Source organism: Mytilus californianus, unplaced genomic scaffold (genome assembly GCF_021869535.1).
Source record: "Mytilus californianus isolate M0D057914Y unplaced genomic scaffold, xbMytCali1.0.p SCAF_3, whole genome shotgun sequence".
NCBI lineage: Eukaryota > Metazoa > Mollusca > Bivalvia > Mytilida > Mytilidae > Mytilus > Mytilus californianus.
The window spans coordinates 71,112,022-71,256,200 of NW_026262679.1; the positions used below are offsets into that span (position 1 = coordinate 71,112,022).

At 32.4% G+C, this 144,179-nt stretch overlaps 3 protein-coding genes across 11 annotated transcripts; 1 reads left to right on the top strand and 2 right to left on the bottom strand.

The window, feature by feature from the left end:
- Window positions 1–1,732: 1,732 nt before the first annotated feature.
- LOC127735004 (ankyrin repeat and SOCS box protein 13-like) lies at window positions 1,733–16,940 on the bottom strand. 5 transcript variants are annotated; one of them, XM_052245072.1, is made up of 2 exons: window positions 16,773–16,940; window positions 1,733–2,686 (listed from the first exon to the last, which is right to left on the bottom strand). In XM_052245072.1, exons 1-2 carry the CDS (start codon window positions 16,774–16,776, stop codon window positions 1,836–1,838), a joined length of 855 nt encoding a protein of 284 aa, XP_052101032.1. In that variant the 5' UTR covers window positions 16,777–16,940; the 3' UTR covers window positions 1,733–1,835. The 5 variants fall into 5 exon arrangements, with proteins under 5 accessions (XP_052101032.1, XP_052101034.1, XP_052101033.1 ...); XM_052245074.1 differs by lacking the exon at window positions 16,773–16,940 and adding an exon at window positions 11,297–11,347; XM_052245073.1 differs by lacking the exon at window positions 16,773–16,940 and adding an exon at window positions 11,293–11,341.
- Window positions 16,941–26,784: 9,844 nt separating this feature from the next.
- Window positions 26,785–36,464, top strand: LOC127734996 (uncharacterized). The gene is made up of 2 exons (XM_052245055.1): window positions 26,785–26,841; window positions 32,351–36,464. Exon 2 carries the CDS (start codon window positions 32,367–32,369, stop codon window positions 34,647–34,649), a length of 2,283 nt encoding a protein of 760 aa, XP_052101015.1. The 5' UTR covers window positions 26,785–26,841; window positions 32,351–32,366; the 3' UTR covers window positions 34,650–36,464.
- A 5,700-nt stretch (window positions 36,465–42,164) lies between these two features.
- Window positions 42,165–109,746, bottom strand: LOC127735000 (limbic system-associated membrane protein-like). Of its 5 annotated transcripts, none has more exons than XM_052245062.1 (9): window positions 109,347–109,746; window positions 69,166–69,275; window positions 66,895–67,099; window positions 62,741–62,896; window positions 59,455–59,523; window positions 53,888–54,016; window positions 50,982–51,269; window positions 47,097–47,288; window positions 42,165–45,232 (listed from the first exon to the last, which is right to left on the bottom strand). In XM_052245062.1, the coding sequence occupies exons 1-9, from the start codon at window positions 109,414–109,416 to the stop codon at window positions 45,123–45,125; spliced, it is 1,329 nt and encodes a 442-aa protein (XP_052101022.1). In that variant the 5' UTR covers window positions 109,417–109,746; the 3' UTR covers window positions 42,165–45,122. The 5 variants fall into 5 exon arrangements, with proteins under 5 accessions (XP_052101022.1, XP_052101021.1, XP_052101023.1 ...); XM_052245061.1 differs by lacking the exon at window positions 109,347–109,746 and adding an exon at window positions 99,470–99,566; XM_052245063.1 differs by lacking the exon at window positions 109,347–109,746 and adding an exon at window positions 99,470–99,557 and having other exon boundaries at window positions 47,166–47,288.
- Window positions 109,747–144,179: the final 34,433 nt, after the last annotated feature.

Consider the following 144,179-nt stretch of genomic DNA (forward strand, 5'->3'; position numbering starts at 1 on the left):
AAAATTTGGTGACTATGTTGAACGCCGCATCTATCCCATCGAACTTGAGATAAAGGATACCACAGATGCAGATAAGTATTGTGTATAGCTTGACTTACATCTAGAAATTGACAATGACGGTCGGTTGAAAACAAAACTTTACGACAAAAGAGATGATTTCAGCTTCCCAATTGTGAACTTTCCATTTCTATGTAGTAACATCAGAGCAGCGCCTGCATACGGAGTATATATCTCCCAGTTGATACGATATTCCAGGGCTTGTATTTCCTATCATGATTTACTTGGTAGAGGGTTGCTGCTCACAAGGAAGCTATTAAAACAAGAGTTCCAAGAGGTGAAGTTGAAATCATCCCTTCGTAAATTTTACGGACACCATCACGAGTTGGTTGACCGTTATGGAATATCTGTTTCACAGATGACGATATGTTCCAATTGTCGTAACTACATTCCCGTCCCTTTTTCACCGAATGAGAACTACCGAATTAGACTTATCACTGGGTTTTTACCTACATGAGCAACACGACGGATGCCCAATGTGGAGCAGAAACTAGTTTAATGTGGAATTTTTTTCTCGTCCGGGTTAATAGGAAGAGTTTAACGGACATCGTGAAAATAAAGAAAAAGAGTTCAAAGATAAAATTTCAACACTTTGAATCTTGAAATTTTTGTTTCAACTCCAAATTTTGATTTTTGAAATCTTGAAATTTTATGTTTTAAAACTTCAACATTTTGACACTGAAGTTGAGATTTCGAATTTAAGAAGAAATTCAAAATTTCTATCATTTTGATATTCACTAAAAGGGCAGAACATAGAGTGTTACCAATGTCCGTCATTCCGTCTTTCTGAAATCAAATAGTTGTCCGGACTACAAATGTATATATCTAGTTTGTTGGTTTGTTTTGTAACCGACGTACTGAATGCTTGTACGAAGCGCAGTGTATTGTCCTATCTATATGTATCATATATGAATTATTTATAAAACGCTCAGTTTGGTCGAAATAAATGCTTGTAGTGGATAGAAAGACTATCTTTGCTATCAAACTATACATTCTTCAAAGAATCTTGCTTATACATTCTGAAGCATGCATCATATAACACAAAGTGCACGAGTCTTGTGTGATTAATGAGGATCGGTTAATGAGTGTTTATGACTCAATTTTTTTGACGCAATACAGCCGTAAGTAATATCATATATATCTTTACATAAGTACTTGCTATTGGGCTCGTCATGTCAATATAAACTTTCAGTCTATATTATATATATATATCAGCAGTTGAAGTAGTTGTAATACAAAATTACAAGATTCCGAAATTCATTTGATGCACAGTATGCGGATCTTAAAACAGTATTTGCTTGTCAGTGGTGCTCGAACACAAATATTGGAAATCCGGAAGTATAAAATTGAAGACCAATTATCCCAAAATAGACTCCCCCAGACCAGCTAAGGAACACCCGTTCATACAGACAGGAAGATAACGTTAGATTACAGCAATGCCAATGAACATATTTTATAAGTATCAATAGCAATGAAGATCGTGCCAGTTCAAAAGCAAAAGCTAGTGGGCTTTCTTGTAGACAATGTTATTCATATCACCTAAACTTTCATTGAATTAACCAGGCCTATTGTGCTGCAGACAATGTTTACTTAAAACACAAAATGTCGGATGAATTAATTATCTTGTATTTTAACATATATACTCATTAATAATGAAAATGATTAATATACAAAGTATGATTGTTTACTCTTTTATTTGTAAAAAATGTAATGTTTGTATAAAATAAATGCCAAATACATGTATGTACCAAAATATTACGACAACAGCTTGCGGATAGCTATACTTCTTTCATGTTCAAATAGGATTTTAAGTTATTCGGAATTTCAAGTGAATTTATTGTATGTTCTATTTTCACACATTTCAACAACTGTCTTCTAACATTTATTCGACACAAGTTTTTCAGTGACTTAATGGTTTTCTGATAGTCAATGAGAGTTTTAATTCTATGGTCATCATGGCATTTCTTACTCTGTTCAAACCAAGAATCATCCCGAAGACTGTAACCAGCATTCAATAACAAAGAACAATTTTTCATATCCATGTTTATAACTATATTAGATAATGGCGTCCCTTTCGCCAAACTAGAATGATTGTTTAAAACACAACCACTTTTAATTATGATTTCTACTAATGGAGGATTGCGATACATGCATGCATAATGAAGAGGCGAACACTGCAGACGGTCCACTAAGTTGGTATCGGCGCCATGATGTATTAGCAAACGAACAAGATCAAGATTCTGACAAAGGCATGCTTGTATCAAAGGAGTCACGAGATCTTTGTCTGAATGATTTACATCAGAACCATTTTCAATGAGATACTTCGCTATGTTACACTGATTGCCCATGCATGCCCAGTGCAGGGAATTTCTTCCCATGCATGGATCAATGAAATTAACGGATGTTCCTGATTCTACCAGAAATCTAACAATTTCAAAATGTCCCTCGTAAGCGGCAGTACCGAGGATCGTAGCACCTTCCCACTTGACTGGGCTATGAATAACAGTATTTTTGTCTATTCCACTGGAAATAAGCTGTTTAACCGTTACAGTATTTCCTTGCAATACAGCATCAAACAGTAATGTTTTCGGGTCTTGGTACTGCATTCGAAGGACATCGTTGTAAGGTTCTGAAAGTAAAAATAAATAGTAAGAGAAAATTATTTTGACATGAAAGCATGACACAGATTGCATTGCAATGGTACATTCGTACAAAGTAATTTTTCAAATATAGACAAATCTTATTCATTACATACTGTGTGGGTATACGTAAATGGGATAGCAACCGTGTATATAATAAATAAAACTAGAAAAGTTGGTTGGTGTTACAATGCAAAACATGTACTAGTGATTACATATCAAAGTGTATCCATTCAATCAACGTTTGTGCTTTAAAGTATTTTCATTTTGTTGAACATTTAGTTAAAACACAAGTAGACTGACATCTCTGGTGGAGAGTTGTCTAATTGGCAATCATACAACATCTTCTTATTTCTATATTGACCAATCATCTCATTAAAAAAAACGTTTTTAATTGACAAAAATGCCAATATGCATGAGACCATAAATGGATCCGTTGTTGGAGTTATTACCCTGAAATGAGTCAAATGATGATTTTTGACGAAGTTTGAGCATTTGTGATTATCTTTAAAAGTATAATTAATAGGCAAAAACGGTAAATGTCAAATATGATCAACAAAATAGTTACAATAAATGAGACAAAAATGACCCAAATAACTTCAGAGACATTAGTTTACTATGCAATCTTGCAAAATTATTTACAGCTATTCTAAACAGCAGACTTATACAGTGGGCCGCAAGCAACGACATTCTTACCGATGCACAATTTGGTTTTCGTCAGGGACATATGACCGTTGATGCAATTTTTGTACTTCATAGATATAAGAAGATGTGGTATGAGTGCCAATGAGACAACTCTCCATCCAAGTCAAAATTTATAAAAGTAAACCATTATAGGTCACAGTACGGTCTTCAACACGGAGCCTTCAGTCTATAATAAGTAAAACATTAGCTATGAAGAATCGATTCTACTGTTGTTTCGTTGATTATAAGTGAGCCTTTGACAGTATAAATAGAACGATCCTCTGGATAAAGCTATCTCGCTTAGGGATTCGGGGGAAATTGAAACACTTTACGTTCAATGTATGAATCGGCAAAGGCTTGTGTAAGATTCAATGAATCGTATTCTGATTTCTTTGAAAATAAGGTTGGTCTCCCACAGGGAGAGGTTTTATCGCCGATATTATTCTCATTATACGTTAATGATTGCGAAATTTCTTTTCTCAAAAATGGATGTGTGCCATATGAACTAGCAAATCTCGGTCCTTATTGATGTATGCGGACGATATGGTGTTATTTGCGGAGTCACCGGAAGGTCTACAATCTACGTTTGATTATTTAGAATCGTACACAACAAATTTCGATATAACTGTAAATATTGATTAGACAAAAAAGTTATATTTCGTAACGGGGGTATTATTAGAGAAGACAAAAAATGGGTTTACAACGGCAAAAGCATAGAAATAGTGGACAAGTTTTGTTATCTAGGATTTATTTTAAACTTCAACGGAAAATTTACAAATGCACAAAAGAAACTTGCTGAACAAGGAAAAAAAATCGATGTTTGCACTGCTTTCTAATTGCAGAAACTGTCATCTGAACGTACATACTCTGTTGCCAATTTTTGATATTAACGTTGGTAGTGTTTTAACTTATGCTAGTGAAGTCTGGGGATTTTCCAAATTAGATGAAATCGAAAAAGTCCATTTATGTTTTTGTAAAAGATTACTCGAAGTGAAGCAAACAACCAATACTGCTATGGTGCATTTTGAGCTGGGACGTAAACTGCAGATTTTTAAATATTGACTCAAACTTTTGAACACAAATAGCTGTATTCTGAAAGGTGTCTACTAGGATCTTTGAGCTTCTTGTGCAAATACCATTCGCAGGTCGATGAATTGGGTAAAACTGATAAAGGATGAATTACACAACATGGGACTAGGTGAACTGTGGCTACGCCAGACTCAACTAACATTTGAAAACGCCTTTTCAGTAATAAAACAGTGTCTAATAGATGAAAAAACACAAGAACTATATTCTTTTCTGGAAAATAGTAGCAAGTGTGTTATTTACAGAAATATCATCACAAACCTAGATTTACAATATTACTTGACTAAATATATTCCTCCTTTATACCGGAAGGCTATTACAAAAATAAGACTTTCTTCACATTCATTTAATATTTAGACTGGTCGTTTTCTAAACATACCTGTAATGGATCGTTTATGCATAGTATGTAGTCAATGAATTGAGGACGAGTTCCACTTTATTTTTGTGCGTTCGGCATATAGAGACTTGCTTGCAAAGTTTATAAAACAATACTACTGGTATAGACCGAGCGTATTTAAACTGATACAGTTGTTAAGTCTACAAAATGTTAAGCAGTTGACTTTTTTTGGAAAATTTATTATCCTGGCTTTTAAAATTAGGGACAGTATCTTACAAAAATACCTAATGTATGTGCGGGCTTCTGATCCTAGCTTCACAGCAGACCAACCGCCGTACATGAACCTTCGTTGTTTTGACATTCAACTTTGTTACACGATATCATGCCTTCTAGCGTGCAAGTTTGAAAAAAAAGTTTCAAGTTTACACAGCCTAGGATTGACTGGCTATAGTAATAATGTGTTATTTGTGGTTAATCTCGGGGATTAATAACTGTAGGATGGAGAGAATGAAACACAATATTTTGTTTGTTATCTATATGTAAAACCTTTAACATATTCGTGAAGGTAAATGTCATTAAAGGGACATGGCTTGATTTTAATCTTTGTTTTTAAATGTTAACACAGTTATTACGATCAGCAGGATGAACCATAAACAATCAGCAGGATGAACCCTAAACAAAGTTAATGGTTGCACTGACAAAAAGGGGTTTCAGAATCAGACAAAATTTTAACTTAATTATTTATCAATTTTGAGTCAACTGATTTGGAAAAATTCTTCAGACCTCAAAAGTATCAACTAAGGGACCAAGTATTGGGTAGCTTTTCTACGTTGACACTGACAAAAGTACTCGAAATTGCCTTAATCATGTTTTATAAAGATAATTCAAAGGTCAATTTTTATTTTTTAAAACTCCCTTAAAGGTTTTCACTGTACAATAACAGCCTCGACGTTCTCATGGTAGCGTCTCGATTCGAGTTCAGGAGGTTGTGGGTTCGATATCCTGCTTGGCCAAACAAAATATATTAAAATTGTCTATTAAGTTTAAGAGCAAAGCATGACTTTTGAGTTCAGAGTAAGAATAATATGTCTAAGTGGAGTGTTCGGCTAGCACATAAAAATGTCCCAGTCTAGTACAAAGAAGAGTATTTCATTAAACATGTCCTGAATATGCACGTAATATCTGCCGCTGGACGTTAAACATCCACCAACCAATCAAAATATAACTATAACATAAAATCTCATGTAAATCAATGTACACAAAAGATGTGTGCATGTCTTTATTTTTCTTTTATGTACAATTGAGGGGTCGGTGTTTTTAAAGGTTATTATATAAATATAGTATGATATAAAAATAAGGAGATGTGGTATGATATTGCCAATAAGACAACTATCCACCAAAGTTCAAATAAAATGGATGTAATCAGTTATAGGCAACCGTACGGCCTTCAACAATGAGAAAAACCCATACTGTAGAGTCGGCTATAAAAGGCCCAGACATGAAAAGTATGAAACAATTCAAAGTGAGAAAACTAACCTCTGATGTCTATTCATAGGAACATTTCTAACGTAATACTGTTGAATTTAGGTGTGGCATCGTTTGTGCCAATCCTTATTCAAACAAATAAAAAAAAAAAAAAAATAAAATCTTATTTGAATATCAATTTTACCATCTTACCTTTATTAGATTTCCAGTTGCATTTTGTAATTATACCATGATTTAAGGTTATCCAAAACATATTTTTGAAATTTTAGAACACAGTGTATGTACTAATTCTTGTTCAACCTTTAGCATATCAATGTTACCACGTGTACAGAGATTTAAATAATTTCAATAAATATTTATATAAATATCCATAGCTGTGTGACGTACAATGTCAAAAAATATGTTCATGCATATGAACAAGTACAAATGAGTCAATTGAAAATTTAAAGTTCATGTCGATATTGGTTATGGAAGGATTAGTGGCCATTCTACGAGGGCCATTCACGACTTCTTTCTGATATGAATAGAGTATTATCATAACCCCCGAAAGCAATTTTTTATTTAGGTTATAGTTTTTTGTGAGAGGAATAAATAAATTAACCTGTCTGTCTGCTTGTTTTGACCAACTTTTTTGGCAATTGTCTTGTAGCTTCAAACTGAATGGTAATTTATCATCGGGAAAATTCCTCATAGGCAGGATTTTCTGGATGACTTTGCAGTTAAGCCTATTTGAATTTAAGAATTTTTACCTTCTCGATAAAACCAATCTCTTCCTCTTAGAAATTTTGGAATTTACAATGCATCCTTATTTTTAATTTTTAATAAACATTAAGTATGCATTTTCTTTAATTATCTATTGCATAAAGCTTTAAATGGTATATGGTCAGGAGAGCGTTTCAAGGAACAATTCAAGCAGACAGATCAGCAATTAAGTCAATTTATATAAATCTGCATTGTTTTGCTATATGTAATACTATTTCGAAAAAAAACCATGTACTGACAGTAAATCATCGACACCAATGAACGCTAAACAAGCATCACACGAGTTTTTTTACCAGGAGTCTGTATAGGTGACCATTTGGAAGGTCATATTTCTTATTTGATGGACTGTCACATCTTATATGTCTCATCTTCGTACGGAATAATTCTGTCTTATATTTTATCATAATTATTACCGTCTCCTCGGAGACGGTTTTATAAGTTGAACGATGGACAGTCTTCGGGCTGAATGCTTTCTTATTACCTGATTGGAAGATACTACTGTCTCTTCATAGTAAAAAATTTGTTGATTGGTTGGGGCAATTTTAAACCTAGTAAATGTCCTTCAGTCCCGCAGAGTGTCGGGTTTAAACTCTTTATTTTAGTTATTAAAGTTGCATCGTGATCAATCATGCATATCGGTACACAGGAACATTACTCCATAAATAGCCGAAACTCCTGCAATTTTGTAATGTATAAAAACGCAAACGTGGTTATCTAGTTGCTCAATCGTTGTTATGAATGTTTAGAGTCATTATAGTTGACACGTATATAAAAACCCAGAGACACACCGCACATGCTGTTTTTCCTCGGTTATACGGGTATAACCAACGATTTATATTGATTAATACGGGAATAATTTACAGGAGGGTTTGCGCTGGGCTAGACGATGTCTAGCTATTCTTACCGTGGCAAGATAGCAGAACGTGAAGAACATTAAACGAGTGGATAATGATAAGAAGAAAAAAACAACTCTCAGATTATAAAAGCAATTATTTGTGCATGTTAATATATTTTAATTTCTAAATATGATTTAAAGGAGAAGTGAAGTATACATAAATAATTAAGACAGGCAACCCAATTAATCGACACACAAAACTCTTACTTCCTTAGTTCAAACAGCGCATGCCTCTTACAAGTTATAAAGTCTTCTACAATGGACATATTATGTCAGTACAATATTTTTTAGCTTTTAACCCTCCCAAGTCTAGCTAGGTATAGAAAAAAATATGAATAAATGTTAAAACAATGAACAGATTCAGAAACAAACGTCTTATACTTGTTTTTGAGATTTATTGACTATTTATACTAAACATGCTATACGAAAAAGAGAAAGAAAATAGATATGCATAACGAAAATACTGTTTGCATTGGATTATTTGAAAATGTATGTTTTCTAGAAGAATTTAAAATCATGTACACACATACAAACACTATGATAATAAAACACAAAGACTTAAAGGAGATCTGAAGTATACATAAATAATTAAGACAGGCAACCCAATCAATCGACACACAAAACTCCTTACTTCCTAAGTTCAAACAGCGCATGCCTCTTACAAGACTTAAAGGAGATCTGAAGTATACATAAATAATTAAGACAGTCAACCCAATCAATCGACACACAAAACTCACACAAAAAAAGTGCCAATCTGCCTAAGAATCAGGCAGTGGTGAAAACATGCCAAACAAAAACCCACTCAAGTTGACATTAATTTATGTTCAAAATGTATAATGATGCACGAATATAACATTCGTTTAATTTTCCTGTTCTGGTAATTCAAGATATAATTTGGTTGAAATGCACTAGAAATTAACAATTAAGGGGAGCTAACTCTGTAATTTGCTATCATTCTAACCAAAATGTATCTAGTGATTTCTCCAATTACCAGACACGCAGAAACGAAAGGCCTACCATTTCTAACTCAGGATGAGGGTAACTTCAAAATAGGATGATTAGGTAGGTGGGTTTTTTTCGGCCATGTTTTGATTTTTTTTTAAATTGCCTGATTCTTACAAAGACTGGCACTTTAAAAATGGTAAGTAAGTAAAGGCCTTATTTTTCTCCCAATATCGATCAAGTCCATTATGCGACAAAGTGAAATATGACGAATTTAGTCGAACGCTTCGAAAGTTACGTTGGAAAGTATACCCGAAAAAGGCACCAAAAACAGACTTAATTTTATGGATTTCAAAGAAACTTAGACTTGAATGGTATAAAGCGCTGTATTCGACAAACTAACGTGCTTAGTCAAATATTTTATTTATTATAACATGTATTATAAGCATAATGTTGCAAGATTTTTTTTGTCGACATGAGCGCTAGCGCTGTTTCCTGATCTGAAAATTAATGGAATTCGCGGCCTGCTTTCTTTGTGTTTGCTGGGAAATTGAAATTGATGCTAAATGTTTAATCAAAGAATGATAACTAATCTATAGTTATTGTTTTTAAAATGTTTCATTGTTATCACAGCCATCTCAATCAAAATTTGAATTTTAAGCTCGATATACTAGTATTATTTTGACCTTGTCCAACTAACTCCTATAGATTTAAAACGTTGATCAGTTGATTTATCGGGACTATTGTGACCAGGGACCAGTACATTAACTTTATTAGGTCAATGCTTAAGCTAAGTTTTTCTTCATCTCAACACTACTCGTTTTAATAAGTTTTGAATGACAAAAGGCAGATACAAAATTGTTCAATATAAGTTTTAAGGATCATTTTGAAAAGATGTGAGAAATCTTTTGAAAAATAATTTTGTGTTCTTTAATGTTTAAATTTTACACTCTATATACTTTTCGAGACCTACTATGAATGCAACAGATACAGGCGAAAGTGACCATACTTTTCTAACATAAATAAATAAACAACTGATCTTGGAAAAAGTAAATGAATAACATATCTTTTTGAAAACAAATAATCGATAAACAGATACAAACGCAGATGATTGAGTAAGTAACCTCCCTTTTTCGGTGTTTTATACACAGGCATTTGTCTCTGAAAAAAAATGTCATATATACCTTGATGCCATATTAAGTATAAATGGGAAAAAAATCAAAGACAAGTGAATGTGATTCCCCACAAAAAAGAAATAGGAAAATCTCAAAATTAGTATTTGTAATTCACTATACAATGCTATTCTGCATGGAAAAACATTTTCAAATGTCATCAGCTATGAGACGGCTAGCTTTTTAGAAAAGCTATTACATTCGTATATGGACTTTGAACGGCTTTAAAATGAAAATAACACTTTATAAGCTGTTGTTTGTATAGGATTCAATGGGATGACATGTTGTTGATTTCGGTTTTTACCTGGTAGTTTTGGTGTGCGTTATCCAAAGGTTCAACCAGAAACCTGCAGAAACATGTTATTCAAAATACTAAAATTTATTATGTTATAACAATAACGAAACTCAAAGTTTATGTTTGAGATTTAATAATCGACAAATTGTAATACTTTTGCTATAAAACCTGATTTTGCGACGGAAAATGAAGCAAGTGAATCGGAAATACTATAACTTTTTCATTTTTCTTTTGTTGTTCTGTAATTTCCCCTTCGAGTTTGTTTAGCTCATGCATTGTTGCGTATTGTTTTGCATGAGGTTTATTTCTAATTTTCAACCATAAATGTTTATTAGACGCATTTGTTTAAGGATAGTTACACGAAATGATAACACTGTCAGGATATTGGACTGATTGGACACATCCGGGATCGCTGGATACCGTATTGTGACCGCTATATGGCTATATTTGGGTGATTTGTATTAGTGTGTTTCAGTGATATTTACCTAACATCTGATCTCCTTCTTTCGTATTATAATGGCCTGTACGGCTATACAAATATTACATCGAATCAAATCAAATCTTAAAATATAAAGTTTGAGACGCAATATATTTACCATAATAAAATCAAATATGATAAGTTATTGCTAAATATGTACTAGTATGTAAATACAAAAATAAAAACACTTTTACATGTTTAAAAAATACCCTTTTTAGTGAGTGATTATTTGAGAAAGGAACCTAATATATTTTACATAGGATGGTGTCGCTGGGCTTAATATTTGTGACGCACACTAATTATCACTCGAAGGTAAATTCGTCAAAATAATTAATTCCTTAATGAATGAGTGTTTTAGATGAAACACCGACTCTGCAATATTTGACAAATAATTTTAAGTAAATAGTATTAATGAATATACAAACAAATAAGATAACCAGCCTTTGTAAATATCACATACTCACACATTCTTTAACTAAATCTTAGGTCTTTAACCGAATTATGCTACCTTGACCCATTTCTAGGCCATGCAGTAGGTGAATCCGATACTATATTGTGGATATCGACCTCGGATATAATACATATGTGTAGCCGTACGTGGCACAGCTTGTGTTTTTCTTTGTTTTGCGTGCGTATTTTTGGTAGTTTTTTTTAGGTAGGAGGTAAAAACTAAAAAAAATCCATTGAAAATTAAAAGAAAATAAGGTTGTAATAGGGGGACGTTTGAATTTGAATTCATTTGTACATCATACTGATGTGCTGTTTTCTAGATAATTCTTTTTTAACTAGAATAATTTTATATTTAAAATTGTTTAAAACTGTGTGTATTTATAGTTTAGTAAATGCGATTTTAGTTTTGTGTGTATTCTTTTGTGCTGGCTAGCATGTTTTTATGACTTGACGCGGCAAAATAAATCAAAATCAGATTAAAAGAAAGACGGGGCATAACAAGAAGGAAAGGGAAAATGTTCACCTACCATACAGAGATGAATAGCGTGAAACCGTATATTAAAAAGATTGCTTCGCCGTAGCGAAATTTCCTCCGCTGTTGTGAAAAGGAAGAATTAAACTGTTTTTCACACTAGGGCATTGTAAGAGATTCAAAATATGATTAAAGTCATATGAAACGAGTTTCTTGTAATTTTAATGTTACGGAAAATATTGAACCAATGCATGCATATGTATACTTTTATTTTTCTCTCCCAAGTTACTTGAATATTTTAGTCCACATTTTAACAACACTATTTCTTAAATATTAAATTGAAGTAATGAATAAGCACAAAAATATTCTATTATCTAATTTATCTTTTTGTGTTTGGAATGTTGGGGGCTTAATTTCTAAATCCTACAATAAATTACACGACCCTTCATTTCTAAAACAGATAATTCAGCATACTATTGACAGAAACACATTTGGGATATAACACCCCTATTAGTGTTGAGGGATACAATTTTTTCCCAGTTTGTAGATCACAGTCCTCAAATTCAAGATTTTATGGGGCCTCGGTATACTAATAAAGAATATTATCCGTCCAGGCATAAAAATTTTGCAAAATACCAGTAAAGATTATCAGTGGATTAAACTGAATAAGAACTTTTTTAATCTAACAAATGATATATTTCTGTGTCTAGCCTATATAATTCCAAGTATGTCAAGTTATTTACATCAGTCTGATGATGATGTATTGATTGATTGATTGATTGTTGGTTGCTTAACGTCCAGTGGCAAATATTTCATGCATATTCAGGACGACTGATGATGTATTAGACAGTATTGAAAGGGATATAACATGCAAATATAAACAGTTAGGAGATATTATATTATGTGGTGATTTGAATGCTCGGTCAGGATCAGAGATAGATTTTATACAAAATGATGTTGATTGTGATACCATTCAAGATGTAAGACATAGTTATGATAGTAAGGTCGTTGTTAGAGGTAAACAGTTATTAGATTTATGTATATCTAAAAACATGAGAATTTTAAATGGAAGAGTATTGGGTGATTTGTATGGTAAATTTACATGCCATAAACCCACAGGATCTAGTGTTGTAGATTATGTTATTGTTTCAGAAGCACTTTTACCTAAAATTTTATCTTTCAAAATATCAGATTTCATCCCAAATTTTTCAGATATTGTCATTGTAAGTTGTCTTTAGGAATTTTAGCAACTTATTCTTCACATTTATCTGTTAATAAATTTAAAATGCATGCATTTCCAGGTGGTTATAAGTGGACAAAATCATCAACCAGTAAATTTCAAGATGCACTTTGCCACCCTGTTTGCAAAACTCTTTAAAATAATTTTATGAATCATGATTATGACAATGAAGATTCAGAGAGAGAGCAGTTTCTGGTTTTTTAAATATTATAAATGTTGCTGCTTTAAAGGCAAATATTTTTCGCAATAAATCATCTATAAAAAAAAACCTAATTGTAAATGGTTTGATTCTGATTTAGGTGTAAAGAGGAAAACTCTAGTATCAAAAGATGAATTATTGTCAAAATTTCCGTATGATCCTATCATCAGAGGTTCATATTATAAATGCTACAGAGAATATAATAAATTGTGTAAATATAAAATGTGCACATTTAAACAGTCCATCCTGAATAGTCTTGATAATTTAAGAGATTCTGATCCAAAACAATACTGGAAACTTATTAATTCTTTAAAGGAGTCTACAGATGATAGTAAAGAAAAGTTAGTAGAACCAGAAACCTGGTTTAATCATTTTTCAGATTTGAATAAATCTCCTTCAATCAGTGAGACAAGAATTAAAGAAATTAATTCTTAAATAGAAAATATGGAAAAAAATAAAACTTTCTGTGAATTAGATTATAGATTCTCTACTAAAGAAATATTTGAATCAATATCTAAACTCAAAAGTGGTAAAGCATCAGGTCTGGATGGTATACCTAATGAGATGCTAAAGGCAGGAAGTTTAGTTCTAAATCCTTTAATTCAGAAACTTTTTAACCATGTATTTTCATCTGGTATATATCCAATGCAGTGGTCATCAGTTTATTTATTTGCTGTTTTTAAGTCTGGTGATCCAAGTAAAACAGATAATTATCGTGGCATTGCCATTAATTCTTGTGTTGGTAAATTATTTAACTCTGTTTTGAATAATAGACTAGATCATTTTTTGGTAAAAGAATCATTGATTAATCCATGTCAAATTGGATTTTCAAAAAAATGTAGACCATCTGATCATGTTTTTGTTTCAAAAACCATTATTGATAAATATATTAGTAAAAAGGGGGGTAAACTATTTGCCTGTTTTGTAGATTTTAAACAGGCTTTTGATAAAGTGATTCATGAGGGTATCAGATATAAGCTATTAACAAACAATATTGCTGGAAAGTTTTATTCTATCATTAAAGATATGTATAATAAAAGTGACCTCTGTGTTAAAATTGATAATGAAATGACCCCATGTTTTAAATCATTTATAGGGGTTAGACAAGGTGATGTTTTAAGCCAAAATATTTTCAAAATATTTATTAATGATCTACCTGACAAGTTTTTATCATGTCCTGATCCAGTAAATATTAATAACCGTAGAGTAGATTGTCTTATGTATGCTGATGATGTAGTAATTATTTCAGAAACACAGGAAGGTTTGCAAAAGAGAATTAATATGTTACATGAATATTGTTTAGGATGGTGTTTTGATGTTAAGGGAGCTACCATTTGATTTTTTTTGGGGGGGGGGGGGGGGGGGGGGGGGGGGCTAGGATGAAATTTGAAAAAAATAGGCAGGACAGGAGTTTTGAGTAAAAAAAAAAGGCAGGATGAGATTATTTGCCAAAAAAAAGGCAGGATGACAATTTATGTAAAAAAAAGTCAGGATAAACTTAAAAAAAAAAAGGCAGGACCAAATAGAGTGAAAAATAAAAAGGCAGGACTGAATAGAGGGGGGAAAAAAAGGCAGGACAAAATTTTTCATCCTAGCCCCCCATAAAAATCAAATGGTAGCTCCCTAATATAAAAAAGACAAAAAGTATAATTTTTAACAAGCCAGGAAAATTTTTAAAACGCTGTTTACATTTTGGAGGTAAAGAGATTGAATGTGCAAAATTATATAGATATCTTGGAATCACATTTACATCTAGTGGTATATTCAAGCAGTGTAAAGATGTAACAAATCTTTAAAAGCATGTTTTAAGCTACAGAGATGCTTGTCATCATCTAACCCTAGTATTGCCACTTTTTTACATCTTTATGATCATACAATTAAACCCATACTATTATATGGCAGTGAAATATGGGGAATGTTTCATACTGATTCAGCTGCTTGTAAAAAAGATAATGATTATATATTAGAAAAAGTTTTTGGTCAGGATTCTTCTGAAAAAGCTCATAACAAATTTATGAAATATATTCTTGGTGTAAACAGAAAGTCCAGTAACATAGCTGTGATGTCAGAGCTTGGTAGATTTCCTATTTATTTTACTATAATTTTATCAGTGTTAAAATATTGTCATAGACTAGAAGGTTTGAAAGAAGGATTATTATTTGATGCATTCATATGTTGTAAACAATTACATATTTCTAATGTAAATACATGGTACTCTAGTATAGATTATATTCAGAGAGAGAGATTGAATTACCAAATTTTGACCAATCAATTGGTTCTTTATGTCAGTATGTTAAAAATAAACTATGTGGAAGTTATTTAACATTTTGGAATAGACTGAAGTATCAAACAATTAACTCTGAAAAAAGGAAGCTTGATACTTATTTTTCTATAAAAAATTGTTTTAAAAAAGAAAAATATTTAGAACTACAGGATTTTAAAAAAAGACAGTCAATTTGTAAATTAAGAATAAGCGCTCACTCTTTAAAAATTGAGACAGACAGATATTCAAAAAAATATATAGAAAGATCTGAGCGTCTTTGATCGTTAAAATACTTGTTGTTTGTTGTTTGCAGAGCGTGTTCTGGTAAGAAGGTTTCAAATCTTTATGGAACAATCCTTTTGATTTGTTTTGGTTGGTTGGTTTTGGGGGGGGGGTTAAGGGGACAGACAGGATAATTTTGGAAATGCATATGCTATCCTGGTTAAAAAATTATAATAAATAATCTTGCCCAAGTCCGGAGGAACATTAATAATCTGCCCGCCCCTCAAATTGCAGAAGTAATTGTGTACAAAATCAACATCACTTTTCGCGAGCAAAATCCACACGAAACATGATAAATAAACCAGCATTGCAGGTAATGGAATATTCCGTCCCCGAAAATCTAACCCCTTTCCTGCACCAACTCCCTCCTGCCAGAAAATCAATTAGTTGTCCAATATAGGTCGCACTGGCATCTGAAGTTGTACTAAATTTAAACAAAGATTTTTATTTTGGAAAACAAAAGCTGTTAAAATCTATTGGAATGTAAATAAATCAGTTTACATGAACGTTTCCAAGAACGAACTGAAGTCACGAAGAGAGAGAAAAAAAAATCAGATATAGACAATTTAAAATGCAAAATAACTAAACCTTTCAATGGCATGTGCAACAACGATATGTTAGCACCCGGAGGCTAGCGGTCTGATGCTAATTAACACGCCATATTTTCATATTTTGAAGATATACACATTTTTATAGCTTACTATGCGTTATGGCTTTTGCTCATTGTTGAATGCCGTACGGTGAGCTATATATATATATATATATATATATATATATAGTTATTAACATCTATGCTATTTGATCTCTGGTGGAGAGTTGGTTGTCTCGTTGGCAATCATACCACATCTTCTTGTTTCTATATATATAAATAAGTAGACTTGCGCTACAATTCCCTTTCTTTAATTTCTTTCTTACTAATTTATATGTTTACTGTAATCTGCCTTGCTACTAAATGCCTCAGTACACTGATTGTCAGTATGATTTTTTATAACTTCTTTCATTTATTTCAGTGAGAATAAAATTAAATAACTTACCCATTTAAGAGTTTATTTACTGATGTGTTGATTTACTATCAGTTCAGTGTCCTATAAAACATCGAACAGACTGACATGACTTTATTATCGACCAACATTTCCTGACTGTATATATGTAACAAAATTTATCACGAGGAAATACACTGATATTGTAGTGAGAGGCCTTGCGGAGGCAAACTAATGCAGACTATAAATAACATTTTTTGGTTTTAAATTGTTACGACGTATTTGCGCACACCAAGTTTTGACCCAACTTATTTTATCTTATAGAAATATATGGGTTTTTCCTCTCTCATTTCATGAAATTATAATAGGAAGATTTTGGATTTTATTTATCCTTTATATGTGTATATATGTATAATTTATTTTCAGAAGCGACGAACATGTTCTGAATTTGAACATGGTCATTAATTGATCGAGTTTGCGCTCCTGTAAATATAGACAATGCGATTTCCCATAGGAACTCCTCTTACACCTAAAATTGTGCCACTTTTACTACACAATCTTATCCTGGTATGGAAAGTCACGTGCACTACTTTTTTGGGCATATTTTCAACATTTATATGCATCGAACTACCCGTTTTCATTCTTTATTCTACCTATAGAGCTAAAGATGCTAATAAAATTACGTTTAAGGTTTCCTTTTATTTTAAGTGTTCCTGAGAATTTAATTTGACCGCTATCAAACTGTTGTATTACTAAATTCCCAAGTAGTGTTAATATGGAGATCCAATCTGGAAGTATTTTAACAAAACAAAATATTTATAAATATAAAGTATCTACCCAAACGAGGATTGGTGTGTGAATCGCTATATATTTACCAAAGGTACATTAAGACAAGGGGACAAGTTTTATATTTACTAGAAATATCATTTGGTATGATTTCCAATGTGACAGCTATCCACCAAAGTTCAAATGAAGTGAATGTAAGCAATTATAGGCAACCGTACAGCCTTCAATAATGAGAAAAACCCATACCGTATTGTCTATAAAAGCTATAAAAGGCCCCGACATGAAAAAATCTGAAACCATTCAACTGAGAAAAATAACTGAGAAAACTAACGGCCTAAATTATAACAAAACAATTTACGAAAAACAAATATGACAGACATGAACCAACTGAACTGCAGACTTGGGACAGGCACATACAGAATGTGGCGGGGTTTAACATGTCTGAAGGCGCCAACTCTCTCCTAACATGTAACAGACGTGTAACGTTATATAACACAAGAACACCACAAAACAATAGCATTAAACAACAACCACTCAATTACAGACTCCTGACTTGCGACAGGCACATATAGAATGTGGCGGGGTTAAACATGATGGAAGGCGCCAACCCCCCCACCCCTAACCTTGGACCGTGGCGTAACGGCACAACATAAGAACAAACTATAAAATACAAATCAGTTGAAAAGGGATTTATAAAAAGCAGAAAAACATCTAACAAAAACACAGACCATACGTGGAAGGGAATTAATACATCCCTCACAACAACAAAAAACACAAAGTACAGATCTGAGACCACAGATGACCACAGATATATATGTCAGTTGTCGTAACCACATTTTTCACATCACCAAATGCGACCTACGTATCATTCGTTTTTTTCCCTTGAGCAACACGACAAGTGCCGCTAGTGAAGCAGGAATACAATGCTTACCTTTCCGGGGCATCTGAGACTCCCACGTCTCCCTGATTTTCAAGCGAAAAATTTCTCAAATAAATTTACGGGAAATTCTTTTTGAAGTTTAGTCTAGTTGAAGATAGGAATAACTAGTGAATGCATATGATTTTTAATGATGATTGCTATGCATGAGCATGCCATCTTAATTGAATGAAACTGGTAGATGGATCACGTATGCATGACTCATTCCATCAAAGTCTGGTTTAGTATTTATTAAGCATAGCATTACAGCTTTTGTCCTGCAAAACATTTTTCAATTGAATCAGTATATGATTCATCTACGTTTGTACATGCATCATTTGAATTTCATTATTATTTTGCCATTATATTGTTGGAATATTATTTTTGTAATGTTACTAACAACAATATTTATATTATTTAAATCTATTCATTGAACACCGAATTAAAAACAAGTGCTTCAAATCTGCTCTCGCGAACCGTTAATCAACGACAATGCCAGTTCTTGTATCTACAATGTACCCATAAATATATCCTCACCCGTTCTATTAATGTTTTGATATTAATATGTATTTGCATTGTGTTAAATCAGAAGTCCATTACTTGGGCCCTAGTAATGGACTTTTGGTTATATATATATAATTCGTCTAAACAACAGCCCAACAATGCAAAACAAATTTCTTGGTAGAGGTGTCCAAATACAGCACAAACAACATTTTCCAAAAGACCAAAAAAGTGAAAAAAAGTTTATTTTAACAAAACGCATTTGACTAGCAGGTTGAACAACGGATGTTCTTAAACCCTGCTGACTGCCATTGGCGATTGCCAAATATAAATTGATCACCAAATGTAACATAGATCTTAATTATTAATTTAATATCAAACAGAAAACAATAAACTTGCGGAATGGATGGTATATCGTAAACATGAGGTGCAAAATTTTGTACACCATATCCGTATTTCGACAATTAATGTCTCTTCAGTGATGTTAGGGATCGAAACGGTATTTGGAAGGCCATATAATTTACCTCAATTTAGGATAGACTCTTGAATATCAAAGAGTCGAAATAGGATGAACGGATCATATAAACCCGAAGGAAAGTATAATACAAGACCAAACGAAAAAATATAAACAAGTCTAAATTGAAAACAACGTTCAAACCTATGATTGCGTTGGATAAAAACCGCAATTTTTATACGTGTGCATGTAAAACAAATTTCTTGGTAGAGGGGTCTAAATACAGCACAAACATCATTTTCCAAAAGACCAAAAAGTGAAAAGTATATTTTAACAAAACGCATTTGACTAACAGGTCGAACAACTGATGTTCTTAAACCCTGCTGACTGCCACATATATATACATAGAGGAGGGGATAAGGTGTCTGCGCAATGCTAGGCGGTGTTGTCGTAGACGTTAGAAATAAAAAGTACAGGTTCCAGCCCCGCATCGTTAGGTTGATTTTCTAGGCACTTTATATATATATTTATATATATATATATATGTTATATACACCCAACGGTGTTTTCAGCCGTGTATCACCTTCACTGGTGATCCAATGGATGGATCTGTCCTAGAGTTGTCACTTGTTTAGACGTACTTTATATTATTTCTGTGACTGCATCTTACGATCCTTTAGTACAGATAACTTAATCAATCTGCAATCAATTCCATCTTCATGCCTAATATATCATGTACTGTGTTACAACTCTAGATTCTACTGACGAGGAAAGGTAACAATAGGCCACCAAAAGCTGAATTTTTAGTTCAGTCTAGGTGGCCGTGTGGTCTAGAGCGCTGGACACAGTGCAGGCAGTGTTGTCTCGATATCCCAACAGCATGAGTTCGAATCCCGGCGAGGGAAGAACAAAAATTTGCTTCCGCAAACTTGCAGATTTAACATTGCTGTTCTTATATTTAGAGTAATTATATATATATATATATAGGACTCAGAGGTGCGATGGGGACGCTGAAGTGCGATGGGCACGCTGAAGTGCGATTGTCTACGCCGAAGTGCGTTGGTCCGTTCGCTGATGTACGATGGTCTATTTGACGCTTGATGGCTAGTTTAAAATCTACAGATGTGCAATTATTATGAGAAGTACACGTAGATTTATTAAAAGTTAGTACATAAATGTACATTCAGTATTGTCTATGTCTGTCCTTAATTACAGTTGCGTACTAAATGAATACTGTCTATGAACCCGTATAAATTTAGAAAATGTCACGCTCCATCGAACGTAAAACAGAACTTTTTGTAGATTTAAACTAGAAAAATTGCTACAGAAGGTTAGCTTCCCCCTATTCACCAATCCTTCCCGTTTCCCGTAGTATTAAAAGTTTATAAGCCCTTATCAACTTGAAAACCTTAAAAACTGATATAACATATAAAAATTGACTTTTACATCGACATGAAAGCATTAAAAATGTAGCGGTTTGTGTAGATAATCGCAATTCAGCCACCATCGCACTTCGGCGTAGCTATCAAGAAGATAGCGTCACAATGCCCCATCGCACTTCAGCGTGATCAAAAACGCACTTTAGCGTCAAACCATTGCACATCAGCGTGACCATCGCGGTTCGGAGTACCATAGCGGTTCAGAGTCCTACATATATAAATGTTGAGTTAGATTGCTGACAAATGAAAATACATAGTGTATAAAAAAAATGTAACATCTACACACGCTTAAAACACATGTCTTATATCTATCTCTAGATTCGCCTTACGTGACAAGGTTACACAACGACTAAGTTATATATTTATATAGCGGATGTGGTCGAGTGGTCTAGAGCGCTGGACATGAGGCTACGCGATTGGTGCTGTAGTGTATCAAAAGTGTGAGTTCAAATCCTGTTGTGGGACAAAAAATTGTCAGCATAAAAATCTGAGTCTAACACTGTTCGGTTTAATTTTCAGACTTATATATATATATATATATATAAGTGCCTATAAATAGCAGCACATGACATACAAATCTATGGGAGTGTGGATTAATCAGTACAGAGATTAATTCAATTACACAAATAAAATTATAGATTGCCTAACAATGTAATTTTAACACACTATTTAGTATGTAAATATAAGAATGTTTAAAATATTTACAAAATGATGAAAATAAACGCAATATTTCGCTAGACTAACTAGCTTTATCAAGCGTGCATCTATCCAGGTGAAATCGGATGTAGATGATAAGAAACTTTTGCAGCTCAATGTATATGTTGCACTTGAATTTAGCTGCCTTGAAAATAATACATAATTTGGATGAAGTTCAAGATTTTTACAAAATTGGTAGTTGAAGTTAGCAACGTCCATTGGCCAATATTACAGGATAAAAAGGACGATATTGTGTACTAAATTATTCTTTATCCTTCCTGTATCTTTTCTCATCTTTTTCGTTAAGACCATCAGGTTCTAAAGTGTGGAGTTGGTGGATCCAAAAATTTTCTCTTCTCCTTCTCGCCGTGGTGTCCCACTCGGTGTTGACTTCTATGATTTGGAAGGTAACATTATCAAAAGAATGTTTCGTTGAACGAAGATGTCTTGTGAGAGGACAGTTTTTGTTGGTTTTGTACCATGAACGATGGTTATTGAGCCGAATATTAAATTTGTCCATTGTTTCTCCCACATACTGAATGCCACATGTGTCACATGTTAATATATAAATTGAGTTCTCCGTTTTACAGTTGGAATTTGAGTAGATGGTATAATTTTGTTTAGTAACGGAGCTGATGAAAGAACTGCTTGCATTGGCAGCTTTACAACACAAGCAGTTCCTTCGACCACATTGTTTGTAGCAACCGGGAGATGGAGTAGGCTGCTTTGCTAATACAGATGTCACTAATTTGTCACGGATGTTTTTAGGTCTTCTGAAGGCCATGACTGGTGGTGAGGAAAATACTTTTTTAAGATTTGAATCATTTTCTATAATTTTCCAATGCTTCTGAACAATGGAAGACACATTTTTAAAATCAGGATGGTAAGTGAGTACAAGGGGTGTTCTGTTAGCTGCTTTATTCTTATCTTTGTACTCTAGAAGTTCTTGGCGACTAGTTTTGTTTGCTCTTTCGAAAGCGCTATCAATGATGTTGTTATTGTATCCTCGAACAACTAGATGTTTACGTAGTTGTCCAAGTCTAGCATTTTGCGTATTTTCAGTAGAGCATATTCTCTTGATTCGCAATGCCTGGCTGAATGGGATGCCACGGGAGCAGTGTTTAGGATGGCAACTTTTAGGAGAAAGGAATTGATGTTTGTCCGTTTGTTTGGTATGAAGGTCCGTTATAATGGTTCCGTTCTTGATGTAACTCGTAGTGTCGAGGAAGTTTATTTTCTCCATAGATGATTCATATGTAAATTTTATTGAATGGTGGAAAGAGTTACAGTGTCCTAGAAATTCATTAAGATGTTCTTGTGAATCTGTCCATTTGAAATCAATATCGTCAATGAATCGGAACCATGATAAGGGCTGGTATGGAGCACTAGCCAAGAGGCGTTTTTCAAGTTGGCCCATAAATATGTTGGCATATGACGGGGCCATTTTTGTGCCCATACTAGTACCGTCTATCTGGAGATAATGTTTTTCATTGAAAGAGAAGTTGTTGTTCTCTAGCACTAGTTTCAGAAGTGTAACAAGGCACTCAGTTGGAGGATTTTTTTCACTACGAGTGTTCCATACCTCTTCACACGCTGCTATTCCTTCGTCTTGTGGAATGTTGGTATATAAAGAAGACACGTCCATGGATGCAAGTATAGTATTGCTTGGTAGAGGATTGAGGCTTTCCATTTTCTTTAGATAATCAGTCGTATCTTGGATGTAAGAGGGTAGTTCTTTCACTTGAGGTCTTAGATGATGGTCTAAAAATTCTGATATCTTTTCAGTTGGATGACTATTTGCTGAAACAATTGGTCGACCTGGATTGCCCGTTTTATGTATTTTAGGCAACATATAGAATCTTCCGGCCATTGCTTCGTTCTCAAGAGGTCGGAGATAATCAAAGGTGCCATTGTCTATATGCTTTTTGTCGAACATCTCTTGAAGGATGGTGTTGATCCTTCGAATATTATTTAGTGTTGGATCTGTGGTTAATTGTTTATAAAAAATGGAGTTTGAAAGTTGGCGATTTCCCTCTGCTATGTAATCTGTTTTATTCATGACAACCACAGCGCCCCCTTTGTCGGCAGGTTTTATTACGATATCCTCTTGATCTTTTAACGCTTTCAAAGCAATGCTTTCTGACTTGGATAAATTATAATTTCTTGTATTTGTTATACAGGACTTTATATCAGACCTCACGTAGTTAATGAATGACTCCAAGTTATCATTTTTACTCTTAGGTGGTTTCCATGAACTTTTTTTCTTAAATTTTGGGGTGGGCGTGACTTCTTCATTGGTGTCAGTATCTGAATCTGTTAATCCAGCTTCTTCAAGGTTTTTCTTGCCCTTATTGTAGAAAAAATCTTTCAAGCGTAAACGTCTAGCGAATTGGTCTAAGTCCTCGTCTAGCTGAAAGTTATTTACATTTGATGGGATAGGACAGAAGTTTAAACCTTTACTTAAAAGAGATTCTTCAGCACGTGTAAGTTCTTTAGATGACAAATTTACAACAATGCTTTCAGTTTTTTGTTTCCGTCTTTTGAATTTTCTTTTTCTAGGGACCTTATGGTTTGTTGTATTGATATCATTCATATCCTGATTTAAATAGACAGTGTGAATTTTATCTCTTTGAAATTTATTCCTTTGTTTTTCTTTATGTTTGGATAGTTCAATTTTTTCAATATCTGCGAGGCGACGTTTAATTATTGGTAAATCGTCACGTGAAATGTTACTACTGTTGATGATATCTGATATTTCATTTACAATTTGTTTGTAATTTGTGGTTGTAAAAGAAAGTAACAGTTGAAGTAGCTGGATTGAACAGTTAAACAGAATTTCATTCCAACGGCTCATGAATCTTTTGGATTTATGTCCCGGTGCCTGGGGACTCACTTTGATGTTTAAACCTTTTGGTACAGTTCTACTTTGAATATATTTTTCTAAGTTTGATAAATGATGTTCAGTTTGTAGTTTCTTTTTAGTTAAAGATCTTAATTTCTTGAAATGCAGTGCGCTATCCATGTTGTAAAGATAGCGATAGATTTGAATGGATTACACAAACATGATGTTTAAACCTTTTGAATATATTTTTTTAAGTTTGATAAATGATGTTCAGTTTGTAGTTTCTTTTTAGTTAAAGATCTTAATTTCTTGAAATGCAGTGCGCTATCCATGTTGTAAAGATAGCGATAGATTTGAATGGATTACACAAACATATGTGAAATGCGTGCTACTGAAGATAATAATATAAGTGCCTATAAATAGCAGCACATGACATACAAATCTATGGGAGTGTGGATTAATCAGTACAGAGATTAATTCAATTACACAAATAAAATTATAGATTGCCTAACAATGTAATTTTAACACACTCGTTCAACGAAACATTCTTTTGATAATGTTACCTTCCAAATCATAGAAGTCAACACCGAGTGGGACACCACGGCGAGAAGGAGAAGAGAAAATTTTTGGATCCACCAACTCCACACTTTAGAACCTGATGGTCTTAACGAAAAAGATGAGAAAAGATACAGGAAGGATAAAGAATAATTTAGTACACAATATCGTCCTTTTTATCCTGTAATATTGGCCAATGGACGTTGCTAACTTCAACTACCAATTTTGTAAAAATCTTGAACTTCATCCAAATTATGTATTATTTTCAAGGCAGCTAAATTCAAGTGCAACATATACATTGAGCTGCAAAAGTTTCTTATCATCTACATCCGATTTCACCTGGATAGATGCACGCTTGATAAAGCTAGTTAGTCTAGCGAAATATTGCGTTTATTTTCATCATTTTGTAAATATTTTAAACATTCTTATATTTACATACTAAATAGTGTGTTAAAATTACATTGTTAGGCAATCTATATATATATATATATATATATATTATATATATATATATATATAAACAAGTCTAAATTGAAAACAAGTCTAAATTGAAATATATATATATATATACACGTCTAAACATATGATAACTTTATGATAGACATTCTCCATCGAATAACACGTTGTTATACAGGGCTAACACCATAATATACTAGTATACATAATTCGTCTAAAATTTAGCCCAACAATGTAAGATCTTCAAATTTGCGTTTGACCTATGTAATATCCACAACCAGTACAAGTCATTATGTATAGTAGGATTTCTGTTACAAAATGCAGACGACCAAATTGTGGAATTTGTAAAAAAAAAAACTGTCTGAATGTTCCGAATTCCATTTTAAACAAGGCCAAATATTTAAAATAAAATCTGATTTTACGTGCGCTTCTGAAAACCTTCTATACATAATGACATGTACTGGTTGTGGATAAGATACCATAGGTCAAACGGGAATGTCATTTCGAATTAAGGAGAATGACCGTTCACCGACAACAAATTCGCATACAGAGTTATAGACAAATACCACTAAGTGAGCACTTAGATACTTGTGCTAGCAGGAACACCATCAAATACAAACTATTTCCATTTTACCAGTGTGCTAATGGAACGACAGAACCACAGAGAATCAACAAAGAGACATTTTTCGTAAATACCAGTAGATATAAACCGAATTCAAACAGATAATTTTATTTTCGGAATAACGGACATATTTAATATTTTAATGTCTACATAAGGATTGCGTAACAATTTATTCCAGAGTGTGATTGTAACGTGAAGTTACCACTAACAACGTTTATTTTATTTATATATATTTATAATAAAATAATTTAATTTTGGATGTAACACGTCTTCTGATTGGCTGAAAGTGTTTTGTCTATCAGTTCATAGACATACTTTTGTTATGTGACCGTGACGTCATCAACGTTTTTATCATGATTTACTCCTTTTTAGAATCAAATTATAAGGAATGACTGTAATATTTTTTTCTGTCTATTCGAAATAATCTAAAAAATCTTATGCACACTTTTAAATAACCCGCTACGCGAGTTATTCAGTGTGCATCACATTATTTATCTTATAACTTCATAGACAGAACACATATTACAGTCATTCCTTATGTACATTGTTCATATATCTCAGTGGAACCGTTCCTCGGGTCTAAATACAGGCATGCATCATTCTTTAATAAATAAATAAATACTATTTTCAAATTTAACTAGGTCAAATGATTAAATTATTTGGTCATGAATGGACCCAACAGGTCATACACATGTCCAAATAGCAATCAAAAATTAATACTTTAAAACTTGACTTTTATAATTATTTGTTCCCAAAGAGAACCTCATACGACAAAAAAAAAAATAACTTAGCTAGGGGAGGTAATTCAAAACAAAATTCATTTCCTGTACATTGAATGACAATTTTACAACGTGTGGTGAGTTCAGTCATTCGGTCTTGTGTTACGGTGTCTTGCTCCTACAAAAAAAACCCACAAAGACGCGTCTTTATAAAACCTGTACTTATAATATCCACGAGGAACTCAGAATAAGTATTCATTCCATTTGTGATAGATGATTTCACACATGATTTGTTACAATTGTACACAATAAACACACATATATATATTAGTTGATCTAAAATCAGTGTGGTCTGTAGCGTGCTTTGTCATTTTTGAAGCCTGTTACATTTTGTCGTGGAAGCGAGATATGTACCGATTATCAGGTTGTCTGCATACTGATATCGTAAAATATCAGCTGCGAGTCACGATATGAAGCTGTTTGTCGAGTGAGCGCAGCGAACGAGATCAAAAGGCTTCATATTGTGTCGAGCAGCTGATATTTTACAATATCAATATGCAGACAGCCAGATAATCGATTTATCGGGTTGTATTTGCGTATTTTGCATGACAGAAAAAAAGTGTTTTCTTTGTTTCACCAGCAAACCGGAAGACGTCTTGATAAGTTCGGGTCAAACTTATTAACGTCGGTTCATACATTATGACGTCGTTGATATGTCCGGGTCAACGTATTTGACGTCACAAAGCCGTGATATGCAATTTTATTAAGAGTTGAGCAGAGTGATATAGACAGTGGGACGACCGATAAAATCGATCCTACACTTTAACGTCGTCGGTGTTATCAGCGGCGTCAAACATTTTGGTGCATATGTTCGTTCGACATCCAAAACATCAATGACTTTGTCAAACCTTCATCATTGAATTTAACGAGCAACAAACTCTCATTGGATTTGTCGCAGTTTGCCCATTACTTGAACATGTTGAACTCTTACAGAATAAGAAAAAAAAATCATTTAACTTTTATACTTGCTAAAATATTACCGAATTGAAATCCTTGATTTCCCATAGCTAGGTTACAAACACTTGTATAAAATGCACGTAAAATTTGTGGAAAATGTTCTCAAAATAATGTTAAAAACCTTCTTTCTCAATACACAAAGATTTTTCTTAATCCGATTTGTTGTTTTAATGTTCTAAAATAATCATGGGTAAACATTTGTCAAGGCAATCTTCTTGGGGACAAACTTCTTTGCAAAGCACATAAATTTATATATGCGTTATGTCGTTGCGCCGTAAAGCTTTAAAAGGCGTAGGTTTTCAACGTTTCAACGTGCCATTTCACTACCAACACGGTAACAGAATTGTTAATATATTTCAAACGAAGTAGGTGACCGATGATTATTTAATATCAATCAAATGGAAGTTTATATGTAGCAACAGCATATCATTTTTAAAGGAAAATCTGTGTCCTTGTTTTTAGAGATTTGATGCTTTTAAGATCGTGTTAAGGAAATTTCTATCATAAACAAATTTAATTTTTATAGAAAACTCGTAGGATTGGTTTTCACGGCAGAATAAATCAACCTTGAAATTTCAAATTTCCACGGTAAAACTGTACAACGGTTGTGGTGTATGTCTGTGATGTATGTTTACACAGTTTTGGCTGCTGAATGACAATTATTGTCACAACCTATTTTGTCTGTTTGGGTGGCTCAACCAAATTTGATTTTTCTATTTTTTTGTCAGTATTTATGGACTTCCCCTTTTTGAATATACCTTGAAGTTCGGTATTTTTATGCCCCGCCCACCCTAGGAGCATTATGTTTTTCGGTCTGTGCGTCCATTCGTCCGCCCGTCTGTCCCACTTCAGGTTAAAGTTTTTGGTCAAGGTAGTTTTTTGATGGTGTTGAAGTCCAATCAACTTGAAACTTAGTACGCATGTTCCCTATGATATGATCTTTCTAATTTTAATGCCAAATTAGAGTTTTGACCCCATTTTCACGGTCCACTGAACAAAGAAAATGATAATGCGAGTGGGGCATCCGTGTACTGTGGACACATTCTTGTTGTATACTTTTTTTGACGTTATGTCTATGTACTTTATAGTATTTTCGTTACATTTTCAAATGGCTCCAACTCCGAAAGTAGATCGGTTACCCACTTAATTTTTTTTTTCGATTTTTCATTGTATCTTTAAAAGTTCTTAGTGTAAACAATTTCTTAAAAAAAAAGTCGCTGGATAAGCCATTTACATACACGTTACCAGACGACCCAACCTCACTAGTCTACTATTATGTAACATTATAGTAATTGATAAACCTCTAATAATAACGATATTAATAATAGTAAGAACACTAAATACACGAAATAAAAACCTTCTTTTCATCAGACATCTCTTTTGCTGAAAGGGTATAGCTACTTTTGTTTTTGACGCACGCTTTTTCACTAACTGATACGTTTAAAAAGAAATGGATTCCCTGGACAGTAGGGGATAGAAATGCAGCTACGTCTATATTAACTTATTCAATAGCAATCCTCATTTATATAAAAGTGTTGAAGGCATACGTAAACAGCTACGTCAGGACAGAATGGGGATGTTAAAGTTCAGGGGCGGATCCAGGATTTTTAAAAGGGGTGTAATTCCTTAAAACGCGAAATATATTCATTTTGTACGTTAAATACTGCCGAACGGAGCGTACGCCCTTTAATCTCTACCCCTCCCACTTTTCCGCCACTAAAATGCATGTCAATGAATGCCACCTTCTCTGTACATTAGAACCTTCCAAAGTAGTGACCTTAATGACTTATTGCTACGTCAAATTTTATCCTATTCAACGTGGTCTGATTGTTGGAAACAGAATCACCAGCTTTTCCTGCCAGTCCATCCAATCAACAATGCGAGACCGTCATGGGTAGGTAAGGTCGTTAAACTCCCGCCAGTAGTAGAAATCCATCAACTAAATTAAGTGATTTATTCATATATATGTTGTGTACAAGATGTAAGTTTGTACAAATTATAATTTGTGCAGGGTTTTTGTACAAGTTGTAAGTTATTTGACACATACCTTTTTGCACCAGGTGATAAAAGTTTATCTTCTAAAATGTATCAGTTTAATGTCTTAAATTCAATTTATATGCTCCAACCTAACATTTAGTGCTATTCTCCTTGTCCTCAAACTGGAAATAAGGACACCTGAATGGTATAAATTCTATTGTTATTTTTCTCTTTATACCAAAATCATATCCATAAAAAGTCTTTTTGTGTTCTTATATTGTTTTTTGTATCAATGCTCAGTATTAGACTGACTGAGTGTATCATGCAATCATGGAAATATGACAGAAATATGCGAAACAAAAGACTATGTGCTTGCATTATCCATTTGTGTTAAGCGGTTCCATAAAACACTGATAACTTGTACAAAACATCTGTACAAATTATAATTTGTACAACATTACAATTTGTACACAACATATACATGTATTTAAATAAATAAGCATATAACTTACACTTGTCGCTATAAAACCCACAAACAACCAGAAATACATAATTTTATCATTCGGTGCGGGAAAAAGGGTACGAAACGCCGAGATTTTTTTTAATACATGTATATTTACTGAACCTCTGAAATCAACGACGTCACTTTGTTTTATGCACAAAAACGATTTTGTTGGAAATGACGTTATCCGATTAAGGTTTTTTTTGTACATTTAGCCAGTATAGAATCGAAAATACTTGGCCAGGTTTTTATTTTATTTGTACCTACGCTCAGTATGAAATTTTACGAAAATAAGGTGTACATGGTAAAATCTGCAATTAATAGACCACGGATTTTTGTGAATTAATATTGATTCAGAAATTTTAAGCAGGTGAAACATAAGAGGTCTCAACGAAAGATACCGACTTCAAACAGATAAACATGTTTTAACTTTTTTATTATACTTCACGTAAAATTCCAGATTTTGATTGGTTAATAATAAGAAGACAATTAACTCAATCCCATGGCTCGATCAAAATTCAATATTTTAGAATTGAATTTCAATACTTCAATTTTTATATTTCTAAAGACAATACTAAAGTTCTCAGTGACCTTTTTTCATAGATTGTTATTAACAACTACATTTAGCTTCACTTTTGTTTTTTTCCTAAATATTGTAACGATGTTAAGTACATTAAGTCTTGAAAGTTTATTACTTTTTTAAAAGATAATAATGACAAAACATTCAGTCTTCTCCTCGGTTGACATTTTTTTCTCGGGGTAACAATCTGCTGTACCACCCTCTCAGCTGTGTGTTTTATATAGTGACTCGACGAATAGAAACATTAGGTTTTAGTAGTGTTTTTCTCCTTCACAACCCTTTCCGGGCCACATCTGTTTTATCTTATTACACTGGCTTTAAATGCTATTTAACATAAAGGTGTATGACCACAAGATGGTATGTCGTATATCATCATGACCTTCATGTGATCTAGACGTATAACTGTTTTATCCTTTTGACGTATAGACTTTTGATATTTATCACATCCCATGGGTGCCACATCTCTAGATGATGTGTCGCGTACCTTGGAAGATGATTTCTTATCTTGACCTTTGACCTTCAATGTCATAAATGTTTATGTCCACCCCAAAATCATATATATTTTACTTGTCATGGCAAGACCGTTTCAATACAACTTAGGGTTTTACCCTTCGGTCACCTCATATAAATCACTACACATTTAAAAAGATGTTTCAGATCTCCACCCCTACGCAATGCAAAATCTTGACCAAAGGGTTTGTTTCTTAGCGAATTACCGCGCCCTTCATATCATCAATTGTTAAATAGCTAAAAATTGTTCATATCCCCTCCCTAAACCATTAAATTGCAATGATTAGAACTTTCAGTGCACCATATATTGTTTCGTTTGGGGTCATGCCCAACCCCGTATATTATTATTATAATACAGACACATCTCATTAAGATACTGCTGGTGGGGCATTAGTATATTACCGACACATCTCATTCAGTTGCTGCTGGTGGGGGCATTAGTATAGTACCGACACATCTCAATCAGTTACTGTTGGTGGGGCATTAGTATAGTAACGACACATCTCAATCAGTTACTGTTGGTCGGGCATTAGTATAGTAACGACACATCTCAATCAGTTACTGTTGGTGGGGCATTAGTATAGTAACGACACATCTCATTCAGTTACTGCTGGTGGGGGGCATTAGTATAGTACCAACACATATCATTCAGTTACTGCTGGTGGGGGCATTAGTTTAGTACAGACACATCTCATTAAGTTACTGCTAGTGGGGGCATGAGTATAGTACCGACACATCTCATTCAATTACTGCTGGTGGGGGGCATTAGTATAGTACCGACACATCTCATTCAATTACTGCTGGTGGGGCATTATTATAGTACCGACGCATCTCATTAAGTTACTGCTAGTGGGGGCATTAGTATAGTACCGACACATCTCATTAAGTTATTGCTGGTGGGGGCATTAGTATACCGGGTAGTACCTACACATCTCATTCAGTTACTGCTGGTTGGGGTATTAGTATCGACACATGTATTTTTTTTTGCGTTCGCATTTTAAAAATTTCAAGAGAACTAATAACTAGTTTATATTAAATCTAAATTTTATTATATTTTCAGACTTAGAACAAAGTACATGGTGATGACATTAACTCCAGCCTTCAATTTAACAGAGTACTACAAATTTCTTTTCAAAGTGCACTATTGGAAGTGTACAGATGAAATACCACACTGTAACATCTCAAATATCAGTAATGAAACAATCTTTTATAATACGACAACTTGGAGGGACACAGGATTTTGGCTAATTTCAACTATCAAAGATTCTGCAAAACGATTTTCGCTTTTTACGTTACCACCGACACCATCAATTGGCAAACTTAAACCAGAGATTATAGATCCGTGTGGAGAATCCGTAGAATGGGAATATGAATGGAAGGTTCGACCATTCGTCCTTGTAGTTTATCTTTTGCTACTGATTTTTTCGTTTTTAATTTGTTTAGTGGTTTCTAGAATTGTCAAACGGTGCCTAAAACAAGGAGAAAAATTTGAAAGACATGCTGGCACAAGTGCTACAGACAAAAAGAATGAGTTAGTAGATGACGATGAACATACTGACGATGAAATTGCAGCATTTAAGCCAACACATACGTTAGACCACAGCAATATCACAGAGGACTCAAAGTCTCACATTGAAGAACTGGAACGGGTAAAATCTCAAATATCTGTGAAAAAAGATAGAATATTATTGCAGTATCAAGTCTTTACAAAAGTCCCAAGTCACGTTAATCCTAAACCCAGACAAGTACCTGTTCTAACTTTCCTTAAACATACTACCGATTACCTGTTTTCTATGATGGATAAGCTGTTATTGGATAATAGACGAAGTCCAGGTAGGAGTTCGCCTACTCGTTCTGTTTCTGATCTTGGATTTGGTCAAACATACAACACTTTGAATTCAACACCAAGAAGACCACTGCGTAGGTCAATGAATAGATCTCGTGGCAGCTCACCTCACCTTCCAGAACAAGACGACCAATCGATAGACCCTTTAGAGAAGAGAGCTTGGGAAGAACTGATTCAAAATATTGCAATGAATAATCATGTTGCTGTTGATTTTGATGTTGATCTAAATATGTCGATTTCTGGAGAATCGACAACAAGAAAACTTCTTCAGTTCTTTTTGAATCAAGGTTCTATAAAAATGGAACAGCTTCAGGTTGCAAATCTTATTGTAAATTATAGCCTGTATCTTGTATCTAAGGAAATAGAAGCAAATTCGTCTGTAGGCGGAGTCCAATTTGAGAATTTCAAGTTAACCGGAAGTATGCGCAAAGGACTAAAAGTTGCCCATGCCAGTCAGTTTGACTTTCATATGAACTTTCATGGAAAAGACTTTTATGTTTATGAAATTTTGGACCAACTGAAATCTGACGAAATTCCTCCTGGAAAGATTATTCTTCGAGCAAAACCCGACAATATTTGCACAGAACCAAAATGTTTAAAGACTGTACAAATAAAGCAAAAAAATCATGTGTGCCTTTGTGCAAAATCGGTATCATTCATTGCTGAGGAGATGATTGATAGGGCATTGCAAAATCTCTATACTGGAACAAGGTCACTAATCGACCGCCTGCCGTTTCGAATACAACGTTCTCCATTAGCTAACATAGTTCTTTCAATAGACACCAGAAGCGTCATTGGCTTAGGGCTTTCAGAAATACGAGTACAATTGATTCCCGCCATCTTTTTGCCAATACATGGATGGTTTCAACCAGTTCCCCTGTTCGCAACTGCATACTCATCTACGCAACAAGAATTCAAAAGTAAAGGTGCTAGAGGACAGGATCCAGTTCCTGTTCCATTAGGTAGATCTGATGTCATCTGGAGTTTAGATCTTAGTTCTTTTGAAGAATTATATTTGAATGAAATAAATAGAAAAATGAAAGCTGCAGGAATACACAGTTGTCACAAAACCTGCATTAAAGTTCTCAAAGTACTGTTTACAGCTTTATCTAGAAAGTCTTTATTGGATCGTGGCGAGTTGAACACTAATATGATTGAGACTGTTGTGTATTACTTATTGTTGGAATCAACACCGGACCAATGGGCTTTCTCTGTAATATCTGACAGAATCTCAGACGCTTATTTATATTTAAAGAGTGCACTTGAATCAGGAAGACTTCCGAACTTTTTCATTAATAACCCTCACTTGTTAAAACAAATGCCATTTTTGCGTTCGTTTCCTTTTTTGTTGAGAGGTAAACAGAATAATCTACTATCAGACATCAGATTGGAAACAGTTGACAAGAAGCTGAACTTCATGCAAGATAGAATACGTGATAATGGACTAGATGATTGCTTCAAAGACACTTATTCTCCAGACACATGGGAGTTCGAATTCTTTGTGTATAGTTGAATTAAGAAGATATATTTTTGATTATTGCTGAGATAAGGATTAATTTCTCAGATATGAACTATCTGTATTTAACTAGTTCAGTGATCTTAGATGGTTCTAACATTTGCTCGCTGTATGGTTTTGGTCATTATTTTTGCTCAAATTTACAAAAAGGCAATGTACCCCTTCCTCGATGTATTTATATGGCTTACACTGAATGATATGTCCGTCTGTTCATTTGTAACATTATTCTCTGTAGTCAGTAAATATTACAATATCACGGAATCTGTTACCAAGCTTCAACTTGTCGAGGGTAAGCGAGTCATGTATTTTCAGTAGGTAAATTAACCTCTTACTGATGGTTGAACTGAAAAATCATATAAAAGTGTGTTTGTGTGTGTGTGTGTGAGAAAGAGAGAGAGAGAGAGCAGTAGTTCAGACTTACGGGTTAATTTTTTTGGTCATTACATACTGATACTTTTACATGTAAGAACTTGGATTAATGCAATTAAATAAGTTTGACCATTTAACTAGACAAATTTCAAATCGAGTATCATATGAAAGGTAAAAGTTAAAAAAAGGATTTGGTTTGTGATTTCGTTTAACTACAATTTAGATCACGTTAGAGTTAGTTCGCTTAGTTTATGGATAGCAAAAAAAATTAATTGTTTGTGGTAAAAGTCTGACTCATACCCCATTCGTGCTTGTATTGTAAGTGTTCTTATTAATTTTTGACAGAAATAAGGCGGAGAAATGTTTCATTGCTTTATTGCTAATATTAGTCTAATAAAATAAATTGTAAATTTCTCGCACTTTTGTCTCGAATGCGACGAATATGAGACATAGGGATGTTAAAACGGTAGCGGCGACTGCATAAACAAATAGTGTAAGAGTTTATATATATATCAGAAGGTGGAAGACCTGAATAATTCATATTTCGTATATAGATGCCTTGTTTTTTACAAGATTCCGTCTGTCGCTTGTCCGTTGTTCTTGGCCTCTTTGTCATGGTTCCGCGGTTGCTTAAAAAAATCTGAAGATTTTAATGCATGATTATCTCATTTACCATGAGTGATAGTCTACTATATTTGGAATATAGAATCATTGCAATATGAAAAAGTCTGTTAGACAGAGTTCACTTGACTTTTATCATATTTCATGGATCAGTGATCAACGGTAAATCCGTTTCTCAGATACTATAAGCAATATATCAACTATATTTGAAATATGGAATAACAAGGTGAACATGCTCATTTGGAAGGATCCATCCGGGACCTTGACCTCTTATGCATGAATCATTCATAATGATAAGTTTTTAAATGATACATGTACCTTATCTTAAATACTTGCCGCACAAAAATATATTAAAATCCGTAAAATTTCAACTCTTGATGTTTTTTAGGATTGCTGTCTCCTTTAGGTATACTCAATATATTTCATTTATACACAGACGATGAAGTGGTACTGGAAACACTAGATTTCGCATTTTTTCGCTCTAGAGTTTCGCAAACGTTTGTTTATACTGGAATCTTACTACAGTATTAGGTCTTTTATGTTTATATTAAAAAACGTATTACGCAAACTAGTCCAAAGTTTATTCTTGTACCAAAGTTATAATGGTGCCTCATTACAAGAAGCTAGTTGATATGTATATGTAAAAGCAGGAGCGTTTAATTCACTTTTTTTTTTCTAGTTTTTTGTATTAATGTAGAAAGCTTTCTTTCTTTCCATTTATTATAAATTTGAAAACAACAGGAGTTGTTTTGATTTTCATTGTACCTATTGTTTTTCATATGTTGATATAATTTGAAAATGATTAAAGGTTGTTTTTCTTTGTGTGTGTATACGTTTTCATTTTACCAGTATAACCTGGTCATTTCTAATGTCCACTTTCGTGAAGTGAAATTCTTAAAAAATAGTCAAATGTTGAATACTGCAAAAAAATGCAATGCAGTAACTTCTCAGGACCAAAAAAAGAGAAATAAGTTTTTCTTCGGTAACGTTTTATATGTAGAAATGTTAGATGCTATGTGTAGTTAGGTACATAGGTAAGGATAAAGAATAACAAAAACACTAAACTTCAAGATCTTTGCCGATATATACCAGATGCGGATATTGGATTTTGAAAAAGGTGGGCCACAAATAAGGTTACGTTAGGATGTGGACACCTTCGTTACCACAAACTTTTACTAAATCATTTACCAATAGATTTGGTTCGGAAGATTGGCTGTACCTGTGGAAAACTTGTTAAAAACGGGACAGTACAATCTACTTTTTACGGGGATGTTTATCGAGACTGAATTTATATACGATCTGAGTAAACTTATCGATCCTTCAAATAAACTTATTCTAAAAGGTTACCAATTTATCCGGCACCGTATTTATATCTTTGAATATTGTTTTTGTCGGTATAAATATTAGTTTGTTATCAATAAATTAAAACCCAACTAAATAGTGTTGCTTTAATAGAATAGAAAGACAAAGGATAAACCTTTCATTGTCCTACGTTCTGTCGAGACCTATATAATGGCATTGCACAAGATCATGTTTTCTCTGATATTTACACTTAATCCATTGGATGCTAATGTGTTCTAATTGATATTTTAGTTTTAGATACATGATTGTTTTTATCAGTTGGATCACTATCCCTAATGCACGTCAAATTGAGAAACAATGCGGCTCAAATCGAGGTACTCAGATATATTACGTAAGCAAAAAATCTCTGTGCAGTGATATTAGACATGTTTCAATTTTTAACAACTGACTGATCATAACCATTTGTGATGATTTGAAGAGCAGTGGACCATAGAATGAAGATGTAAAAACAGTGGAGTTATTTAATTTATGCAAAGAACTAAATTTTCAAAGAACTTACTGTGCGAAAAAGGGGATTTTTTACTTCGAGAAACAAAGGTTTTTCGGGGTATCCTGAATTACGGATAAAAGAAATCTCACAGCATACCCCGAAAAGTTAATCACATATGTGAACATGTCTCAGCTTCGAAACGAGCCATCATACATATCCAAGTTTACAATATGGACAGAGGCATTACGGAAAACTACCTTTATCGTCTACCTGAAACGAATTGCGCATATTGACCCAGTGGTAAATGGCTTTGAACTAGATTTCAGTATCTGCGAGTACTATCAAATCTGTTCTTTGTTTCGATCTAATTAGTTAATATAAAAATAAGAAGATGTGGTATAATTGCCAACGAGACAACTCTCAACTAGAGACCAAATGACTCAGAAATTAACAACTATAGGTCACCGTAAGGCCTTCAACAATGAGCAAACCCACACCGCATTGTCAGCTATAAAATGCCCCGAAATGACAAATATAAAACAATTCAAACGAGAAAACTAACGGCCTAAATTATGTACAAAATAATGAACGAAAAACCAATATGATACACAGAAACAAACGACAACCACTGAATTACAGGCCCCTGACTTGGAACAGATACATACAGAATGTGACGGGGTTAAATATGTTACCTGGGACAGTGGTGTAACTGTACAATATAAGAACAAACTATAAAAATCAGTTGAAAACGGCTTAGGTCATATTTATTTGTTCAGTGTATGTTCAATGGTGTTAATATGTCCTTTGATTGAGTTAAGCTATTTCAGTTGATATTTTATAGTGTGTCTTTCTATGTTGTGATGTTACACTATTGTTTCAGAAAAAGGGTGAAGGTTTGGTACCATTAAAACGTTTAAACCCGCTGCATTTGTTTGCACCTGTCCTAAGTCAGGAATCTGATGTTCAGTAGTTGTCGTTTGTTGATGTGGTTCATAAGTGTTTCTCGTTTCTCGTTTTTTATATAGATTAGACCGTTGGTTTTCCCGTTTGAATGGTTTTACACTAGTAATTTTTTGGGGCCCTTTATAGCTTACTGTTCGGTGTGAGCCAAGGCTCCGTGTTGAAGACCGTACTGTGACCTATAATGGTTTACTTTTATAAATTTTTACTTGGATGGAGAGTTGTCTCATTGGCACTCATACCACATCTTCTTATATCTATTAACTCATCAGATGGATACAAACAGAAATACATATAACAAAACACAGAGTGGACGTGGACGTGCTGTATATAATACTCGGTTATGGTTTTGTACATGCATTATTCTACTAGTTTTCTCGTTTGAATTGTTTTAAATTTGTTATTTCGGGGCCTTTTATAGCGTGCTATGCGGTATTGGTTTTTCTCAATGCTGAAGGCCGTACGATGAACTACAGTTGCTAATTTCTACGTCATTTGGTCTCTGGTGGAGAGTTATTTCATTGGCAATCACACCACATCTGTTTTTATCTTGTATATTTTACAGTATGAACTATAGATATAAGAAACACTTGGTCATCGTTCGGCCTTCAACAATGAGCAAAACCCAAACCGTAGAGTAAGCTATAAAAAGCACGACAAGCTGTAAATGTTTTCAAACGAGAAAACTTACGGCCTGATTTATGTACAAAACAATAAAGGAAAAACAAATATGATAGACCACGACTAACGACAACCACCGAATAAAAGACAATATTTTTTACATAAATTAGACCGTTAGTTTTCTCGTTTGAATTGTTTTACATTTGTCATTTCGGGGCCTTGTATAGCTGACTAAGCGGTATGGGTTTAATTCATTGTTGAAGGCCGTACGGTGACCTATAGATATTAATTTCTGTGTCATTTGGACTCTTGTGGAGAGTTGTCTCATTGGCAATCATACCACCTCTTCTTATTTTTACATTCAGAATGTGGAGGGTTAAACATGGAATAACGTTCATTGAAATCTAAAACGTCACTATAGAAACGGGCATATCGAACGAGTTGGGATAAATAACTACTGTAAGAAGGGACACCGGATGATCGCCGTCCATAAAACTGGGAAAATTAACGAAAGGGAACGAAAAATCGTGCCTTTTGTCTTATATTTGTATACGGTTTTCGGTAGTATATTTAGATAATTCTGGATTTTTTAACGCAAACTATGAACAATAAATTGTCGAATTAATCAGATAGATGGATCTTAAATGAGTTTCACCCGCGTCATACAAAATGTTCTTCGGTCAACGCTTTTACACCCCATTAAAATTACGAAAAAAAGCATTCAATTCTTCAAAAGTAAAGTCGTTGTGAGTCGTACAATATGAATATGATATACCGATATTCAGTTAATCTAAAAAAAAAATATAGGTATAAAACAGACAAATAATGTGATTAAACACAATCAATTTGAAAATCGTAGAACTCCAAACGGAGCTGAGACAAAAGCTTCGAAAAGGTAAGCATAATGGCGATAGTCTGCTATGCACCACATGTCAAAATATTCATAAGTCGCGGCAGAAAGTGTCAAAAGTCAAGATCGTGTCCAAGGGGATAATAAAGCTAGATGAACACTAGAAATCTGATATGTCAACAAGGGCCCGGCTTGCACATACTTGTATAAGTAACATAAACAAATAATACTGATGTAAAAATTCATGTAGCAAATCTGCTAAATAGCAAAACGATTGGTATAGCTGAGTTATAGTGCATAGTTGATATAAGATCAGTTTTAAATAGAAAAAAAAGGTTCAAAATGGCACCGTAGTTCAAGAAATATCAGGTATGTTAGGGTAAATATGTAATATTAATTCTCAAAATTCCGAACGGCCATATTGAAAATGGTTAACAACTGATTTTTTTGAAATGGGAGCCTAGGACTATTTTTTAAACCAGTTATCAATTCTCATGATATCATATTCTACCTAAACCAAGAAAGTTCGTTTAAATCTGAGCACTTTAAATATATACGTATTTTGGCATTCACTGATAAATTTTGACACAAGGAATTAAATTTAAGATAGACTGTTCCCTTGTCACCGTCTTATGGTGTTTCTATATCTCAACTTGTACGATTCGCTCGTGTATGTAACAACGTATTAAATTTTAGCGAGAGAAATTTATATATTACTGAAAAATTATTACACCAGGGTTTTCGATATCATAAACTAGTCAAAACATTTACTAAATTTTATCATCGGTATAAGGACATCATTCGTAAATATAACTCAACATGCAGACATCTTATACGTTCGGGTATTTCACATCCAATCTTTTATGTTAATATTCTTTACAAAGCACAAAAATGTCAGTATTCACCTCAAAAGCTAACAAAACCTTTAAACAGACTTATTAAGAAGGGATATAGTTACGATACTGTTGTCAGGTCATTAAAAATTGCATATTTTGGCTTTAATATTGATTCACTTATATGGTCTTTGCATCGGAATTAAACATATTTATTCTAAAACCAGTTGTTGGCATGACACGGGTTATGTTCTTCTCATATATTTTATGACGGTATAATACTAAACCCCTAACAGGAGGGATTGTGCCTGATATTCATATGATGAAGACATAATCTTTCAATCAGTTTAATTGAGGTCTGGAGCTGGCATGTCAGTAACTGCTAGTAGTCTGTTGTTATTTATGTATTATTGTCATTTTGTTTATTTTCTTTTGTTTCCTATTCTGACATCGGACTCGGACTTCTCTTAAACTGAGTTTTACTGTGCGTACTGTTGTACGTTTGTTTTTTCTACATTGGCTAGAGGTATAGGGGGAGGGTTGAGATCTCAAAAAACATGTTTAACCCCGCCGCATTTTTGCGCCTGTCCCAAGTCAGGAGCCTCTGGCCTTTGTTAGTCTTGTATCATTTTTAATTTTAGTTTCTTGTGTATAATTTTGGAGTTTAGTATGACGTCCATTATCACTGAACTAGTATACATATTTGTTTAGGGGCCAGCTGAAGGACGCCTCCGGGTGCGGGAGTTTCTCGCTGCATTGAAGACCCATTGGTGGCCTTCGGCTGTTGTCTGCTCTATGGTCGGGTTGTTGTCTCTTTGACACATTCCCCATTTCCATTCTCAATTTTATGTTCTAGGTAGATAGCAAGTTTGGTTAAAATCCGAGCACCATGAATTTGTATAAATATATCTAGCGAAAATAACGATCGACAGAAAATTTTAGACACCGGGAATCCATCTGGAAAACCATATTATAAGCATACGCAAATTTTCGTTGAAATCCTACCTGAAGAAAATATTTCTTAATATTTGTGATTATTTGATACAAGTTTTTAAAGCAAATTTTCATAAAATGGCTACGAACAGATAGTTCTTGACACCGAGAAACAGGTTTGAATAGTATATTATACCTCAACATTAATTTCCGTTGAAATCCTATATATATTCTACATATAGTTGGCAAAAGATGTTTCTAAAAATTGCAGTAGCACCCGCCATGTTAATCGTGTTAAAAACGACGAATTACCAATTTCTGAAATGAATGTTATCCCTAAACAAGGCGCGTGTGCCTTCCGCGTTTTTCATTAGGTAGGAAGTGAGTGGTCCATCCATTCAGGTTATAAAACATTGGATGTGTCAAAATGAGCGTAAGTTGTTAATTTCTGTGTCATTTGGTCTATTGTGGAGAGTTGTCTCATTGGCAATCATACCACATCTTCTTTTTATATTTAAATAACAATAAAGCTATTAGTATAAAATAATTTTATTTGCAAACCACAAATCCATACAGCTAACGGTCTGTATAAAAGGAATGTACACATAGTATGAAGATCGCTACTAAACAGTGACTAGTAATATCATAGGCAACCTTGAAAATAAAAAAAAAAGAACCAAGCTTTTTTTCAAATGTCTTAATAATGATAAGTAACTGGCATAATAATGTCGCCATGATTTTGTTCATCTTTAAAGCAAATATAGTACAAGGTAAAGCTCGTTTATAAATCTTACAGTTGTAACTCAAATATCACTACACATATGATAGGATGGACCATTAGCTCACTAAAAGCTATTGGAAATTACCAAAAATGATTCAATGTGATGTTGGTTATTGTAGTACAAGCTGAAGAAGTTCGATAATACTACAGTATGGTTGAAGTGGCATAAATCATTAGTTTATATAGATCTGTTCAGCCTGAGTATATAAATATGAATGGGAGCCCGTCTAATTATTTGAAAAAAGGTATGTGATAATGTGTGTCGATAATCCGTCTACGGAAACAAGGTATGTGATAATGCGTGTCGATAATCCGTCTACGGAAAATAGAGACTTCATCACAGGCCCTTCAGTTTCTCCCAATGCAAATGATTACTAATTAGAAACCATATCCTAACATATGGTCATTATGCCAGTGGAACTGTGTCGATCTATATGGTCAAATAATATTGTCAAACAGGTTCTGTTAGTTTTTTAAAGGTATCTGTAATATATCTCACGTTAGAATGTGTGACTTACTTTGAATTATTAATTATTTCCGAAACTTGTTTCATCAAACTAAAAATGTCATACGTAAGCAACAAATTACAAATAAATGGAATCTTTCAGAACGAAAAGAATCTTTGTCGGTTCCTTTCGTATATACACACTAGAAAATGTAAACTACGTAAATATCTCTACATTCAACAATATTCTATTTAAAACCAGTATTGAACAGAAAAAATATGGTATGTTAACAACGTATTTGGCATCCAATGGATATATACATTTAAACATTACAATTGAACCAGTCACTATCATTTACAACTTGCATTCATTTGTCCTCAATACTGATAATAATACAACTATCTACATGCATGTGAATGCCAACTTTATTGAAATCACGTGCTACATATGTAAATGTTTTCAAGAAAAAAATGAAAATTAGAAATTAAACCTACAGATTTAGGAACATACAATCTTACAATAATAAAAAAAAATAAAAACCACTGAGCACCGACACAGTTTAATATAATTTTGGTTGATAGAAAACTGCTGTTATTTATTTTGCAAGTGTAATATGCAATTCTAGCATTGTTGGACTGAATAAAAGACTAACAAATATATAAATAGTAGAGCATTGTCTAGTCGGCTATCCAATGGAGAACAAATATCGAAGTTTGTCGCAAGTAAAGAGGTATTTAGTGCATATATATCATGTTAACTTGTTCTGGAAATTGACGATGCTATGAGAAGGTATTGTTCTGTTATAAATCAAGCCGTTAACTGTCTCGTTTGATTTTTTTTCACATTTTTCATGTCGGGTGTTTCTCATTGTTGAAGGCCGTACTGCATGTTGCCTATAATTGCTTATATCCACTTCATTTTGAACTCTGGTGGATAGTTATCACGTTGAAATTCATACCACATCTCCTTGTTTTTTATATAAACATAGTGAATATTGGCCATTGTTGTTCCTCTTAGATACGGTAAGCTTACGCAATAACATATTCCACCAAGGGCAATACTTTCCAAGGGTTAACGCAACCACGTGGTTACAAATATTATGTTTCCCTCCTTCTTAAAATTTTGTTTGAATTTGAGTTATCTAGTTGCGTTACGCTATGTTGGTGCATTCTTTTACTTCGCTCTCTCTCTCTCTCTCTCTCTCTCTCTCTCTCTCTCTCTCTCTCTCTCTCTCTCTCTGACAATCTCAAGATATAATATAAAGAGATTATTATTAAGAGTAAATATATTATAAAATGTACGTACATTACATAAAAATAACAGATAGATTAATCAATTAAAACAATAACCACAGGATTTGCTCTTGTATATACATAATAGAAATATTTTTTATCCTCATTTTAAACTGAAACATTAGTCATATTGCTTTTACAGTCACTTTTAGCAACGTGGCGTCAAAATTCTAGCTACGAGAACTTACGAGACCGGGGAATAGGAGAAGCTGCAGGTTGTACAAAACAAAGGATGATTCTATACAAAAAGTATAATTATATTGACATTATTGAAATTGGGAAAGAAATCAAATGTATGGGGAATAGATAAAGAGCAGTTTTGATACTTATGATAACATTAACGGTACCAATCTTACGTATTATTTCACAAAAAAGAAAAAAAAGAAACTTTTGATTAGAAAGAAAGAAAGAAAGAAACTAAGAAAGAACGAGATATACAAAATAACTTAACATAAAAACAACAATCCAATCTCACATTTCACAGCTTTGAAAACATACACTGTTTATACTTTTTTTTAAAGGTCATTTAAAAACATATGATAGGACGCCATCTTTGATGTTGTCATGTGGTATTTATTAATTACAAATATACATGACGATTGTAGACGAGAAACAGCATGTATGAATTAATGGTAGAAAAAAAATCAAGAATTTTCTTAGAAAATTTATATTTCACCCATTAATCCTACGAATAATACCAGTATCTCCTTATTCATTTAGTGACACAATTAAATATCTACTAGAATAAACAAAACTAATGTATCTTCTGTTTTTATAAGTGTTTGCGTTCAATTCTGGAAGTAGTTTAAAGCGAACTATTATCTCTTATTATTGGTCTTCCTGTACAATTCTTCTTTTGCCTAATTTTTCTGAAACTCGAACATATATATTTGTATATGGGTATTTATTTGATTTTAATTTACTTTCGAGTCTCCCATTTTGATGTTCAGCGCAAAGAAAACCACCATTTCGTCAGCTTACTATAAATACAAGTAATAGTTTAAACAAAACAAAAATCAAAGAAATATTGTTCCTACACGATGCAGTATTACCCTTCTGAGGCATTTTTCCTATTCCGTTGCCTGAAAAATAGAGAGAAGAACATAGCAATAGTTTCCTTCATTAGAGGATATTCTTTGCCAAAAATCATCTCCATTCATGGGCCAAATATGACAAAAAGGAAACCAGCTGTAAGCAAAGGATTAAATATTTTAAAATCGCTTTTTTATTTTTTGAAATATTAAATAATATTTAATTTTAATAATATGAAATTTTCAGGGATCAATACTATAACTGATCTGATAGCATTAAAAAACCATAACGTTAGCCACCGTTATCTAGAAATTTCAAAATTGAATATGTATATAGTTATCATATAATAGTGATGTCTAGGATAGGGAAGCAGGAACTGCTTACCCTAGCTTCCGGAGCACCTGAGTTCACCCCTATTTTTGGTTCGGGTTCGTGTTGTTCAATCTTTAGTTTTCTAGTGTTTTATGAGCCGTTGTTTGTTTTTTTTGACGTTTTTATGTTTGATCATTGTGTTGTCTATTTCTTTTCTTCGACTTTTCGTTGTTGAATATCACCTTGGTATCTTTTATTCTATGGATAAAAGGATTTCGATGAGTGTACACCAATGAGACAGCAACCCAAAGATTTTTTCGCGATATGCCGAGCTCTAAATGCTCCAAATCTAGAAAAGATGTAAATGTACTTAAAAAAGAGCATATCAAAGGTTTGTCTATTTGATAGATTTGAGAAAATATTAAGTGATCTCGTTTTGTAATATATATGTTTGAAGGGTTCTGTTTCAGTGGCTTTAGAAGTTAACGCTGTTGCATGTATAGCAATATCAAACATTTCAATGCAGATATAAATGTATAAATGATTATGTGATTTTGCTATAGAATAAAAATTAGTAAGTCCATGCAAAAAGTTATACGAGTGTATATTTGTCCAGATAAATATTGAAATAGATAAATGAATAGTGTAATTTATATAACATTAGAGGATACTGCATATACTAGTACTAACAGAAGTAACAAGTGTAGTCACAAGGAAATCAGAGTGCCTTTTCCCCCATATACACCCCTTCTCTCATTTGTAATGATTAGCAACAGCATTTTCTCGTCATATATGATCGAGAGTTAAATCAAAGTATTTTTCTATGCATCAATACGAATCGGATGGTCACTTAGACCGAGTATGAAATCAACTTAATAACTTACAATTTACTTTTCGGTTTGATAAATGGTTAAACATGTGGCAAATAGTACATGCATATTCAGAACGACAACGCGCGAATGAGATATGAATACACCCCGATTTGTATTATCAAACTAACAAAGTAACAATCTTCAGAAACATTATTCTGACTCCGAGTCAACCAATCGCTGCTCTTTCTTTTAAATGTTGCGTGCTTTGGAAGCTAAGAAGCAGCAACCACCCTTTTTAAAGTTATTAGTTTGTTGTGGTCGTGTATTGAACCAAAAATCCTCCCCACTCGATGCGTTGCAATTCTTTTCAGCAACACATACGATTAATTTTTATCTGTTTTAATTTGTTTCAACCCCATAATGGTATATACACGAAAGACATGGAATGGAAGTTGGTGGGGATTATTTCAATAAGACAATAATCTACAACATGACCAAACTTCGACCATTCCGTATTTTATGTATGTATAATCGTTTTAGTGCTGATATGTATTTTGATCTTAACATTTGCACGATTATTTCGAGAACACATGCAAAAGTATAGGAAAACAAGACATTCTCAGCAGAAACTATATAAAGTGATATACACAAAGTACTTGCAACATGCCTCAGAGATAATGATTTCATGAAGTTTCGTGCTAAAAAGTTTGAGGGTATTAATTTACAGATATAAGTTTTTTTTCATGCATTCTAAAACGCGGTTTTAGGGGCATACTCCTATTGGACGTACAAATAACTACAAGATTGCCGGTGCATGTTATTCCTCCATTTTGTTGGGGTTCTGTTTGGGGATTATTACCATCAATATGTGTGTCCACATGTTTATCCTGTGGTTCTGGTAACCATATTGTTTTAGGGAGTGTTGTTATCATTAGTGGTTTCCTGGTTGTCGTTGTTGTTGGAATATGATGGATTCTGTGATCTGTATTTTAAAATAGAAATCATGAAACTTTAAAGTAACGATTTATGCATAATTTCACGGCCTTCTCAAAATTTCACGACACACTTCATTGTTAGTTACGAGTTTTCTTAGATATTTTTTAAATGCAAAAGTTATCAGAAAAGTTAATAATGAAGTTCATATTTTTTTTTCTTTTTGGTTTTAACAAAATCTTAAATACAGTAATTTTTTCTATTCCCTTTCTCATTTCGGCATTACAGCAGAACTATGACTAAAAACCCTTGTAAAGTTAATTAATTAAAGTGGTATTACTTCTTTTCATTTACTTTCCTTAAAAAAACTTAATTCAAGCTATATATAACGATTTTTTACTCAATAAATAGTAGAAACATAAGCACCTTCTACTAGTTAATAAAATAGTTAATAAATCTCAACTTACATATCTAAAAGAAAATTCTCGTCTGTGGTGTAATGTATAAAACGTATACTTTTTTTCAAAACAATACAAGACAACGCAATGCATTCGACCCTCGGCCCGGAAATAATTTTCTACATGAAATGTGGACATCTTTTCATTATAAAACTGATAAAATTTCATAAAGTAAAATAAATAAAGATGTTGATTGAATTATATTTGGAAGATAAATTGTCTAAAAGACAGTCCAGAGAATAAACTGATTTAAAATCCCCCGAATAACAAAAGAAATGCACTGAGTAATTTAAATTCATATAACTATTTTTCAATTAATTTTACATATTACAGTTAGATTAAATAACGATTAGTGTTGATGGTGGATGAAATCTAAAGTTCTTCATGAATAAGTTGAATATATAGCAAGCCTTTTACGAATTGACGTATTTAATTCACGAAAAGCGTAGCTCTGAGTGGATAAGACATGTTAATTAGTAATGCGTGGCTATATATTATTTGTAACATTAATGGGCGATGACACATGTCAAAGGTTCAACTTAATAATTGCACTCTTTATGAATTAATTATGTCTATCAAATAGTGGCGCTTTCTATGACAAAAAACGTCTCTTATTTTCTGAAAATTAAATCATGGATTACATTTTGTAGTAGGATTTGATTTTGTGATACATGTACATGTAAATGAATGGTTGCCGTGATATTTCCATCAAGGGTTCAAGAGCAGAGTGCGATTTATGTGTTATTGAAGTGTATTCCTCACCTGGAACCATTTTTAATTAAGGGTTAGGTTTACAAGTTTGACTTGTGTTAAGGTAAGGCCCCCTTTCTCAAATTTATATTTTGATAAATTATTGTGTATGCATTTTATTTAAATTTATTGGGAAAGTGATTTATAGTCATGGATTTCATTGTTTACTAGGCCAAGGAGGCGGAGCCAGACTGTGCAATAACAACTACTGGGATATAAGTTAGAGCACTGATCTATGCTCCTCCCATTCTTTGGATTTCCTATGATAAGGTCAACGGCAGGATTGGAAAGTGCAATTACTAAAAAATCGTTCAATTAATGCACTCCTCTAAAGGTAACAGCAGTTAACTCACTCGAAAAATTACCATTCATGTTTATCTGATAAACTATCGCCCTGCATCGACGTTTACCAACTAACGTGCTCATCCTTTGTTTTTCTAATAATCATGATTTTAGTTTTTCTTTTGCGGTAGCGAGTTTGACAAGTTATCTGAAATATTTATATTTACACCTTGACATAAAAAAAGTGAAGTTAGGGCTTCTTCAACCATTGCCATTACCATTCTACCGATATAACACTAATGTAATGCATAATTAAACAAATGGGGTCAAATTTATAAAGATGCATGTACATTAAAGACTTATAGGATCAACGAAAAAAAAAGAGATGTTAAAAGGAAAACTTAAGAGAAGGTGGGAGATTTCAATCTTAGTCTATTCTCTGTTTTGGAAATAATTTTTACTTTGCACATGAACAAACTTAAAACATATATGCTTATTGAATGAGACTTGCATGTTTTCAGATGGTTGGAATGAAATATTCTTTTATGGGGTAAAATGTTAGAATGACTAGAAGAGATTATTCATGATATTTCCACTAGACTTGCAAAAAAGGAATAAGGAAAAATAGGTGGTAGAATCATAGCTTGATCAATCGTCAAACAAAACTTTGGTTTTTTTTATAATAAGGTTTTATACTGTCATGCATTTTAAAAACCCAACTTGCATTAAAATGATATAATGGGTGATACGTATCGTCTACTCAAGAGAGACATATGAAGTAAAAGGTAATATAAGTTTTATGTTTGTTACATCATTTCATGTATGACTTTTACATTGGTGCGAAACTATTACTTGCTACAAGATTTTACCTGAAGTATTATCTGAAACAGAAATGTTGATAACATTTTTTTCAAAGAGCTTGCTTCCTTCAAAATACTATTTTTGAGTAAAGCATAAAATTCAATAACAAAATTCATCACCGACTTAGTGCAATAGCAACGTCATGGTGGTTTGCTTACAACTACTGATAAAATACGAAGGAATTGAATACCTCAGCTCTATTTGGTAAAACTTTCGGCATTTTTATTAGACTTAACATTGCTAGCTCATGGACGATTGTTTGAAATTTTTTCGATGCCTTCTTCCAAAAAAAAACATTTTGAGAAAATAATTCCACCAATTTTTTTTTCTTCAAATTATTCAGTAGTGAGAAAAGATGTGTTCTTTAGTATACATTATGTTGTGTAAAAGTTGTATTTTTGTACAAAATCTTATTTGTATAGAACTAAAGTATAACTAAAGTATAAGTTATCAGTATTACTTAAAGCTCTCAATATAATTGGATAAAACAAACACATCGTGTTTTCCTCAGCTTATCACTGCCATATAGTTACATGACTACATGCTACCTACAGCATTATATATAAGACTTGATGCCATTTGTGTAAGAAAATAATGAAATATGATTGGGGATTTTGAATTTGCTATTCTATTTTAAATAGAATCTAACTTAATCTTTTGTCATCATTTGAAGCTTTAAGCCAAATAGGACAGTGTTTAATAATAGATTAAGTATGTAAATTTGCGATTAAAATCTAACAGGTAAATTGTTTAAGATATAACTTACGTCACTTAGTGAAGGCAGGCAGGTGTCAAAGAACGAAAACTTGTACAAAAAAATAAGAGACCATGCAAATTGTAATTTGTACAAAATAAGGTATACACGTGTATGTTGCGATATACAAACTATGTTGATCCCATTACACATAGTTTCGGATGTTTATTTGATCTAAGGCACTGCCACTGATGATTACTTTAAGTTGAATCAACTATAATTACCTCAGTGAAATCTTTGATATGTCACTTTATAGTAAATAAAGGAAATATTCGAAGTTGACAAATATATAGAAAATTCTAGGAAATTTTGATGGTTTCAGTGCTTTTCTTTGTACGAGTTACGACCAACGGGTACTGATACAACGTGTCATATTCCAACTGAAGGAAAAATAATTGAGAATTTGTCTTTACATTATTAACTCTAAATTACTTAGTACAACTAGAAAAATAAAACATTGCAAAGTCATTATATATATTTACGACTTCAATGAAAATACAAAAAAACTTCGATTTTGATATTTGAAGTAGAACAAAATACATTAAAAACGGACCGCATCAGTCCGTATTAATGAGTTTTTTTTGGGAAAAAATCATTTTACTGGATACACCGACTTTATGAAATTTCGTGTTCTTACCATATAAAAGCATAACTTCTTCATCTGTACCAAGCTTATTTTGGGCTACACAGGTATAGTTTCCGTAATCTGCAAATGTTATATCCATAACACGTAAGCTAAGCGTCATTCTGTGGTTTCCATCGTTATATATTTCTATTCGATGTTTCTTGGTTGTTTTCAAATCCTGCCCTTTAAATCGCCACACATTGTAGTTGTTTGGAAAAGCTGTTATTTGACACTCTAAAATTGTCTCCCTTCCAGGAGATTGTCCTATTCTTCGGTTTTGAAGTTCTATTTCTGGAGGAACTGAAGAGATCAAAAAGAAGCAATCGAAGTCGTTTATTAAAGTTATGAAATAGCAACTATGAAATATCAGCTATGAAATAATCCGGATTTGTTTCAGTTAAATCGATTTATGGCTATCGAACAGCGGTATACTACTGTTGCCTTTATTTATGGACTCCCACTGTTTGAATTTATCCTTCTTTTTTTTTCTTACGCGTATACCTGCATTTTTCAAGTTAAATTTGCTTGATAAAATAAATGAAATCTACCAAGTTTGTTATATGTGTGTTTAAAAGCCAAAATTGCTCGTAACAAGCATGCCATTTTCTAAAAATTGCATTCTTAAACATGTTCAGTAGCATTACGACCTGTAAGGAAAAACTCTAGTTCATTTAGTTCACAAAGGTAATTCAAGCTTCCAAAATTGAAAGATAATGACTTATCTACCGCTTTGCTTATTACATGCTATTTTACACTGGTGATACTACTCTAATGCCAAGTTGCTTAACTTACGTTTTTTAACTTGATTTATACAGTAAAACTATATCAACTCAACATATATGTCATTTGTGTGTCAAAGGGACAGCTCTCATTGTAGATAATGATACAAATGTACAAAGACGTCAAATACATCAAATTAATTTCAGTTTTGAAAGTTATCATAAACACTTAACTAATGTTACGAGAGAACATAATTTCAAAGACATACACAATCAATTTTGCCTATAAAAAAGTTAAAACCATAGCTTTTGTAAAGAAAATAATAAAAGATAAATATGGATAGAGAGAAGCAGACCTGATATTTACTATTGAACACAGCTAGTGAAATATTTACAGAATCATGAAATAACTGTATTTTCTTGTGATGCAAATGAAATCTCCAAAGTAAGAAATACCAAAAAAAGGTATTATTAAACAGATGAAATGACAATAAATATGTGGTGTTGTCAAACTAGGTAAAAAAACATGACAACATTTTATTAATGAACATTGTAGTTTAAGAGAGATTTAACACCACTCTAAACACGCAGAATTTTTGTAAATCCCTAGAAAGATCAAATTGCAGTTTATTACACACTCTGTCTCATGATGCACCAAATCGTTAGTATGGCTTAAGTATACATTGTATTGAAGTCGTAATCGAAGGCTTTTTACCTAATAAGATTACGTTCCTCGAGTATATTAGAAGAAAATGTGTTTTCGTCTTAGGAGATGTAAATTTTATTCTTTACGAAATTAATCACAAGTGTGATGTATTATTTGGCAAAATATCTATCTTTCACTTGGAAAGATAAAACTCTAAAAGTGTTATTCTGATCCGACACTGAACTCATTTGGGCCTTAAGATGTGTCGAACTTGATTATCTCTTGTGTGAATTATCATATCAGAAAGGGAAAATCCAATATTGCTTATGCTGTTCAAATCAGCCGGAATAGTCCTAAATTTAATTATAAATAGATTAAAAAGAGAAATTACAAGCAACTGGATGTCTGCTAAATTGTCTCATTACAGGAAAGGGCAAGAAAATTACATTCTGGTCAAATGAACATACGGTTTGTGATTATCCTACAAAAAAGTATCATCAGGACAAAATAAAAAAAAATGTGTTTAGTTCATTGTTATATATAATCAATTGTGTATTGCAGTTCTCTGTAACACATCTATGAAACCTTTTTGATACCTAATAGTTTCCTCAGTTAAATTTCAATCGTTATAAAGAGTTTTTTTTTCAATTTTCAAAACTATGCAACAAACATAGACCAAAACTCACAGCTGCTTAGTAAAAAAAAGTCCTTTGCTAATGCAATTCTAAGAGAATATCACAATGTTATCTAAGGTTTTAAATAAAAATGAAAGTACCTTTTTTGATTGTCGTTTTTTTTTTATTCGACTTGTGATATTTGATTGCGTCATCGGTATATTCTCTCTTTTATCTTTAATCGTTGGTTACACATTCGCACATTTGTAAAGGCGCGAACGTTTGTTTTACTGAAAACAATTTAATGATATATTTCTATATCACAAATTGGTCGAAAGTTCTAAAATTGTAAAATGAAATAACACAGTTATTACAATAGTACGATTCAATGCACTTAAACAGGAAATTAAACAATCGGAATTCCACACCCATTGTATGGTACTATTGTTAAAACAGGTAAAGCATCAGGCCTTTCTAGCAAGGCATTAATAAAGATATTGTTACACTGTTGTTGTTCAATCTTTACAATTGTATATCTTTTTTTTGTCAATAATGTCTTTTGGCAATATTCATATAAACGTACGACAAGTTCCCATATATCACCGAATACTTTCGATTCACATTTGTCTATCAAGAAAGGATATTATATTATATTTGTTCTCAATACGTGATTTTGTTTGCTTGAAAGAATGACAAAATAGTAATAAACGAAATTTCATTTAACATTTATCATAAGCTAGGTTAAAAAACCCGAAAAAATATATGTTTCAAGAGTCTGACTGTAAATGGAATATTTGTTCGAATTATACCAAGAAAAGTTCATTGCGACTTCCCAATTGTAAAATTGACAACACAGTCATCTTCTTTATTAACTATCTTTTGTTGAAGACTTGATTTGAAATGAGTTGATATAACTAGTTCTCCAACTACTAAACTTACATTCGACTTCCACTTTAATGTCTTTGTTGACTGCTGGTGGCACATCGTTGAATGCCACACATTCATAGATGCCATCACAGTAGCGAGAAATATTGTGAATGATTAAATATTCTCCGTTCATACCAACTCCTGATAAATAGTAAAAAGAAACATTCAAAGAAATATGATATAAAAAATTCCTGGTTTCTTTTAATTCAAAAAAGAATATGCAGATAAAAGCAGAGGGAATGTTTAGTTAACCTCAATTGGAAAAAAAATAACTTTCTTTGCATTCATTAGGAACCAATATAGGCGTTAGCTTGGATTTGGGAAACATTTTTCATATTCATAATTAAGCGTTAAATGTATACATTCCATTAACGATATACTAGTAGTTATCGCGATAGTCAAATGATGGAAAGGAAAGGATGAGGATTTTGTTAGTGAGTGTATAAAAAGGGATAGGTATTGAATTGGTGTGATTATATAAGAACACTCATATTGATACTACAGAAGAATGCCTGTGACTATTGGAAATTTATCTACGATTGCTGTTGTGAGAAAATACACAATGAAAGCGTGATGATAAAATGTGTTCAATGCAGAAATACACGATAAAAGAAATAACTATACCATACTAGTATTAATATTAAGAAATTCGAACCATCAAAACAAAGGCTTCGTTCATTGATTATTCATTCCTTTAATCATTATTTACAGTTTGAAATACGAGATAATTCATGCAAAGATAAATAAAGGCAACAGTAGTATACCGCTGTTCGAAATTCATAAATCGATTGAGAAAAAACAAATCCGGGTTACAAACTAAGACTGAGGGAAACACATCAACTATAAGAGGAGAAAAACGACACAACAGAAACACTAAAATGCAACACACACAGAAACGAACTATAAGATAACAATAGCCATTTTCCTGACTTGGTACAGGAAATTTTAAGAAAAAATGGTGGTTTGAACCTGGTTTTGTGGCTAGCCAAACCTTCCGCTTTAATGGCAATGTTAAATATAACACTAAAATGGCAACATTACATGACAGGACTACAATACAAATAAATGGAAGAACATACAGGACAGAGAAACACACAAATAAACAATACGATAGAACATTACGACAAGCTAATAGTTATTAAAGGTACCAGGGCGGTGAGGCTTATAATTTAATACGCCAGACGCGTGTTTCGTCTACACAAGTCTCACCAGTGACGCTCAGGTCAAAATAGCAAAGAAAGCCAAACAAAGATGAAGAGCATTGATGACCCAAAATTCCAAAAAGTTGTGCCAAATATGGATAAGGTTATCTACCTGGGATAAGAAAATCCTTAGTATTGAAATAATTCATATTTTTGCAAACAGTAAATTTATAAAAATGACCATATAATAGATATACATGGTGACTAACTAAATAAAAACAAATACGTAAAACAACCTAGATCAGCACATAAAAACAGTAAAGCCGAATAACGCATTGTATGTTAGCCGAATTGATCGACGCACAAAAGTGACGTCACAGATAAATTTCTAAACAATTCCAAAAAATAGGATAGAAATCAAGATTAGGTTTGTAATACTGATATTACATGTATTTAATTACAATGAAAATAACACTACTTATCAATATAAAATTGTGTTAGTAATTAGATAATTAATTGTATTATCTAGCTATGTCGGTATTTTTTCTAATTCAAACTGAAAACCAAATACAAAGTGTAAGTTTAGTTGACATAAACTGAAATCTATAAATGAACTGGGCGATAAATTATCTTTATCCTCACTCACGAATAGAACAGAAAAAAGTAAGAATTACAACTACAAACGATAAGACATCTGACAATAACAAATATAACATCGAAACTAAACACATGAATTTTGGATAGAAAAATACCGTGACACGTCTTATAGCAATGCGAATTCACACTCAGCAAAACAGTCACAATCGGGAATAGGTCACGTTCGGTACTTAAAAGATCAGACGACGTAATGGCATACCACAATCTAAGACGTGGTAAAAATTTCCTTAGTTAGTTTGGACAAAGACACATCGTATGGATCAACCAACACGTGATGGTGTCTATGAAATTTACGGAGTGTCATTTTTAATCTTTCCTCCTCATAAATTCTTCTTGGAAAAACAACCCTTGTTTGATAATAAAAGCCAAATTTTATTCACAGCAAATATAGATGATCCCATGAAGAGTCAAACTTTAGAAAGAGTAAGAGGCAATAGTACTTTACCGATGGTCAAAAGTCGTTAATTCATTTTGATCACAATGAAAAAAATCGGACAGGAAAATTCTGAGGGAATAGCATAAACTTCAAACGGGACAAGTCCGGGTGCGTCTCTTGCTATGAATGCAAAGTGAATATAGCCACGGATTCATCTGATAGTGTTGTGATGGTGTCGGTTATACTCTATGCAATGTATTCAAAATTGCACTATGACAAAATATTTCAGCAAACGATAATCAGTCAATCTATCACATATGCAAACGAACTGATTCTTTATTTGGACTTTTTGTCGAACAAACCTTGCAATCTTCGACTTTTAAACTACTTTCAAATGAACTTCGGATGTATTTAGCGTATTTTCATAATATGTTTGTAGTTTTGGTCATGTTGAATACGTGGTTTACTAATTTCGAACCACGTGATTCCTGACCACTGCTAAACGTTTTTTCCAAGCAAAATTTATGAAGCCTTTGTTTATCAGATAATTTCTACTAGTTAATCATAGCTTACAATTAAAAACTCCAACTCTTTTTGTGCTATAAATAATTTAAAAATTCCCGTTCCAATAAAGCTTTTGGAAAATAATTACTTGAGAGATGACAGATAAAGGAACAAAATATAACTTTAGATTCCGTTCAAAATAAAAAACAACAATAAAAATCTTGTTACGAATACAGCAAACTGATAAATAAACAACAATGGTATTCTGTTTGACGATGAACACATTTGTATGTTAGATGAAGCGTGTATAAAAGGGAATGACAAGATTTTGGAAATTGTCTAAAGTGTCTATAGGAAATATATGAATATACACAGATGAAGGTTTATTTTCCTACTCCGGGAGTAATATATGGGAATACGTTAAAAGGCACAGAAAACTAGGGTTCAAGAGATTTGTACTTTTGGTTGCTTATACACTGCACACCAAGCAAATGTGGGATTGAAGAAATCACACGATAGTACCATGTTTTAAAATTGTTGTATAACCAACCACTGGTGAAGTAGGTACTTCGACAGTTGTAACTGTAAACAAATATATGTACGTCATCAGAATATGTTTTACACAATTGTTTACCATGTAATCCCTGCAGAATACATCAAATTCCAAGAGTATGAAAATGAATCATATATATGCAACGTATTTTAATTGCATTGAAAAATTGTAGAGAAAAAAAAGCAATGATAATGAAAGCTGTTTTCTTGGGCTCAAGTCTTGATGATCTGGTTTGAAACTTGATACTTTGCACTAAATTTATTTAATGAAATACTGTTCCCATACTTATTAAACGCAACCTATACTTAAAGGTAGTATAGGATTTTTGTTTAAAAAGGTTTCAAAATACTTTGTCAAACTTTAATACTTTGTCAAACTTTAGTCTATAAACTGACAGTTCACCTATCTGTATTGCTAATTTTCAAACTACAGGTTATCTTTATATCGCAGTACTGCAAAAGCACAAGTTCGCATACAGAAAATAAAGCATATATGTATTGTTGTTCCATTGCACCACTGTTATAGGTTAAGAAGAGGGTTGATCGCCAACAAACATGATTAACCCGTCACATTCTTTATGTGCCTGTCCCATATCAGCATCCTGTAATCAATTGGTAGTCGTTGATTGCCGTTTGCCATAACTGTTTTTCGTTTATGGTTGTAAAAATAAATTAGACCGTTGTTTTGTTTTGTTTTAAATTGTTTCACATGTTATCATTCCGGGTTCCTTTATAGCTTATTATTCGGTATAGGTTTTGCTAATTTTTGAAGGCCGTACCGTACGTTCACCTGAAGTTGTTGACATCTACTTATTTTCATAAAGATAACATTTTGAGAAGAAATAATTAATATTTTTCGAAACCAACAATAAAAAATTTCATTCTACGTTGATGCTTATTTCAACTGAATAGTTTAAGTTTTTATATTTCCCATACTACATTACACAATTACGACTGGTATAAGCATATTTACACTCCATCAATAAAATACAGGCAAATTCAGTGCTTGAAGCTATATAAAGTAAACACAGCTCTTTAATCACTGTAAAGTGCGAGTGCTTTTAAATAAAAAGAACGACGACATGAAATGTGAACTAAAATATACGTTGCTTTCATTTTCTCAACTATTGCATTTTTCCATAAAAAATATGCTTTTTTCAAATCTTATTTGTTTGAATAATTTTGATACATAGCTATACATGAATGTGAATATATATAAATTACAAGTATAAATGTTACTGGTTGTTAGAATCGGGCAAAACCATGCACGTACACGATTCTGCATATATATGAATAAACACAAGCAAAAATAAAAAAGCATTTTACAAACAGCAAAACAATGTTAAAATACAAAAACACATTTTTCTTCACTAGACTACAATATATATGACTATTATGTTATAAAGTTTATATGATTAATGTAAAGATATGCTAAGGTAGCAATTAAGCATAGACAATCTCTAATTAGACACAGGGTTTAACATTTCATGTTTGTCTTTCAATTTATAGTAGAATTCCTAACCTTTTTCTTTTATATATCTTTATCAAAAGTTTTGTATCATAGTGGCTGCCTACGACATGCCATGCTTTCTGTAACAAACTTTTGTTAGGTTCGTAAAAAATCTAAAGTCTGGATTCATGCTCCCCTTGATTTGCGATGGTCTGGAATAGATTCTGAGCCGGGCTCATTCAAATACATGAAAATTGGTATTGCTGCTTATATGCAAGGCGAATAAAATAGAGGACAAGATGAAAGAATGGTCGACTCGAAGTCAGAATAATGTTTCCTACCAATCATCTGGAAACTGTTATCTGTTGATATAACTCATAAAAAAAAAGGACTGGTTTAAGCAGAATATGTTGACACTATCGACATTATGTCATCCTAAATATGAAGGATATAATAGGCGATAAACATTAGGCAATTATCAATCACAAACCAAAGCGAAAGAAATGAAAAAGTTGACATTATTGACATTTCAAATTCAATTTCATCTTTAAAACAACTCACCGAGGTCAGCATGCAGGTGCCATTTCAAAAAAGTAAGTAATATTCAGTGTAATTTCACAAAGGAATAGAAACACACGTAGTTGCATGAACATACGTATCCTTCGTTTTTTATGTCTTTATATTGAATGATTATCTTTTCTTTTTCAAATTAGAAAATGTAAATTAGTAAATTTTATAGCATCTTCAATTTTATAAGTTATGATATGTTATTAGTTTTGAATAAAAGCTTAGTGTTCAACAAATGAACTTTTATATTATTATTTTTTTATCACGACACAGAAGCAAGCCTAGCTATTGTGGCTATGCGCAAATAAATAAAAATAACGTGAATTTATACCTGTTTTGTGAAAAGTGTATGTGCATGATGGCCAATAGTTGTTATATGTAAGCTTCGTCGGTTCCAATTCTAAAAGTTTAAACATAGAACGAACGAGTCAATGAATGAAGAACAAAAGAGGCAATGAGAATACGGTACAAATTACTTAAAAGCTTCATTCATTTATATCTTTATACGAAATATATATATTCGTGGTGTATAATAGATAATATAAGGTTTACATATTAATGTTACTGTCAAATAATAGGTCTTAAAGAGTAAAAGTCTTAATAAGTTGGGCTTGCTATTCACATGTCTCAACTGATTGTGAAAATTATAATCTTGGTATGCATAGAAATGAAATTAACAGATGAATTTGTATTAGCATAAAAAATAATTTAAAACAAAGCTGATTATTCCCCCTTCTTAAGATATAAATTTTCCTCTAAAAACCAGTTGGAAGGGGTTTGTGACTTGAATTGCATTAGTTTTGTGAAATTCTCAAATTCAGAACAAGATCTTGCAAAGTATTTCAGCAGTGACGCATAAACTAAAGAAGCTGGGGTTGATGATGTAATATTACCATAGAACGATAGGCTTCATATATAAATATCTGTTATTATGTTGTATGGATCATTGAATTGAACACGTTCAAAATAACCCTGTTTTCCAACATTCCCCATGTGAAATTGTAAAATCGTCTAAAAGAAAAAATCCACTATGCTTTTCAATATAAAAATGGTAGCATACGCTATAAATTTTATTTGGGATACCATGCGGCATATTTTGTTAACAGTGAACAAAAAGGTAAAACATGCTACACAGAGGAACAAGTGATCAGTATGCTGGAATTTCTAATTGACAACATGTTTGTTAAATTTGGAGGTAGACTTTTTCAACAAATTGTCGGCATTCCTATATTCCTATGCCGACCTCTTCTTATTTTCATATGAGTCGGAGTTCCTTCAGACAGTTGTCAAGAACAAGAAGATCAAAGAAGCCAGATCATTTAATTTCACATTCAGATATAATGACGATGTTCTTTCCATAACAATACAATCTTTTCTGATTAGGTTCTATTAATACATCCTGCAGAACTAGAAATTAAAGAAACAACAGACACGGCTTCCTCCGCCTCATTTTTAGACTTATACCTCGAATTTGACTTAAGCAGTCATCCCAGTATCAGAAACTATGACAAACGAGACGGTTTTAATTTTGAAATTATCAATTTCCCCCACCTTAGTAGCAATATACCAACTTCATCTGCATATGGGATATACATTTCCCAACTCATTCGGTATTCAAGAGCTTGCATCCCGCTAAAGTGTTGTTGTGTTGTGGTCAGTTTTTGTATTCTTGTCTTTCATTTTTGCTTATGTGCTATGTCTATATGCCATTATGTTTTTTCTTTGTTGACATATTTGTTTGCTTTTATAGTGATTAAGATTATAACATAATGTTGACTGCTGTACCCCTATTTTTGACATTTTTACCTATTATGTCTATTTGATTTGATCACACATTGTTGTCAATATAATGGAATTTTATGCGACTGTCATACAAATGAAAGGTTTAGCTAGCTATAAAACCAGGTTTAATCCACCATTTTCTACATAAGGAAATGTTTGTACCAAGTCAGGAATATAAAAGTTGTTTTCCATTCGTTTGATGTGCTTAAGCTTTTTATTTTGCCATTTTATAAGGGACTTTCATATTTGAATTTTCCTTGGAGTTCGGTATTTTTGTTATTTTACTTTTTTCACACTGAAAGTGTATCTTTTGATCTTTGAAACATTCTTTAAAATGTCAATAATCAAAGAAATGACCAATGAATACCAGCGCATCATCGATAAACACATGTACCAGATACCTGAAGTTTTAAAAATATAAATATCCCTGTAATGATTGCTGTTATTTTCTGAGGAAAATGCCTGTACAAAGTCAGGAATATGACATTTGTTTTTCACTCGTTTCCTTGATTGATAACGTTATATTTGGTAAATTTTTATGGACTTCCCCTTTTTGAATTCACCTTAGTGTTCGGTAATTTTTTTATTACTTTTTAGTACTCTTTAATACATTTGCATAAAATAAATCGAGTTTTTTTGACACAGATTGACAATTTCCCAAAAATCTGAAATAAAAGCACACCAAAACAATCCGCGATTTACACTCATTTAATCAAAAGAAATTGGAAAAAGTATCCATAACTTCTCTCACGTTTAATACTTCATATCATTCCTATGATGGGCGCATTGCATTTGCGCCAAAATTAAATACTGCTTAAGGGCCAATTTACAGGTCAAATATAATGGCAACGTTTTAATATAAGATGAATACGAGAATATGAGGCTTTTTAAAGACATGTAGTAGAGTATCTCACCATTGGGTTAGTAAGTGAGTTCATACTTATTTCTCATACAAAACTGAATCACTGAAAGGTATAAAATAGTATAGAGTTCACATGTTTGAGGTGACAGAATAAAAATAATTCGGAGACAAATAGAGGAAGAAATACGTCAATAATTAGTTTTAAGACCTCACATTTAAGATAGCTAATGTATTGAAAAACGGAGATGGGTGTACCAAAAAGTTGCAAAGCCAGAATCACAACAGATGTGAGCAGCAAAACAATTATAAATAACATTGAATGATACAGTCAAACACGGGTTAGACCAGCAAAAAGTGCAACACAATCTCAACATTTAAAAAAACTATTCGGTGTTTAATGGTATAATTTTGGTTTATTGTTGAATGCGATTTAAAATGAATATATTACATTATGCTATCAACGCGATGTTGTAACATTATTATCAAAAGTCTCTTTTCAATATAGATATATTATTTATACTATTTACCTGTATCATTGGCGCAAATAAAATGTATTATATTGGCACAAATGAAATGCCAATTGGCGCAAATGCAGAGCACCGCCTATGATTGCATTGATATTCAATATCATATAAAAACAGAAAGATGTTAGGCTACGTTAATCAGTTCGTAACCCAACGACACAATAAAAAAAGCCAAAAATATTGTTTATGTTCAATACATTGTGAATATAAACATGTATTAATAGCTGTAATCGCTAATCTATTGGCTGCAAGGATTTTAGATCTGAAACCAAACTGATATAGTTCACACCATTTTTTCTCTCAGTAGATTTCCCACACCCTTTCCATTATAATTCATTGTACTGAGAGCGATTAAAGTATTCATGAAGCAAAATTACTATGGTATTTTCATGAATGCAAGAGTTGAGATATAATCAAATATTAATCAAATGAAGAAAACTTCATCTTACTTTCTTTGGCTTTACTGATGCCATGATCAAGTGGACGTCTATACCAATGGACGGTTGGAGCAGGAATGCCTGAAACGTTACACGTCAAAGTCACAGTGTCCCCTTCTCTGGCAATGATGTCACCGGATGATAAATTTACGTTAATTTTAGGGGGAACTGCAAATAAAACGAAAATTAGGAATGAAAGGAGGAATAATTAATTCCATATATAAGGAATAAAAATCTAACTTGCTTTCATTAATCGTTTTGACTATTGTTTGCACATTTTCTTTTTTATGACTTTTATTGTAATAATTCAAAAATAAGATGTTGATTTTGAATAAAGAAAATTACTATAAAAAGTTTTACAGCCACATTACTTCACGTGTCTGTGCAATATAGTAATGCACACAATTTATCATCCCATAAGACTTCTCCTTGCTTTAAAGTTATGAATATATGTATAAATCAATCTAATAGTTCAAATTTCAAACGAATTATATATAAACCATGGTGTTAGCCCTGTCTAACTATAGGTTATCCGATGGAGAACTTCAATCGTATAGTTGTCATATATTCAAACGTATATAATACAATAAATATTGAGGTGATTGCATGGTAAGTAAAACGATAATCCTTATATACAAACCAAAACTGCTAATTTGCAAGGTATGCCGTGAACTTGTCACTATACCTCCTGTTCTGTGTTACAATCCCAGAAAAAAACGACGAGAAAAGTCATAACTCGACTAGCAAAAGCTTTATTTTCATAAGGCAAAGCCGAGTTGGTCGAGTGGTCTAGGGTGCTGGCCACAACGCAGACAGCGATTCCCGCTGATGGAAAAACAATAAAAAATGCTAGCGCAAATTTGAAAAGAAAAACAACTGATCTTCAAGGTATACCATCTACTTGCCACTGTCAATAAAGAACTGTGTTACAACCCTTGATAAAGCCAACGGGGAAATGCATTCTTCGAATAACGGAAGGTATATTGTTACGAAGCCTAAATGGCCGAATGGTTTAGGGCGCTGGACACAGTACATGTGGTGTTGCCACACAATGTCACTAAAGCATGGGTTCAAATCCAGCCGAAAGAAGGACCAAACCTGCGTTATTTGCTAACACAGATCTAACATTAGAAACGAAATATATGTATTTTGTTATGCTAGCCCTTGATTATCCGATGGAGCATGTCAGTCGTAGAATTGTCACAAATTTAGCGACGATTCAGCACAAACAGAAAAACTCATTACAGTCTTAAGACTTGTTCGACAGTAAGAAATAAAAGATAAAAGAAAATAAATGAACAAAATGAAATGAATTGAAATTTTATCTTGTTCGTATCAATATCGCTGCCCAAATCTTAAGACTTGTATATAATATATTTACGACGGGCAAAACATAGCTGATCTGAAAGATATACCATCCAACTTATCCTTATACGTCATGTACTGTGTTATAGCCCTAGATAAGATAAGATAAGATAAAATATTTTATTTTCCAAATTAGGTCCCCAGGGGGCATACAAATATAACAAATATAATCTTTACAACATACATTCATATAATACTCCTAAAATATTGATATACAGTGATACATGCAGGCTGTTACATGTTAAATTAAAAAAGTATTTAAGAGCTGCTACTCCAGAGATGTGGGAAATGTCCTCTCACTGACTTGATTTATTTGCAGTTACTTTTATTTTACTTTTTTGCTGGAAATGTATAAATAAATTTGATTGTTTAGCTACAACAGGTACCAAGGGACAATGCTCTAGGATTTTGAGCTTGAGAGCTCTAACAAACCTCATCGTATTTGATGCAGAGAAATAAACATAAATGTAACAAAAGTTTATTCACAGCAAATAACATATATTGCAGTAATAGGTATTGAGAATCGTGTACAGGTTTCCCTACTGCAACAGACACCAAGGGGCGGTGCTCAAGGAGCTGTGTTATATAAAGCCGACGAGGAAAGGCATTACTCGACTAACGAAAACTATATTTTTATATAGCTTAGTTGGTCGAGTGGTCTAGGGCCCTGGACACAGTGCAGGCGGAGTTGCCACGATGTCACAGAAGCAATGGTTCGAATCCCGCTGAGGGAAGAACACAAATTTGAGAACGCAAATTTAAAGATCTAACATTTTGGGGCTAAATTTGAGACAAATATTATGGTGTTAGCCCTGTATAGCCACGAGTTATCCGATGGAGAATGTCTATCGTAAAGTTCTCACATGTTAAGACGTATATATATATATATAGCATGAGTTCGAATCCCGGCGAGGGAACAACAAGTAAATTTGCAGATTTATATAGATTGGATAAGTGTTTGGTATTATTATAAATTTTGACTTCGTACTATGAACATCAAAATTATTTATTTTGTAAAAATATTTCCTTTCTCTATTTGAACTGTACACGTATACCTAACAACAAAATTATTCCATTTACCTGTGTTTAAAGTAATTGCAAATGGCTGATATTTTTGTTCGAGCATATTGTTTTTCTTATATTGTTTAACATTTCATAGCGGTATAACATGTTACTTTTATTATTCTTCCCTTAGTTTATTTATTTTGTATTTGCATTGTATCATAGGTCAAATTTATTTGTTCAGTGTATGTTCACTGGTGTTAATATGTCCTTTGATTGAGTTAAGCTATTTCAGTTGATATCTTATAGTGTGTCTTTCTATGCTGTGATGTTACACTATTGTTTCAGAAAAAGGGTAAATGTTTGGTACCATTAAAACGTTTAAACCCGCTGCAATTGTTTGCACCTGTCCTAAGACAGGAATCTGATGTTCAGTAGTTGTCGTTTGTTGATGTGGTTCATAAGTGTTTCTCGTTTCTCGTTTTTTATATAGATTAGACCGTTGGTTTTCCCGTTTGAATAGTTTTACACTAGTAATTTTTGGGGCCCTTTATAGCTTGCTGTTCGGTGTGAGCCAAGGCTCCGTGTTGAAGACCGTACTTTGACCTATAATGGTTTACTTTTATAAATTTTGACTTAGATGGAGAGTTGTCTCATTGGCACTCATACCACATCTTCTTATATCTATTAACATTGTTGTGCTGATATTTAGAGTAATTATATATATATATATATATATATGTGACGTAAGAAAAAACAACAAACAGTAAATTCAAAAAGCATCGAATGGTCAGGAAGGAGGTTTGGAGTAAAGTTCAATGAGACAATAACGTATTTCAACCTAAACAAAATAAAGAATAGAATGTTCGTGATTATACTTTTGGGAGCCAACTCTTTTATTTTGGCGGAAATCTATATTATTCCAGTTGTTAAACATATGAAAGACATAGAATTGTTAAATGATCGACGGGAGCTTCAAACACATTGGACCGTGAACAGCACTTCTGAAATGCTGTCAGCATGATTCACGTAAAATAAAATGGATGATATGAGATACAAGCAAGGTCAGCACTGAGAAGAAATACCGAATATATTCAAATCAATTGATCATTAGTCGCAACAAAGGGACTTGCAGTTTCTGACAACTCATCAATAAATGTTTTAGTCATATAAAAGGTATACACAGAAGGGAATATATACAATGGGTAGATGCTTAACATTTTACACCTTATAAAAGTGCTCAGTGTAAGTGTATTCAATAATTTAGGATGATTTATCACAAATCGACTCTTGGAAACGTAATTATGTCTCCTAAATAATGGTTTTATGCTACCAGAGAAGAAATCAGTGAACAAACCTTTTTTCTTTACTTTTTTTGTTGTTGCAAATTTTAGTGAAATCATACTTTGTGGAACTGAATATTAACGAATCTACTAGGAGTTTTGCAGAGAATTTTTTAATCTAATTTAATGCAACATACACCGATTATGTTATATAACAATTTAAAGATTTTCGTTTATAAACTATGAATCCCATTATTTGAAATACACCTAAACATTATGTAATAGTTGAATCCCTGTACGAATAATTAACGGTCATTACTTCGTTATATATAGTGTACTGTAAGGAAAGAATATGATGCTTCATCACGCTAGCGCGATGGCACTCTACCACCAATCTTATATAAAAAATTGTCAATCAATGAACTTTAGATACCTCATCATATTTGTTGACCCACTGTAATAAATTATCCATCATAAATGTTTTACCTAAGATATGAAATTTGATAACATATATACCTAGCACATGTAGCATAACTGTTTTCGTTTTGACTGGTGTCGTATTTATTTGGCAGACATATTTCCCAGCGTCGCTGTACTTGACATCATGAATTAGTAAATTCCAGTCGTTTGTGAATGGTCTTTCTATGCCTATTCTATCATCGTCTATTATCCGCCCTATATCGTAGGTAAGCAAAGTAGAAAATCTGTCTGTCCAGACGACCTGTAACACAAAATATTTTATTTTATTTTTTTACTGGCAAATGGTCAATAATTTTATTCAGCACCCATCTGTTCGTATTATGTTAAAAGTAATATGTAAAAGTTAGTTGGAAATTATTCTATAAATTGACAAAATATCTCATTGACCTTTTAACCGTAATGGTACCTATATGTATTCGTTATCATATTCACGCCATGTCCTTCACACTGACATGTCGAATTATTTCCATATATAAGTTGTAAATTAAGTCTCTGTAGAGTTTCTATGGTCGAGAAAAACAATCGTTCATCATGCATTCCCCCTGAATTCATCTGCTTTTATCAGCTCTAAATCGAACAATTCTACACTGAAGGAATTTATCTAACCTAATTCAGAAGTTGGAAACGCTTTATAAAGTTTGACACTGTCAGCCTGTGACAAGACTTTGGTGTTTTATAGTGTTATAGTCGTACACTCGATAATTATATAAGAACATTTTAACGAACTTCTGTTTTAAAACAAGCCAAGCGGTTTTACAGCTGGTAATTTAGTTGAATTGGTAATTATACAGTGTGAAAGATAATTATAAGTGGTGGCTTGTGAAACGTTTATTTGTAGCTTCGTTGTGGTACTATAATATACATTGATACGCATTAGGACTTAAAGGTTGATTAAACTGTTAAAATGTTGCGCTTGCTGTTTTAATATTTAATCAGTGTATAATTAGTTTTCACGAAATATGTCTTAGTTCCGAAAGGGAAGTTTACACATACAAAATAGTATTCAATTTCGGAGTTGAACTGTTGTGTTTTTATGATTATTAAGATAAACGTTCATAAAACAGTGCGTGGTGGAAAATATCTATGCAATTTCCGTTGATATTCAGAAATTATTATGAAACTAATTAGAATTGTTAAGTTTGAAAGTAGTCAGAGCTTCGGACATGATTTCCTTGCACAGAAATATAGAAATTATTATGAAACAAAGGTTCAAACTCCCCCTGGCAAAGTTGACTTCAGATGCTTTGGCTATTATTTCAAATTCGTTTTGGTCATATAGCTATTCACATGTTTCGGTACTTTTACATCATTCGTTTTCGAGCTTTTGCATGACTTTGAGCATTCCTGATGACGGTAAATCTAGAAAAAGGCTTCGGAGGCATGCAAATTATAAAGTTTTAGCACTGGGTAGATACCACTGCTGGTGGACTATTAGTCACCGAGGGTATCATCGGCTCAGTAGTCAAGGCCTCGGTACTTACATGATTTTCCGTTGATAAATTCAGAAATTATTATGAAACTAAGTCTCCAACAACCTCAGGCAAAGTTGACCGTAGATGGAATTAATTGGATTTTACGTTAGATCATTTTGATCATATAGCTTTTCTCGTTTTCGCGGTTATACATCCTTGGATTTTATTTTTTTTTGGATTGCCGATTGGGCATTCCTGATGAAGGTGAATCCAGAATGCCCTTTGGGCGTATGAAATTTATCAAATGTTACTTTCATCATGTAAATATTAATGATATATGTACATTTTTTCAGTAGTTTTTCTTTTTTAATTGATAGAGATAAAAAAAGTTCTAATTTTAAGATATTTAATGTTTTCGTTCATTATTGACTTTAGTTTTAATAGTTACAAAGTGACATTCATGAAGAAAAAAAACCATATAAGATCGAATACGACACATTTCTTCGATTCCTTGACTACAGCAATGACAAAACAGAAATTGTTTGGATTTTCTTTAAAACAGCAATGATAAAGTGTTGCACTGATAATTACAATATAACAGAACAATAGCAGTCAAGATATTAATTCTATCACATTAAATAAATTCAAAGAAAAATAAAACTTACAATATCTAGACTTGGCTCAAGAGAGAGAGAGAGAGCGATGAACGTTGATCTAGTCAAATCAAACAGAGATAAATGAAAAAGTTCTGTATTAACAAGAAGCTAGAACTTCAAAATTAGAAGTTCGGCAGTTTGAACTTCATATACTAAGTATCTAATAACTTTGTCCTTGATTTTGCGGTCAACAAACAAAAACTGCTTCCATGAATTCTAATCATTTATAGACTATGTACCTTGTGTCCAGCAAGATTCTCTACAGTACATGGTAATATGGCAGTCTTTCCTGCAATGACAGTGACATTGAAGACTGGAACATCAAAACTTGGATCGACTGCAAAAACATCTGAAATTATATTTAAAGTACATTTTATTAATATTAAAAGAGCCCTGATTACATCGTCAAGATAAAAATGTTATTTTATTTTTCTTATTAAAAAATATTTGACTAAGTATGAAAGGTAGAAGATAGCATGCATAAATTTTTCATATAAAATGACAGCATGTGTTTGCCAATAGTTAAAAAGATCATCAACAATCATATAGTTATACAGTTACAGTGACCTCATTTTTTAGACATTCATTAACCTCAATCATAAACACATTGATATTGTATAATTGCTGAAAATGATAAAATTATCAATTATTAATTCATAACACAACTCATCGCAAGAACTAACGTGATCTTTCATAAAGTACTAACTGATTTCCATAACAAATGTTTATGTAATTAGATAGTGTTACTATAGTGACAGAAACGACATTCCCTTCATAAAAGATGGAGTGCTAGCCCAGACTTTACTAGGGTAAGTGTTGGCCCGTTATTGACACTGACTGTCCCTTTTCTACTTATGATTGTGATTTGTCTTTGGGTTCTTCTTTGTTTTATTTCAGTATTGTTTATGGAAATGTACAATTACTGCAGTAACTGCACAGTATAGCATATATAATAGTTCATGACTTAAGTAATTTGGACGCAAAAATATAAATTTTGTAAATGAATAGCAAAGCATTGCAGTTTCTGACATTTAAATAATTGTTTAAGTGCGTTTCAGATCCTACAATGTCACGTTATCAGTACAGAAAATGTGTTCATAAAAGACAGTCTTTAATTTAAGAACTATTACACCAATTAGACTTGTCTTTTCAATTAATAGATTGTTTTCTAATTGAGTGAGTTTCTGAATACAGTCTTTCAAATTGACTCAAACATTCAATTACCGCTTAGGCGATTCCTTAATTCATTTTCTACTATATATCTAACGATGAACAAAGTGGCAAACGCCGTCATATGTCTTTTGCATATTAAACACTAATTACCCAAACATAAGAATTCTGTGAAAAATCTTAAATCAATATCTTACCATAGATGAATAAAGCATTATGATGATCTCAATTTCTCTTTTTGGATGCTTATAAAAATCGAAAAGTGTCTTTTGAGATTTGTCAGATCGCATGCTTGCTTAACTGACAGAGAAATTCATTTGGGTGTGATAATCTATTTGAGCACCTCAATCAACTATCAACAAATTGAACTCTAGGGAAATAAAAGTGAAAAATACATATTTAAAACAGCATTCTTAATAAGACAATATTTTGGAGTTAGAAAGGAGTTCTATTTCTTAATCCTAACTAAGTAATCAGTTCTAGACAACCATTTTACCACTGGAATGCCTTTTTTCGTTTAAAAGTAACAGTTAGCACGCAAATCATCTTGTGTCCAAAGAGAACTAAATCCCAAGATAATAAGAGTAGAGAATTAAACTGTCTTCTCCCAAATACATATTACTTCACTAAACGAAAACATCACGCATTGAAAAATATTTATGAATAATTTTATAAGAGCAAAAATGACAATTTTTGACAAAAGTTACGAAAAGGTGATTTCTATTTGAATATAAATTGACTTTAAGTGCTATCTTAGAAACTGACAATTTGAAGAAAAAAAATATATAGTCATAATTCAAATAGTTATTTCGATCAACGGACCATTTTATTCGTATATAAATATCTCTTGCATATGTATATGATGAGTTTGGTTATATACTGTCCAATTTCTCTTAAAAGTTTCACACTATGGTCGTCAGAGAAAATGCAGAAAGTAATACAATGATATCATAGTCTTTAAAAATGTGTTGTCATTGTTCCCTTTGCAATTGCTCGTCGATAATAACAAACAGTATTGTCATATATTTTATGATTTAAAAAAGAAAGAAACATGTTATTTTATAGAACGAATGCATAAATCGTATTGTATTTATGTACGTTTGTATTATTATGCAGAAGATTTATTGTAATACGGTATAACTAGCAATGGTGTATGTGAAAGTATTGCTTGTAAACTTTTCAAATCGCACCTTTTTTGGGGTTTATTCTTTGGAATATCACGCATAGTAAATAAAACAAATTATTCAAAATGACAGACGTCCGGTGACAACCTCATTGTCAGTCTTTACATTGATTAATGAAGGTAAGTATATATAAACAAAGCACTGACAAATATCAAGTGGGACAATGGACATTCGTATATGCTAATTCAATTGTAGTTTCCTACTGGTTTTGTAAAACTCATGTGACAAGCATCTTTTACTGAAGGTAAATTGTCACTGTATTTATGATGCGTCAATGATATGCTTTATCTGTCTGATAATGCATATGTTTGTCAGAGTTGTATCAAATCACTGATTTGTGTGAAACTCTTTTTAGCATGGTGTACATACATAGAATAAAAAAAGGATGAATGTATAAAAAAACGTGTTATGTAAAGAAGTACTTTGTAATATTAGTTACTTCCATGATTCACTTTCATCAATGTCGAACTATTACAATAAATAAATTGGTTCTAATTTCCATTCCTGCCAAATCGTTGGGAAGAGCCTTTAGAATATTGTACTATAGCTTTTGTACAAATGTCCTGAGAGGGCATTATTGATTGGATTTGATCAGGTCAAAGCTATAAATTACCCTTTAAGATGTAAATTTCATGCATATTTACAAATATTGGTTTAGTCATCAGAACAGTCATAAAGGGTTAGATATTAAAGATACGTAGACAAAACCGTTGCATTTTAAAGATAAGAGCGATGGGAATTCTTAAAGATACAAAATCGATGATAAAAAGTTCTTAAAGTCGGTTTATAAGGATTAAATAGAAAACTTGTTAAAACTATTTATTTCTTGTAAGTTTGTTTCTTGTTTTACTGCCCTCTTGAGATGAAGCATTTGGTAATGAAAATTGAATTTAATACGAGCCTGGCAATATAAACTTTATTGACTTAGAAGTACACATATATCTAAAGAATCTGACATTTTTAGCAACAAGTCCCAATAGTTCAGTCTAACGATGCGTGTGTCGGAACTGACACATACAATTTACTGTACAAGTGTAAATGACGACACATTGTTAGACATTTTTCAATGAAATACATGTTAACAGTTACTCGAACTCTCAGGTTATGTTTGTTATTTTGTGCAGTCTAGATGAAAATAAGTGTTCATACGCACGATTCTAAAAAAAATCATTTGTCAGACTTTTAAAAAACGTTTACATGGACCACTCCATGATGAATATTTCTTGAATAATCTATATGACAGAATAGAATTACAAAAGTCATGACAATTCATGCAAATGATTAATGAAATATAGAACTGCTAAGCTTTGTTACGAAATGTAATTCACTGGTGTTATCAGTCTAGCAGACATTTTAGACAAGCGATGCAATAATAACCTATGACAAAAAAAAGAGGTATAGAAGAAAAACTTTAAATATGTTTTTATTTAATCTTTAGAAGTAACACTTAAATGGTCACGAATAGACGTGCAACGTAAGAAGATTTAGTTTGAAAATGCAAAATTTACAGATTTGGTTAATAATGTCTACATTAAATGTGAAATATAATAAATGGTAAGAAGATTCTGTGCTCAATCTGAAAGGACAACAAGAAAAAAAACATGCTTATTAAATAGACTAATGGTTCAACATGCCTTTTAATCATCGACCTGCAAGAGACTAATTGTAATGTCGAATGAGAAATTCCATCATACAATAAAAAAAAAAAAAATTTTAAACAATAAAAACTTGTTAGAATGTTATATTATGCCATTCACGGTAGGTATAGTGTCCGGCTAGGATCGTGGTTTTTCGAGTGATTCGGTCCGTTTTTTTTTCGAGTGTAGTTCGGGCTTTTTCGAGTGAAAAAACATGCGATAAGGTCAATTATCTGTAATAGTTTTTTTCATGACTACCCAACTTATTTTGATTACTATACATGTTTTGATCAACAAAGGAGCACCATTTCCTTGTATCTAACAAATAAAATAAGTGTTTATTATTGTCCGGGCTTTTTCGAGAGCAACTATGAAATCGTCCGGGTTTTTTAACAAATGGTCCGGGTTTTTTAAAAATAAAATTTTGATAAAAAAAGGTATTCTTGACTTGAAAAATGACTTTTTCTAGTTTATAACTTAAATCAAGTGAATGACAATATCATATCTTCCCAACAAATCACAAAACCATATTACTACGGTGATCAAAATTAACCTATTTCAATTTAATTCTGTTCGGAAAACGTTCTACCACAACTTTCCAGTATTAAATTAGAAATTATTGGATCCTTTATTAAAAAGTCTTTTGAACATAGTGCAGGGGACTCATAATCTTTTCAACTTCATTTCATGGTTGTTTTGTTGTCACAGGTAATAATATTTTTCGTGGTGATCCCTAGAGTTTTTATACGGAACGTATATTATCATGAGTGGTATTATGGTATACCGTTGTCCGTCCGTCGTCAGCAAGTCGGAAAATAACTCATAAACGCTGTAACCAATTTACATGAAACTTCGGAGAATTGTTTATATCTATTGAGATATCCTCCCGGATTTTGTAAATTTCAGATTTTACGTTCCGAGTTATTGGGTTTTATTAAACAAACTAGAGGCTCTAAAGAGCCTGTGTTGCTCACCTTGGTCTATGTGCTGCAGTGCATATTAAACAAAGGACACTCTTCAACATTGAAGACAAGAATAGAATTCATGACACAATTCTCTGTTTTGGTGATGGTGACTTGCTTGTAATTCTTACTTTACTGAACATTATTGCTGTTTACAGTTATCTCTATCTATAATGAACTTGGTCCAGTAGATTCAGAGGAAATGATTTTTGTAAAAGTTACCGAACGAGGAAGACGGACAGCGACGAACGCCAAGTGATGGGATAATCTCACTTGACACTTTTTGGCCAGATCAGCTAAAAAGGGTCGATTTTACAGTTTTCAGACAATATTGTTAAAGTGCTTTAAGAAGTTTTTAACGAAACGTTGGTGACTGATTTCCGTAGATTAAGGTAACCTCCCTTTAGTTTTTCATGAATTTTTGATATGACATCGAGAAATTGTTTATAGGTTTCATAGCAAGTGAGAACGGATATCGTTTGATATCAACTCTAGTTACTTAATTTCAATATAATACGGCGAGTTTATTCTATTTGAATTAAATAACGGTATCCCATTCTCACAAGTTGTTAAACCTATTTGTCTTAATATGGTCAATACTCTCATTGTGTTAAATCAAAAAGTACGCAAATCCTTGGTGTAGTATTTTTCACACGAAATATACAACGTCGTAACCTTTGAAGGTCATAAATGACCTAACGAATAGCCAATGAGATGCCGTAATATCATCTTTTGATTTTGGATAAGCAAATCAAATTAACGCAAATTTTCGTATCACTTTTTCGTATCACTCTCTGTGCAGTGTGATACGAGAAATGTCTATTCATGCAAGATATATATGATATAGATAATAACCCACAACCATAAGAGAATGAACTTTATTATTTGAAAATGCTACGGGCGAAGCATGCGCTCATGGCGCGGCTGTTTATCAAAAATGCAGTAAGAAACCTACTGGAAGAAGAATCAGAAAAAAGCTATATAATAAGAAATATTCTAACGAAAGAAGTCTGCTCCCTGCCTCCACAAAATAAAATCATAAAAAACAAAAACAAAAAACATACACACACTAAATCCGACCAGTTTTTATTCCCATTTACAATAAAATTTGAATTAAATTTCATAATTATATAGACAGTTAACAATGAAATGAATAGTTCATCAGCTTAACACACTATATGTACGTTCGTCTCAATCCAAATTGTCTATGCTTACATTAGATTGTTGGCATCATGAATATACAATGAACATGTAATTTATAAGAAGTGACAAACAACAATATATACAAATGAACGATACATGTTTATAAAGTTTAATCGTAGTACACCATTATCAAACTGTTGAATGCATTGGTTTCGTGCCTTAAAAAGTACATTATTTGAACTCTTTTTTATTGTATTTGAACGTATATGCACTGCCATTTAACATTTTAAGCTATAGGAAATTTGTATAATCACTCGATAAAACACTGACGCACTCGAAAAAGCCCGGACTGCTCTCGAAAAACCCCGAACACATAGAAATGAATTTAGTCTCAAAATGTCGTTTTCAATGCAATAACTAGAATTTTTGTAAAGTGTCTCTATATCTAAGGATATAAGGATTCTATGTATGCATTTCCATCGACATTTGCATTGGTAAGTGCATAAAATTGGCTTTATTCTGTTTTTTTGGAATAAAAGCATTGTAAGTCCAAATTCAACTTTTTTAACAAAAAATAACATCGGATTGATCATTTATTTTTATCTTAAATACTAACACACCTTGTATATCCTTGTATGTTAAACTCAAGCGTCTATATCACGTCTTGTCAGAAAGGAAGTCTGTTTGTTTACATTTTTTATCATAATCACTCGAAAAAAAGTGGTCACACTCGAAAAAGCCCGATCAAATTACTCGAAAAACAACGATCCTAGCCGGACACTATACCTACCGTGCCATTGTAGAAAAAGAAATGAATTATAGAGTCTAAATTGACAGCAAATATTTAGTAAAGAAGTGTGAACAATTTTGCTTTTCTACAGATTTATGTTAAATGGAATTGACCATTCAAGTGAAAGTAATACAATATAGAAAGAAAAAACTTGCAGCTGCGCAGATGTGCTTACAGTATTAATTTTTAGTCGCAATATCAATAATGATAATAGGTAAAGCCATACCATCATGATGTAAAGTTATGTTAAACGAATACAACATCATAAAATTGTGTATGTTTAAAAATTCGTGTGTAGTCTTTTGTTGTTTTCTCGTTAATTGCAACTAAAAATTCTACAATTACACCAACATTTTTCGAAATTGAACAAATTTGATGGTTTTGAATGATGCCCCAAAATGATTTTATTTCAACTTATCTTCTAAAAAAGTACAATTTATGAACTGGATGATAAACGGTTAACAAAATGTATGAAAACATAAATGATCCCTCTATGTAGTTGAAAAGTAACAACTGGTCAATAGTATGACCCAACGAGTTGCTGTCTATACGAGTTGCTTCAAGCTGGTATGATGTAATACAAAACAATTATTATCTAAATTAAAAAAAAATTTAATTGCAACAACGTTTATTGATTTTTGTTAGTTAATGTCGCCCATTGGCAAATGTTGCTTGCATGTCGAAAACAAAACATTAGTAGAAGATTTGGTATTAAGAATGTACGTAGCAATGGAATTTAGAGGCTACTTTTTATCGATCAAGCCAAAGACTTAATTGAAAATTGGAATCTTTTGCTCATCTGCTAAGCATACAGTATTTAGGGATGAAATCAATGGCTTGACGACTCGGGGTCACAATAATGTGTCTGGGAAGGGTGACATATCTTCCTAGGGATTGTTAATTTGTGAACTAGCACGTTAAAAATTCAGCTCGGTGCTTCGGTTAAGTACGAAGAGAGTTTAAACTCTCTTTTTACTTTACATGTTCTCGTGTGCATGCATGCAAAATTTGCCACTGGACAAAAACGCTAATCCATAATAATCCACTCTCCAAATTATGAAGCTAGCCATCGGTAAATATTCGATTGGAAGTCAGGAATTTGGATATAAGGCACAATTTGAATCTATGACAAATGGAGCGAATGTGTTTGTATCTGAACACAACCGTATCTTCAACAATATAGCAATTGCGTACTCGATCAATTTACATTGCGAATATATTGAAAATAGACAAAAAGTTTCCCATTAATGTATGCGTGATTTCTAAGTAACAACGCTTGTTCATAAGACATTTCGCTGTGTTGGTGTAATTGCTAATGATGCGCTGTGTGTTCTGCAATTGCTTGAAATATACCTCCTGGTTTAGGGACATTTGCTGGGGCGCCACTGTCTGCAAAGCAAGTATCAAAATAGTAATGATGTTTACATCTTTCCAAAATTGTACAATATCAAATAAAAGGCATCAAATATAAACACAATGATAGCATATATAAATGTAAAAAGTAATGAAATATGAACTTGTTCTTCTTTTCCGATAAATTAAATGCAGTAGAAATGAAAAATGTATCATGTAAGCAAGTAACTGTCTTGCATTTTCCAAAGTTCATTTACGTCATTATAAAGTGTTATTGGTTTTTGTATTAAGCCAGTGCTTCTTAAAACACACTTTTTATAAAAGTAAAAAAAAAAAAAAATAATAATCTCTTGTTTTGTATATTGATTTCTCTATATGAAGAAGTTCAGTAAAAAAAAGAAAACATTTGGAAAAAAATTATACAGCTCGGTTACAACAAGTTTGTTAACCATTTATCTAGGTTTTCTTCAGTTGGTTAAAGCTACCGTCATCTATCATTTTCAAAGTTCAGTTTTCTGTCATAAAGGAAAAAATATCGTAAAGATAAGATTTTTATTTTCAAATCCATGACTCGATAGATGCGGATTACATATGTTATAAATAAACTGTAAAACATAACTGGTATAAAGAACAAACATCTTTCATTAACAATATTAAAATATGATACCAACATTATTTTAAATAGTTCAGTAGTGCTTGCGCAAAACATCTATACTATATGTGCTAAACAATCTTAGTACAAAAAACTAATTCATATACTAGTAAGACTAGTATGACTAATACCCGTATACAAATGTACTTATTTAAATTATACAGATATTTTCAAGTTGCATTTCGTAGATTACACGCGAACGACAAAGATAAACTAAAGGTAGCAATAAAACTAAGGTTAGCAATAACTCCTACTTCAATGAATATTGATCAAGGAAGATTCCTTCCAATCTGTCTTTTTTACAGATATATCTGCTTGTATTTGGAAAGCAAACGACATATCGGTTTTTGAAATATTATTTTGAATAAAAGCCGTACCCGTACTTATTGATAAGAAATAAACATTTCATCTATGTCAAACGAAGTGACTCATCAGAACCAAAAGTTCAGAACCCCAACTGAACAATAACATATAGCCCCAAAAAAAATGTACATAACATTTTTCAAATGGAGACGATTTGTGTCGTCTCTTCGATTTCTAAAAATCTTCAAAATTAAGTGTTTTACAGAATGAACAAATAGGCATTAGTATATCTATAAAGATTCAAAGAATGCTTCATAAAACAACGACGAACTAATATCAATTCTATTCAATGACCAGGCAGTATAGTTTATCGATCTTTAAACTCTCCTACCGTTATTTTTAAGGCGCACAATATTTCATTGTGCTTGAAATATGTTCTTATTCTTTGTATTCTAAATTTAAGTTTTTAAGTGTCTTCGAAATGTTTACCTTTTCGCACCAAATCTCGCATCATACATAATTGTTACTTTCTAGTCTAGACATAAATTTTGTACCAATGAAAATATCTAGATAATACATTTTGAGTGTAAGTTTTCAGTTTATCAATTATATGAAAACAGAGGTTTCAGCCCCTCAGGCAAAGTTGACTATAAACAGTTGTGATTTTCTATTTAGGTCCTTTTTAAAAAATGAATGTATTAAATATAGAAGATTTGATTCTTAAAATTTTAACTATAAAAAAGTAAATATCATAAAAATCAATTTTATTTTATGTAAGTTAAAGTTAATATTGATATGTGCCAAAATGCATGTATATAAAAAAAATGAAACGTAAAAAGAAAATTGAAATATTAATTCAAAGATCCATGGTGGCTTAAAACCGTTTTAAAAATATAGATTTGTTTCAGATGCAGAGTAACTTCATGCATATCAAAATAAAGGCACATACCTGCATTGCCTAGTGTCAAAACAACGAGCGCTGATTTGTAAACGGGATAACAAAGTTAAAACATTATTGATGAATGCTAGCTAGCAGTAACATAAAGTTCAAAGGTTCTCTATCTTAGTAATTTTTTTTAAAGTTTAAATTTCCTTTTATTGAATTTGATGTTCGGTTCTAAATAGTTGTGTTTGCGCAAGCTTCTGGTTCTGTAGGAGCCTTTGACGTCTATCATTAAGCAACTTTATTATTCTATTAACTATATCTACATAGAAACAGCGAAATATTACGTTTCTTTGTTAAATTGAAAAGTTAACATTGGCATTAAAACGTGAATAAATGGTACATTGAAAAATAGACAACAATCAAAATTATAAATAAAACATGTAAGAAAAGGTTGACATATAATATATTGTGCTTTGATTTCATTGGTGCAGTTAACGCCTGTCTTTTTGTGATTTCGATGCAATTGTGCGCAAAAGTGAAAAATGCATTGCGTCTGTTTTGCATGAATTTAAATTATTTTTGAAGACAATTTTACTCAAAAAAATGAAAACGTCTTATTTTTCATGCAATACAGATGTTGCAGCGGATGCGATCACAAGGATACCTTGAGGGTTAGGATATACTGTTTCCTGCGCGCTGCAATCTGCAATAAAGCACAAACAAATTTTACAAAGTACGTAAGTATATATTGGATTATATTCAATAAATAATATTATAAATTATACGTATGGAAAAAATGCAAAAGAGATTAATGCATATAATCTATGATGACATACTAACAAAAAAAAATCAGCAATTATAGTCTCAAAATGGCTAAATAATTGAGTATAATAGTTTTTTTTAATTAATATTATTTTGTACTTTTTGATAAAAGGTAAAAATGAGAATATGTTAAGAGAAGAATAGTTAAGTTAAAGGGAAAAAAAGCTGTATGACTACATACAAATTGAATTTAGCGTAAATTAATGACAGCACATAGCTTTCTACAATTGCGTTTCATAAAGTATATATATATAGATATGTATTGATTCAGTCATTTCAGTTAGTTGCATTGTACATTAAAGACATAAACACGTTTTTCTTAAGGTAAATCGAACTTTTATATGATTGTGTCTTTGTATGCCGTTACTGAACTTGGTTTCCACTTTGTAGGAAGACGATTTGTTCACCTGAAAATAGCACACTTTTTAACAGTAACTATTGCAACCATTATTTACCTTTTCCCTTCTTGATATGATTTTGAAATCTTTAACAATTACCTTTGCTAATTGTGTAAAAAAATACTAACTCAATGTAATAAAAAAGCAAAGAATGTATATTATCGCTAAATTTTTCATATAATTTTCATAAACATATAGGCAGAGTTTCTTTGAATAATGTTTCAGCAACAGTAATGAAACTTGGTATTTGACAGCTTTACTTTATTTCATGATCCCTGGCACTGTGATTAAATGATTCATATACATAATTTATATTGCAGAAGTTCGCAGGTCCTCTGAGTCTCAATCGACATTAGATGTTCAAAAGAGTTGACACATCTATAAAATATGAAGGATGTATTTCTTTAGCCGATGAAAAATATTTAATAAATGGAATACATAATCTTCATCAGAGAAACGACTCTAAGTTAACAGGTTATCCAATTTACAAATTCCTTTGACTTTCTACTGTCGTCAAATCTAGTTACTTTTTTCTACCAAGTCTCATGCCATGACAAGTAAACCAAAAGATTAAGTGAACAATTAAGAGATGCCAGGATTCGATGCCTTCTCGTTTGATGTGATTTGTCATTCTCATATCCAAAGTGGTTTAGATCCTATCCATTTCATCGATTAAATCGTTCACAGAATGGACCGGTGTGAATATGAAAACTCGATTTATTTTCGCAACTTTTTTGAAAACTATGTCCTACTTCCTTTTTAACTTATCTAATATGAGACTATTTGCATGCTTATTTTGTCATTTACATTCAACAGCTGCTAAAGAGATTTCTATCATAATTGATTTGAAAAAATAATAGTGCAAAGTTTAAAGTTGATGCAAAGCATGTATTTGAAAAATGGGCAAAGTTTCAATAATATGCTTGAAAATTACTTTAAAAAAATCGGTTGTAAATGGCTTGGCGTATCAGATGGGTACAAAGCTCAAAAACAAATTAAAACAACTGCTACTCGCAGCTAATGAAAGCTAGTTCAAAGCCATTGACAATTAATAAATAAATCATGTTCTCTCAGACTTAAGTATCAATCAGTATACATCAAATGGATTCAGCGTAACGACGTCATAAACAGTCTTGAATAAGCATTCCGAAATCAATCGAATAACTAACTGTAGATAGCGAGCAGCATACTCGGGTCTTGGAATTTTTTGTTTCTTCAACTACATCAAATAACAATTTCAAGCATTCAGAAGAATATAATGAGCATAAAATTAGTAACTCGTTAGATATAACACAGTCAATACAAGTATCATAGTTATAGTTACGTAGATGACAAACCCACAGAACAGTCGCGTCGTTCTTCAAGAAATGTTTGTTTAAACAAAACAAAGCTTAAATTATAATATGTATTAAATGCAAAGTTTCTTTATCTAGCTATAGTAAATTTTTTTATTGTCATCAAAGGAATATCTAGAATGGATTAAAATTGATAGAAACAAAATAACTTTGGCAGTTTATCAATTTTTGCATCGTTTGATTAAACATATTGTAAGGAAAATTTTAATAGTTTAAGATCAAAACTGATTTCCAAAATTAATGTGGGTGTGGAAATATTCCTTTAGCTATGCTTCAAACCCTTTGAAACGATTAGCAATACAGTTCGAACAAATCAATGAATGTGTTGCTATTTTTGCGTAACCACGTTTCTAGTCATCATAGAATTATTGATATTTAGCAGATTACAAAAGAGCACAAGCCCCATTGATAATTATTTGTATGTTTGATTAATACAATGCATGTGGACTAATTATATTTTGTTATTATCGGGTTCCATACAGGTGTTTGTGTACATTTGAAATATAACAATGAAATATTGGTTTTAATTACTTAATTCAATCAGAAATCTATTTCTCTTTTTGTAAATGGAACTCGGGAACTTCTTTTATTTTTCCCGTTCATGCAGTTTTTTTAAGTGTTTAAGATAACGTTAAGTATCTTTGTCAAGAAATAACCGCTAAAATATTCTTTGAGATATATATCCAAAATCACTATAAAAACAAAAATAAAATTTTATAAATCTGGTTCGTCCGAAATTTTTTGAAAAGTGTTCATATATATGTTGGTTTCGGAACCGTAGCTCCATGGTCCTGTTCACAATTTTTTTTTACGATAGGCTGCACATCACCCAAAACACTAAAAGGACCATAAGAGGTATCATGGTTTCGCAGCAAATAAACTTAAAATATTTCAAAGTGATGGACGTATACAGTAACAAAAGTTGTATGCTGGTTCTCGGCTGACTTCTACACTTTGTTTATTAGCGTAAATACAAACGGATTCCGGTTTAAAGAAGTTTTGGTGAATGCACGATAATTTCAAGAATAGTAAAAATTTGCCCTATTTTGTAGGAATTAAACACAAATGGAATTTATAAAGGACAAGCTTCCATTAGAAATTAGCCTATGAAACGATTAGTTTGAACATTTCATTATACACACGGTAACAAGTTTATCTGATCTTACTATCAAGATCTATTAAAGAAAATTCTTTGAAAAAATGAACGCAATTTGTAATTTACGTATCCCGTACATGTATGTACAATCCAAAGGTACACAAATGTAAGTTAAATCGAGAATTATCATTGTTCAAATGAGTTTTCCGAATAACTTAAAAATGTATTTGAATAGTCTGTAATATTGAATGAAATGAATTACGCGATAAAATATCAAATATCCTAAATACGCATAAGTTACCATGCGGCATTCAGCAAAGGCCAAGCTCTCACACTGTATGATAAGTTCTAACTTATGCGCCCTAATCTGGACAACATGTTTATTAATTCGATGGTGAAACAAATATCTGAGAGCAACATTTAAGTCTTTATATACGAAAACACCAAGAGAAGTTGACGACCATTGATGAGATTTTTTCAATGGCCATGTTACTGCATGTGTATTAAACTTTTTTGGGTTCACGCCTATATATTGGTGAGTTTTTGGTAGCTTCTATGGGCCATTCGGATATTTCCGGAAACAAGATTCTTGTTACTTCTCGAAAATGTTCGATCATTTATACAGATAGTTATCTATGTCTTTGATACAGTCCCTCTATGGATAGGCTACCACGTGACATTTTATATTTCAACAATCAAAGTTCATTGGTAGATCGGAAAGTAAAGAAATAAAGACTAGGTTGCAGTCAAAAAATCATTTATATGTTAGAACCTGTTTGCCTTTTGACAAAACATATGTGTTTTTAAGAATGCGAATATTTATTAAATATCAAGTAAAATGTTAACGCAATTATATAAGTCATGCTTTGAGACGGTCTCTGTACGTGTTTGTGTGTGTAGTTTTAAGACAGCGTGCTGTTGTGCATTGTTACAATAAACCTGGGAATAGTTTATTAATATATAATGTCTCATAATAAACTGATTATTTCTGAACGTTTATCACGTGATATTTTGTATTCTGTCAAAAACATTTGATTTCATTATAAGATACTACCAGACCAAGAGAATATTTATCAAAATTATTAAGTTTAAACTGAGACTAAATTTATCCTTAATAGAATATAATTAAAAATGTTATATATACGTGTATCATGTCCAATGGGTTTGAACAATGAATACATTTATGAAAATGATATGCAACATATGAGCACCAATGAGTAGGGATGCGTATACATTAGTTAGTATCTAAATTTTAAACGGTAGTGAATGAATTTACAGTAATCATAAAAAAAATTAATTACTACTTTTTTTTTAAATTATTTTATACTGTTTTAGTATGGATTTATAAATCTCTGCTTATATTTTGTATAGCAATATAGTAGAAAGTTAGAGTTTAAGAAGAGATTGAGTTGATGAATAAAATGTCCATCAGTAAATACTCGACATTTGTGTTTTATTGATATTATATATTATATATTATATATATATTATATTTTATATATTATATATTATATATTATATATTATATATTATATATTATATTATATATTGATATCTAAATTTTCGGAAAAGATTCATTAACAGGAATAGCTTAGTTTCTTCTGTTACCTATTCTAACATCGGACTCGGACTTCTTTTTAAGCTGAGTTTTACTGTGCGTATTGCTGTGTGTTTGTTTATTCTACATTGGCTAGAGGTATAGGGGGATGGTTGAGATCTCACAAAACATGTTTAACCCCGCCGCATTTTTGCGCCTGTCCCAAGTCAGGAACCCCTGGCCATTGCTAGTCTTGTATGTTTTTTTTAATTTCGGCTCATTTATATGTTTCGGAGTTTAGTGTGACGTCCGTTTTCTATGAACTATAGTACACATTTTTGTTCAGGGGCCAGCTGAAGCTTGCCTCCGGGTGCGGGATTTTCTCGCTGTGTTGAAGACCCATTGGTGGTCCTGGGGTGTTTTCTGCTCTTTGGTCGGGTTGTTGTCTCTTTGACACATTCCCCGTTTCCATTCTCATTTTTAATAATTAAATTTCAATTCTTTTTTTTGGTTTTTTAATAGTTTAATGTTATAGCATCTAAATCTTTGCAATTTGGTACGATTTTGAAAATTGTATTCATTGTGTTGACCAGCTATCCTACATGTCTTGGTTCATTTACATTATACATCACCCTGTTCACACGACACACTAACGGGTTGCGTTCACACAAATTCCGGATTAAATGGCAATGAAGGCGGAGTCAAAACTCTTGAGGTCGGTAGTTTGACATCCGAATTCAACTATTAAAAATTAGATTTGAGCCAAGGTTGATATATGTGATGATGCAAATGCGTATTCTTATCTAGAGTATCAGTATACGTATGCTTTCTATTTACTATTTTTTTTGCGCAAAAAAACCACGTGCATGCATAAATATTCGTTTCACTCGCGACTGTGAATTTTCTCTTTTCTTATCTAAATTCATGACACGGCAGTAAGAGCTTGACACATGACTTTCAAGCATGGTCATGATTACTTACGGTATTATGACCTCATAGCTGTTTCTCGTTCTGTTTTTTTTTTGTTTTGAGTGACTGTCCTATTATAAACTTTGACATTTTTGAAATGCTAAGGATTTCCTACCCCGAGAATATTCTACCTTAGATGTATTCGGCAAAACCTTTATTTCGAAATTTTGGGTCCTCAATTCCTTTCAACTTCGTACTTTATTTGGCATTTTTAACTTTTTTTTAATCGAGCGTCACTGATGATTCTTTTGTAGACTGAACTCGCGTCTGGCGTACAACATTTTGATCCTGGTATCGTTTTATATTTATATATCTTTATATATAAATTGGTTCTTTTGAGAGTATGTTCAGGTATTCATAAAACTTCTGAAACAAGATATTCTTCAAAACCAAGTTTTCCTGTAGAATATTTGGATTGATTTAAGTAACTTCAGGCAATCCTTAAAATTTGAGATGTTTTATGAAACAGAAATAATTGTCAGTATGCAAGAGGTCCCAATGAAGCTGGTTTGTTACTCTCAAGAAAAATAAACCTTCTTACAAGTTGCATGCCACAGGGTTTCACTTCACCTGGAAATTGGATTTTAAATTTATCTATACGACATCAACCATGAGTACAGACAGCTTCCATAACGAGTATAAGAATAATTGATGAAGATAAAATATGAAGATATGATAAAAGATAAAATAAATGCAATTTTCATTAGACATCCGGTTTGCAGAAACTAGGATTTGCAATAGGATTATGAAAAAATTATGTACACTCCCAAGTAATAAATAAAATAGTCAAGCCTAAAAATGTAAATTCAAATAGTAGCAGTATATTTACACTTTTCTATTCACAACTATCCAACATTGCTTTCAATTGACTTGTGCAGGAATCTAAACACAAGTACATATTTTCAATGAAGGTGTTTTATCATCATTATTATCTTATTTTATTCACAGTGATTTAGTTCAAATCAAAAGCAAACAAAAATTAAGCAAGAATTTTTTGGTGACCAGTCAGCGGTCTCGGGTTCACGTGTTGCTTTTCTTTTTTTTTAAGAAAGCAACTTGTTGTTTAGATTACTTAAGTCTCTCCCCTGATCAGAATCAATGGAAGAACAAAAGATATACCTCAAAAATAAGTCTTTCCTCCAATCCGAATCAATGGAAGAATTGCGGTTATTGAAATCTAAAACGTTACCGTATACACGGACATAGCGAACCCGTTGTGAAATTTATGAAAAAGAGAACAATGGAACTTCATCGTTAAAAAAAAATTAACAATAAGTACTAAAAATCGTATGAAACGTCAAAATCAAGAAAATACAAAATATCGCCTTTTAATTTTAGATTTATTTAAAGTAAAAGTAAGTTCCTTCTAGTATGATAAATGGTCTCAGTTATATTGACCTCAGACGGTGATTGACGTTCTATTTAGGACCTTATATTATGGTTTGAATTTGGACACGACTGGTAGGGTACACAAATTTTATTGAGGATTTATATACAAAAATCAAGTCTGTTAGAATAACCTTTGGTATTTCCAAGGAGGTTGTATGATCTCATACAACCTTGGTATTTCTTAATGATTATTCTATGTTAAAAACCAATTTAATTGAACAAATACAAACATTCTTTTATAACGTATAAAAAAAAGATAGCCAACAGTCATAAATCATTTTTGGATATCAAAATTCCGATGTTCAAGCTGGTATGAATTAGGAGTTGTTATTGATTGACAGGGTTTAATTAGTTACTTGACACCGTTGTCGTTTTCATGTAAATGATATAGCTGCATATAGTTGATTAACCATAGGTTGTATCATGATAACGATGAAACAATTCAGACGGAGATGACCCGAATGTCAATAATATTATTAGTACCATATTGAAACTTATATTGGAAATGTCCGTAACAGCCAATCATTTTCATATTTTGTGCATGAATTAGTGTCGCGAAATGTATCATAATTCGAAGAATATATTGTGATTTGAACAATAAGAGGAGAAAGCAAACTACTTTGGTCAACATATTACAGAATTATTAGCGATTTGATGGAACGAATTTGAACATACAATATATGTATTCAGTACTTCAAAAGCATATTAAATTTTTACTATTTCAGTGAATATATGAACGAGTCTAATGATACAACTTATACTTATCCTTATAAAGTGATCTTTCTTGAAACTGTTAAATTAGTTGTAGAAAACGATAGATTATGCATTCAACATAGGGATCAAGTAGCGAAAAGATCTCAAGATTTGAGAGAAATGGGATGAAAGACGAATGAAAGAATGAGGATAACAAGAAATTTCAACAATGCCATATATATACACAATTAACATTTTACCGATATAACATGTTACTTTTATTATTCTTCCCTTAGTTTATTTATTTTGTATTTACATTGTGTCATAGGTCATATTTATGTGTTCAGTGTATGTTCAATGGTGTTAATATGTCCTTTGATTGAGTTAAGCTATTTCAGTTGATATTTTATAATGTGTCTTTCTATGTTGTGATGTTACACTATTGTTTCAGAAAAAGGGTGAAGGTTTGGTACCATTAAAACGTTTAAACCCGCTGCATTTGTTTGCACCTGTCCTAAGTCAGGAATCTGATGTTCAGTAGTTGTCGTTTGTTGATGTGGTTCATAAGTGTTTCTCGTTTCTCGTTTTTTATATAGATTAGACCGTTGGTTTTCCCGTTTGAATGGTTTTACACTAGTAATTTTTTGGGGCCCTTTATAGCTTACTGTTCGGTGTGAGCCAAGGCTCCGTGTTGAAGACCGTACTGTGACCTATAATGGTTTACTTTTATAAATTTTGACTTAGATGGAGAGTTGTCTCATTGGCACTCATACCACATCTTCTTATATCTATATACAATGTATTTATATAAATATAATTATAGCGCAAGTATTCACAATTAATTAAATCAAAGTCATTAGAACTACTAAAGAACTACTCTAAAAACTGTGTTCACATGAAAATAATGGTTATTTAGATCCCCGACCACAACATTGAGCTAAATAATGTCATAGAAAGATACACAAGTAAACTAAAGAAAGAAGAAAGGGGGAAAAAGCTTCATTTAGAAGAAGAAGACCAACGTGCAGGATGAAAATAAGAACGGTTGTTGCAGAATATTCATTTTCATCCAAATTTATTTATTTTCACTTTTGTACACATTTAGCTCCTGCATTTTGTGTAACAGAATATTCAGTTTCATCCAAATTTATTTATTTTTCACTTTTGTACACAGTTAAATCCTGCATTTTGGTTTACAGAATCTTCGTCGTTTACAAAATTCATTTATTTTCCAGCACTTTTGTGCACATTTAAATCCTGACTTTTGTGTTGCAGAATATTCATTTTCATTCTGTCTCGGGCAATATTATTTATTTCCAGTTCTCAGCCGGACAAGATATTCATTTTCTAAATCCTCCCTCCCCCCCCCCCCCCCCCTAAAAAAATGTCTTATAGATTACATCAAATTGAATATAATGTAAGATACAGACATATAGAAAGAGAAACAAGTAAAACCGAGAAGTATAAACATAAGAAAGAAATCATTTCAAAAGACAAAAATAAATGGCGGTTGTTTGCCCTCAATGTAACCAAATATAAGAACACATTCGAGTGTAATACAAAAGAAGAAGAAATAGACATTTCAATAATATTATTGAAAGTGCAATTATAATCTTATTCATTGATATCATTGCCTTTTAATGATGTCTAAACTGTCAGTTTCATTATCAGACTGACAATTTTGATCACATTTATTCTTCTATGTGGTATTTTATCTTCAGCTTGACTTAAGTGTTCGACGTTTGATGTTTCCCAGCAGAGACATATACAAGCGGAAAAGACGATGAATGTTATTAAGTGAACACTCCAACAAATATTGTACGTGTGTAGAATTTCGATCCTAGGCCTTCATAACTGGAAAGCATGTCGAAACAAAACAGCATATGTTCAGTGATATTTTGAACGTGGACAAATCTTATAAACTTTAATCAGTAACCAATCAGCCTGTACCAAGTCAGGAATATGACAGTTGTTGTCCATTCGTTTGATGTGTTTTATCATTTGATTTTGTCATTTGATTAGGGACTTTCCGTTTTGAATTTTCCTCGGAGTTCAGTATTTTTGTGATTTTACTTTTCACATTGGTCAAATATTAATAAATATTGGATAAAATGCTAGTATTCTGTCCACCGGAAACCTGACAGACCGCATACGTAATCCAAAACCTCTAAATGTCTTGGTTTGATTCGTTGGATTACTGTCTCATGGAAGTATATCCCACATTTTTTATGTTGATGAATGGTGTGTAAATCAAGAAATATTGCGTCTGAAATTAAGCATCCAAGAGGACTTTTTCAAGCCTTTTGTAAATAACAGTTGTAAGACTTATCTAATTTTGATTTCGTGAAGATGTTTGATAGCTGTCACGTTTCTGTAAAACAATATCCCCTTTTGATCCACACGTATTGTTCTTTCATTTTACAAAAAAGTCTTCTTCATTTCCTGTCTCCTTGTGTGTTCTTCGTATACTTTTCATTACTCTAACTGTATCTTCATCAAACGATCGTGAGAAGTATCCCATAATACTTCACTGAACACACATTGTCATAACTTCTTTATTCGTAGACAACGTTGTCAAAAAAAGATCATGTGTCCAAATGTGTCCATGTGTAAAAATCTGGCCAAAATTCATCGAGATTTGAATAATAAAATTGCCAATTAGAGATATAGGCTTTACGTGAATGTAAAATACCGCATGGCAATTAAAAATATAAAGATTGTTGATCAGTGTTTGGGGAGAATTTCCGTGATAGGGGTTTATAACTGATATATTTTTGGTCTAGTAATTAAGATAAAGGTAGCTTATTACTTGCTTATTTGGATTGTTTAAATTATAGGTAAAAGATGCTTAACTAGCTAATTGGTGAACAGAACTTAATATGAATATTCAAAGAACGATACAGAAACTATACAAAAACCGTATAGTCGGGTATAAAAGCCGGCCTCTCCCACCCTACATGAACAAATGTGAAACAATTCGAACGAAAAAATCTTTATGAGCGCTCTTCCCTAAAAATCATTTTCAAAATTAATATCATTTTGCTATATCTGACAGTTTAAAGAAAAGTTCATGAAGTAGAGAAGAAAAGCTAGATAAGGGATCACATTTTCTAGATCGCAATAAATTTGTTTTGTAAATGGTTTAACATCATCTCATGACACAAAGTTACTGACAAAGCAGTTATTATTATATTCCATTTGGAGTCCGAGACATTAACCAAATAGGCAAATTAGAGAAGAAACAAATTTAGAATGGCGGATGATTGACGTGTATCAATTATATGGCAGTCAGAAGCACTAAATATGAAGTGAATGACGGAATGACTAATCCGGATGCAATATCATGCTGCAATGATCTTTTTATGAAGACTATGATTTGTTGTCTTATTTTGGTATTAGATATCTAAGACAGAGGCATCTGTTTGATTTATTATTCTGATATCTGATGAAGATAAGAAAATATTAAAGGCGGAGAAAATCAACAATCAGTTATTTGAGATACGAGACATTGTCCGGGTATTTTCCATGTTGTTTAAAATATAGAAAATAATGAGATGTTGAAAGATTGCCATTGAGACAACTATACACTAAATACCAACTGACAATGATGTAATACAAGACTTTCAAGAGAGTTGAACGCCCGAGTTTCCGTTGACAATAAAATTATAGACTAGTTTGACTTCGAATTGTTCTTCATTTCTGGGAAGAAATACAAGTTCGCTGCAATTAAGAGCAATGATTAAAAGCAGAATTTCCCCCATCAATTCTCATGCAATATATGGCTTAAATAAATTCCTTAACGATTCATGGTCTTTTAATTGTTTAAAGAGGCGAAGATTAGAAAAATGTCAACAAGATTTGTGTACAAATCATATATAAATCTTTCGAGAAAGGGTTTCATATCAGTTCCGATATTAATAAATATAGAGATGCTTATGAAGAACGTTTGTTATTCGAAATGGAAATGAGGTACAAGGTATTTTATCTATAATTTTACATGTTCATATTTTGCATGAATTAAAAAGGATGCTCGCTGCTGAATTACAATATAATAACATTTTCAAAGATGACTCGTGTTCACTAGACTTATAGATTCAATGTGAAATATATTTACAATAATATAAAAAAGATAGGGTACGTTGTTGTTTTTATAAAACAAGAGTTACGATATATTGCGGAAAAAAGACTTCGCTGCATTTTTCATCTACAATATGCGACAAGACAAAAATGTTATAATCTATCTAAATTATATATTAAGTATAAAAAGAATTTTAAAAAGATAATAACACCAGAAGTATGTATGAGACATTTTTCATGTTGACAAATAAAGGGTTGTCAGGAGGAATCACAAAATATTGTGAAAAACTTGAAAATGTCAAAACCGAACATTCTGAACTGTCTTTCTTTTATATTACTACGAATATCTATAGTACAGTGTTTATCATATATTCATTAAACTGTTACTGTTTGAATTAAATGAAATAGAACAGGAATATGGCATTCAGAAGAAGTACACTACAGATAAAATTTGATAAAAAAAACTTGTAAAATTATTGAAGTACATATTGCATGCATATTATCAACAACCTTGTCAAACAGGTGGTTGTCTATCATTTCAATTTTAATACCTTACTAGAAAAAAAACTGGCAAAGTATGCACTTGGTTCGTAATATGTCAAAGTTGTTGCAAAAGTTAAAAGATACGTCTAATAGATTTTTTATCAAACGAATAAAAACCGTGCATATAATTATTTTCAATTTTGTGTCGCGTCAATTTCTTTCATTAAACTGGTTCCATATTTACTTGACACATTTCGGTATGTGATACAAACTAACATCATGAAAGCATGTGTCAACATTTGAATATTCTTAAATTAAGAAAAACATGTTACCATGAACTAATTTTGCAAGTTTATTCTTTATGTTCAGATAAACTGTATACTGCAGTAAATATTAAAAACCGAGCGTTTAAATAACTTACTGATTATTAAAAATAATTACAGAAATAATTCTAATAATGATGATTATTATAATAATGATAAAAGTGATTTGTTGAAAGTTTATGCTTACATTGATATTTTATATGTTTACCACTTTTATATTCCACAAAAGTACAAAGTGTAGTGAATATACCCGTCTTATTTAATTTTTCAGTTTTGTTAACGTGATATTTATTTGTTATTGTTTATCTTTGTCGATACTACTTCTTGTCTTTGTCTTGTTCTTGTACATACTGTAACAAATGCTTTTATGATCAGATTGATCGAGAGGGGTCTGCCAATAAATAAGGTTAGTACGGCTGCTATATTAACACACTCGGTGCAATATTTGAATTATTGATATTTCTTTAGAGAAGAAAACCTAACTTACTATAAGTCGAACAATGGCGTTATGTAGACCGTTGATATGTATGTGAATTATTTAGTTCGGTGAACATTAAGATGATATCAACTGACCAAACAATTCTGGCTTGTACACCTAACATCTTTTATTCATTTTGTAGTGGAAGTCGGGTATTTTTGCATACAGAGTAGTGCAAAAAAGGTCGTTATCAATTGAAATTGTCTCTCTTTAGATATCATTATAAGATGCAAAAGTTTGAAAACAACTTTCGTACTTTGTTTGGCCTTTCAACTTTTTTCATTCGAGCGTCAATGATGAGTCTTTTAGAGACGAAAAGCGCGACTGGCGCGTACAAAATTACAAGCCTGTTATCTTTGATGAGTTTTTTCACTATCTTTCAAGATGAGAAGCAGTCATAATATAATTTCTCCTTTGATTTCCTGGTTATGCCTAGGTTTACTTGAATACCATCAATATCGTATCCCGCCTTCATCAATTTACGATAATATACAATAGACATACAAGGGCAAGCCACAATATTTCAAATATAAAAGTTTGAATTACAGAATTGTAGTTTTATATGTCAAAGATTCCGTAATCATACTAGCTGTTACTTTGTTGTAGTTAACTACATCCGCTATCGACCGTTATCCTCTGCTTAATTATAAAATTGCTCATACGAAGTTTCAATTGCAAGGCATATATACGCTACATAGCAATTTACTCGTACATTAGTTTCATTATTATTTGAATAGGAAAATTGAAATAGATTACTCCTATTGTATCACAGCATGTGAAATTTATAACTATTTCTGTACAATACGCATACCATGGGGCATTTGTTTGTATAAAAGAATTGTACTTTCTGATTTTCGTTATTTGCATCAACTAAGCTCAGGAGTTTTGGTATTTAACTGAGCGAATTGAATGTATAAAGCTTATGATAATACACAACAGATGAAATCAGACCATCAGTTTTGTTCTTTATTACAAGAAACAATATGTCAATACGAAGTATTATGTTCAAACAGAAGATATAATAAGGCCATTTTATGCCACTAGAATTCAAATTTTTTTTAAATCTTGCAAATAACATCAGTAGACCTTATAATTCTGTTATATATTATTATAAATAATGTTGAATTCTGCCTTACACATTTGCTCTAGGAAAATATATTGGTTGATTTATGTTTTATAACTTGCATTTAAGGAAAACAATAGTCATACATTAGTCTTTTTTTCGCATTTTGCTTAGTATTAGTTGTGATAAGGTTACAAAGAAATGAAACCCCAAAAATAAGAATCAATTGAAGGAGCTTTAGCTCCCAGATTTATGCCCCGAATTTATTTAAACTCTCAAAGGAGTAAGTTTGGTAAGGGCCATATTTGGATCCGCTTATAAATTACGATGTTTCACGATAAAGAAGTTTTAAGTTTACGGAAAGACCTGTAAAGAAGAATCTAACTATTTTTGGCAAACTATTATTTGATAGCGTTGAAATTTAGGTTCTAAATAGGCCAAATAGTTATCAAAGGTACCAAGCTTATAATTTGATACGCCAGACGCGCGTTTCGTCTACATAAGACTCATCAGTGACGCTCAGATCAAAATAGTTAGAAAGCCAAAACAAGTACAAAGTTGAAGAGCATTGAGGACCCAAAATTCCAAAAAAGTTGTGCCAAATACGGCTAAGGTAATCTATGCCTGGGATAAGAAAATCCTTAGTATTTCGAATAATTCATACTTTTGCAAACAGTGAATTTATAAAAATGACCATATCATTGATATTCATGTCAACACCGAAGTGCTGACTACTGGGCTGGTGATACCCTCTGGGACGAAACGTCCACCAGCAGTGGCATCGACCCAGTGGTGTAAATAGTTATCAAAGGTACCAGGCTTATTATTTGATACACCAGACGCGCGTTTCGTCTACATAAGACTCATCAGTGACGCTCAGATCAAAATAGTATAGAAAGCCAAAACAAGTACAAAGTTGAAGAGCATTGAGGACCCAAAATTTCAAAAAGTTGTGCCAAATACGGCTAAGGTAACCCAAACATAGAGATTTTACTGAAAGTTGATAAAAATCGTCTGCACTTCAACCAAATTTAGGCCTAGGAAACACAGAGCGCTGACTTCGACAAACTTGACATTCAAGTTAGATAAGTAAAATGTTGTAACAGACATCATGTTAACAATCGTTTTTGTCGACGCTTGCGTTCTATGTTTCTAGTCCTAAAAATGAATTGAAATTGACCTGTTTATTTCATAGAGTTTTTTATGTTTACTTTCGAGAAAAAGGAGCAAACGGTATTCAGCATATGCATTAACAGTACTGAACTTGACAACCTGGTGTAATAAGACTTTATAGTACGTTTTGCAAATACTGTTGTAGACCTTTAGAGTATAAAAAGTTATTAATTAAAGTGTTCTATATTTCATGCATTTAAATTTTCCTATCAACTCAATTCATATTCAAACTTTCTTTTAATTCATTGCATTTCCAATAAAATCATATTTGTTTTTCATCTTTTATTTTTGCGTTCACCCTCTTGCAATCAAAAGTATGGTCCACCTATACTGAGTACATGTCGCTAGCGAATGTTATATCGTGTCCTGGCATTGAATTACAGATAGAAGTTTGGAAAAAAGAAAAAAAAATGGCCACAAACAAAACTCCAAAAGTCAAATTTAGACCAACAAGACAGGCGTTTATATCAACTAAAGACAGCTTTATACAACACACATAAAAATATCTGAGCAACATACATGTACATACTCCCACAAAACCAGAAGTAATACATTACTTATACATACTTGGGAAAGGTGAAGTTTACCGAACCCTTTTACAGTTTCGTGCCGAATACAAACAAATTGATATTTTGACGCAGACATTGATCTGATATGTTTTTTTATTCATTCTGAAATTGTTTTAAGTACTTACAAATAAAATGAAAATGAAACAGTCAGTTTCAAATGTTGATTATGAATCATTACTGGTGGTGGGATTTTTTTCCCACATTATAGGGGTGGAGATGTCAAAGTAATGGATGTCATGGTCACTTGGATTAATGGTGGACAAAACAAGATAAATACTTATTGAAAGTTCAAGCCTTAAAATATGAAAAATTGCAGTGCTGTCTTCATACGGTGATATATACATTAACGCTCATAAAGATCTTATGATTTAAAGCAGCTTTCAAGATCTAAAATATATCATTGCCTTAAGTTTATTAGAAGGAAGACATTGCGTCTACAAAGCGATCATTAAAGAAATCCTTTGTGACCAATGGTGTCACAAAAAAGTTCGTATGTAGGTAGAATTCTACTTTGCTTAAACGCCTTTCGTATAATGTGTCACCTTTATGAATAATGTATAGAAAATAGCGATAAATAATGACAACCAACTAGTCTAAAAGTTCGTTTTAAAAGTTATCATATTGGAATTCTTTTGTGGTTACGTTTACGTTTTCAATTTATTTTCTAAGCAATGAAATTAGAAAATACAAAACCTTTGCAAATTTCGACATAAATTCCAACAGGGAATTTCTCAATAATTCTCGCTCTTCATACCAATTAAATAAAAACCGACAATAAGCTTTCAGTAAACAAAAAAGTTGTTTAAAAAGATCATTTGAATGAAAAGAGTTAAATCAATAGACTTTCGCTTTTTGCTTGTTACAAAACAACTTTTAAATTACCCAAACATCATTTCAAACCAAACGCGTATCATGTGTTTGGAATGATACTTGAACAGTTGTTGAGGAGGAATTATTATACTTATATTCATATATATATATATATATATATATAAACAAGTCTAAATTAAAAACAACGTATATAATGCTAGTCAAATGCATTTTGTTAAAATATACTTTTTCACTTTTTTGGTCTTTTGGAAAATGTTGTTTGTGCTGTATTTAGACCCCTCTACTAAGAAAATTGTTTTGCATGCACACGCGATTTTTATCCAACGCAATCATAGATTTGAACGTTGTTTTCAATTTAGACTTGTTTATATATATATATATATATATATATATATATACATATATATTGTTTGTATTTATCTACTGAACATCAGCCGGTCCAAACATACGGTCTTGGACCAGTCGATAATTAAATTGTCTGACGGCGCATGTGTATTAACAGAGTATATCTGGAAAACAAACCCAGAATATTTAATATTTTCAGTAAAATTACCTGCAAATCACGATTAAAAGTATATCACAATAACAAGATATTATCCATCTCTCTTTGAGTTTGAACATAATGCTGAAACACACATATTATTCAGAAAAAAATTATTTCGGATTCACGGTAAATTAAAACTATGCTGTTTCGTTTGAACAATAACTTTCAAGTTGTTTTCCTTGTCAAATATATGTGTCCGTTATGTGTCCGTCCCCAGTCATGCATGAGCTTATATTCAGTGGTTGTCGTTGGTTGCCGATCGTCATATTTGTTTTTCGGTTATTGTTTTGTCATTAATCAGCCGTTGGTTATCTTGAATTTGTTCAAATATAGTTCTATCGGGGCCTTTTATAGCTGACTGTACAGTATGGGTTTTGCTCATTGTTATGGACTATACTGTGAACTATAGTTGCTTACATCAACGTCATCTGATTGGAAGTCATATCACATCCTCTTATTTGTATATGTATAAATATTGATGTACCCTGTCGACACAGCCGGTCTCGCTTCTTTTGGTGTTCATACTATTCCCCTAGTTTTTTATACATTGATGCATGTGTCTCTTAGTCTTAATCAATTTATGAGATTTGAATATCGGTTAACTACTGTACCCTAAGTGTATGACACATCGGCCCAAATAACATATCATGGATATTTTTGTCATTTATTAAATTACCAACCAGTATGTGAACTGGCACCCGGTCGTCAGTGTATGTTATTCGTGCGAGTGATTATATTGTCACAGAACCTCTCCCCCCTTTTGGGGTAGTAAGTAATTTACTAAATATAAAACATCGTTTTTTCCAAATATATTTTTCTACAACTCAAATATATGTTAGAAATCGTTTACAAAGTATATAAATATTGATTTACAGATTTAATGATGCAGTACTGATTTATAGAACTACGATAGAGGACATTGATTTTTTAGAAATAATGACATTGATGTATAAATCTATTTGAATTGATTCCTAAAACCTATTGTATTGCTTAAGACGCTGATCTGGCAGGGCCATTAAAGTAGATTTTATATAGAGTGAGAGCCACCTCTGCCTCATTTCAATCCACATATACTTTATTCAAATCTGTTTATGAAAAGTAAAAGAAGAAAAAAATTATAGTGTGACACATTTCAAAAAGTTACATATGACCTCTGAAAGGTCGATATAAGGCCAAATGCTAAACATTTAACTTGCATAGTATTATTTTTTGCGGAAATATCTATCAGTGCAATTGACAAAGACGATACTAAGTTTCAAGTTGTGCTCTTTTATCAAATGTCACAATAAGACAAATATGAGGGTCAATAAAGGGGATGATATGCCAAGAGGCAATGAAAACCTATTAGTCAAAGAAAAACAGAAATGAAAGAAAAACATACGAACAAATAAACAAAATGCACAATATAAACAGTACACATAAAACTTAAGATTGGAACTGCGATACAATCCCGACCAAAAGCCTTGGGTGAACATAGCGGCATTGGTTCCTGATCCACTCAAAATGCAGACACAGTTCAAATGGCATTTCTTTGGGTTGGGGTTTTTGTTTTTGTTATTTTTCAATGTCGTAGTGTTTTTAATATACTTTCAAACAATATCGGATATTGATGTGAAAGCACCATCATGCACACTAACAATTTTTAGGACAGAATTCTTCCAAAATTAAACCTGCTTTTCCAAAATGTAAGAATGAGTTTCTCTTCACCGATTGTTGTTCCCCATCGGAGGTTCGCGATGTTCATCAAGGAACTTTTACTAAAAGATTGCTACCTCTGCGACAATGCAAGCATACAAGTTAAGCCCTTTTCAACTGATTTTTATAGTTTGTTCATATGTTGTACTGTTACACCACTGTCCCAGGTTAGGGGGAGGGTTGGGCGCCCGCTATCATGTTTAACCCCGCCACATTCTGTATGTGCCTGTCCCAATTCAGGAGCCTGTAATTCAGTAGTTGTCGTTTGTTTTTTGTATATCATATTTGTTTTTCGTTCATTATTTTGTACATAAATTAGGCCGTTAGTTTTCTCGTTTGAATTGTTTTACATTTGTCATTTTGGGGCCTTTTTTAGCTGACTATGCGGTATGGGCTATGCTCATCGTTGAAGGCCGTAAGGTGACCTACATGTACAGTTGTTAATTTCTGTGTCATTTGGTCTCTTTTGGAGAGTTGTCTCATTGACAATCATACCACATCTACTTATTTTCATATATACAAAATTTAGAAGATGATTAAGGCGAACAAAAAGCATATAGTCAAAGATGAAAAGAAGACAAACCATGACGTTAAATAAAAAAAAGATGTATAAACAAACAAAAAACAAAAACCGGGGATCAGCCCAATTGCTTCGAAGATTAAGCTGTTATTGTTCTTGCAGTGGCTACACTTGTGTTGCTTATGACGATTGAAAATCCGCAAATATTGTCTATAGCCAGTTTAATTACATCTACTGCCATAGCATTATTCAAAAATATATTAAATTGTTGGTTAATCATTATCTTTGATGAGTTTTTTAGTATTTATTAATATGCGTTTTGATAAATAAAAAATCATAATTATTTTCATTATACAATTTGATATATTTCATATTCTAATGGTGGTGGTTTGTTTTGTAAATATACATTTGGATACCTGTTTGCAAATAATGTAAATAAAATACTTACTAGTACGATTGAATCGTTGACCATACACACTGCCAAAACTCCAAAACACAAAAATAAAAACAAAACTATATCTCTTCATTGTATCCGTACACCGATAATGAATGATTTAAATTTATGACGGTATCTTATATTTTAATATTTTTCAATTTTAATAAGCGAGAAAAACAAAGCACTTCAAGTGTCATCTTACATTGGAGAGCATAGTGTTTTAATGAATGTAGGTTCTTAAAAGTGAAGTGTTTTTGTGAATGTACGTGTAAGTCACCATTGTCAATGGAATCGTTGTGACTACATTTTATTGTCCACCAATGCATTGGTGTTCAAGAATGCATTTCTTCGATAGTTTTTATTAATTCAGTAGCCTAGATTATGTGAATTAGACATTGACATTGATAAAGACGTTATTTAAAAAAGAGAGAAGATACATAGGGGCAATAACAAACTAAAGGCGACAACACCACAGCTAAAAGAAAAACGATACATAAAGAATAATGAAAGTGCAACAAATTACAACACATATATAACAATAAAGACTGAGCAACACTAACCTCACAAGGAAACGGGGTTGAAATTAGTTGCTCCTGTGTCATGAAATATAAGTTCCTTCATAGTAGAAGATCCAAATGGAAGAAATATTCTGTAATATTATTTCCACTAGAACAAATATCACAGTATTTGTTCCTAACGGACTAAATGGTATTTTATATTTGTTCCAACAGGAACATATATTATGGCATTGTTTATAACAAAGTTTCCTGGGGAACTTCTGTTAGGCGGAACAAATATACGTTGACACTTGTAGGATTATAAGTTCTTTCTCTACTAGTGGCACCTATCATATTGCTCATGGCAAGTAATAACTCGTTGATAAGTCACATTCGGTGATGTTTTAAAATGTTATGATGACGTTCAGAAACTTTCAAAGGGATAACATTAACTTTACAATTAAGAAGTCTAGGTTCAAATGCTCCTTTGTATATAAACATCTACCCTTTTATTGACAACATATTTGTTGAATTTGGAGGTAGACTTTTTCAACAAATTGTCGGCATTCCTATGGGAACGATCGAACTGTGCTCCTCCCCTTGTCGACATCTTCTTATTTCCTATGAGTCGGAGTTCCTTCAGACAATTGTCAAAATCAAGAAGATCAAAGAAGCCAGATCCTTTAGTTTCACATTCAGATATAATGATGACGTTCTTTCCATTAACAATCCAAACTTTTCTGATTAGGTTCCATTAATATATCCTCCAGAACAAGAAATTAAAGAAGCAACATCCATTCGTTTGATGTGTTTGAGCTTTTAATTTTGCCATTTGATAAGGGAATTTCCGTTTTGAATTTTCCTTGGAGTTCGGTATTTTTGTTATTTTACTTTTTACCACTGAAATCATTATAAGAAAGGCAAACCCTGGTATATCGTATCAACTGGGAGATAAATACTACACTGGGATCGAGATATATACTACACTGGGAAATATATACTAACCTGGCAGAAATATACTACACTGGGAGATATATACTGCAGTGGGAGATAATACACTGGGAGATATATACTACACTGGGAGATATATACAACACAAGGAGATATATGCTACACTGGGAGATAATACACTGGGAGATATATTCTACACTGAGAGATATATACTGCACTGGGAGATATATACTAAACTGGGAGGTATATACTACACTGCGAGATATATACCACACTGGGAGATATGTACCACACTGGGAGATATATACTACACTGGGAGATATACTAGTATACGACACTGGGAGATATATACTACATTTGCAGTGGCTATGGTATGTTGCTATACAGTAGAAAATTCAAAAAGTGGAGAATGAAATCATCTCTTTTGAGCTAATGTTTTGTTCTCAACCGACACTCATTATCAATCTCTAAGGTATGTCAAGATATTAAGCAGACTTGTCCTTTACTTGAAGTTCGATGGGATGGATGCGCATCGATCAATATAATCACCAAACTTTGAATTATTCAAAGAGAGGACACCATCTATATGATAGGTACGTGATACTAACTTATTGACATTCTTCTGAAGAAGCTCCTGCATGAAGACACGAATAAAGGGCCAAGTGAACCAGGCAAGGAGCGCAGTTTATTTCAATGTCTAAAGTCTGTTTAAAAACACGACTACAAATCGTAAAAAATATGTTCAAAGTGTTGTTTTTTTAACACCTTATGGTTAGCCATTCCTAAACTGACAAGATATTTTATTTGTTTCTATATTGGCCATTCTTTTCTAAGAAACAAAGTTTTTAAGACTTATTCTCTCAATCTGCCTCTTAGTTTATAATAATTAAAACTTGCAACAATTGCGACAATTCTAGTCAATAAAGATTAGCGTCGAGCGCACCTGCCATGTCCGGGATTCGAACTCACAACCTCGGTGTTGACAAGCTAGTGATACAGTAGTTTGACTACTTAGACCACTCGGCCACCGAGAACCCTGAATAAGTTAATTGCAGTTAGTATAGTGAAATCGAAATTGATTAAATGAAGAAAATATACATCAGAATTAGATCATGAGTGTTGATAAATGGAACCATGGTGTCTTGTATGATAGGGCGTGAAATATAAACATTACGTAAGCAAGAATAATAAGGAAACCAACTTATTTTCGCGGATACTTTATTTCGCGTTTTACCCTTTCTAGTCCACTTCGCGGCTATTTAATTTCGCGATTTTCTAATTTTTTTACTTTATGTAGTTTAATAAGGAAAGATCCAAGTTTTACATATATGCGACGATTTATATTCGCGTTATTTTTCTACTCGCGAAAGTCGCGAAAATAAGTTGGTTTACAGTAACTGTATGAATAATTACAAAATACCAAACAACTATAGAGAAGGAAGTAGCGATAAAGCGAAATGTCACTTATATTCTAGAGCAAAAGGGCACACTAAGAACAAGTCAAATCCAACTGTAGATAAAACCATTGATCAAAAAAGACATAATTTTACACAAGGGAGAAAGACATAAGCTTTCAAAGCAAACATCGACTACGCATTTTAGTCAAACGGCAAAATACTACAAAGATAATAATGATCTGAATTTTATTATCCGAAAATGCAATAAATTAATCATTATCATCATCCGTAAATGCACAGAACGTGTCGGAGGTGTGCAAATATTGATTTTGGACCTGTTTAGACTAATCAGTGAAAAGAATAGATAAGTTTAATTTCACAATTTTCCATCGTCTTCTGGGTTATTGGTATTGGTTTCTGTCACTGTGATTGGACAATGTAGTACTGATTGGTGATTACGTAGTACCTTGGGAGAAATTCCCTCTGACTTTTTTTACACCCCGTAGAAAGTAGAAATATTTACTACATTATTTATATTGTTATTATCTACGATTGTTCAATAATTCCCAGACATTGATATATGTCCCAAAATGCATTGCATGTTTTGTTCAAATGTCCAAACGTATTCCATTGGGATTTGGACGTGACTATTTAGCCAATCAATAATGAAGCAAACAATACAGTTAATTTCAGTAATCTTGACAAACCACGAATCTTCGGTATTTGATGTATAACAAAACTTGATATTACTCTCTATATATAATATGATATGTGACGGGTTTTCCCAAAATACACATTTTATTATCATAGTCATTATTATTTGAGTGTTAGGGCCCTCGGTGACCGAGTGGTCTAAGTAGTCCAACCGAGGTTGTGAGTTCGAACCCCGCACATGGAAGGTGTGCTTGACTCCAATCTTAATTGACTAAGATTGTCAATTTGCCTGCTGAAGGTCGATGGTTCTCTCCCGGAACTCTGGCTTCCTCCACGAACATAAACTAACTTCCACGAAATAGCCTACAATGCTGAAAGTGGCGTTAAACACCAATCAATCAATCAGATTAAGTTTTTTTGCATAAGAAATGATGTCGGCTTATCTTAAAAAAAGGTAGCACTAATATTTTATGTAGAATACATTTTGCCTGTAGGATATAATTGAGTATGTGCCACAATTTCAACGTATAGAGTATCAACTAAATTTTCAGAGGCCCTTGAGATTTTTTTAGCCCGAGTCCTGATTCAAACAGTTTACGGTGATCTTAACAGTTGCAAATATTTCGGTACTTTCATGATTAATTACATACAAGTTTTTCCAAAATGTTGTCTGAGGAAGTTTTAGCTACTCCTTAGACCCATTTGGTTATGCTCCTCTTTTCGTTCAAACTTTTGACATCCCACACTTCAGGCTGGAGCAGTGCATTCCCTTGTTAAAATTAAATCAGTAAAGCGATTTTAGACCCGTATGTAACTAAAGAGGATCATAGAGTTTAATTTTGAAATTCATAATATTGCTTTATCATGAAACGCTTTGAAGAGACGATGACGTTATAAAGCGATGACGCCATGTTCCCGTAAGCGTACCTTCCCAAATAACAAGAGTAGGTCCTAATTAGGATAAGCTATCGTTACTGTTAACAATGTCAGGTGACGGTAACTTGCTACCGGCCAGTACAGTTGAAAAATGATAAAAAATGAAATGTGCAATATTCCCGTATAATGCATTGGTCTAGTAATTACAACACCCTAAGGTTCCTGGTCTTAATAGTCGAGTGTAGTAATTGACAACGTTCAATGGTCACGAGAAACAGTAAAGATAAGGAAATATTAACACAAAACTGTATGTATATAGTCAAAAAGCAAGTAATAAAAACAATTACATGGCTGAAGTACTAATGTACTTTACTCTTTAATATCTACAGAAGTGTTATGTTTTCTTATTTTTAATTAGTTTGTGTTTTATTATTTAACATTGACGTATTTGTTAGTCTGAAGTTCGAGGAGGTATGCAGTGACTTCTGTTGTTTTTGTCTGTGGTCATTATACTAACGAGCACTTTTGAAGTGCCTCTGAAATGTACCTCTAAGGATTGTACTTTTTAAATTATTGAAATCTAATATGAAAAACTGAAGCTGACACGTGCGGAAATACTGGATAACGATTATTTGTTTTACTTACAAATTATGTTAAGATTTAGAATGTAAAAGATATTAAATGAAATCTTCATATAATCTTAGATTCCATAGTGTACTTTTAAAATTGTATTTTTTTCTTAAATTATTTGATTGATATAGAATGAAGTCTTGATTACGTTGATGTTACTACTCACGTGTAGGTGAACAAATATAATTAAATTTCTCATTGTACATTACCACCGACGTTTTAATGAAATTTTATCCTTCGAAATGAAAATTTTATACCGAGAAAACTATTGTATTTAATCAAATAAATAAATAAATCATTAAAAAGTTTACAAGTTAGGAAAATGTTAAAAGACAAACGAGCGAAGAAGACAGTTTATCCTGCAACTCCAGTGACAAGAATCCCCCGAAAAAAGAAATTATAAAAACCCCGAAGTAGAATAGATGGAAAAAAGAAAATTTGCATAAACTTTTAAATATATTTTACAATTGTATCCTAAATGTGTGTTTTCTTTTGTTTTGTTGTAGGTTACATGTATGTCCTAATTAGGAAATGATGGCAATCTATTCGGTAGGTATCAATTTTCATTCATCAAGTTTAATCTGGCATTTACAGACCTTGTCTGATTTGTTATAAACATTATTAAAAAAAAACTTAATATACTAGTACTATTGTTTTTTTTTAAAAGATTTCAAGGTATTTCAGTTTTACATTACGTACATATGTAGTATGGTAAGTCAGATTAATGGCACTTCTGTAACACACGTGGTAAGACACAAGACACATACATCAAATGCAATTTCATAAGAATTATGATTTCAAGATGTCAATGGGGAATATGAGATGTTATTGATAAAGTACTATATTTGACATAATCCTTACAAAAGAGGCCCTTCGTATCATCTTGAAACGACTGCACATAATGCCCAAACTGGTCATTAAGTGATCGAAGTCTAACATCAACCAAGCTTAATGTCATACTTGATCAGCATTCACATACCGTACCTATCTAATATGATTGTCTACTCTGGGAATGAAAGAGAAAACACGTTTCGACCTTTATTGATGCTGAAAATTTATAATAATTGCTAGATAAATTCATTCTGACATTTGATAAACAAGATGGCAATGACACCGGAAGTAAATTACAGAGAGAGGCTTAATCACTGCAAGTCAGTAACCACAAATCCAAACATTGTTGCAGGAGCTATTTTCAAAAAAATCTGTGACTTTTTTAATATGGTGTCATTTTAGATTAAATTTTCAGAAAGAAGCAAAGTTTGATTTTGTACCAAATTCATATACGACAACGTGTCGTTACACGAAAAATAACATTGTTTGTACAACTACTAAATAACTACATCAATTTTAACTATACTACAAGATAGACAAATCTAAAAAAAAAAAACAAACCCCAAAACAATGATTTGTCTAACATCGTTCATCAACTTCCTTTTTAATAGTGTACTCTTTTGGTATTAGCTCTTATGTGACATATAAACTAACTTAATTGCTAATGTCGATCTATTATGATATCAAACATCTGTTGATAGAATTGATGATCTTCAGTGAGATTGCAATGTTCTGACATTTTCAAATATGAAAATTGAACCGTAGTTGTAAAACTATCATTCATTTTTTTGCGACATTGCACTGTATTGGGAGATCTTTCTCTCTGTCGAAAAGGCAAAAAACACGTATTAATAAGCTGGAAAGTCACGTGTGACATTCATACCGATACCGTTATCGCTGTAAAGCTACTGTTCATGTGTTTTTCATATAAAGATAAGAAGAAGTGGTATGATTGCCAATGTCACAATTCTCCATCAGAGACAAAGGACTTAGAAGTTAACTTCTATATATATCACCGTACGGACTTCAATAATGAGCAAAACCCATACCCCATAGTCAGATATAAAAGGCCCCGAAATGACAAATGTAAAACAATTCAAACAAGTCGTTTACTGTTTATAATTACCTTTATTTTGATTAAGTTGCATGAAAGGTTTGAATACTTACTTTAAGTGACTATATTGAAATGTTTAATAACCGAGTTTTAGTCGCCTTTTTACTATTGAGAAAGCGTAAATTTAAACTGAACTTGTTTGCTTGGGTTTTATTATTACTGTTTACTAGCATCAGTATAGAATGACATCGTGATTTCATCAATTATTGAGAAAAGGGGGAGGCCTTTATTTTGCTTCTGAAACTGTGCATCAACTTTTTCAAAGCTATGGGAATTTAACAAAATAATACGGTTGAAAGAATGGTCATTTTAAGTGATATGTGTCGTCGTGACATCATACAGATGTTGTCATATTTTACCAGCAAATGACAATTTTCGGTACATAGTTTTCATTATAACAAAATTTGATCAATTTAACTTGACCAAAAAATATATAATTATTGTCTCACATCTGCATTTTTGTGTTACATGTAAACATCTCAAAATATCTTCTGTGTTCAGATCTAAATATAGATAGGAAGGTATCAGAATAAGGAAGTTTTGCAATTTTTTGCAGCTTTTCATTGAATGCATTAGTTTGAAGCTCTAAATCAAATATTTAACAAAAATCAAAACCATTATAACCGATAAGTGTTAGACTAAACCTTGCGAACATTTAAAATTGCAAGTATAATCCCGATAAAAATCAAGATTTAAAAACTAGTAAATTAGAAGAAAAAAACAATTTTTCTGAAAGCCACCCTACACACGAATAGCTTTTGTTTGGCCTTTTAATTAAATATACATTCCCCATCAAATAGATGTCTAGCTTAATACAAACCGAATGGATTAAAGTAAATAATTCCCAATCTTTAAAGTGTTAAGCATAATTAAAAGACAAAATGTTCAATTTCAGAATTGGGTGTCTTTTTTATGGAAGCTATAAGTAAGACTCCGAGGGTAAGACTGATTATGATTTCCGTGTTTGCTTTAGATCCTTTTGCAAAATTCAATATATGATTTGTGATTGATTGATTATATTTCTAAAGGAGATCAGCGCATCAAAGCTATATAAGTATACATTGTATGTTGAAGACCCATTGGTGGCCTTGTGCTGTTTTCTGCTCTTTGGTCGGATTGTTGTCTCTTTTGACGCATTCCCCGTTTCCATTCTCAATTTTATTGTATCTATGAAATACTGTTGAATCATAGTAACAAGTTGTCATTTTGAAAAACAATTACTGACTTGATCAACGAACCACGTATGTAAAATGAGACCACAATAAACTGAATGGTAAATGTAAAGTATGTGCGCACGTGTTGTGCTTTAAGGCACGTGCCAAAGAAACATTTTACCACAAAAGGATTGTTCTAAGATCGAATATACTTTACATGCATGGTGGTGCGTATTAATAGATATTAATTATAAAAGTAGCAGACGTGAAGTCGCGTGACGAAATCAATAACAGCGTTAACCATGTGGGCTTGAGCAGATTCTTGTCATACAAAAACAATAAATCAAGCGACTACAAGTAAAAGTTTATCTGGGTCATATTTCTAATAATATAAGCTGAAAACTACACTAGTATGATTATTCAATAAAAGATATTATGAATATCAGGTTCTATCAAAATGATAATGATGTTTATAGCCATAAAGAGCAGGGGCCGGTGCGTGTATGCGGGGGAAACTCGAATTGTGTATTGAACAACAAACTCAACCCGACGGGAATAAATATATGTACTTTCACAAAATAAGCAAATATTGAAATAATGCTTTGTGCTGGAAATTTCAATTTTTGAATGATTGCTGTTGACTGCCGATGTCCTGCACTATAAAATGTAAACTTAATAGCAAGAATATTTGGAAACGTCTGATTAAAAATTACTAATTCTTTCGTCATTATAACACTATTCAGATAAGCTTGCGTAAACATAAATTGAAATATAGTGTGCTTTATAATTCAAAATGGATTTGTTGCATACAAAATTCACATGTAAAAAAAAATTGCTACACTGTTCAAAATTATGAACAAGAAAACGAAAAAATACATGAACATTATAAATTGAGATAAAAGTCTAAAGAAAAAAACCAGGTAGAACAAATTACATTAAATTGTAAAACGTATTTAAAAGTTTAAAGAACTTTCTGTACACTCATGCTGACCCGTTACGATAACGTTTTGTGCTGAAATGTCTTTGTAAGTGCAATGAAATTCTGATAAAATCTAAATATTATGTTTTTCGGTGCTTTTCTCTTTGATTTAACTTTTGTGCAGTCAACTGACAAATCTTTAAGAAAGTATGCACAAAGTACACAAACAAATGCACGCTAGTTAAAATGAATAAAAGTTGTTTAATCAAAATACGGGTGGTCATTACACTTTAAGAGAAGCAATGTTATTTTTCAATTAAAAAGAAATAAACAGCATATGAAATCTGACCTATCTGATATGTTTATTGTTTTTCTATCTCTTTTCTAGGTACAATAAAATGATAACATTGAACAGAAGCATACGCTACAGATTGCATGCTACTGGAATCTTAATTAAAAGATAACATGCTTCATTTCCCATAAAATGTCAAGGAAAACGACATATAGAAGGTAATAAATAGATTTCGGAAACATTTAAGATGAATAGCAAATCCACAAGAAAAGTTACGTAAAAAAATTCCCTAAATCATCTTTATTTTTACAGCGATTGCATTTAATACCCATGTGCTCCTGCAGTTCAAAAAATGCAGGTGTGACCTATCAAACGTGTCATCATTGTATGCTGAGACAAATCGAATGCATAAATACATAATAACGGTCGTATAAAAACAATACATTGCTCATCCGTGAACTGTGAATTTTTATAGATAGAAACTTTTTAACATCAAACTAAATTAACCTGTAAAACATTCATACATATTAATGTATTTAAGAACAAAATAGAATGAAATAACATAAATACTAACCTGGAAGGCAGCACATTAAAATATAGCAGATAAAAACTGGAAATAAAAAAGTTCGCTTCAAGTTTTCCATCTTTTCTCAGCTGCGAATTTATATCCAACTGTTAACAACTGTAACTTAAATTAAGAAAAGATAAAATGTGTATAGCATAATGCCTCCAGAAACTGTGACACAGTTTTTTTATTCCAAAGTTTTAGAAGTTCTGTAGAAACTTAACCACAATCAGTAGACACTTTCATTCAGAGTTATACAAAGTTTACAACTTTGGTATCAATTTCCATATGACTAACATACTTTTAAATCCAAAATCATTTCATCAAAGGTCAAAGTATAATATAGCACATTTAATCTTATTTACAATTTTTACTCTAGCTGATTCTCGGGGCTCGTCGGTGATTTACACGAAAATCAATTTACATATACTTGATATCGAAGTTCCCGCCCTCTTGCGTTTGTCTTTTGCTATTACTTTTCCAATCCGGAAATGAAGATCCAATCAGGAACGTGGTTGTATTGACCGTTTCTCAAAAATCAGAAAACTAATCTTTAACTACTGGGCAATTGTTAATTGAAATATACATCAGCTTGTAGTGACAGTAATGCATTATAACACTGCACTTAATGTTGCTTTAATCCTTGAAGAAATTGTATCTTTTTATTTTTAAATTTAATTGATTGTGATCAATTGTTTTATAGCGATCTTTTGTGATAGTTAAGATCAATTACAGGAAAATGTTACACAAAGAATGTAGCTTTTACTGATAATTTTATTATCTTTACAATAAATACATAGTTTCTCGCATAGGTCCAAGTTCATCACAGTATGTAAAAAACGTGTATGTCGACACAAAGAGACTTTTCTTAAACTTGGAAATTCAAACAATGATGCTTCTTCGTTTTGCATCAGTAAGAATAATGCACGGAGAAATGTTTACATGTATTGGGCTCATATATCAATAAAAGAAATGAGACAATTATGAAAATGATTTGTAATATCACCGGAATTTTCCAATATATCTCGCCAATAATTAATCTCCCTGAATAGCAAACCATTACATGATCAGGTTTTAATTAGATGATTGCCCCTGTGTACTGCCACTAACAAGAAAATAGTGACAAGAAAACGACAGAAAAGCCATTGGCATTAATTTACAAAGCTATAATTTTCTACATGTTCTATTTCAGAAATTAACATTCTTCCTTTTTTGACAAAGTATCTAATTTCGACTGTAGACAGTTTTAATTGTAACAAAAAATACTTCGAAAGCCTAATTTGCTTAAACGGGGCGTAGCAATTTTTTGGAAGAACATTTCTAAACAATACATGGGGTGTTTGAACTGTGGAATTCTTTTAAAGTTTGTACTTTTTTAAACCCTTAATCATAGATGTAACCATCAAAGACATGATCAAAGTACACAACTAACAATGAATGATCAAAACGAAGATATCATATGTACAATAATTGCACTGTCAGTTAGAATTTTGCCATCCGTACCTTTAATAAGTTTTAGCAGAGAATGCAGCACTAAGGCACAATTGGATCTATGCATAGACGGATTGACCAAGCGGCACATAAGAGAACGTATCATCATTATAAGGACTGGAACACATATTACATCGAAAGAAAAGTCATGCCTATTTAATTTTTTTCTGACTTTACAGGGTATACTGGTTCGAGAGTGACCTTTACGGTATAGAACCACTAATTCCGACCCGGTCCGAAGGAACACACTTGAAAGTGATAAAATAGTTCCTACGCATAACTGTAACTTTGTCAATAAGTAAAAATATTGTACTAACAAAACTTCCGGGAACCACCGCGCTCTAATATGCAACTACAGGTATGTTGAATTGTTCAGCACAAGTCAGAATAAGGTATAGTTTTGACATGAAATGACTCTCACTATATTTGAACTTTTAAGACACAATAGCTATGAACGCTGGAAATTGCAGAATTTAACATAGAAACCAATGGGACTATGAGTTATTGGTTTTGTTCCTTAAAGTAGAAAAGTGAGTTCCCGGGTATACGTCAATTTGACAACAACTCAACAGGGCTGTGGACTGTAAAGAGACATATGTAGATGTTCCCTTTCTCATTCTGAAGTCATTGGTGGATAGTTATTGTTTTATGTGCAATTATACCACTTCTTATATTTGTATATCTAAGGTCTTTAAACCGCACATTCTCATATCAAGCAGGAAATTTTATCTCAATAAAATGTTCACCTTTACATTAAATATATGGAGCTTATTATCCTTAAAGTTTCTTCTTATAAATTGTTTCCCCAGATTATACATGTAGACATGCACATGATATCGATGCAACTGTTGCCTGACATCACGCGTTTCTTTAATAACCTTCATCCGGGACACTAATGTAAACAAATATCTCCAAAGCGAAATAGAAAAATCATTTTGAAGAAAAACTGACTAAACAGAACAGCTAAAGCAGACTATGGCAACATTTGCATAAGGGAGCTGCAATCTCAGTATATATAATATGACAACGGTAAATTAGTATAGTTATTCATAAACAAAATCTACAATACAATGTATTATTTATGTTATCCTAGTACATAAGGTCTAGCTAATAAGTGGATGGTACATTCGTTTAAAGATACGAATCGAATATTTATTTCTGAATTAAGAAATTGTATTAAAGATGGCATTTTCCAAAGTCTTCAGAGTTTTGTTACAGGAGAAGTTATAAGGGTTTGGGATTTTAAACATGCGAAAGATGCGTTTTAGGCGCACTACGTTATGAACCAGACCTACATGTATGCATCAACAATCCAACGTGTACAAAAATACTGTACAAATATATGCGAAATTTTGGAACAACGCCTGCTATTACTAAATTCAAATTTAGAAAAAAATCAAATGTTGAAAAGAATTAGCATCTTTTCAAAATGTTTGTCATGTTTTAGACCATTGAAAAACAAGAATGTGTCCATAGTACACGGATGCCCCACTCGCACTATCATTTTCTATGTTCAGTGGACCGTGAAATTGGGATCAAAACTCTAATTTGGCATTAAAATTAGAAAGATCATATCATAGGGAACATGAGTACTAAGTTTCAAGTTGTTTGGACTTCAACTTCATCAATAACTACCTTGACCAAAAACTTTAACCTGAAACGGGACAGACGGACGAACGGACGGACGAACGAACGGACGAACGAACGAACGGACGCACAGCCCGAAAAACAAAGAGGTAGTCCCATAACAGTGTGGACAGCCGTAATGATTATGTTTTTAATAATACCGAATCATTTACATTTAACTTGTTTGTCTCCGGCTATCGATAACAATGATTTTACGCTCACTCAGTGTGGTCAGAGGCCTTCCAGTGGGGATTTAAATAATCGCTTCTTTCACAGTTCGATACATAAGATTAAACTTTCGTTCAACAAAATTTAAAAGGAATTTGTTTTAAACATTCTTCTTATCATTACACCAACAGTTTCACTTGAAATAACAATAAATGTGCAGAGCTAATATCATCAAATTATAAAAAAATATTTTAAATGTAAAACATGTTGATTTTTATTTTGTACCATAAATGTGAACACAAATGAACAAAAGGTATATATAAAGATGAATTCTTTTTTCGGCAATGTGTTAAAAATTGTGTTGTATGTCATGCAGTTATAAACAATCTATTGTAAACCCATAGTAGTCCATCATGCATTGCAACTCATTCAATGGACTGGTCGGTCATTTGCTCAGGAAAAAATGCATTAATCTTAAACAAACACTGATACATGCATTGGCGGAAGCAATAGAACGCTAAATATTGCATTATCCGTATAAGGAAATCATATACAGATCCAGTAATTCGAAAAGGCAAAGGGGGTTGGGGTGGGGGCAAACTAGACAACGTGATTAGGACATGCAAAAAGTCTATGCATTTACCATGTATGAAGATCCATACCCCACCCCCCTCCCCCCACTTAAATCCGCCCCTGGAAATGTCCCGACCTGTTAATTGCAGCAGTTGAATCCCAACAATCTAATTAAGAATTGTACTTAAATTTTTTTAATCTATCCATGCATTAAATAATGTGTTCATAATATCTTGGTAGTATGATAATTTACCAAAAGCCTCATACTAAACAGATTAATTGTAACACATAGGTTGTAACACTGTTACAGGGTTTTGTTTGTCTAATAAACTACAAATTATCAGGTGTTACACTTCATCAGCTCTCCGTTTGTTACTTTAATCTGAGCATACAACTTATCCTTTATTAAACGTAGACACAAAAGAAGAAAAAGTGAGTTGTAGGTCACTGAAAAACACGCGTGTTCCCGATAAAGTACGTAGTAGTCCATCATGCATTGCAACCCATTCAATGGGTAAGTCAATTCTCTAAGTCAACAAATATTGCTTATTATGCAGTCCAACAATTATATTAGCGGGAACGTTAGTATGCCAATAAATGATACTTGTATCCGTCATGAGTAAATGTATTTATGTTTCGGAGGGATACATACTTTTTAAGCGGTCCAGTCAGGATTCTACTTCGTCAAAATTATCTCCCCATTCCGCCAGCTAATTTTTACAATCGTAAAAATAGGAGCCATTGTAGTGATGACGCGCTGCCAATTTAGCTCTTGAAAACCGATAAATTTATCGAAAGTTCAAAAACATTTTAAAAAATTCTAATTAAATATTTCGTGGAAGAGCAGACTAAAAAATTTCAGAGGTTGAAGACTAATAACCCTAGATAACACACACACAAAAATAAGTTATTTTGAAGTTATGCATTTTTAAGATCCACTTGGAAAGTCAGTCGTCAAGTACTTGTAGTAAAAATTTGTTATTCGAACACATCTACTCTGTTGTTATGACTCATTAGAAAGGTATTTCACTTGACCCATATATTTCATTTTTTTAGTACTGTGAATTTTTAGTGTTATTAAATCAACCTGAAGCTTAATTTTTTCCCAAAAACTGTCGCCGGGGGCAGAGATGCAAATTAATGCTTTAAAATATCAATCTATTATCTTCATGTGGATTTTTTTCGGCGGAATTTAGGCTTATGCACAAAAAAGATCCACTTGTATTTGCACCTACCACAATCGACTGTTTTATGAAATTTGTCTATAATTTAAAAGTTTACAAATATCTCGAAGCTCCATACTATAATTTAAGTAAAAACACGTATATAAGATGCATAAAATCCTAAATTATGCACCTTTATTAAACTTTTAAAGCCCATAGAAACAGATGTAGACAATTCAAATATACCAATTTGGCTTTTTTATCTTCTCTAACAAAGAGTTCCATTTCATTTCTTTTGTTTAATTTCAACTGGGTATCCGCCTGTCCTCAGTCATTCAGGTGAAAAAACTAATTCATATCAATTTAGAATTAGGGATAAAAAGAAATACGACACTGAGATTAAAAAAATATTGTTCCTGTATGTTCATAAGAAACGAACTAATACCCCCCCCCCCCTCCCCCCACACACACACACAAATGCATTAAATCAGTAGAACGTTGGATCAACTAATTTGAATTCTAGAATTCCAGTTAATAAATTTATTCAACAATTAATTATATTTAGATATTTATTTTAAAGATTTAAAGACTACTATTTCATAAAGTAAATGCAAATTGTATTAAGCTAGGTCTAAATACATGTAGCTTTTAACAGCCCTTTATTTTGCAAGTACGAAAAAGACCATACGAAATTTTTTTTTTTTTTAGTTGCACCACGATTTAAAGTTATCATGCATTCGTTCTAAAATGAATACTTTTAGACAAGATACAAGTTAAAAGATACAAAGAGCCAGTATAAATTTTAGAAAGCGACAATTGTAAAATCGCTTTTAAGTCCTTACACATTCATTACTACTTTGAAGCTAGTGCAATTTTATTTTAATGTTTACAGAACGTGCGGTATGATAAATAATTTGACTATAGATTGTCGGCGAAGAAATATTTAATGTAAATCAATACGCCTGTAGTATTTTTTTCGAGTTACTTGTTTTCGAGCGTTGAGAAACCTTTGGTGACCCCGTACGTTTAAATGTCCCTTGTAAAAACAACGTATTAAGTAGGCGTAACAGACAAACGGTTACCTAATCTAATTCAGTCAATTGGAGAATTGAGCGCGCCAACGAATGGTCTCGTCTACACTGTTATGAATTTGATTCTAATGCCCCTCTATTATCGTAGGTGGGGCATAAAAAATCGAAATTCTAAAATATTTTTACGGAAATATGGATATTGTAACCGATCACGTTGAAAAAATATACACTTGATGAACTGAGTATGAATATACGCCAATCAATTTCATTTCAAATGAAGAAACGTGTACCGATTGTAGATAACAAATCTGAAATCCGGGTTGTAACTTGTAAGCATAAAACAGAGGACTACTCGATTGTATCGCCGTCTTTTGACAAAGTAATACCAAAGCAAGATCCAATGTTGAGATTTCAATAAAATCCAGCCCCCCCCCCCCCAACCCCCCCCCCCCCCATGTTTAGTTTCATCTGGGAAAAATTAAGGATAGGCATAGTAAGATTGCATGATTTTAACTATTTTTATAATTTCCATTCGACATAATCAGAATTAACTAAATTTTTCGTTAGTGTTCACAAGAAGGATTTATAAAATCTAAGTTTTTGTCAATCTACACCTGTCCATTTCCATTGACTGAAAGCAAATATAGATGAAAATGATAAATAAACCGGGATAATCTGTTAACTTAACTCGAGAATTGAAACACTGTGAAAATAAGGTTTCCTTACTTACAAGTAGAATAACTTGAAAATAAATATTTCTCTACTAAAATATTAGGACAAAACTACCGAAAGATTGACAACTTTAACAAAACTATTATTTTCAAAATCTGTGATTAATCGTTTGTACATAAGATATATCCTTAACTGCACAAAAAAAATGAAATTTCGGTACTGTTTTTGTTTATAGATACATGATATCTTTGACGGCTGTATTGAACATAAAGTCCAAAAAGACTGAAATTATTTGGATAGACAGGGATATGGCTAATGAATATTGGATTTCAACAACACCGGGTAAATTGCGATATAGTTTTTCTTCTAATGATAACGTTTTGTCTTTTCCAATGGTTAAGGGAAATGCGATTATTTTTGTTTAAATGACGTTTATGGTATGTTCGCACGCAAAATCGTGTGTGTGTTTAATAGGATATTAAATAATAGAATTGCACAGTAAATATCAGCTAGCTTAAACTATCTAATAAGATTACGACAAGTAAAACTGACAGGCTATTCGATATCACTTTTGATTTTGTAAAGTAAAATAAATTAAAAACAGTTAAATTAAGGAGATTATAAATGCATGGGCTTTTTGTTAGCTATTAAGGTGGATCTCAAAATGTAAACCATTCTAGCAATGTTAACATTTTTTGGAAATAACTTATTAAACAAGTTCTGTATCAGGACCTAATTGGATTCCCTAAGAAGTTAATAGGTGTGCCCAAAACTACAACGACTCTTTGAAAAGATCAGTAAATTTTTTGGACTCTGGTGGATAGTTGCCTCTTTGGCAAGCATACCCAACTCAGTAATTTTATACTACATGACCATGCTAAATGCTTCCAACTTGTTGGTAAAGGAATCGTTGTCAGATCTGTCACCGTCTTTGCTAAATGTTGAAGACAATCTGTATAGGTATTCGTATTTGGTTATCGGTTATTGTTAATTAATTCAAATAAGGAGTAAATCATACACAAATTGCTTGTCCTTGACTAAATTATTTGCGTCGTTATTCAGTTATTCACAAGAAAGAAGCTATGCTCATATCTGACCGGAAAGTTTTTTAACGCACAAATGACGCTACATCGTCGCAAAGGACGCAGACCGAAATGCTTGCATCTTGATCTTTTTTTTAAATTATACTGTATCTGATTTATTACTGAAATTGAGAACTCTGACCTAACTGACGACATCCTAATAAGGTATAAAACCTTATAACAAACAAGAGGCTCTCAAAATTTTTTGCTTAAATCTTTCATCAATGATTATTTTTGCTTTTCAATATGTATTATTGAGAGGGCTTAAAAATGCCATTTAAATGTTCTTTGTATCTGTCATATTTTCTTCAAAAGCAAAAAAAAAATGCGTTTTACCCTTATGTTCCATTTTAGCCATAGTGGCTATGTGTCTTGACCTACAAGGAAATAAAATACAAAATTTATACTAGATACTCTGAAAATCATTCAGCCCAAGTTCGGCTGAAATTGATTCAGCAGTTTCAAAGGAGAAGATTTTTTAAAGTAAGCAAACTAGATGAACAAATTGTGAAAAATTGTCTTTAAAGGGCAATAACTCCTTAAGGGTTCAATTGTCAATTTTAGTCATCTAACTTATTTGTAGATCTTACTTTGCTGTGAATTTTTGCTGTTTACAGTTTATCTTTATCTATAATAATATTCCAAGATAATAACCAAAAACTGCAAAATTTCCTTAAAATTACCAATTTAGTGTTAGATTCATCTGAATATTTTCAGGGCTGATAGGACTTGACCTAATGAACATTTTTACCCCATGTCAGATTTGCTCTAAATGCTTTATTTTTTTTAGATATAAGCCAAAAACTGCATTTTACCCCTATGTTCTATTTTTAGCCACGGCGGCCATGTTTTTTGACGAAACAGAAAATAAAACACAAACACAACTTATTCAAGATACCCTAAGGATCATTCAGCTTAAGTTTGGTTGAAATTGGTTCAGTAGTTTCAGAGGAGATGATGTTTGAAATAGTTTACACCGAACGGACGACGACAGACGACGACAGACGACGACGGACGCCAAGTGGTGGCAAAATAAAATTGAGAATGGAAATGGGGAATGTGTCAAAGAGACAACAACCCGACCATAGAGCAGACAACAGCCGAAGGCCACCAATGGGTCTTCAATGCAGCGAGAAACTCCCGCACCCGGAGGCGTCCTACAGCTGGCCCCTAAACAAATATGTATACTAGTTCAGTGATAATGGACGTCATACTTAACTCCAAATTATACACAAGAAACTAAAATTAAAAATGATACAAGACTAACAAATGCCAGAGGCTCCTGACTTGGGACAGGCGCAAAAATGCGGCGGGGTTAAACATGTTTTTTGAGATCTCAACCCTCCCCCTATACCTCTAGCCAATGTAGAAAAAACAAACGTACAACAGTACGCACAGTAAAACTCAGTTTAAGAGAAGTCCGAGTCCGATGTCAGAAGAGGAAACAAAAGAAAATAAACAAAATGACAATAATACATAAATAACAACAGACTACTAGCAGTTACTGACATGCCAGCTCCAGACCTCAATTAAACTGATTGAAAGATTATGTCTTCATCATATGAATATCAGGCACAATCCCTCCTGTTAGGGGTTTAGTATTATACCGTCATAAAATATACGAGAAGAACATAACCCGTGTCATGCCAACAACTGGTTTTAGAATAAATATGTTTAATTCCGATGCAAAGACCCTATAAGTGAATCAATATTAAAGCCAAAATATGCAATTTTTAATGACCTGACAACAGTATCGTAACTATATCCCTTCTTAATAAGTCTGTTTAAAGGTTTTGTTAGCTTTTGAGGTGAATACTGACATTTTTGTGCTTTGTAAAGAATATTACCATAAAAGATTGGATGTGAAATACCCGAACGTATAAGATGTCTGCATGTTGAGTTATATTTACGAATGATGTCCTTATACCGATGATAAAATTTAGACTAGTTTATGATATCGAAAACCCTGGTGTAATAATTTTTCAGTAATATATAAATTTCTCTCTCTAAAATCTAATACGTTGTTACATACACGAGCGAATCGTACAAGTTGAGATATATAAACACCATAAGATGGTGACAAGGGAACATCACCATCTAAAAATGGATAATTAACGATAGGAAATGAAAAATCATCTCTTTTGTCATAAATTTTTGTATTAAGCTTCCCGTTAATGATATAGATATCAAGATCGAGGAAAGGACAGTGGTCATTGTTATTATTAGCTTTATTTAAAGTAAGTTCAACAGGATAAATTTCTTTAGTATACATACTGAAGTTGTCATTATTGAGAGCCAATATATCATCCAAATATCTAAAAGTATTGTTAAATTTTTGTATCAGATGTTGTTTCGATGGGTCTTTGCTGATTTTAGTCATAAATTGTAACTCATAACAATACAAAAACAGGTCCGCAATAAGTGGTGCACAGTTAGTCCCCATTGGAATTCCGATAACTTGACGATATACGGAATCTCCAAAGCGAACAAAAATGTTATCAAGTAAAAATTCCTTTGGAAAGGTGAGCTAAAAAGCGAGCAAATAGTAGTCAATTCTAATTAATGACATCATAATAGACGTGTTAGGAAAGTCAATACGATTTTGACGCTAATGTTACTTGAAATACCAATACCACTACAAGCTATAGTGGTGACCATCTCAAAAAGCACAGCTTATCATTCATAAAAGTTACCTGTATGGATTTGTTTGATAATGATGAGATGATTTTTAAACAATAAAATAATAATTTATTCCGCAATACACCGAGGATGATCCAGCAAAACAACATGATCATTATTAGTATTATTATCATAAAATTGCATTGTTTCATAGAAGTGAAAGATTAAGATTAAGATTGTTGTTCAACAATTTCTTTCTGTTTTGTTCAACGACTACAAGGAACATCTGCAAAGTGATAAAAATAAATGAATAAAAAAAACCACTGCAATAAAAACACGTCGGAATCCGATCTTTTTTACTCTATATCAATTTTTGTTCAAAATGTTTGTTTATTTGAAATCTATTTAAAATATACTTTTCATTTCGGGGCCTTTCATGCTGGATGGGTTTTGCTCCTTGTTGGGGGCCATACGGTGACCTATAGTTGCAAACATTTACGTCATTTGGTCTCTGGTAGATAGTTGTCTACTTTGGCGATCATACCACATTTCCTTATTTTATATCATTTTCTAGTATAGAGAAATATGTAGCTTAAAATTCTAATAAAAAAAAACTAGAAATTTGTGTACTTGACAAATAATGAAACAAAGGCGTACTCAATTTGAATATATTTATCTTTTTATTTTATCTAGAAAGATCACTATGGCAATTTAATGTAATGCTGAAAAGGGACAATACCTTAAAAAAAACGTTAAAATGTGTGAATTAATTGTTCTTATTCACATTTTAACTGACATTTCCTTTCTATCAACTTTTGTCAGTTAGTTTTTCGGACAAAATAGGTTATCAATTTAATTTTTAAAAAATGACCACATTTGGGCGTTGGAATATTCATTTTCACCTCTTGCAAAGCCTGCTAAATTATATGTCGTGCAATTTTGTTTTCGATTTCCTTCATTTTGTTTGGCTTATATTCACTACACGCTTTCTAAACTGGAGGTATATAGTGATGGGTGGATGGGTCCATCCGTCCGTTCTTTCGTCATTCTGTCCATTCATTGCATTCATACACAAATAGTAGTAGATAATACAAATCACATACGGCTCGTAAAAAAGTGGTTTTCTGGAACATTAAAATGATGCGCAGCAAGACGATCTTCCTCCAAGAATTAGCACCAACTTGGAATTGGATTTTCCTTCAAACTGTGTTAATTTATGTGATAAGATTTATTCGAACCTTTAACCAATTGTTACGCCATATTGAAGACACAAAATAAGACAAAACTGCAAAAGGAAAAAAAGAAAATGCAAAAAACTAAATAGAAGAATTTCAGATAGTCAAGTTTATGTCGAACACGCCATCAGACGTTTAAAACATATAGGGTTGTCGGAACTTTATGGCGACATCCAAGACACGATTCAAATGAAATTGTTGAATTCTGTGCTGGACTTGTGGAGAGGCAAACTTAGTTATTTGACTATCAAACATATTCTACCCATATCATTTAATAGATATAAGAAGATGTGGTATGAGTGCCAATGAGACAACTCTCCATCCAAGTCACAATTTATAAAAGTAAACCATTATAGGTCAAAGTACGTTCTTCAACAAGGAGCCTTGGCTCACACCGCACAGCAAGCTATAAAGGGCCCCAAAAATTACAAGTGTAAAACCATTCAAACGGGAAAACCAACTGTCTAATCTATATAAAAAACGAGAAACGAGAAACACTTATGAACCACATCAACAAACGACAACTACTGAACATCAGATTCCTGACTTAGGACAGATGCAAACAATTGCATCGGGTTTAAACGTTTTAATGGTACCAAACCTTCACCCTTATCTGAAACAATAGTGTAACATCACAACATAGAAAGACACACTATAAAATATCAATTGAAATGGCTTAACTCAAGTGAACATACACCGAACGAATAAATTTGATCTATGATACAATGTAAATATAAAATCAATAAAATAAGGGATGAATAATTAAAGTGACAGTATTATACCGGTGTGAAATGTTAAACAATTTCAGAAAAACAACAATAACCTTAAACAAAAATCCGCCATTTACAATAATATTTTACACAGGTAAATAAAAATAATTTTGTTGTTAGGTGTACAGTTTAAAAGGGAGAAATGAAATATTTTTACAAAATAAATAATTTTGATGTTCATAGTTCGAAGAAGTGAAAATTTATAGTAATACCAAACACTTATCAAAGCTGGTATATAGACCAGATATTACCCTGAATAAGTAAACATTAAATAACAAAAAAGCATTACAAATAGTATAACAGGTCAAATTAACAAGAAAGTACGATTTGAGAGTACTCGCAGTTACTGACAGCTAGTTAAAAGCCAAAAACAATTAATAATAAAAAATCATGCATCAGAGACTAAAATCAACGAAATACATCCCATGGATTCAGTATTTTAACGTCATTGACAGTCAAAGAAGACATGACTTGTGCAATGCCAAAAATAAATGTATCGACAGGCAGTAGAATAGTTAGGAGTTAACCTCTTAATAGATAAAAAATGAACGTGGGTGTGTCTTTATACATCCCGTTTGAAAAGAATACAAATTTAGTTCTGCTTTAATTTGCTGATGAGAAAATCGATATTAGTGGCAATGTAAACTATATTCAAAGATCTAATTACAACTTCAAGTCTAAACCTCCTGATTGCACCTGTGCTAGTTCCCAATTCACATATAATCCATCTGGCCACGTTATTACCGGAGACCTCAACATTGTCAATAACACTTCCCTGCGAAATTTGTTATCCAAAGGTCCGAAATATCGTGAGCCTAAATCCATCAATTGGAAATACAACTTCAAAATACTGATGGATTCAATCGAGGATTATGCCAGGCAATGGGCTAAACGCGAGAAAGAAGACGTAGATACTCTTTCCGAATGGATTAAGGATGTGAGGTCGTTGATACAAATCCGAATTAAGAAACTAAACGGGTCTATCAATACCAACGCTACGTCAATTTTTAAAGACCCAAATGTTGCAAAACACTTGTCCTACCTCCATGACAAATATGTTGTTGTCCCCGCAGATAAAGCCCCAAACAACATCGTTTTTGTGTGTAAATATCATTACATAAACTGCTTGATAAATGAATTAGGTATTGACAATTCATTGGAAACTCAACATATACCCTCACGACACTTACCAAAGAGGAAATCCTGGATAATCATAGGTCTGTTCTATGTTCCTTTGGAATTTCAACCAAAGATGAAGAACTGGATCTTCCATCACTGTATTGGATACTTAAACTACATAAGTGTCCTTACAAACAACGGTATATTGCTGGGTCTTCCAAGTGCTCCACGAAACCTCTTTCTGAATTATTAACATCTATTTTATCAGCAATCAAAGCCGGGCTCCAAAGTTATTGTGAAACTGCCTATTCTAGAGGTGGCGTGAATCAGATGTGGATACTAAAAAATTCCAAAGATCTTTTAGAGTACACACAATCTAAGACTCTCTCATCTTGCAATAGTATTAAAACATTTGACTTTTCTACACTTTACACAAGTATTCCCCATTCCAAACTAAAAGACAAATTGAAAGAGTTGGTATTACTTTGTTTCATTAAAAAGAATGGCGAACGTAGATACAAGTATCTTGTCTTGGGGAGGGATAAATCCTACTTTGTAAAGAATCACTCTGATTCAAACAAAAAATTCTCTGAAACTGACATTATCAAGATGCTTGATTTCTTGATTGACAACATATTTGTTACGTTTGGAGGACGTGTTTTTCAACAGACTGTCGGAATTCCAATGGGAACCAATTGTGCCCCTCTTCTTGACGACTTGTTTCTTTATTATTATGGGGCTAACTTCATAAAGGAACTTCTTAGGAAGAAAGATAAGAAGTTAGCAATATCCTTTAACTTTACGTTCCGCTATATAGATGATGTTCTCTCACTAAATAATACAAAATTTGGTGACTATGTTGAACGAATCTATCCCATCGAACTAGAGATAAAGGATACTACAGATACAGTTAAGTCTGCCTCATATCTTGACTTACATCTAGAAATTGACAATGAGGGTCGGTTGAAAACAAAACTTTACGACAAAAGAGATGATTTCAGCTTCCCAATTGTGAACTATCCATTTCTATGTAGCAACATTCCAGCAGCGCCTGCATACGGAGTATATATCTCCCAATTGATACAATATTCCCGGGCTTGTATTTCCTATCATGATTTCCTTGATAGAGGATTGCTGCTCACAAGGAAGCTATCAAACCAAGAGTTCCAAATGGTGAAGTTGAAATCATCCCTTTGTAATTTTTACGGACGCCATCACGAGTTGGTTGACCGTTATGGAATAACCGTTTCACAGATGATATCGGATATGTTCCTTATGTCGTAACTACAATACCCTTCCCTTTTCACGAATGTGACCTACCGAATTAGACTATTTACCGGATTTGTAATAACATAAGCAACACGACGGGTGCCACATGTGGAGCAGGATCTGTTTACCCATTCCGGAGCACCTGAGATAACCCCCAGTTTTTAGTGGGGTTCGTGTTGCTTAGTCTTTAGTTTTCTATGTTGTGTCATCTGTACTATTATTTGTCTGGTTGTCTTTTTATTTTTGGCCATGGCGTTGTCACTTTGTTTTCGATCTATGAGTTTGACTGTCCCTCTGGTGTCTTTCGTCCCTCTTTCACTTAAAAAAACCACCATCACACAAGGTCATTAACTAAGAAGGATCGTGTTGCTCTTTTATTCCTTATAGGTTTTATGCTATAAACTCTTATGGATGTGAGACCTTCATAACTTGTGGTGTCCAGCGTTCCTGCATTCCTTGTGGAAGTTATAGTTTATCATAAACACGTGTCGTGCTAAATGAATTCAATAATATAAGTTTACCATATATACACTACCATTGTGTTTGTTCAACTGTTTGTGAATTGTCACTCCCAAAGATACCAGAAGCCATAGCTTCGGCACTGGTATTATATAAATGGGCGTTTTTAAATAAATGTCAACTTTCTCTGTCCAGGGCTTAAATTGTGATAAAAATCATATATATATATTTTAAAGTCTAATTTGTACTCATTAAAGACACGACAACACGCTTTGTCTGCTTTGTGGTAAGGAATCTCTGAAAATATCAGACCAAAGTGCTCAAAAACAACAAAAACGCTCTGTTCACATTTAAAAGTTTATTCAAATTTTCAAAATTTCATACAATTTACCAATCTTTTTTGCGTCTTTTTCAATGTTTTGTCATAGAGCTACATCTGAACATTGCCAAACGTATTCAAATATTTAGATATGTTCAAATAGATTTGTGCTAGTAACTTTTTAAGTGGCGTCCATGAAAAAATGTCCACTTCGCAACAAACAATTGGCAAAATTATAATCATTCTTTTATTCAAATTGTATTCTTTTCTTTTACTTGCGAATACTTACTTAGTAAAATGGCGGTCATCTGTGGATGCTGATGACATGAATCAATTGGCAAGTCCTATTGATAACGGGTTTTTTCACTTGTCCGCTCTGCAGCGTCTTTTTTTTAAAGAAATGTTGAACTCAAATCATAAAAAAACGTGGAGTTTGTGAAATAAAATGTATTATCTAAGACAATAATCATAAAAACATATATATGAGAAACTGCGTGTAACAAAAATGGCTGCTAACATGTAAATTCGTCCACTGGGCAACGGTCCACTACGCAACATTTTATTTCGAAGTGGAAACAACCCGTTGCGTAGTGGACACAGAGCGATTCATTGGGGTCATATATCATTACGCAGTGGACATTTGTGAATATTTTAAAAACGACATGTAATATTTTCTAGTAATTAAAATTGCAAATCAAATAGTTAAATCGTATTAAATCATTTACTTTGTCAGATTCTTGAAGAAAAAATATCTTTAAATTCTAATTTTGTAGCATGGCATCAAGCCTTAAAAACCTTGGCGAAGGGAACATCTTGGTACACCATGTTAACTTTTACAGAGCTGTTGTCAAACTTACCATTCAGTTTAAGGTTGCATATTTTGTCTTTAATTTATACTGATGTTAAAGTATTGACATGTACAATTAAATCACTTATTTCTCAACATTTTTTTTTTCATTTTTCAGTTGTAAATGGACATTTTTTTTAAAAAGGCCCAAATACTACATTTTAAGATTTCAGTCCCTCAGACAACTCTGACCAAATAAGGGTTTGGTCATTCTCCTGATTTTTTGGTGCTTATGTCTAAAAATGTTGATATTGTTTTTTTACTTTCCAAATTTTTGGCCTCGTAAGTATCTGATATTGATTAAGGTAACAATATGTTGTGGACTTTAATCTGTATTTAATGTTAAATTACATTTTACATAAATGTGTGTCTTTTTGTACAAAATGTAGTGTATAACAATTTTATTTGCTCAAAGATACAAAAAGGATCGGACACAAGTCTAACCAACTTATGAAGTCTTCTCCTTTACATAATATTACAATAACAATTATACAGAGCATGCACAGTTCAGTAGATATATATTAAAGGTAATAGTAAAATGAGGCATTTGCAGAGTCTGAGAAGAAGAAGGAAAAAAAGGCCTAACACAATAAACAAAGAAAAGGATAGAGAATTGAGAAAAATAAAAAAAATAAAAAATAAAAAAAAAATAAAAGAAGAAAAAAAATAAGAAATAATACAAAAAAAAAAATACAAAAATAAATAAATGACATTCTGTGGACATGGTTTTTTTGTTTATTCATATCTTATTTGATTATACTACAAGGAAATTGTTTGATTATACTACAAAGTGTCCCTTTACGCTGCAATGATCGTCTTGCTGTAAAAAGCGTTATGTTTTGGAAATTGCTGTAAGCTAAATGGCGAAATAGAACATTGAGCACTTATATTTAAACCACCCTTAATTGTATGTCACAAACATATACACATTTGAATCACATAGAATTTTATGGTCTGAAGTTAAAGACAGGCATGACAAAAATGCATAAAGATTCTGTATACTCTAATGTAGAGAATAAAACTGATAATATCGTCTGTAACTAATTTCCAAACAAGCAGTCGTTACATTTTATTTCCGACAAAATTGCACTCTAATTATATGTATTATATTATGATGATAGCAATTTAAAGATAATTACATGGTTATGTCAACTCATTAATATTAAGGATTCTTTTTAAGATTTAATAGAATATCTCGGTTACCTTTTAGAACAGGTATTTAAAACTACTTTCATTGTTGCATTCCTGTTTACTTAAATGGATACTTTACATGAAACGTCGATATGCCGCCTCTGTTGCACGGTAAATTGTTGACTTAAAGGACAACCAGGTGTAAAACTTCACATGCAATTTTCTAATGTAGGATTTTACCTGTTTGGATTGGAAAATTAATTATTTCTTTTATTGATTGACAATCAATGTAATTCGTTATTTATTGGTCAAATGTAAACAAATGAGCATTGAAATTAATTCTATATAATGAGATTAGTAGAGTTTTGTGACAACTTAATTGGGCACTGAAGTATCATTACTACTGACACGCACAACAACTATCGGATACATCTACACAGTTCAAAAGATTCTCTCAATTTTGTCTTTGATTTGGTTTTTAAAGAAAAGAGTAGAACCAAAGAAAGATGATAGTAAGAGTAAACGTAGTTTAATCAAAATTACCTATAAATAACAGGTATTCAGAAATTCAGAAACAAAGATTATTATTGGTCGTTATATGCATGTCTTATTTGCTCTGGAACATGACTAACATGACTGTTATATCTCAGCAGCAGTCTGTTGTACTCACTTCATACTATCTCCTTTATCATCTATTTCCTCTTCATCATGCAATAGTTAAATGGAATATTGGAAAACTATAATTATGCTTTTTCAATGCCATGTCTTTTCTTCTGAAAATGCTTTTTTACTGTTAATCTAGATAAATATATTTCTATAGTAATGTATGTGTTGGATTTAGTGACTTATAGCATTTATAACAGATGTGAACCACGTCCTTGATCTGGCTATCATTTAAAAGGAAAAGAATATCGCTTAACACAATTGGGAGGGAATTCGGTAAAGGTGAAAAAAAAAGTTACTTTAACCCCATCAGATATATCACAACTGGGGAAAATCAAAGCAAAATTCATATAGACGCTTTCTCAGAAGAATGAAAAGAAGCTCGGATTATCCTTTCGCTCTTTCACTCAGTAATACAAAATTTGATGACCATGTTGATCGCACCAATCCCAGATATACTAAATAGATAGGTCTGTTACAAATATGATAAAGCTTAGTATGCTCGCCTACAGATTTATGCTTGAGAACTTAACTTCACGACAAAACGGATGACTTTAATTTTCCAATTCAGAGCAATTGAATGATTACATGATTACATAACAACATTTCCGCATTACCTTCATAGTGCAAGGAAATCGTGTTATATGTTTAAATGTCTATCCTGGAACCTCGTCAATGCTTGTTTATTGGTCCTAGTTTTTATTTATATGTGTGTGTATGTTGGTGTATCTCAATTTTGATCATCTCTGTTGAATTTATTCATATATTTTTTGTTATTTTTTTAATTCTTGAGGCAATTTGTGGCTTATCTTATGGCAGACTCTTGTTTATTTGTTAAATTCTCCTGCTCCTGTCAGTCTTGTGCTCTCTACTCAAATTCACATCACAGTGCTACATAAACGTCCTGTTTTTTATACAACATATTGTCATTTCTCGAATCGTAAGTGCTTCAACATGGTTTGCATTCTCCATATCTCCGATTTTGACCGATTTTGATAACTTTCGAGTTTTTATAGAATAATGGACAGTTAAGACATACTTAACAGACATTTAAGTTCATTTTGTTTCTTAAAGTCCTTCAAGACAAAACGCTATACATATGTTTTCATCAAAATGTTCCTGAAAAAATAAAGTGTACTGCCAAATCACATTTGATATATAGATATTAGTACTCAAAGTCTGCTAATTTTCATTAATCTTTCAAATTTTGATATTGCATGTTAGTGAAACAAATAACGTTATTGGGGAACGGGGCCATACTTATATTCCGCTTTCATAATTGTTATATTAAAATCAAGGAGTTTAAGGAATTGGAAAGTATGAGTACACCTAAGAAACAATATGAGTATTTGGTGATTATAATTTTATGTGATAACGTATATGTTATTTTTGCAGAAGAAATCAGTATTGAAAGATAAAACAGCAAGATTCCATTACCTTTAAATTCAGTTTTTATAAAGTAAACTTGGATTGACGAAAAATATTAAGGGCATATATTGCAAGCTTCTTACTCATTCGGTTTGTCAAATTGATTTATACAGTACATGTGTTACTGTATGACAGACTCCCGTAAAAACTCATGTTGAGGGGTCGAACTTTTTCCACCTACAATTTCATGCTGAGCATAATGTATTTGGCCGTGCATGATGTACAGTAAAGTCTGATTGAACCGTCAAATAAAATACACGTATTGGAAATAAACCGTAATGAAAGGATAATACAGGACGAACCTTAACAACAACTCTTGCCAAGTGCTCCTACATATGCATTGGTGTACTATGGGATGTTTAAATACGCAGTCATGTCTGATTTGATCTGAGACGTAAAGCTCCTCAAGACGCATTGATGAATTGGATAAAAAATGACTGTTATACACATAGGAGGTAAGGCATGCAGTAAAACTATATAAATCATTACATTCATCGGATAGTGTCTGTACCAAGTTAGGACTATGCCAGCCAATCGCAAATTATTCCGATAAGGATTCTCCCGAAAGTAGCCTGTACAAATGGTAATCATCTTTTATTAAACCCAGCAGCTTAGCTTTCCTCGGCTTAGCCAAGGCCTCAGCAATTTTATTATAGATGTCTGACTTTGAAAAGGTCTACATTTCACAAGCATTATGGTATAAATACTTGTAATTGTAACCTAACTCTGGGAACAGTATATCTAACACATATATATGTTCCTTCCTAACTGCATGGTCTTTTCAAATTTCAAAAATGAAACTCTTATTGAAGAAGAACAGTAAATTGCTGTACTCCTTTAATATCATTTTCAGTTTTTCATTTTTTTTCTGTCAAAATTTTCAATGATGAAATTTAGATTGATTAAAAAATAAACATGAGAGTGTATTGATTCGCTAGAATCATTTTGAATTATAGCAAAATTAAGCATTGTGTTAATGAACCTATTATTTTGGACTCTTGGGAATATTGGTATAAAATGATAGTTTATTGCTCCGCACAAACAGTAAAATTTTGGTAATGACATTATTATAATTATGTTTGTGTTGTTTGTGAAGGATCAATACATTCTAATCTATTGGTTTACTTGTCATTTCATCGACAGTAAAATAAACCGAGGAGTTTTTAAATAGTGCCATTATAGAGAGGGTGACAAATCAATTGAATTTCTTCAAAAAATTTACGCAATTGTCTCTTTGTTAAGAACAAAACTCGATCTATCACCATGATATATATGAACTGAAAATGCAAAATGAATTTATATAACTATTTCATTTATTTTTCCAATTAATATATAGGACATAATGACACAATCATGCTAAAAAAATACTGAACTGTTTTAATACATTTCTCTGGGTTTATTTTCTAAGAAGGGATACACGAAAATATGAGACACCTGTGAAATTGCAGGTACGGCAAATACTTCTATTTTACAATCTTTCAGTAGTTTTAACATAAAAACATTCAACCTCACTTCTTTTCCAAATTATATACGTACCATTTGCTGCTGTGCATGACATTTCTCAAAAATTGACCGTATTTTCCTACTGGTGCTCGCCCCAATTAAACAAGATGAGAGAAATTCTGAACAGAAAACATTTTTCTGGTTGATATTTTATAGTTTTTAAAACAAAACCGCGAAATGTGCAAGGGCTTTGTTAATTAATACATATTTGGATCAAGTCTCTACATCTATCAAGTTTCATTACTATACTTATGGTAAATACTATCAAAACGATTTACTATAAAAATAAGAAGAGAGGTATGATTGCCAATGAGACAACTCTCGTCTTGAGAACAAATGACATAGAAGTTAACAACTATAGATCACCGTACGGCCTTCAACAACGAGCAAACCCCATATCGCATAGTAAGCTAAAAAAAAAAAAACCGAAATGACAAAATGTAAAACAATTCAAACGAGAAAACGAACTGACTCATTTATGTACAAAACAATGAACGAAAAACAAATATGATATACAGCAACAAACGACATCCACTGAATTATAGGTTGCTCATTTGGGATAGACACGTACAGAATGTGGTGGGGTTAAACATGTTTGCTGGCGCCAAACCCTCCCCTTAATCTGGACAGTGGTGTACATGTAACAGTTCGACTTGAGAACAAAATATAAAAATCGGTTGAAAACGGCTAAACTCGATAAGTTACATTAATTTGAGATTTTAACAAACCTTTGTCATATATATATAGTTTCTACATGTACACATGAAGGAAATAAAAGAAGAATGTGTCTGAGGATACGAATGCCCCCGCTCAAGTTTAAAAAGGACATACCTCTAGAACGGTAAATGACTCCTATGCGTGTTGTGGTTCTTGGCATTGTGTATCGGTTTCATAAAATTTGGATTAGACAAACTTAAGTTAGAGTGCGGACATTTAAAAAAAAATGCAATTTTCCAAGCTATAAAGGGACATATCTCTAAGTTAAGTTTTAAGTAGATTTGTATATTTCTAAAGTTAGTTGTTCGTTTTAATTAGTTTTTCAATTAAAATATTTTTTTTTTCAATTAAGGTCGTTTAGTGTATTTGTTCTGCAACAACACAAGAGGACAAATACAATAACTTATCCTTCTTGCCTGTAAAATGGTTAATAAAGCCCGTAATAGTGTCCTCTGTGCAGAGGAAGGGGACAATCTGGAAAATCTGCGTCTACAGACGAACACCATTTTTTTTCAGACATATCAGTCGCATTTAATTGAATGGCCTTACCGAGCTGATAAAAAACAAAGGTAAAATCTTTGATGAATAAGTTTTAAAATACATACAGCAAAGCAACATTGCATTTCAGTCGTTTAAGATGGCCTCTCAGGAGATCTAAGGGATCATGTTCTATCCATTGTAACCGTGCAACATTGTCACTGCAGGCGGATTCCTCAACACAACTGGAAAATTGAAAGGCTTTCATCGCCTCGTCAAAAATGTTGAAGACTATCCATCTCCGCCTGACGACAACTCACTTGTATAATATTGCAATGATATCTACTGATGCCTTGAATTACTACCTTCCTATTGCAAAGACATATTGCTCAAAGATCTTTGGCATTGAGGTAAAAAATGCTTAAGTTGTCTTTGGTACTGACATGTATGTTACCAGTTCAACCAAGTCAAGGAAAGGATGTTGAGAAGAAACAGTGACAATCTATTACTACGAAATGAGAATACAAAAAAAAAAGCCACCGATTGGAATAAATTCCACCGCAACGATGATAAAAAAGAAACAGTTTATACAAACGTTATGTCGCGTTTCAGTGAAAAAATCAGGGAAGGAAGTTTATTGCAGTACTGAAAATGAAAATTTCCTGAGTCGGGAAATTGAGTTCAACACAAGAAGATACGGATACCCCTGGGGCCCAAAAGTTCTGTACTGATCTTACGGCAAACAAGAAGGTTACAAATAGCTCTGGACCAAAAGTTCAGATAGTGACATCTTTTCATACCCTTCTGCATTACGATTTTGGGGTTGAAGGACACACTCGTCCTGTTTGATACCGGATAATGAAAATTGAAAAAAAAATTAATGTGACCAAAATTGCTCAGGAATATTGTCTGAAATACTACACTGCCTTATTAAGTCTTCATGCATTCATGATAGTTATGACAACTAGATAATTTTTTATAAACAGATTTTATTCATCTCCGTTTCAACACGTTTAAATGTAGCATATGCTTCGTATTCTAACCATGACATCCATATTTGTTATAATGACAGATAGGCAGAAGATACCAAAGGGTTATCCAAATCAGCAATTTCATTCAAATAAACTTTGAAAGAGTTTAAGTATATCAAACCCTTTTCATAATTCATTGAATCAAAAATTGCTTTTGACATACAAAATTGAAAAAACTCGAAACAACACACAATACATTTTAAATTTAAGACTTATATTTGGTTTGTTTTTGGATGAATACGAATTTGAGCAAACTTGATCTAGGTCTTTTTTTTTGCCTTACTACGTTGTTTAGCTGCCGATCTTTGGTTTTCCAATCTGAACTTATATAGCGTTCCTATTGAAAGTCTATCAAGAAAACCACTTGAACGCTAGCGATTAGGTAGCTTTCACGTTTATTTACGATTTGAAAGAGCATTCGTTGTCAAATTCATGTTCACCGATTAACCCAAATTCTCATATTTGATTTATAACATACTAAAACGTATATTTAAATTACAAAAAAGTCCAAAATGAAACAATTAAATAATGCATGGACTCGTTATAATGTATCAGCATCTAATTGTCCATCCAGATAACCTCCGAACACTGCCGACGGTTATATAACCCGATAAAACCTCAACATAAAATTTAAATAAAATGACAAGTACGTACAATCGTGCAATGGAGATTTTTCTTGGTATGTTTGATTTAATGTTATGGATTGAAAATGTATGTACATCATCTTTTTTTCCTGTATAAGAATAATTAAATGTGTGATTTTTAATTAACATACAAATGTGTTAATAAAAAACGACCGGAATTGCATAAACTCCAAGCATTTTGGCCTCAAAGTCATAAATATTTCGAGTACGAATATCGTACTCAGACTCAGAAATCAACGAATCAAACTGGATTTTTTGTTGCGAGCACAAATTGTGTACTACGAGTACGGAGTAAAGTTTTACGAATGAGGGAACGACAACCTTGAAAGACCAGGTGCATTTGCAAAGTATTGGTCTTCTGCTACAAAATATTATAAACCTGCCAAATATGATCCTGCAGGTAATTAAATCTAAAGACGATTGAATATCTTATTTCGGTTAAAACATATTTGAATGTTGTCTTAAAGGTTTGCTTTTGGCTTTTAACTCGAATCATTAGATTAAAGATGCAAAAATTGACACAATCTCTCCATAATATAATAGAGTATAAAAACCCTTAATGATATTTTAGCACAAGAAGTCCTATACAAATATATTGATGTGAAAAAAAAGTATCGTTTTGGTAAGGCAATTGCTAATTAACCAACAAATGTTTTGAAAACACTGTATTGGGTCAAATGTGTCAATATGTCAAGCTGTTGTCATCCTACTCATTTACCAATAACATGAGAATGTTTTTATAAACATCTCAATATTTAACAAGTCGCACAAAGACTCTTATCTTACCTAAATAAAAGTAATTTAGAGTTTTACATATCGAATAGAGAGTTGTATATTGTAGAAGACCATACATATAAAATATGGAGATGATGACTTTTATATGTCTTTTTCCTTTTTGTTTTTTTTCTGTTATTCCACGTCTATTTTTTACTCAGAACAAAATCTAATACAAGTATCACTTTAAATTTTACCTTTTCATGCCTTATGCAACAATCTTACTTTGCTTGCCTCATATTAGATCAAAACATGTCAAGTTGAACGATTATTACAGATTGCTGGATAAACCTTCATCGCGAACACTTCGTGTCAAAATATGAGACATAAAAGCATTCACTTAATACTGCCAGTGAGTCATAAAAGCAAATGATACACAAGGAGTCAGTAGCCAAAACCGTCGAAACACAACTTTGCCTGAGGGAACGACAACCTTGAATTTTGAAAAACTTAACAGCTGATATGAGTTGAAGAAGATGCTGAGTAAATCTTGATGCTCAGCAATTTAATATAACAGGTAAACAAACATATATATATATATGCTTATATAAACAAGTCTAAATTGAAAACAACGTTCTATCCTATGATTGCGTTGGATAAAAACCGCAATTTTTATACGTGTGCATGCAAAACAAATTTCTTGGTAGAGGGGTCTAAATACAGCACAAACAACATTTTCCAAAAGACCAAATGAGTGAAAAAGTATATTTTAACAAAACGCATTTGACTAGCAGGTCGAACAACTGATGTTCTTAAACCCTGCTGACTGCCATTGGCGATTGCCAAATAAACGGATCACCGATGTAATAAATGGATCTCAATTATAAATTGAATACTAATCAGAAAACATTAAACTTGCGGAAAAGATGGTATACCGCAAACAAAAGGTGCAAAGGTTTTTGTACACCATATCCGGATTTCGACAATTAATGTCTCTTCAGTGATGTTAGGAATCGAAACGGTATTTGGAAGGCCATATAATTTACCTCAATTTAGGATAGACTCTTGAATTTTGAAAGAGTCAAATATATATATATACATGTTATGGTCAAAATACGGTCTGCGACATGGAAAAGCGCCCACACCTTATGAGAAGATCACAATATCTCAGGATGCATACAAGTTGCCAAATAACTCAACAAGAACTACCAAATATCTGATACAATCAAATTCTTAATAGATAAAAGAGAGACGAAAGATACCAGAGGGACAGTCAAACTCATAGATCGAAAACAAACTGACAACGCCATGGCCAAAAATAAAAAGACAAACAGACAAATAATAGTACAGATGACACAACATAGAAAACCAAAGACTAAGCAACACGAACTCCATCAAAAACTGGGGGTGATCTCAGGTGCTCCGGAAGGGTAAGCAGATCCTGATCCACATGTGGCACCCGTCGTGTTGCTTATGTTTTTACAAATCCGGTAAATAGTCTAATTCGGTAAGTCACATTCGTGAAAAGGGAGGGTATTGTAGTTACGACATAAGGAACATATCCGATATCATCTGTGAAACGGTTATTACATAACGGTCAACAGATAAATTATGAAGGGACAGAGGTTTCACTAATTCTATAAGTACTAAACCGTCAATCTACGACTGCGATCTTTTTTAAAAGACTCAATTGTTACGCGAATAAAAATGAAATAGAAACACATTTCTTAATTCAAGAAATAGCGGAGTTAATGAATATCTAAAGTAACAAGATGAGATCTTAAAGTAAATGAAACCAAATTCATGGTAGCTGCTGATGATAAGAATTTATGAATATATTTATTTACTTTCATTGTTATCTTATTATGTATACATTGTAAGTTTATTTATATTTCCCTTCAAAGTGGCGTTTGTATGTACGTTAGTCTTATCTGTTCCGATTTAAGGTCAAAAACTAAGAAAATACATCTATTTCCTGAAAATAAAGCAAATACCACAAGACAGCCTATCTTCTGTATTTCTTTGAAAACATAAAATATTCACAATCTAGTCGTCGACCTTTTGAATATTCTTTCGCAAAATTAGACGTAAGCATTTAGCTTGATATTCGATTCTGTCAAAAGACCATAAACTAATCAGAGAATATGAGCTCTAACAACATAAAAACATTTCGTTTATATTACTTTTATTACAAAAGAAGCAATCTTTGCAGATCTGTAGCCCAATTCAATTTCTGTGAAAGGGATGCTACGCCGAACATTCATCAGTTTCATTGTCCGTAAACGTTTCTATCCGCCTTATTGATTGGCTATGAGTAACTGTCATGATTTCTATCGTTTGTGTGGAGGTTAAGGTTGCTGCAGTATTCAGCTAATGTTGCATAATATCTTTTCATCAGTTTGGGGTTTAAATCATCTTATGTAAAGTAAATTTATTTTTTTTAGTTATGTTGTCTGCTGGTTAAATGAATGATAACCATTATACTTTCCTAATTAAAACTTTTGGAAACTTGTTAAGTACATGATGTACTGGACTGGTATCCGTCCGTTATTGGACAAGTTTGCAAGAAGGCATACTAAATATTTTACGGATGGAACCACCCTAATGATGTATGCAACAAAATTTGTCAGCGTATAGGATTTCGTCAATTATTCAATCATGGTTCTTCTTTACAAGTCAACGCAGTGCAACCAAACGTGACATCCCATTATTTGTGGACGCATTTCAATTGATAAACACAAATGGTTCGAAGTAAAAAGTATGCAAGATTAACAAAGAAATTTAATTTAAGCAGTTGTTTTGGATTTGCTGAAGTAAATTCAAGTGCGTTGATACATATTCACAACGAAAAGGAAGAATAAAAATAAAACCTTGTAGCTGTTTAAATTGTATATACGCAACATGATTCAAAATATGCAATGTTTATACATGTAGCAATGCATATTATCTATGAGCCACGAAACTGTTTGTCTGTGGTATAAGCCTAGTACCTGTTAATCCTTTCAAACCAATATGTAATGCCAGCATCTTTACATTCTATAAAATTGATAAACGACTATATCTTATATGTAATTAGAACGAATGTCTAAAAAGTTCGATGATTTCTTCTTAATAATTCATTAAACCTATTTCTATATTTTCACAGTATTTCTGAGAAAAACAATAAAAATGGACTAAAAGGGCTAGCAAAATTAGATTAGTTAATCATTTCTATTAAATTCCACCATAAGTCTACAAGGCGTGTATTTAGAGGCAATAAATGTAAGATACGCTGGTCGTAAAACCGAAAACTAAAGTGATTTCTTCCTCGTAACGATTGGGGATTACAATCAATAGGATTATGTTCAACTGGAGCCAAGATACTGCTAAATGTGCTAACGCATGCGACGTTTGCCGGCTGCTAAAGGAACGCTGCTTCATTGGGTATGTAAATATTTTGCTATTTAATGGATTTTTATGGTAAACATTGCCGATTGTTTATGACAAACTGATATCGCAAGCTACTTTTCATGATGCTAGTCACGCCAAGTTGTCAGAGAGAGGCATATTTTACTTGCTAGAAAATCACAGATTTATGGAGTTTGAAATTAAACCAATAGCTTTTTGAATTGATTGCTAAATAAAGTCATAAATTTATATAACAAGAATAACAGCACACTGAATTAAAAACAAACCATCTTGTTTTCTGGTCATATTATGTCTTCATTTTACCAATAATGCCACCCCTCAAAACGAGTACATATAACTAAAAGTAATTTTGAATAGCAAAAACAATTTCAAAGTCACAATAACAAGGATAACAAATACTGCTACCACCTCTCCTCCTTCATGTACAACAAAAAAAAAAAAACAACAACAACAAGATTGATAATAATAATAATAATAATAATAATAATAATATTGATGATGATGATGGTGTAAATTAAAATGATGAAAAATGAATGATTGATTTATTGAAAGACTGTAGTTTGTTCATCCTGACGAGTAGAGGAAAAGTAAAAAAATAAATAACAACCCAACGAAACTGTTGGGGTATATACTACTTTGACTTATGAACTCCTACCAATGCCTTTTTGAACGCAACAAGCAATGTCTACTTGAATCTGAAAAAAGAAAAGTACCAATGGTTAATTCAAAATTGCATAACAACACAATAGGTATCAACAGATACTGTTATGTATGCAAACGCTGTTTTGAAATTCCAATCTTGTACTCATTGCCATTTCATAAATCATGTTATTGTGTTAAATTATAAGTTCAGGTAAAGTTGATCTTAGACGAGTTTAGTTAACATACAAAATAACTGTTTATACCTTTTGGTTTTTGTGTCTTCCAATGTGGTTTATGTTTTGCTTTCAAAACTTTTGGTCTTGCGTGTACTAGTATCTGATAACATTTATTCCAGTATTGAATAGGTATTTGAAATCCGGCAGACAAAAGGGATTCTCTAACAACGAACAAAGGATCTTTGTGTAAATCTAGGCGCCAAACAAAAATCTTTGTCAAGAAATAACTATTTTATGTTTGCAGGATTTTATAGAATTTCCCTGCCAGTAATTAACCGTCTCATGTATGCATTTTGAAAAAAAAGGTAAGGTTTTCTTAACAACCAAAAGGGTAAACGGTGAAACATGAATACCGCTGTCTCCAGGAAAACAATAAACAATGTGCTGTTGTGAAACATATCAAAAGGTATGATAACCTGACTTTAAACTAAATTTGTATAATTATAACTAATTATTCTTAGCAAACTATTCTATTATAATTATCCAGTTTCAAATTTGAACTTGTCATTCTTTCCTGACACATTTAACGAAATGGAAGTCTTAAAATAACCAAAATCACAACTAGTTCTTACTTATCCTGAATTTTTTTTATCAACAAATGTCTCATTTATGAAAGCCGATTTCTCATTCTGATAATGGTTTTGCTTAAGAGGTTTTAAAACGGAATAATATTTCATATTGTTAATGACAAATCACTAGCGCCAATACACTACCAAAATCGGCGATATGTTTAAGCTCCCTATTACACCGTAAAATGTTGTATTTTGTTTTACATTTTCACAAAAATTTAACCTTTTTAAGCAAATTTACTCATAATTGTATACCAGATTATGATCGTCAGCCACTTGTCCTTGAGCGTTGTGCCGAGATATTTCTTTTGAGTAAACAGTTCTTACGCCGATTTCCAAACTGTTTGTTTACTAGGACGGTAAACACCGATCCATATCTTTGCGCGAAAGGGCATTGTTGGTTAAGAAATTATACTAGTTAAATTTCTAGTATCTAGCTCAGAAGCCAAATCAGATTTTGAGTAAAACAATTTATTGAAGCGAACTTCACTGCACTAAAATTGAAATTCAGTGGTAAAAAAAAAACCCAAAACGTTTAACACGAAAGATCAGTCAGTGCTTTTCCTTGTTAATAAATACATACGTTTAGTCCAAATTGCTTTAATAGATCTTTCGGTAACCCGTCGTTCAAATAAAATGGACTCTTGTCCAGTAAAGACGGAGTTTCCCAATAAAACTTATTTTAATTTTCTGACTGTTGATGGTACCGAGTGCAGACTGCTGATGATTAAAGACTTTAAAATGAGGATGGGAAAGCAAATGCGGTGCCAATTGGTTCTACTTTTCGTAGAATATGCAGTCTATTACAATTATTACAAGTCCTGTTGAGTATTGTATACCTTTTAGCATATAACTTTTAGGCAAAGAACAAAGTAGTAGAAGAAGCAAGTAAAGCGATCGTCTCTGATAACATTTAATTCTTTATTGATTTGATTGAAAATTTCCTTTTCTTAACGCTTTTTTTAAATTTGTTTTAGTGTACAAGTCTTGTAAAGTCACTTTCTCTTTAGAACTGATATAACATAATAATGTTTGTCAAACTTATATCGTAATTATATGTATTATATATGTTGTTAAAATATCCTTTTTTTATGCTTTTCCTCTTATTTTTAAACATGATTGATTTTTCATTTGCATCAAATAACTTTGTGTAATTGAATTCAAACTTTGGCATCGAGAGTACATATACCAGGGCCCGATGAAAGTTATCACAGAGACACATGTGTTGTGGCCATCAATTTTGATATCTGCCCATATTTATTATAAAAGACTGGCTACAGGCAAATACAAATTACTTAGACTGTTGACTACGCATTGTCTCGCAGGTCTCCGATGTGTTCTTTTATCAATTTCCATTGTTCTGTCTTCCTATTGTCCATTTGTTTCTATACGAATCTTCTGATTATGCTTGCCTTTTTTCTTTCTTTTTGGTTATTTAAAGTGTTTCTAATTTAGCCATCGATAGTAAACTTTCAATTAAGTCTTATCATTCGTTTTTAAGAACCTGAATTGTGAGATAAGAAAGCTAGTTAACTGCTAAATGACTTTTATACATTCTATCAAATGTCTTCGGCACTGATTAAAAGCTTTCGTAATTATATATTGTCAGTCTTTCAACATTTTAGATAACAGTTAAAGTTTACCCTTTGCTTTGTGATATTAAGCGAGGAAAAACGTTTACACGAAATCGATTTCGAACCCAAGTATCATAGGAGTTAAGTCTTATCTATGTTCTTGATAAAACCAGTATCACCAAAATATTAAAATGTCCATTCTGTCATCTTGGTCACAATGATGATAGTGTGTTGTTTTAACTTTATATTTCAGAACATGATTATAAATAGCGGTGGACATACAACAAAGATCATATCAAACGTAGTTAGGATAAAACATAGATCATTCTCCTCGGGTTAATGATTACGCAGTTATACTGTCCATGAAAATGTGAGAAAATATTGATTACGACCTCCAAATGGTTTTCTTGGCGCTAACACAATAGCAATACATGATATTTGCTTTAAAGATTTCATGTGTTGCATTTTCCTTTGAAGAAAGTTTTTAAATACAAAACATAAATATTGTTTATGGTTCGAGAATAATATTTTTAGTCAGAGTTTTTTTTTACGATTTTTAATAAGGGAATTACCAAGGAAAAGAGTCGTGACTTATTTGTATCGTTTTTATAATACCATATCACAGAAAAAGTACTTGAATATAACAGAAAATAGCATTATATTGTGTACAACTGATTATTATCTACAAAAATTCATAAAAACAAAAACAAATTAAATAGCCATGAAATCCCAATTTATTATAGAATTGAATGCTGTTATGAAGTTGTGCAATTACTTTTTGAATTGATCTGTGTAATTTTGGGGGTTTCCTGTACCAAAACATCCTTGTTTTTATATTCTTTCCAGATTTAAACACATATTTTATCAGTTTGAATGAACTTATACGTCTGAACAGTTTGGAATATATACGCCCAGCGTATAAAAAATAAGGAGATGCGGGATTGTACGACCATGAGTGAAAGTTGATGTTTTCAATGCAAACAAATCGTTATCTCATCTCTAATTTTTACATCATATTGTAAATTTGTGAAGCAATATTATAGCAACACTTGCATAAGGAGTATAAGTCTCCCAATTGATACGTATTTCCAGTGCTTGCGTTCCTATCATGACTTCATTGAAAAAGGGTTGCTGCTTACAAGTACGTAATCGTTTGAAGTAACTAATGCTAAATTTTTATACCCCCGCTTTAAAAAAGTGGGGGTATACTGTTTAACCTCTGTCAGTCCATCCGTCAGCCCATCCATCCGTCAGTCCGTCAGTCCGTCAGTCCATCCGTCTGTCCGTCCATCCGTCAGTGCGTCCTTCCGTCCCATGAATATTTTTCGTCGCATCTTTCTCAGGAACTACAATACAAGGATTTCTGAAATTTGGTTTCAGGGTTTATATAAGTCAGCTACCGTGTGATGTGTTTTCAGATTCATCACTCAACAACTTCATGTTTACCAAACACATGGATCATTTTACACATGATAGCCAAGTTGAAAATGTTCGTCACATTTTTCTCAGGAACTACAATACAAGGATTTCTGAAATTTGGTAACAGGGTTTATATAAGTCAACTATACCGTGTGCTGCGTTTTCAGATTCATCACTCAACAACTTCCTGTTTACCGAACACTCGTATCATTTTACACATGATAGCCAAGTTGAAAATTTTCGTCACATTTTTCACAGGAACTACAATACAAGGATTTCTGAAATTTGGTTTTAGGGTTTATATAAGTCAGCTATACCGTGTGATGCGTTTTCAGATTCATCACTCAACAACTTCCTGTTTACCGAAATATTTGGGCGGGGGTATCATCAGTGAGCAATAGCTCGCAGTTTCACTTGTTATTCATTTTTTTAAGGCTTCACATACACTATCAATATTTGGTTGACTGTTGTGGATTAGCCGTGTCGTAAATAACCACATATATGTTTCAATTGTGGTGGCGACAATCCAATTCTCCTTTTTCTCTTGATGACATAAACAAACATGATAAATCATTGGATTTTCTTTCCACTGGGACCCTAGTGGATGTAACTTGTCGGGAAGGAACTTCTTACCTTTTCGGAGCACCTGAGTTCACACCGAGTTTGATGAGATAACTGTTGCTAAATCTTAAACTTTCTGTTCAGTATTTAATGAAAAGTTTTTATGTTCGTCCTTCCGTCGTTTTATTTATGGTCATGGTGTAAACTGTTTTTCTTCTACTAATGATTTTCTGATAACTTATTTTTCACCACTAACATATTACTTTATGTGATATCTATGCGGATGCTCCAAACATCCAAAACGTTTGATTTCTTTCATCCACAGATTAGGGAAAATATTAAATAAATGCAAAACTTAAGATGGAATCTAAAACCACATAAACTCACACTTACAACTTATAACTTCTTATAGCGTCACTGATGAGTCTTGTAGACGAAGCGAGCGTCTAATGTACAAAAGTTTAATCCTGGTATCTATGATGAGTTTATCTAGAAGTATATTCTTGGGAAGTTTTCTTCTGAATCATTTGTCAGGTCCAGAAATTCCTAATAGTTTATTGAAAATAATGGGGTTGGTGGCATACATGAAAATTAACAAAATAACACATTACATATTATTATACCTTACATATATTGCAAACAATTCTATTGGGTAACACGTTATCACGTGACATGGAATAATTCAGTTAATTTTCATTTAATTGCAAGGAAGGAAGAATAACCCTAAAAATGTACACCAGCGGTGAATAACCCTATTATTCACCGTCGAATAACCTTTTGAGTTTCTTGATTTGTACACGAGTTATTTCCCATGAAAATGACGTTACAGACGTAAATAAACAAAATGGCAACGTTTACGTTACAGGAAGCCCATCGAGAGACGAGGAAATAAGGCTTTGGACATGCGTCTAGTGCCGACGATATCTCTAAAAACGGTCCTTTTCAGGGCCATCAATATTTTACAAAAAGATTCTACCTTTGTTGTACATACGAGAAATTCTAAGACACAAATGTATTTTCGAACGTCAACGTCAACTAGTGTTTGTTACTAAAGTAAGGTAAGTGCTTTTTCAATGATTCAAAAGGCCCTTCCACTGTTAGTTCGGTATAATAAGACAATTGTACGCCCTCAGTGAAATAACCTTCTCGTGTTGTCAATTTTGGATATTCACCTTTTCTACGAGCCACAATTGTATAATACATCACAAAAATAATAAAAAAGACATGGATGTATCTATGTACATATCATGCAGTTATTGAACCCACTCTCCTCACTGACCAGGATTTTTTAATAAATTGAGCAGCATACCGCAATAATGACGTACACGAAAGACATAAAACCAATTTATCCAAGTTATCTATCTCATCTATATTTGAATAGATATTTTTGATTTTTTTTTAAGAATTCAAGTCTCAAGTTTTCATTTTGTTAACATTAAAATAAGAAATGATCTCCATCATCAATTTTATTTAAAGAACAATGTTGACATAAACGTTCTTCTCTTTTTATGTTTCTGTACCTCCCCGGTCCGTGTAACACTTATCAATTCAAAAGTTTAAAAAGTCTTCAAATTTAAGATTTTTGAAATTTTGATCAAGTTTTAAAATATCAAAATTCTAAATTTTTGAAATTTTTTGAAATTTTGAAATTTTCACCAAATAGTTAAAATTTCAAAATTCTA

What these genes read in the sequence shown, in the direction of transcription:
- LOC127735000 (XM_052245061.1), bottom strand. Translation starts at nt 99,548, where the DNA reads ATGAAGAGATATAGTTTTGTTTTTATTTTTGTGTTTTGGAGTTTTGGC. An exon ending in CATTAAAGTGGAAGTCGAAT is followed by an intron (nt 51,270 to 53,887) that starts GTAAGTTTAGTA and finishes TGATCTCTTCAG; the next exon opens with TTCCTCCAGAAATAGAACTT. An exon ending in CGGCAATCTTGTAGTTATTT is followed by an intron (nt 45,233 to 47,096) that starts GTACGTCCAATA and finishes TCTATTTTTCAG; the next exon opens with GCAACGGAATAGGAAAAATG.
- LOC127735004 (XM_052245070.1), bottom strand. Translation starts at nt 6,541, where the DNA reads ATGTTTTGGATAACCTTAAATCATGGTATAATTACAAAATGCAACTGG. An exon ending in CAACTGGAAATCTAATAAAG is followed by an intron (nt 2,687 to 6,480) that starts GTAAGATGGTAA and finishes TTTTACTTTCAG; the next exon opens with AACCTTACAACGATGTCCTT.
- LOC127734996 (XM_052245055.1), top strand. Translation starts at nt 32,367, where the DNA reads ATGGTGATGACATTAACTCCAGCCTTCAATTTAACAGAGTACTACAAA.